Source organism: Cyclopterus lumpus, chromosome 14 (assembly GCF_009769545.1).
Source record: "Cyclopterus lumpus isolate fCycLum1 chromosome 14, fCycLum1.pri, whole genome shotgun sequence".
NCBI lineage: Eukaryota > Metazoa > Chordata > Actinopteri > Perciformes > Cyclopteridae > Cyclopterus > Cyclopterus lumpus.
Window position 1 is genome coordinate 9,327,352 of NC_046979.1, and position 122,735 is coordinate 9,450,086.

The 122,735-nt window shown below is 41.1% G+C and overlaps 2 protein-coding genes across 2 annotated transcripts; both read right to left on the reverse strand.

Moving 5' to 3' along the window:
• Positions 1-5,178: 5,178 nt before the first annotated feature.
• ephb4a (eph receptor B4a) lies at positions 5,179-38,664 on the reverse strand. The gene is made up of 17 exons (XM_034550683.1): positions 37,727-38,664; positions 21,136-21,206; positions 19,249-19,530; positions 17,369-17,759; positions 14,936-15,088; positions 13,093-13,428; positions 12,882-13,006; positions 11,816-11,981; positions 11,429-11,528; positions 10,220-10,284; positions 9,950-10,063; positions 9,296-9,543; positions 9,002-9,217; positions 8,723-8,872; positions 8,228-8,421; positions 7,607-7,765; positions 5,179-7,308 (listed from the first exon to the last, which is right to left on the reverse strand). The coding sequence occupies exons 1-17, from the start codon at positions 37,806-37,808 to the stop codon at positions 7,200-7,202; spliced, it is 2,961 nt and encodes a 986-aa protein (XP_034406574.1). The 5' UTR covers positions 37,809-38,664; the 3' UTR covers positions 5,179-7,199.
• Positions 38,665-44,755: 6,091 nt separating this feature from the next.
• On the reverse strand, positions 44,756-85,351 carry LOC117742418 (disks large homolog 4). Its single transcript, XM_034549749.1, has 20 exons — positions 85,250-85,351; positions 75,463-75,621; positions 61,013-61,066; positions 60,074-60,124; positions 59,571-59,695; positions 57,140-57,309; positions 56,830-56,966; positions 55,379-55,523; positions 54,889-55,024; positions 54,579-54,735; positions 54,356-54,458; positions 53,996-54,110; positions 51,106-51,282; positions 50,906-50,962; positions 50,163-50,218; positions 49,956-50,057; positions 49,614-49,786; positions 49,218-49,327; positions 49,010-49,101; positions 44,756-48,134 (listed from the first exon to the last, which is right to left on the reverse strand). The coding sequence occupies exons 1-20, from the start codon at positions 85,349-85,351 to the stop codon at positions 48,028-48,030; spliced, it is 2,328 nt and encodes a 775-aa protein (XP_034405640.1). The 3' UTR covers positions 44,756-48,027.
• Between the last annotated feature and the right edge of the window lie 37,384 nt (positions 85,352-122,735).

The following is a 122,735-nucleotide window of genomic DNA, read 5'->3' on the forward strand; positions in this document are numbered from 1 at the left end:
ACTTTTCCCTTTCTCTCTCTGGGTGCCACTTCGCCCCCTCGCCGCTGGGTGGCGACAAAGCAGCGCGGATGAATTATCATACCACAAACATGTCTGGTCGTCGATTCAAAGTTACCGTGAAGAAACCGTGAACGTCTCAATTCCGGTTCATTTTGAGACGACTCCACCCTGTGACGTCACGTGGTGTCGAGGAGACAGACATTATCACCGGTCCAAATGTTGTTGAGCGCCCGGCCCTCAAAACTCACTAATAAAACACACACACGCACACACACGCGGCGCCTCCTCTCTCCTCGTGTGTCCTCGTCTGATTTGACTCGACCCAGATGCGTGGAGGCAATGGCGCGGGGCTGCACACTGTGAACAGACTATGGCAGAGGGGAAACAATCACGCATCAACACGCCCTGCTTCGTGCGCGACACGAGCTCATTGATCCAGACGGCGGTGTCGTCTCATTGACAAGTTGGACCGACGTGTGGGATCACAATATGCCGAGACAACGAATGCACACGGCGACAGTGTAGGCTGGCTCATATGCATGTTTTTCAAGCTTTCATTAACTTTTTATGTCCCACAGTGGCCATAATTAAGATGAACGTGAGCAAAGAGAATTGTTATTTTCTCTCGGTATGAGTTGCTGTAGTTGGGTTTATGTCCGCTAGAGGGCGCGCAGAGCACAATAAGTAGAGCGTGAGGCTTCTCTTTGGTTTTGGATCCATATTCTTCTATCCAATGGCTCCTATGCTGTATGAATTTGAAGAGGGGTTGTTGGCCATTGCTGTTGCATATTAACTGTGTTAAATTAGAGAGTATGCACAGGGTTGGCTATACTTACTTTATTCCTGTAATCTGATTACATTCAATACACATTCACTCACACACACACACACGCGTGTCATACTTTGAAAACCTGCTTAGTATTGCATCCAGATGCTGGTTGAATCATAACCATATGCCCCTTCCTCAGATTTCTAAGTGGACTCTGCACACGGGGGAACAAAGGTGACACACGTTCCTGACCGCCCTGCAGACAGTCACGCCGCGAGCCCAGAGAACACGGTTTGTTCATGGGGTCAGTAATGAACGTGAGTGGTCATGTTTTTACAGTATAATCAACAGTTGTGATGGACTGTCATTTACCCCAGCCAGGCTGAAGCAGCAGGTTTTGGTTTTGAAGGGGGCCCCAGGGGAACAGAAGGGGCGCTTTAATCTCCTGGCCTGCTGTTTGAGGAGCTGCCCACCCCCCCCCCCCCCACCAACTGACTGAATCAGGTTCAGACTTTACATATAAGAGCAAAATCAGTTCTGCAGGGCAGTAACTCACGTGTGTATGATTGTTTACATGAATATTCAGTGTTTACCACTCACATCCACGAGAATAGCTCATTTAGGCGATCAGTTACCAAACAATATAATTTGAATGTAGAAAAAACAGGGCGAAACATCCAGTGAAGGTAAACAGCTATGACCACAATACAAATAGAACGACCGGGCTTCACTGTAATCATGAAAAACAGACCAAGCCGGCATGAAGAAAAAAAGCCTTAAATGTTTCAAACTGATGTTCATTTTGTAGTTTCTCCAAATCCTGCAAATTCTTCAGACTTTGTGGGAAGAAAAGGCTGCGTCTTTCTTTGTTTGTGACCTTTGGTGGATACTGATGGTAAAGATTTCTGCTGGTTTAGTTCAGAGGTGTGGAGGAGTTCCTGTAGGTTGAGTTAGGGCATGAAGGTGAGGCTCCAAAGAGTGAACTCACCAATCTGAGTTCACGAAGTTCAAAAAGGACGTCTCAATCCTGATCAGAAACATCTTAAACGTGAGATGCTTGCCATTTCTGAATCCTCACTATCAGATACAAACACACACTCACGATCCTTGTTGTCACACAACACCTCTATACTTCTGGCTTGTAGAGCAATTTGATATTCTTCCCCAGACTTTTAATTACCCCCCCCCCACCCCCCTGCCGCCCCCCTGGCATAGTGGTTCTTGACGCATGTGGGTTGAGTTTCAGAAGACCGGGTGATTCACATAGAGAGGATAAGAAGCAGGGAAGGTCACACTCCTTTCATTTCCTCACAGAAGGCAACGGGCACATCTTAGCGAAGTGGAAAACAAAAGGACGCCACAGGGGAGACGGCTGGCTGCTGTGTGTGTATTGAAAGCTGAGACAGAGCAGGAACCGGCAAACACCTTTTGGAGGGGCCAGTCGCTCGTCCTGAAGGTGTTCACATTTGCGTTCTTCATCCCACTAACGCCTTCATCTGTTCTTTGAAGTCTGGTGGAGGGGAAGTAATATACAAACTTTACCCATTATGGCCACTTTGGAGTTGTATAGGAACACTTTTTGGCTTTATGAAAAATCCATTTTTATAAGCAGACAGATGCACAAAGGAGCAGACATGGATCTATAACTGTGGAACTCGCAGACAAGTCAAATAAATTGAGATCACACCAAGATAAATTCATCTGGAGGTGACAGCCTGGAAGCAGATAATAGAACAATATTTGAATACGCTGCCACAACAAATAATAACAATAATAAAACTGAAGGGACAGCAGGGGCCTACAATATAAAGGTTTACATTGATTAACTGGATTAAGGGCATGATGAAAAGTACAAGACTAATTCCACATCAAACGGCACTGCAGCATGAAAGTATATTAAATTCTTACAACCTTTATTTGACCAGGTGGGTCAGCGAAGAACAAACTCTTATTTACAGCGATGGCCTGGCAGAAGCTCCAGCAAAGTCAACAGAAATGCTGTAGAACAGCGGGGAAGGACAACTTTCCTGGTGATCAAATTTAATACAAAACAGAGTGGAAGCGCTCAGCCGCGCAATGTGCCTCCCATCTTTCACCACAATCACGTTGCGTACACAGGTGAAAAAATAATCTTTGCTGGCTGCTCGGTGGATTTGCTCAGAAATATTGGGCCATTTCAATCAAAATTGTCATTTCGGGGAGGAAATCTGGCACCAGAAGCAGAGAGAGAGGAATGACAATCTCAAATGTGACTTTCCATCTCCGAAGCTTCTGCTGTTATGGGAAATCAAAGCAAAGCTGCATCCAAAAAGAGGAAGAATGGAAAGTTAGTCAGTAGTTTCCCAAAATGGATCTAGTTTGACAAGTTAAAGGGTAATTACACCAATTTTACATATTAAGGAATAATATTCAAGCTGAGGGACTGGAAACAAACTAGTTTGGACAACGTCTGCCTTCCGATCACGTTGGAAAGCAAAAGTGCTCCTTGCTGTTCCAAATGAATGCAACTGAATTGTGAAAAGCCGCCCGTCATTAGGAGCGTGACACAATAATCATTCAAATATGGGGATGATGGCGCACAGCTCATTGATAGTGCCGCACTCGTTTGTACAAAAATAAACAGTCGTGTTACGAATGGAAACCTCTGTACACCTGCCCTGTTCGCTAAGAAGTTACATACGTATTTAAGACACGTCCCCTTTCAAATTGCCACATCAGAAATGTTTGAGGGACGGGGCTTCAGGCGTTGAACCTGATGATGTCGTCAGGTTTATTTAAATTTAATTTTGATCAATTTGTTGATGAGGCTGAAGAGGATATTGAAGTGGCTTTATTGTTGTGTTGGAAGCTTGACCCATGCATACTACAAGCCTCTTGGAAGTGGACCATCGCTTTTTGTTTTTTTTAAATCTGTGCAACAGTAAACCGCCGGGGGACACCTTTAACAATACACAGGATCCCTTTTCTGTGCCGTTTACTGCTCCAGACACGGTGAAACCATTTCTTATCCTGCCTCTTCCTCCCCACCCCCCTTGCTTGCAGACCCAAATGTACCTGTCCCACTGGTTAACCCCCACCCACCACTACCATCCACCCACCTACCCACTACACACTCCACAGTTGAATGCACACAGGAATGCGAGGGGAATGACACAATCCGCTAAATGCTAAAACCTGGGCGGCCTGGTCGTCTCTCCGCTCAACGGCAGGCCTAATGAATGGCCATTCAGAGACGCGGACAAAGCCGAGGCTAGATTTCTACTATACGGTTGGGTCAAGGGTCACGCAAAGCACTGACAGAAGTAGAAACCAGAGATGAATGCCTGTCCCTCTCTTTCAAACAATGAATCACTCCGACACACAGATTCATACACACCATATAACACACTGTGTCGGTTTGGAAAAAAGAAGGAAAAAAAAGCAAGAAAAGTTATTCATCGTTATTTATCTCGAGTACATGAAAGCTCCACTGGTGCAGGTCTGTACTTTGTGGGCCACAAGAGAGCGGTAGAACAAGTAAAATGAGTCAGTAGCACAGAGATAATCAAAGAACATTAATCAATGAACCTAAACACTTCTTGAAGCCCCGACAGCTCAGCCTGGTTGTGGTAGCTTGTGAGAGAGGAGCAGAGAGAGAAAAAAACCAGATTCCGTGTGAGAGTTTAGTTTAAGCTTATGCTGCGCTCTAAGCTGCTCTCAGCCCGAGGCACCGGAGAAGAAAAGAACATCTCTTCATGATTAAAAGGGCTGTGGACCAGGAAGAGAAACATAGGAGAGGACAAGCTTCCAGCCCTCGAGGGGTAAAGGCTCTCCAGAGAGACAGAAGGCAAAGAGGAAAGGCAACGCTGGGGGGAGCGAGATTAAATTCTCGCTCTCGCAATCTCCCGTTTCTCTCTCATTAATAAAAACAAGGCGACGGAATAGATGAGAGGCATGTTTGTGACACGAGCCACGAAGGAGACATAAAAGCATACCCCCCATTAGACGTGTTACTTGCCGCTATGAGCGTGGCCAGTTCCGACGAGGCATTTTCTAACCAAAGATAAAAACAGGAAAACCAAGACACTATTTATTCATTTATTTCACATCGGCAAGAACTGAAATGACGGCATGAAAGGAACGAGCAAATCCAGAGACATTGGTGTGTTTTGGCCAAAGTGGAGCTGCTTTTCTCTGAATTTGGGACAAAGGTCACCGGGGTTACTGGGATAGATCGGCCTGTCATCAGGTAAGTTATATGGATTTTCACTTTCAGGTCCGAGGGGATCTTCCTTTGACGTCCGTCAAACGACGTCCACATATATTTGGTGCCGTCGTCACGCTCCAGTTGAGGTGATAATAATAGCTTCGATGATAATATTACAGAGGCCAGCAGACATAAGACAATAAGCAGAAAAATGAGTCCTTGATAGGAAACACTGGTGTGTATCTTTATTGTGAATACTGAATACAGATTTAGCCTAGACACAGGACAGTAATCAAAACATACTTTATCTATTCATTATTTCAAAGTGGATTTTATTGAGATCTTCAATATGAAGACCACATTGCTCATAATCCTTAAAGGAACCTCTCAGACTCTTGCGTGACAATACCAGTGTTTTTTGACTGTGGGCCTATGACATATATTTATGTTAATTAACAGTGAAGTGGATGATTTTATGGTATCAACAATGTTTCGACCACACTTTGTCAGTGTGTGGCCATTACTACCACCCAAGATTGGCGTGAATCAATCCGACTTCAATTAATGTCAATCATCACATCTGAATGGGTTTTGAATGAGTGTAAATTGCACTTTAAACCCAGTATAATTATCACACATGATATAAATGCAATGTTTAAGTCCAAGGAAGCGCTCGATGGCACCAAGGTAAAAAACATTTAGAAAAAGCAATCATACCATTTCGTATTCAACATAGTTATTTGAGTATGTTTTAGCAGCTGTTTAAACTGAAAATGATGTACGACTTGCCAAAATGACTGGTATTATCCTTCGAGAGATCTTTGAGCAATACTTTGACATGTTGAACTCCAGCCTGTTATTCTTCTTCAAGCCCTTGTGATAATGTGAGGGGGGCTGCTGTGCTAATCAAACAGTATTGTTTGCACTCCAATCAGAAACCAATGGATACTACTGGCTACAGGCTAGCATGTTAGCTTAGCTTGTAGCTGTACATAGTCTTCAATGCAAAATGTTAAGAATTTCAAGGAGACTCATTTTGTATAGCTTTGAGGCAAAGGCAGAAACAATTTGCAGACTACACCACCAGCATGAAGGAACATAATACACTCAACTTCAAAATGTCAAAGTAACCCTTTGAGGTACATTTTAATGAGACAATAATCACTCATAAGAGGTTTCTGCTTTATAAAATTGGCGTTGAAGTCCACAAAGATGACTGAATGGCACTGGAAGATGGAGAATACAGAATAAGATAATTAAAAATGCATTGTTATAACGAGAAAAACAATGTTAGAGGCCAGATAGCTTCCATGGTAAATTTCTACAAAGAAAACCAGTTCTACAGTGTTCTCTGGTATCGGAGTCCACTTAGTCCTTGTTCAGTCAGTCTTCAGCCCATAATGAAACTGAGCTGCCAGCAGAAAAAAATAACACATGGAGTTACTGAAGATTGCAATTCACTCTGAAATGACAAAAGTGCTGATACGTCTCTGTGTCTCTCTTCTCACATGCTGTGAAGCCGATGAAGAAAGAGACTGAAGAAGATGAAAGAAGTCTGATTAGGACGAACGAGTACAGCGCTCTCCAAAGTTTGCATTACACATCACACCTGAGTAAAGAGGAGGTAATGTTGAAATCACTCAGAAACACAGAAGTAAAGTCCAACTGTTAAAATGTTCAGTCTCAACATGTCTATGTAGTAGTGTAATCCAGATGGATTCAATACAAGACACCCGGGTGAAAGCAGTTGTCATTCATAATTACAACAATATGAAAAACTGAAATCCTTGGATTGTCACTGGCATTTCTTGTTGTCTCCTTCGGTGAAGTGACTTTTTACTGGGACAACAAACCAGTTCCAAAATGCCAAGATACAACAACTTTGTAAATTCTGATCCGTCTCTCCTCTTGTTTTAGCACATTTATTGGGTCCTTATTTCAGGTAGATACAAAAACACTGACCACAAACTATAAAAAATGTAAAGAGTCAAGTCTGCACAACAGCAACTTTGTCCCATGGTCACTGTGGTTGTCTGGGACATGCCTGCCTCTGGACAGCTCTCTTATGGGAAAGTCATCTTAAGTTGTTCATTTTTTGAGTTATTTTTTGGTCATAGGTAAATTCTGCTGATTTCCCTTGAAGTCCGCGTTCAAAGTGGGTCCCAGGAGAGCATCCAGAGGGCTTTAAGTACATGGCTGCACTGGTGTGCTGGCATTCACGTCCAGGTTACAAAACGGGGTGAGCTAGAAGGTCACAGTCGCAGTGCTCTTGTTCCGAAAGGTCATTGACTGGATGCTGGAAAGGATTTTCCTCTGGTGTCCAGCCAAAGTCACTCCCATGTGCAGAAGATCCCTGAACACAGACGAGAAAAATCACTAATTAGACCGAAGGAAAAGTAAAAAATAAGGAAATATATAATTGGATGGGCATAAAAATAATATTTCAGTCTACACATTTTTTGCTTTCTGGGCTTCCATCGTCTTGATTTCCAATAAGAAAATGCACCTCGTAGATTGTGATGATAGCTTTTCAAGAAGTTATTTAGCCTGTTTGCAACTGTAACTACTAAGCTACACGGCGAGCTCCCAGACCTTTGCTGAACATTTTGCATGGGAGATAAGTATCAGTTTAGATAAGAAAACAAACTGACTGTGTGGTGATCTGGGCCAGCTGGTCCACCGAGTTGAAGCCGGCCTGCAAGAAGCTGTCCTCGTAGCGCTCCATCTTGATGGCCCTGAGCCATTCCCCCACTGAAGCACACGACGAGAGGTCCAAAGGTGCACGCTGGTCCAGCAGGGGGTAAGACGGCCTGCGGCACGGAATGGAGAGACAATAGAAGACCTTACTCACACTGTCATCAAAATAACACTGAGGAGCTTATAAATATCCAGCGGCAACATTCCAGTCAACAAGCAAAGGTGTAATCCGAGGCTGAGTGACTGACAGGGCCAAACAATGGGATTTGTCAGGGGTGGAGTGTCCTCTCCTGTATGAGACCAGCTGACAAGCAGAATGTGGAGGAAGGGAAATGGGCACAGCAAGTGGCTGACAGGTCCCAGCAGGACATTAAAGTGGTACATAAGATTGGGCAGTAGGAGGGTAACGCATGTCCTGTGACTATTTCAACTCTAAATGGACTCTAAAGACAGGGACATCAGGAAATGACTGGCATGCTTCCTTTTCTCTGTTCTTTCTCAAGCTGTATATTTACTGCCACTGTGACCTTTTCAGGAAGATTTTCTGTCAATCACCAAGAAACCGCTGCACTCACCCTGCTCCTTCTTGAGCCACTATTTTCAGCGATGCAGGGTTGCGGATGAGCTTATCGAGAGCACTGACGAGGTCTGAGAAGCGAGGGCGCGCCGAGCGGTCCTTCTGCCAGCAGTCCAGCATCAGCTGGTGCAGATGGGTGGGGCAGTCAGGGGGCGGTGGCAGCCGGTAGTCCTGCTCTATGGCATTGATAACCTGATAGCAATAAAAATGATCACGATTCAAACTTTTCATTTCAATAAACGTTGAGCTGCTTGGTGGGTACGAACAGGAAGAAACAATAAGCAATACGGAAGAGGAAACATTTAAAAATTAAAATGGCCCTTTATGACAGTGTTGCTTGGCAATCTCATGCTTAAGCGACTACTATCTGAAAAGTTCATACGATTGCTTTTTCCAGAATGAAAATGCAACATTTTGTTTTGCAGAAGCTCAACTCTGTGCCGTGCCTCACAAATCCTTCAAAAATAATAGTCAAGAATGGCCTTAAACTTACATCCTGGTTGCTCATGTCCCAATACGGTCTCTCTCCAAAAGACATGACCTCCCACATGACAATGCCATAGCTCCACACATCTGAGGCGGAAGTAAACTTTCTGAAGGCTATTGCCTCTGGTGCTGTCCAGCGTATTGGGATCTTACCTCCCTGCACAGAAGAGAAAACAGTCAGCACAAATAAACTTCAAGATAGATAGATAGATAGATATTGATATACTGTAGACAGATTTAATGCAAGTGTTTGTTCAGCATCATCTGAAGAGGACTGTCATCTCACCAGGGAGCTGGTATAAGTCGGGTCTGAGGAGTTCTCCTGCAGGAAGCGCGACAAGCCGAAGTCAGACACCTTGCACACAAGGTTGCTGTTGATCAGGATGTTTCGGGCAGCCAGGTCTCGGTGGACGTAGCTCATCTCCGCCAGGTACTTCATGCCAGAGGCGATGCCGCGCAGCATCCCCACCAGCTGGATGGGAGTGAACTGGCTGTCGTTCAGCTACGGAGGACAGAAACAGTTCAGTTGGAGAACGACTGAAGCGGCGGCGTGTTCCAGAGTCTTCTGCGTCACACTCACCCGAAGAAACGAGTCCAGAGCTCCATTCTCCATAAACTCTGTGAGGATCATAACTGGACAGCTGACTGTGATGATGCCCTCCAGGTGGATGATGTTGGGGTGCTGGAACTGACCCATGATGGACGCTTCAGAAAGGAAGTCCCGCCTCTGCTTGTCAGTGTAGCCTCCCTTTAGTGTCTTAATGGCTACGTAGTTTTCTTTTTTCCCTGGGACCTTCAGCCGCCCACGACACACCTCCCCAAACTCTCCTGCAGCACACAGACGCACAAACACACATGTCTTGTTTAACTGGTGTTAACCACATTAGGAGGAGGACAGTTGTTTTCTGCAAACCTACAGCTCGCCTGAAGCTAGCAATGCACTTTAGTTTGAATAAGGGCCGGAAACATTTATCAGTTTATTGCTTTATTTACACGCCTAAATTGAATTGTGTCTGATAAAGAATAATAAAGACAATTGTTTTAAATGTCACAGAATCAATTTAGCTTAGTTAATTAAATATATTCCTCATGATGTCATGTTGAAAGTTGGAAATCAGTTTAAATCTGCTTAAAAAAACAAAACTGTCTGTGAGGCCACAGAGAGAGAGAGGGAGAGAAACAGAGAGAGAGAGTCCATTTGTGAATAATGGGAAAAGCATAGAGCTGGGCTTACCAGCACCGATAACCTCCTCGATCTTGACAAAGGAAACATCAATTTCCTTGGCAAATTCTCGCACGGCCTCATTAGGGTCCTCATAGGTGAAGGGGTCAATATAAACCTTGACCCCTGCAAAATTAAAACAAACAGAGTCGTGGGAAAGGAAAAGAAGAAATGTTAGAGTACTATGAGCAGCAATGATCCCTGTCACATTAACAGAAAACTTCTTGACGTGAGCGCGGTGTAAATCCCATGCTAAGGTTTAGTGTGCATGTCATCCGTTACCTTGGCCAACTAGGTACTGGTTGTTCTTGTCGCTCAGGTCTGGGTCCTTTACCCGGCTGTGTCGGCTGCAGGTAGTAAGAGATTGGGATAAATAAAATAAAGATTAGGGGTGGCAGCGCAGTTATCTGAAGAATGAGAATTTGACATTCTTTTGTCAAGCATTCTTCGTGCTTTATCAGCCCAATGTTATGCAAACCCCAAGTCTAAAAAGAAGAGGAAAAATTAGCCAAAGAATATTCACACATTGTATGATAATTTTTATTTGATGTTAAAAAAAAATCTAGGATGATAGCAAGTATTGCAAAATATAATACTTATTCTGCCGTCTTGGCCCCATTCACTGAGCGGTCAGAGGTAAATCAGCTACAGACCAAAACCTGGTCTTTTCCAAGAACACCGCCATCATTTTGTTTTTTGTTTTTTAAAACACAAAATCCTCAATAAATCATCAGCCATCTCAAACGCACAAGACTCGATGCCTTGTGGTAACGGTGAACGAACCGTTGCGGTTCGGGTCTTTGATACAAGCATCTCCACTATAACTCATCCCTGCAAGACTGTAACAGCCCTGTAGCTACTGGATCCCCGCCTTCCTCCATTTCTCTCCTGCTTCCACCTCATAATCCTAAAATAGCAATAATGTGCACCACCCTCAGTTAGTGGCAGATCTGGGCCTCAGCTACTGGTTTGTGTGTGTAAGTGTGTACGTGTATGTGTGTGTGTGTGTGTGTGTCACAAGGTCATAGCTATTGTTCTCCTGCCCTGTGGAAACAGGGTTGGGACGCCTGCATCCTGTCTCTCCCTGCCCTCTACCGTCATCACACACACGCACACACACACGCACACACACACACACTTTCTCCCTCTGATGGCATCCAACACTATTTACTCAGACAATGAAGCCGAAGAAGAATGTTCTAATGAGCACGATAACTTTTGGCAGTGTAAGCAAAAAGGCATCATGAGCATTGCTTTGTGTCTGAACTGCCTCACACAGACAAAAATGGTGTGGGTAACAGAGTGCAAATCCACTGTTGATAAGATGTGATTTCTATAAACAAAAGAACAAAGTGGTGCAAAACTGTAAAATTGGGGTCACAGTTGTTATTGGTTTTCGATTTACCCGTGTCCCATTTCCTGTTATTCTGTCAGCTTCTTTCCCTTCAAAATCTTTCTCTCTGCTTCTCCACCCTTTTCCCTGGTTCTCACCGTATGCAGTAGACGGCCACTAAGACGAAAGTGACAAGCAGCAGCATCCCCATAGCGATAAGGATGCCGGGTACTAAGAACTGGGCGGCAGAGTCGAGACCTGAGAGAGGGGACCGAACGACAGAGAGTTAGAGTAATGTAATGACAGAGATCGTAGATTTGTGGAGGGGGGGGGGGGGGTAAAAGCTAAAAACAATTATGAGAAGAAAAGAAAGAACATGACGGGAATTTACAAGGACACTAACTGAATAGAAGGACACAGAAAGTGCATTCATTCAAGAAAAGAATATTCAGATAATGAAAATAATCTGAAAAACCAAATAATGGAGAAAGAAAAGGTGTGAAAGAATAATGCGTGTGAAGCTCCCTCTTCGGGAGCAAACGTACCGTCAGGCAGCGTGTGGAACATGGCTGCAGGACTGAAGCTGCCATAACCGGCCATGGTGCGCGCTCGAACCTGCACCTCGTACTGAGTGGCCCTGCGGAGGTCTGTCAGCACGGCCTGGTTTCTGTTACTCTCTGAGTAGTGGCACTGATCCTCGCTGCGTCGCTCCTACCGCATGGAAACAGAGTTAGTCGGACTGGAATTGAGTGTAAAACAGGAATATGAGAGGAAACAACAGAAAAAAAGAAGAAAAAAAAGATACTCAAAAGCAATCGTTGTTGAATGTTGATATGAAGTTCAGTCAAATTGGCTAAATCCAATTACAACACACGCAAACACAATTACACAAACTTAATCAGGAGCTTGTTAACCAGTTATGTTATTATGATAGAAGGGAACATATGTTTAGAGATTTATATCGTTCACACAAAAGTGTCTTGTGTCTCAGTTGGTACGATGGTGTCTGAGTCAGGTTTGTCTTGTGTTTTGTTGTCAGAGAAACCTAACCATATAAATGTCAAATACACACCTTTGTGTACTGTATACTGCCTCAACAGTTGTCACATGCAACACTACTATGTTTATTGTCTCACCCTGTTCCGTTCCATATAAAATAAATGCCATTAGCCAGTTCCCAGTGCTGTTAAACAACATAAACACGCCAGCGAGGGCTCGAGCAAAAACTTCAAACGGGGGCCTCGCCGACAATGTAGCCGGCAATGTAGCCGGCAATGCTCTGCGTTTTGTTGCTTTTGTTGCTCAAAGTGTGAACACAGCTTAACTCGCATAAATCAGATGGGCACTTCTTAAGCTACTGTACTGCAATGTATAATTTCTTACTGTCAAATATATGAGGTATTGTTTGGTAAGACAATATAAACAATCTGGTTTTCAGTTCACTTTGTACTGTGTGAGGAAATCCATATTAGCCACTGTCCCACCATGTTAACATTTCTTTGCAAAGCATTGTGAGTTTTCTAATCCTGAGCTGAAAATAAAATCATGAAACCTGAGTAGCATGTGACCTTTAAGCCAGACACTTAAGAGATGTCTTCAGGGGGCTCTCACCTTCTCACAGTAGCGGAGCTGATACTGCAGGATGGTGTAGTGTGGCTGAGCGGGCACTGACCAGTGCAGAGTCAGACTGCTCTCTGTGGAGTCACTCTTCCGAATCACAGACACCAGCGAGGGCACTGCACAGATAGCAGAAGAATTAGAAATACCGAATGAAATTCTGACTATTTATTGGCTTCTACCTCTTCCCCTCTTCCCCTCTTACCGTCATGGCTCGTGGTGATGTTGACATTTTCACTGGCAGGGTCTTTGCCGCTAACCTGAGACACCCCGTTGAGTGTCTGGATTGTGAAGGCGTATGTGGTCTGAGGGAGCAGGCCCCACACCTCCACCCTGCGGCCCAGCAGGCCGTGCTGCTCGGGCCGGTAGCTGACGCTGTCTCCGCAGGAGAGGCACGGCCCCTTGGGCGCCCTGCACACGGAGCACCTGATGGCGTAGCTCAGGTCCATTCTGCCGCCGCTGTCCAGAGGTTCGTTCCACGCCAGACTGAGCGTGGTGTCGTTGATCTGGGTGACAATGCTGCGCGGAGCCGAGGGAGGTCCTACAGTCGCAAAAAATAAATAAATGTCAAAGTTAAACTAATTTGAAATTCTTTATATTGTGAATACTGCAAATCAACAGCTTTGTCCTTCCAGATCCTGACAAGGCACGTTACACAAAATCATACTTTCCGTAATGATTAAACAAACAAGATGCAAAATTGCGTTCATTAGTGAGCTTTGGATGTGCAGGTCGTCCACCAAATATTTGTCACATTATTTCTCAACAATGGCATCGCATTTTAATATAGGAGGCATCTATTAGCCCTGATGCGATCATGATGTATAACATCTCTATCAAATTCTTAATCTCTACTACTGCTTTACCTTTGCATGACCCACACAGACCTTTTGTTTAGGTTTTAGCGTATGCGCTGAAGACATTTCATTCCGTCTGCTGTAGTCACGAAGCAGAACATTGCTCCTGCAGTGCCTTTGCGTCACAGCAGGAGCATCTGTGTTGCAGAATTTAACTGGTGCAATTACGTTCGTCTAAAACTGGATGATAATGATCACCGAAAATTGTAAGAAGATAGCTATTGCCTCAAGCCAAGCATAACTAAACTAGTTATACCACTCAGCCACTGTGAATGAGTTTCTGTTCCTGCCAAGGAGACAGAGCTTTGTCACTGAGCCTGCAGCTAACTTAAGTGCTATTAGTGTTCTCACTGGAAACCCAAGTGGGGCGGCATCTTAGACGATCTTGGTGCAAATTAATTCTGAATTTAATATTTTGGGAATCAGGATTTTTAGAGGCGATACATTCCATGACTAAACAATCAGAATTTACATTATTAAAATCACCAGGGATGGCACAGACATGTAAAACACTTATTTTCAGGGCAAACCGTCCGTGTGATTTACACTTGGCACGTCTAGTTTGCAATTTTGCATACAAATTGAAAATATAAGTGATATGCAGAATTGCACAGGCAATCCAGTACAATAACAGAATAAATAATAGGAATGGCCTAATTAAGTGATTAATAATTAAGATAAAGTCTTTGTCATTAAAGTTATCAGTAATAATCAAATTGGATGTAAATTCTAGTTGGTATTGATATCACACCTGCAGAGAACAGGAACTTTCAACATCCCCACTGTGTTTCACATCCTCTTTATGGCCATTTCCAAAAGAGTGCACCTAATTACAAAGCCCCTCCCATTCACACATCCAAGATGCGGCTGAATTAAAATTCCTGAATCTGCATGGAGGTGTCACTTAAGACCATCAATGCCTACTCCACTTTAGAGAGGACGCCCTGCCCCCAACCACCTGTCACAAAAGCTCAATGCCCAGCAGCGGGACAAAAGACATAAAGGCAGATTAGAGGAGTTTGGCTAAATAACACCAAGGGGAAAGAGAAACAGCACCAGAAATGTAAAAAAACTAAACAAAGTGAAGAAGGGCAGGGCAAAGTAGAGAAGTGAAAACAAATGAGTGGATGCTTGTGTTGCTCAGCACCTCCACATAGACTCGTGCCTAAGTACGTTATCCTGTATACTCACTAGTGCACGGGGTTTCGGGAGAGTCAGAGTCTGCTCGTAAGTATCCAGGGCGACACGCACACACTGACGCTCCTCCGGTGGCGGCGTGGCTGAATCCTGGACAGCCTGTGCACTGTCCCTCTGAGGCCGACTTGAACTGACCAACGGGACAAGCTGGGGAGGACAAATGATCAGGACTTTTGATTCTGGACATGACCTGCACAACATTGCACCAAATCCACACACCCACTGTGTCCCAGACTCAATTTGCACAACACATCGCCGTTTGTTTTTCAGCGTACTCGGGGGCCAGATGGTTGCAGATTGACGGGCAGAACCATGTGACGAGGGCAATAAACTGAGGACAAACGCCGTAATGAAGCTGATTGTAATAGTCAATTTAAAACCCGTCTGACATTGACATGCTGCTGATTATTGACTTCACCTGACCATATCAGAATAACGACATCAAACATGTGGCTTCACTTATTGATCCAACTATCTGTCCTCACTAAAACCAAAAACAACAGCGTGGCATTCAAGGTGTAAAGAAACTGTGAAATGAGTCTGAACTAGTGCTGAAAGGTTTAGTTCATCAATTAGTAGTTGACAGACAACAATCGATAAAACACGGCCTGGTTTAAGTTTCTCAAATGTGAGGATTTACTGCGTTTCTCTCTTTTATAAACCTGTAAATGCATCACTATCCAGCATTTTATAAACCATTAGTTGCAGTCCTAGTCACTGTGAACACCTTCTCCTCTCTGCTTCACATGAACACTTCTCCTACATGCGAATGTGTAATGATCGGTCACCTTGTAACGCCACAGTCAGTCACCAAAACCAGCATGTCTACAATAACTGTTCAGAGTGGCGGTATAAATGCTGCGTGAGAGGAATAAAGCAATAAAAACGTTGACACCGGGTGGAGCATTGTTAAAGGGTCAACACACTCACACGGATTATTTCCGACTGACATTTTGCCTGCGAGTTTCCCACATGTGAAACACAGATTTTTCTGTGGTGTTGACGCATGCCTCACCTGCTAAAGGTTGGAAATACATACTTTATAAGTCAAATGCAAGCGACTGTCACAAGGCAGGATTATCAAACTAACCCGGGGGCTTCTGAGCTTTTAAAATGATGATGTGGCTTTGATTGTTTCCAATATGAAGATTGACACTCATTATTTTGATGACAGGACGGTGCTAATATTTTTTCATAACTTTAAATCTACTAGGGAATATTCAGAAAGCTGTATTTTACCCTTTTGTATTATGTAACAATGGTAAACCAGCACAACTCCTCCCATGTATCAGTATGTATAGACTGCTAGAGCTTAACTTCAAAGACGTGTTTAATCTAAATCAAGTTCCTCTATAACACTCACTTGACAGCATTCATAAGTTTTATGTTAAAGGATTGTGTTTGACCGAGAAAGTATAAGTGTTGTCTTTGGTAGATTAGAGCTAAAATAATTTAATGTAAAACACAGACACAAATTGTATTTCCAGTGACCGGCCTATGAAGTAAATGAACAGTTCAATCTTGATATAAAGGCAATTTCCATTTATGGTCTGATGAGTGTTGTTTCCTCACAGGTATCTTAAGTGACAGCATGCTATAAATGCCATCACCTCTTCACCGGAAGCAAAATGGCAGAAATTATTTATTTGTAATGAAAAAATCATTATACCTCCCGCAGAGATTAAACTGAATCCAACCTTCAACAATGCACTTCCTTGAGAAACTGTAGCACTTCTCTCTTGTGTCTCTGGTTTTCGGTGCTCAACATTTATCTGTGTTGGTGTGATGCAGTGTGTGTGTGTGTGGCTGTGTGTGAGTGTGTGTGTGTGAACCTGCGTGTTCATGCACGAGGCTTGTTAATTGGACTCATTAGACCGAGCTGCTGCACAGCTCCTGAGAGAATCATCCTGCTTCTTCCTTCTTTTTTTGGCCTGCTTTGCTTTGATGTTCTCAAAGTGATATGAACTTTACCCCGAACCCCCCCCCCCCTTCCCCTCCCCCTCCTGCGCTCTCGCTCCCCTCACCTCACCTCTCCACTCCTCTCCTCTCCACTCCACTCCACTCCACCCCACCCCTCCTGCGCTCTCACTCCCCTCCCCTCACCTCTCCCCTCCCCGTGTGCTCCCTCTAACTTCGCTGAACAATGAGTTGTCGCAGCAGCAAGCCTTTGACCCCGCTCTTCCTGTCTGAGATAAGTGCTGCTCCACCTGACCTCTCTCTGTCCACTCCGTGTTATAGCCGCTCTCCTGCCTCATTAACTTCCTCCGCCTCCCATTTCTCTGCTCCAGCGTTTTGATCCTCAGTGAACCCCCTCCCTTCCTTCATCTTACCATTGTTTTCTTGTTTAGGCTTGCCTGCTCTGCTGCCTGGGCAGGTGTAGGCCATAAACACACTTGTATATGTGGCCTAACCTTGCCTGCTTCTCACCTGTGCATATAGTGTGTCCTTCAGAGGTCTCAAATCCTGGTAGGCAGGCGCAGGAGGTGGTCGGCTGGCCCACCCACTGGCCATCCTCCCCACAGAAGAGCTTTGGCGGCCGAGGTCGAGGCCCCTGCTGGGATGCGTGCTCCACACACACACCCTGCGCCTCTTGCACCAGAGTGCGGGGCACTGTCTCCATGAAAGTGGAAAGAGCACTGACCAAGGGGGGACACTTTTTGAAGAACACCCTGACGGACAGCAGGGCCATGCTGGCGCCCTGAGCCTGGAAAGCCAAGTAGATGCCTCTCTTTGATAGGGGGCCGAATCTTAAGGTCTTCACATTGAATTTCCGCTCCCCACCCTTCCTCAGTAGAAAGTCTGCAGCCACTGTGTCCACCTAGGACAGGAAGAAAGAGAAAAGATCGTATGTAATGGCCCGATTCCAACAAACAGGGTTCGGTTTTAAAAAGGACCAGCTTGGCGGTTTTGCATGTTTTAGCCATTTTATTCCATTAGCTATAGACATCTCATATGCTTTACATTATTGAACAAAGCATACCACTGATATTTCAGATTGATCTCCTACCTTCCTGGCAGCCATTGTGTCCCATTTGTTACACTACGCTTTAAACCTAAACTTGCAGGGACTTGAAACTCGCATTGGGAGAAATGTAATGCATTATAGTGAACATTTGTATCACTTTTATTTTTCGGTCAAAGTTACAATTAAGAGGTACTAAAGTCAAGGAGCAGTTGCTCTATTGAAAACTCCCATTTGGCAGTGTGCTCAAGGACATCACAACATCTGATTTGATAATAACGTTTGATAATGAGATGCCAAGAAGCACTTTGCTCATAAGCTGTGTTCGGAAAATGAAGGCCAGAAGATGAACAATAAGCGAACACCAGGTTGTGAAACAGATTGAAAGCATCAATGAGGAGAGTTTTCAAAACAGTACTTGCTCCCATGTTAAGATTCTATCACTTAGGAAAAAAATGGAATTGATTAAATGCCGACTATGCATTACTAGATCAACGCTTTTTGTCTCTGTAAGGTGACGACTGTTAAGGAATGAAGGGGAGCAAAATGCGAGAAAGAGGCCAATTAAAAAAACTTAGGTCTCCTTTTGTCTGCAGCTATTTACAGTATGATATACTTACATCATACATACATGGATTAAATTGCGGCCATAGGCTTTCGGTTAAAAATTAAAAATGTTAAGCTTAATCAAAGAAACACTGACGATGTCATCCAGGCTATAATAATGAATACTTATTTATAAATAAGGAATTAGAGCGATTAGTTGATTAATCATTAAGTCAACTGATAGAAAATGTATCTATCTAAAACAAATTTCACTGATTTTGATTAATACATTTTCAAGCAAAAATTACAAACATGTCATGTTGACAAATATAAGTATCAAATATCAAGTGTAATACGAGTCAATTCAATATTTTTTTCTGATTTTATCGTGTTGGTCAGATAAAACAAGTTAATTAAAAGGCATTGCAAAAGAGGCTCTAAGAATTATTGAATTCTAAACCCTTAACTGATTAATAGAGAAAATAAACATCTTTATTCATTACAATTAATAGTTAGTTGGAGCCTTACAGTTAATTATGTTCTCAGATGTTAAAAAGTTCCTCCAGAGCAAAATAAGACATTATAAAGGGGTCAGTGACACTAACCACGGCAATTAAACTGATCTTCATATGTAAATAATATATGTAGAGTAACTCTTTAATGTGTTAAAAACCAACAAAAAATAGAATTTTAACAACTCCAGAGAGAAAAGATTTCCTTTGATAAGAATGATAGGCTATCCCATAACAATAAGCATTTGAGACTAACTGACATGAATCATGGGTGGGCGTGGACATACCTTGATGTAAGGGTTCTCCATCCAGGGTGGGTAAGAGGACGTGGCCTCGTTGGAGTCGGCCTCGTAATAGTACAGGTTGAAGGTCTCCTTACAGCTGCGGTGGTGGGTGCTCCTGGAGGAACACTCCATCATGGTGAATCGCAGCTCCACGTACACCTGAGACGCGCCTCGTCGTTGGATGAAGCCGCTGCGCAGCCAATGGCTGGATGAGCTGTCAGTCTGACAGATCTGATAGATCCTCACGCTGTTGTTCTCCTCATCTAAACCGCTGAGTTCCTCCCACTGAGAAAAACAGAAGAAGAGGAGAACAAAGAGTTGTCAAAGGTTGCAAGTTAAAATGACATCCGACCCAGAAAACGTGTGAACGTTTTTTTATTCTCCTGGAGAGACTTTCACGAGGGTCTTTAAAAATAATTCACCACATTAAACGCCCAATTCATCATCATAATGCTGGGACTCTTTGTTGGCCCTCTGCTGTACTGCACCTGTCAGTGGCCCGAGGGACAGATCTGGCCTGCTGTGGATTTAGATGCAGCCCAAATTTGACTCTGGGTTGGTAAATCATTCCTCCCGCTGAGCTGCAGCCCAGCAAGTGGGAATACAAGTCTCACTTGTCAAACAGAGCACACTGCTGCACACAGCATCCAAGACAGACACGGATTTCACCCTTCCAACACACTTTTAGACTCAAATACAAGAATACAGAGGGGGATATCACAGATATACGTATGAAGCAAAAACCCTCCACAGGAATCTACATTTGTTGGGGAGACATATGCAACCGAAAAAAGCTTTAATGTTTGACTTCTGAGTCAACAGCAAACATGTTCACCATCACTATGTTCCCAAGAGCGGGAAACCAGCAGGAAATTAACATATTCAGGGAAGAATTGAGCAGATTTGCTGAACTTGAGGCTCAGAAATTCAGTTATGTAAATATGTAAATCTTCAAAATCCATTTGCAGATGATGTGTTGAGTGAGGCAGAATACTGGTCTGAATGAATTACAGTGCAGCAGAGCCCTGAGAGCCAGGTTTCAATCACTCGGAGGGGAGAATTTCCCTTTTAATTCCAAAAAATAAATACTATGGACTTTGGCAGCACATGTTTTTTTGAACAAAATGTTTTCTGTGAAGAAGATGTATGAAATATCCCACAGGCCTCGTCTGGATTTTACATAAATAATTTTAAAGAAAGTGTTAAAAGTGGGTTTTTGAAAGCAAATACACAGATCCATTACTGATGTGGTTATATGTCTGATATTCCTTTCAGTACAAAGCGCAATGTAGGTCCGAACCAAGTACATTTGTTTCATGCAGAAACAGTCAACCTGCACCGATACACCAAACGGGATTGATCCTTTTTAATCGCTGTTCACACAATATTTGAGTCTGTTACACTACGAAATTATATTGATGACTTAATGTTATTGTTTTATCACACTGGAGTGTGAAAAAATTCATTTTTGTCCCTAGACACATTTTGTCTGGTTTTAGAGGCATATCCTTGCCAGCGTCACTGAAACCATTTTCCTTCTTAAAAAAGTTGAGCAGTTCAGGTCGATGACGCTGTTGGCAAAAGATACCCCAACAACCACTCCTCGGTTGATCAAATTACAAATGTCTTTTTCTGGCAGCGGTATTCAAAATTGTGGGCAGCCAGTAACTTCAGCTCCAAGGTTGACGGAATATATCAAAGCATCTGCTTTCAATGTACTTTGAATCCCACATTCACTCTGACGTTTCCTTTATTCTGTCAATTACCTGCCATATAAGGAGGTCTTTTATAGCCAAAGTAACAAAGGAACAGCTGGAAGCCAAAAATCCCCAGTCACCACAAAGTCTGTGTTAGTAATACAGATAACATAGTGGAGCTGGGGTTACATACCGCGGGTTTGGCATGTGAGAAGATGGTCCATTTGAGATCAGAAGTCTCCGTCTTCGTGTTCATCAGGACCTCTGTGAAGGAATAAACAAAAAAAATAGCATCACTCACAGCAGGAAATGTGAAAAAATGACACGTCTAGGACTCATTTACATTCAGAGAAACACACAGGTAAAATCAAAAGAGTGAACATATTTATAGTCCCACGTTACCTGCAAAGTATCAGCTATGGCTTACAGTGGGATTACGGGAGAAGATGGAGTTTCACCAGTCAATTACATCTACGGAAACATTCCCACTGCCCTAAAATTGTGTTTCTTCTCATGTTTGTTTTTATTCCCCCCACGTCCCTTGTGTTCCCGGCTGCACACCATGCCTGAGGTCACACTAAACCTGCTGTAGAGAGTCCGCCTTCGTTCAGAGAGTCGGGACAAGTAGTTGGAACAGGAGAACCGACTTAGATACACACTCACAGACACCCGAATGTGAAGATTTAAGCCCTTCTAGTCACGATCTGTGATTACAATAGAATTGATTTTTGTCCCTAATCTTTTGAGGGGCAGGCTGCCAGCTCACAAACAATCGGAGCAGTTCCGCTATGATTCAGTATCACAATAAAATCCCGGGGCCTGAACCGCATGCAACTTGCTGCAGAGTTAGCTCAGTGTGCAGGGGCTTCCTTTCATGTGAGGGCATCTTTCTCCCCCAGCTGTCTCTGCTGAATTGTGACTAGTATTCATACTGATGGGATGGGGTTTCTGTCACAGACTGTTTTTTAGAGCCCTGCGTGTTCCCCAAAGAAGCTCATCTCAAGGGTGAGGCCGTTTGGCTTTACCTATAAACAGGATTTAATGCGGCTCTCCTGTGTGCCACGATCAAGGCGAGCACTTGAAAATGGATGCTGTATGAAATGGGGGTTTCAGTGTGTGCTTATCATTGGGGTTATTAAGATGTTTTGTTGAATTAGGCTCCCAATATAAGTCTCAACAGTAAAGTCTGGCATCCAGTACCCTCAGTAATACACACTCCACACACACACGTAGCCAAATATGACTCTAAATCTGAGCTGGCATTTAAAACCACTCTTTTTCCAGATTTCTTTTATGGTTTTCCTATTCGACGGGTTTAGTTTTCAGTCTTTGTACATTTCTTTTACCATTGTGTTATTGATTTTAGCAATAATGTTTTTTTATATAAATATAACAATGTCCGCTACCCACTAAAATCATATGTTGAAATAATATTTAACTTTGAATAAGTTATTCTTATTACATTCATAAATAAAATGTTTCCCTCTGAATTCTGGATGATACCAAACTATTTAAGATGTGGTGTTTCCACTTACAAAACATCTATGCTGAATACAAAAGCAAAACACAACAAATCAATTTGAACACAGAGATCCAGTGATTTTATTTGTATTTACGTGGATACTAGACAGCCTTTTTGTTCTTTAATATTATTTCTCCTACTGGTTTAAAGGTGCAATATCCGATAATGGATCATTTCGATTGCCTCTCAATGGCTATCAACATGTTAACGGCCGCTCGGTGCTAACGGTGCTAACGGTGCTAACGGTGCTAACGGTGCTAACGGTGCTAACGGTGCTAACGGTGCTAACGGTGCTAACGGTGCTAACGGTGCTAACGGTGCTAACGGTGCTAACGGTGCTAACGGTGCTAACGGTGCTAACGGTGCTAACGGTGCTAACGGTGCTAACGGTGCATACAACGTCAAAATGGCGGACAAAGCTAACGGTGTTTCCCTGAAGATGGGTGCTCCGCTTCGCCAACGCTGCTGTCGGTTGGGGCGGTGCTATCAGCTGTAACCGCCGTAGGAGAGTAGCGTCGAGCGTCAGCTGCTAGGTAACCACTGGGGCATGCTCACATGAGCTAGAAGCCCACGTTTCTAGTCCGGCTTTGTAGACAAAGCAAGGAGAAGCTCGCACAACAACACACACAGAGTGAGAGCGACTTCATTCTCTGCTGGATATTGCTCCAGTATATATTTACATAGATAATAGTCGTTTGATGTTATTTGAATGCTCTAAATGTTGAATACAGCACCTTTAATAACGGCTTTTCAACACAAACCCATCTAGAAATGTATGTTTCCTATCGTCTAGCTCTTCAGTTTGTGAATAAATGATTCATCCCTTAATTAATTGATTGACTAAAACAAATTAGCAGCAATTTGGATAATCAAAACATTGTCTAGTTACAGGAAAAAAGGATGTTTGGAAAAACTTTTTACAGAGAAAGATATGAAGGCAGTCAGGGACTCCTTGTGCTCTATGAATATATTTAAACACCAACAACGCTTGTAGTATTTTTAAAAATAACTGCAACGCCTACAGTTAATCTCTGGGATCCTGTGTAAAGTGAGAGGCAATCACATTCACTTAGCCACCCACATCCCAATGAAATACACATGAAGGCAAAACAAAAACTCGGAGATAAAGTAAAGTCTGACTGGCGCTTCCTACTGAGACACATGTTTCAGCTGACGCCATTGTTTAACACTGTAATGACGGTTGAAGATCAGATACTGGGGACGAGCTCTGCCTGTTCAGGATGGACTGTTGCAACCGACTCTGTAGTCTTTCCACACTTAAAACTGATTGTAAAGGGATGTGTGGATTTTCTGGGAAATCAGTTTGCGGTTCCACTCTGCTTCATGGAGGTGATAACCTTTTTTTATTTCCCTCACTTTTTAAAATGAATTATCCTACATCCCAGAGTTTGAAGTTCCAATTTTTATAAAACGTATACTGCTCCATTGCTTTTCTTACTTTAGATTAAAACACGTGTTAAACTGCAACACATGAACATCTTAATACAACATTATTAACGGTGAAAGAAGAAGAAGAGGAAAACATCTAGTGTCACCTATCCGACTCCTACTAGCCTTGTTTTTTCATAATGATTTCAATGATCACTCGATCACGCCCACTGCTGCTCACATCGTAGCTCCTGCTAATTGAATACATTTTTTCAGTGAACACACACTCACACACATACATTAACACATGCAGAATTCATCACCTCCACTCTCACTGCCGTACGACCAAATCATTTAAATCTTTGTCATTGCATTAAAAATGTGATTTTCTCCTTCCCATCACCTGGCGGACCAGCGCATGACATCACTAATCATCACGGTAAATGCGGCTTTAATCAATTATTTATTACCCTTTTCTCTTTTAGAGTCTACTCATTTTACTCTCTCTGTTTAAACTCCTCGTAAAGAATCACATACATGCCTCTCTCCCTCTGCCACTTCAAACCCACAGAAGCCCACCGGCTTTATAACAACAATCTGAGGCGATAAAGAGGAAGAAAGGAAAGAGGAGAGAGGTGGGTGAGGAGGATAATTGGATGACAAAGTTCAGGGCAGGGATTTCCACGCATTTCGTCTACCTCGTGTTCACTCCAGCATAATAAAAATAAAAATTCAGAACAATCAGGCTGCCCGCCTCCACCTATCGTGTCCACCTGTGCTTCATATGCTGATTATTTAGTCTTTTGAAGGAATGGAAAAGAACCCCCGGCATGATAATCAATGTTTATCACAGCTCTATCATTAAGGTTTATGACACAGGATGTGTGAGCGTGAGTGTTTCGATGAGATGGTGAGTGTTTCTATTATGTGCATGCACGGACTTGCCTTTCACTGAAGTAGACTCAGACTTACGCTCTGTTAGAGGAAGCTGGCGTTTCCCTCTACATTCTTACAACAGCGGTGGCCACCCACTGCCGGAAAATTGCCCCGAGTGTTAGAGAAATGTAAGAACAATGAAGATTCGTCATCCGGGCATATTTAACACCGAAAACAAACAATTGTACAGTAATTACAGTACAATCGACCACATTAGGAGACAGAGAAGAAGTCTAAACTGATACTGGTGCTGGCAAGAAGACTTAAACTGAGCCTTGGAATGACATTCATGGAAACGTTAAAACATATATATTGATAGACATCATAAGACTTTTTATTCCAGGTAGACACACTGAGAGGCAGGTTTAAAGTAGGTGTGTTGATTGTGAGGAGAATTAGCATGGTATAGTTTTTATTCTAATAATCAAACTTGTTGGGAAAACAGAGGCATGGGGAAGGTATCGCGTTTTCTGTATGAAAGGCAGACAACAATAGAGGGTGTTTTCTTTTGAAATGTAAAACCTGACCCTGTATTTTTCAGAGAGGGTAAATATTACACCCTCATTTTCTATAGGGTCGTCTTAAACTCAAATTCGATATCATGACCCATTGCATTGAACCTCGTTGTTCACTCACCTCTGTGTTCATTTCTTTCCCTGCGTGCGCACCCTTTCCTCCTATTTTACACTTTCCAGCGTGGCTCTGGAGTGTGATAGGTAAATTATAGGCCTATGCACATTTGCCCTGCTTCAGCTACAATTAGACCTCCTTTTAATTAAAGAAACAGAGTGCCAATTACCCTCATACACCTAGAGAAATGGAGAAAGAGGGGAAGAACGGAGATAACGAATAAGGGGAATGTGAGAGGGGAAGAGATGTGAAAAGAATTTACAGACGACAAAAACTAGGTGTGCTTGTCAGTGTGTTTTACCAACACTACAGCTGCGTTCACCAAGCTATGTGCCCTCAGAGTCATCGTTCATCTCAATCTCTGTCGACATGAATCCATGACAGGTTGATAACCACTTGGAATCATTCTAATGGATTTCTGTATGCTCTAGTTTCCTTTTTCCGTGTGTTCAACACCGAAACCATTGACATGAGCCACATGTGTAGCTTAAAAACATAAAAACAAACACTGACACTGATTTGGTGTTTACAGTGTGTGTTTTTTTCATAAAATAATTGCACTAATATAAGACACAAAAGGTCAAATAGATCATGAATTGATGAGGAAAGAATCTCAAATGGTTTTTGGGCTCCCTTCCATGCTCCATATGACATTTCTCGATAGTAGAGTTACTGTCCTCTAGGTACAACTCAAAACCTCATGTGTTTCGGGTGGAAACTGCTACCACATGTTTGAAAATATCCAGAGCCTGAAATCAGACCTGCTAATGGGATGTTCTGGTGCCTCGGGCAATTTAATACCTTGCATGTTTCGCATTTAAATGAAAGAAATAGTTTAACATGTTGGAGAATGCGCTTATTTCGCTTCATTGCCAAAAGTCGGATGAGAATACTACTCTCATGTCTGTGCCGTTAGCTCATAGCGCCGACAGACTGGAAACAGCTTGTCTGGGTTTGTACCAGTCTTTCCTGTAAACTACGCTAACTGGTTGTAGCTTCATAATCATCACACAGACATGAGAGTAGTTTTCTCTAACTTGGCAGGAAGCCTTAAAAGAGTATTTCCCAGTATGTTTAATGATTCCTTGACAAAGAATCCCCCATTGTGGTCATTTTTACTCCATTAGCAGATGTTTCCAAGTGAGGCCAATATTCATATATGATTAACAGGTAAAGTTAATGAGCTTGTCCATTAACATTAGCTTGATGGATTAGCTGCTACAAGAAAAGTCAGTGAAGTTTGTTTTGTTGGTTGGAGTATTCAAGTTATTCCTTCGCAGAAGATTATCACCTTCAATGTTGGAGCGATCGTCCTCCAGGTATTATTGAGCACGTTACAAAGAATATCGCTGGTTAATCTTTAAAAATGCAAATGTTGAACTCGGGTTATCTACCATAGTGCACATGAAGAATGCAGATGGCGAAAAGTGATTTCCCTTGACAGGCATCGCTGATGTGAGTGTAGGTCAGTGTGTGCACGTGAACATAACAATGTATGCACTCAGTGTGTGTGAGCCCTGTTTCTGCGTATTTGACAAGAGTTGTGTCTACTGAGATCAGACCTCAGCTTCCTGCTGTAGTTCCCCCTTCCTGTCTCCTGGTCTGGTTGGAGGAGGGAGATGGGGGGGGGGGGGGGGGGGGGGGGGGGGAGACCGCCAACAAACTCACTGTTTAACCCACTCGTCTACTGTTTGACAAAAACCTCCCATGACACGTGCAGATGAGCTCAGCTACTGTAAACGTGTGTCATTGAGTAGTGAGGGTGTGTGGGGGGGGGGGGGGGGGGGGGGGGGGGAAGACAAAGAGAAAGTGTGAATGTTTGACACTTTGTTCTTTCATGTCTTTAGGGACGCATATCAATACGTGTTTTGGTTGGTCTCTGTCCAGAGACAGCATGTGACCTAGTTAGGGAGGGAGCTTCATGGACAGAAACCAAAGATGAGTATGAAACCGACTGACTGAAAGCACTGAGGATTAAGTACAGGTCATCAGAGGTTCACTGGACCGAATAATTACATTAATCATTTCCAGTTAAACATGTGTTTCCCCCAATCAATCCCAGAGTTCTTCAGCTAATAAATTCACGTTAACGCGGAAGCTCTTTTGATATCATCCCCGGGAAAATCCCTGTTTCTAATTGTAGCTCAACGTTAAACAGGAATACATCTGTGTATCATAAGGAAGGGATTTCACAAAAAGTTTCTCTCTGGTGTTGGAATTACAAAACAAATGTAAAGTGGAGGAGAAAGCTGTTGCATTATTCAAGTCGCACAAGTTCAAAGTGAATATTTACTTTAATCACAGTGGTATAAAATATTTCGACCCTCAGATAAAATGGGAGGTTGAGGTTAAGAGGATATGAGACACCAACTTGGTTCTGAAGCTTTTTATATCGCTGCCTACGTAATGAGTCTTGACCCATGGTGTCAACTGCAGAACACCACTTGTGCATCATGGACTCAAACAGTCTTCCTCCCCCAGCCAAACTAAGTCCACATCGCTTTGAGGCCAAAGAGACTCCCCCAGATGACAAATGAACATCGACATCTATGACTGTTTGACAATGTATTACAGTGTCATTATAGAAAGTGTTTTCTGTTGGACATGCAGGAACTCACACATTTTTATAAGAAAAAGTGAAAGCAATATAATTTTAACATTTGATTCAACAACAAGAAAGAAAATTGTTAATCACTTGACACATTTAAGAACTCGGAGCTTTAAACACATAATCTCTCAAACAGTGTGATTGATTAAATTGCTTTGCTTTACAGCATATTTCAGCTACTTTAGAATATTGATCCGTAGCCACTGAGTGAATTCACCTCCTGCTGCTTCCAATTATGGGCACCACTCTGAAACCCCTCTTCAAAAATAACCCAACTCTGCGAACAACTGAAAGCAGAGAACATTGTTGCATGCTACACCAACTCCCTGGTGGCTTCCTGATACAGAATCCTATAACAGGAGGAATGAATTACAAAGGAAAAGTTTAAAGACTTTTTGATCAACTCAGTATATTTTGGGAGGGTGTACTGCACTTTTGAAGACCTCTGAATTTTCCACAAACCATGTCGTCTTTAAATAAAGAATACTGTAAGGTAAAAAGAGACAACAACAACAACAACAACCCAACGCTATTACGTTAACTATCATGCATTACAAAACAAACATCTAAGAGTCTGCAGGTGAAGTTAAGTGTTTGTGCGTTTCAGTTGATCTACTAATCGTTGCAGATCTATCCATGAAATTCTCCTCTCATGTTTTTCATTCGTCTCCTATTGTTTACACCAATTATCTCTCTTCTCTCTTCATCCATTATTTCTTCACCTTAAATTCCCTTTCTCAGACGACAACGATACGAAATCCACATGCTCCCAAACTAAACTCTGGTCAACTAAAAGCCTAAAGTGTAAAACTAACTAATTATACAAAGATATTTAAGTTTCCCCACAACGTCTGATTGTATCTAATTTAATTTCCTACACTAAATCCTACCTGCTGCTGAGGAGAAAATGTCCTTGAAATGTGGGTGACACATTGATTAGTGGCGCCAGACACATTGTATATTCATCTTTATGTACGTAGTAACTCTGCTGCTGGAGTCTGACTTAATTAAGGGAATATACCTTAATTCCAAAATATAATTGTATTTAATTAAAACGCATATCTGGCCTGTGAAAACATGGGGGGACAAGTAATGCCTTGTTTCTATGAGCATGCCCCACCTATTAATCTTTCAAACTTGTGCTGTAAATGCCTCTGATGCCTTTTTATAGAACTTGATTCTAAAAGATTGAAAGGCGAGTGCCCTAGTTATCAGATGTGTGCTGCATAACACATTTGAGCCCTTTTGAGACAAGTTTTGTCTTCAGAAGCATGCTTGCTTAGGTAAAAGGTTTTACTTTGTTAGATGTTGTCAAAGGCTACAGTCTGTGATACTGCAGAGTAGAAGAGAAAACGGGCTAAACAGAAACTCAGTCATACTGATCTACTTAGAAAGGATGTTTAGATTAGGAAATGGTACTCGTTCAGTAATAGAATTTAAAGATCATCCATCATCCTGGGAGGAAAATAACTAAAATGGAAAGCTGCCAAGACCCGCATGAACCAACTTTAAGTCTGACAACTTCATATAGACATTTCCCTGCTGTGGCAATAGACTCTACATAAGAAGTGAACATAGTCAATGTGACGTCACCAATTGGTTTGGTCTTTTTGGTCGTCGCCATTTTGTTTGTTTGCAACTAGAAATGACCCAAGAGGGTGGTGCTATGTACCACGCTGAATAAGAAATGTTTAGGCCACCAAAAAGGTTAAACTGAACTTTTTTATTAACAGAAAACACACTGTGAAAGGGTTAAAGATGTAAGATGAGCAGACCCAAGCTCCACCCCAAAGCATACCCTGCTTTATCGTTTGTTTTACTCTAAATGGGACCATACGTTACTAAATTAACGTCATACTGTATTCAAGCACATTTGAAACTGGAGATTGAGACCATACACTTTTTACTGAAGTTATAAATCAAGTGAGAAGTAGGGTCATTTTCTCATAGACTTAGACATAGACTATACAATCCAACTTCTTTTTGCAACCAGAGAAAGAATGCAAGTTTAAGGCACTTTCACGTTGGCTTCACTTTTGTGCCTGCGAGCGATCATAAACCCTCAGTAGTCCAATCGGCCCTCTACAAAACAACTAGCCACAAGTCGTAATCTCCTTTATAGAAGGATCGAAGGCAGCTGAGCGTCTGTGCGGAGCTGTGTCATCACAGCTGAAGCGGCGTGAGAAAGTGCAGGTTATGTGCTTGTTTTCAAACACTTTCTCGGTCGTCTTGTCTTCTCCTGTCCACGGGAGGCCTGAGGTCAGGGTCAGTCATAGACTGGCACCCCTGCAGTGCGGACACTTCGGAGACATGCAGCGCTAAAATGTGGGATGATCTTCCTAACCAGCAGGAGACTCTGCCACCCCCAATGATTGGACCAGATCGTTTGCCAGTTACAACCAGTACAGATGAATTATTAGCATGTTTTGATCTCATTTCATTTAATCATAAACAGAAAAGACTGGGATAAATTCCAAAATGTTGTAACGTGTGTTAACTCACAGGGCTGGAATGATATATTATCCTATAAAGTTGCAGCAGCAATAGAAACTCCCATTTGTGAGAGGGAAAAGCATGGAAATATGAGCTTTTTTAAACTAACATATGACAGGTGGTGACCTATCTTATTTCAAATATGGCATGATGAAAAACTCACATAGCTCTATCTACCGCTGTGATGCATCTAGCAAACTCTCAATGAGCCCCAACTATGTCTACTGCTGTTCTTTTAACACAGTAGTGTTATCAAAGCTTTTAATAAAGCAGAATCTACAATTCATTGCGCACACACACACACACACACACACACACACACACACACACACACACACACACACACACACACACACACACACACACACACACACACACACACACACACACACACACACACACACACTCACTCACACACACACACACACACACACACACACACACACACACACACACACACACACACACACACACACACAGCTTTCAGTGACTAATCTGCAGTGGGAGGTGGACAGCTTGAAGCTAACATTGCAGACTCCAGCTAAATAAACCATCTAAGGATTGACACATCTAAGTAGAGATACAAGAAAAACAGACTCTCTGTGAGAAATTTTTTCCATATCCAAACATCAACAGACACACTGTGCTAATTCTCTTTTCATCAGTCTATGCATTGCTCCTCTTAGTCTGCGATTGGATATTTGTGTGGCGGTGACCGATATATCTAAAATAAAAAGATGCATGGATCTTTCTTTCTGCCATTTGTTAGAGTACAAAGAGCATAATTTCCCCTCATCGGCCAAAAATAATCATGTTTTCAGCAAGGGGTGAATTCAGTAGTTTAAAAACTGAATTTGACAACTGACAGCATCTGAAGATTGGACTGACTTTAATAATACAATGCCTCTGCTTCAAATGAATGGATAGAGTTGAGCTGAGAAAGCAATCAGTTATCATTTAAGCAAAATGGAGATGCAAAAGAACACGAGGAAAAGAAAATTTTCGTGTGCAGCAATCCTTGAAAATAGGATGCCAAAGCTGCCAAAAAAGGTGTTTAATGCTTCTTTAACTGAACTGACCCACTCCTATTTGGAGCACGACTCCCTCTTAAAGCTCTTAGCGGTGTGCAGGCTGCTAAGGCTGCAGGAATGTGTCTGTTATGCCGCTGGTTCAGTGCAGTATATGAAAGCAGGCCCTGGGAGACATGCTGAAGCTGTGTGCATGCATGAAGGCGGAAGAAAAATATGCACGCAGGTCTCCAGGTTGATGTCGAACCCAGTGAATTCCACTTTAACTTAAATCGGGCATATCAAGCACCAGATGTAGGTCAACCTTTGACGCAGTGAGAAAAATATCCCAGACTCATATCAAATCAAAGCCTACTGATGGTGCATGCTTCCAGCTGAGCAATCTTTTTAAAAAAAATCAATTATTGCAGAGCCCTTCAAGATTTCATTCTACTGTTTAATGTAACGACAAAAGCACAACAAGGCACCAGACAACAAGGAAGAAACGGCCTAGATTTTTTGCGACATAATGCTCAGAGGGCCTCTCACAGCTGTGATTAGTGTGTAAGATAAATGAGAAAGATGGACCTGAGATAAATAGCTTCTCCTTCTCAGTATAATTAAAGGCCTTTTTAATCCCTTTGTCATAATCACATATTCATCCCATCACATATATCTCACATATCTGGCCTCAGGTGTGCGTGATTACAGAATGCAAATAGGCAATATACATACGTTGCGTCCTCTCTGCACTTGCTCTTTCGAATTCGTCGACTCATGCCGGTCTCCCCATCTCTCCTTCACTCACTTCAAAGAGAACCCCCATCCCTCTAAAAGTGCCATTCTCCTTGGTGCTTATGGCTGATAGGCTGTGGCCTCATTCCCTCTCTGCTGCAGACTGTCCCCATTGTGTCCCACTCTCGGAGAGGAGCGTGTGGGTGGAGGACAGACTGGCTCTCCAAAGAGAATGCCTGACATGGATGTATGGGCTGGGAGAGTATCCTCTCGTCGAGCTATAATATCATCCACCTGCAATTCCCGGCTGCCATATGCATCCTTCAAAGCCAGAAAGGGGGGAAAGGGTGAGAGAGAGACACGGACTGAGAGTACTTGTGGCACTCGGATGCCTGTTTAACTCTTGAGGAAGCTAATCATCGGATTGAGGTGCTGAGGATGATGGGCTACAGGCTTTCAGAGAGGGGGGAGGTTGCTTTAAATGCAAATCCCTTTCTTATAAAAATCGGTTCCGTTTAAAAGGATTTCTGGGAAACGATCCACATTTCCACGGCAGGGGAGACAGTCAGCGGGAGAAAACAGCATAGCACCAGTCAAACATCAAGGAGACAGAGGACGTGGAGAGAGTAGCAAAAGAAAAGGCTACATGTTTGTGAAAGAAGGGATTGAGGCTCAAGTAAGGCCTCTTAGATAAAAACATCCTTTCTGCGTTTGAGTTTTAGTTGAGGCTGAGAAGCATTATGCTATTCATCATGCTAGTTATTTCATGGAGGAGATGGGAGGGGAACGAATAAACAGATTGTCTGGGAGATGGGAGAACATTTCAGTTTTCAAAGGGTTGATGTCAACCTTTCCTTCCACTGAAAGCAATCCAACAGCAGATTACATAAATAGGATGCCTGTCACATGTTATTTGGCTGACTGGATATATATATATATATATATATATATATATATATATATATATATATATATATATATATATATATATATATATATATATATATATATATATATATATATAAGGGAAGCTGGTGAGTGTTGCAGTATTTGTTTAGAGCCAGATTTGTTTAGAGCCAGATACAGATGTGCAGTGGCTTCCCTCGCCGCTTCCATCTAACCACTACCTATCAACAGCATCGCACAATATTAACAGTGCTTGTGGGAAAATTCGGAGCATCTTTATCAACCCACTCACATTAGAGTGTGGAGATATATCCGCTTTTTTTTTTTACCGCATCAAATATGAATGGATGCATCGTTTTTAATTTACAGTATGTTTTAAATCATGTAACTCTAGTGGAAATGTGGATGTATTACTCTAGTTGTCTCATTACTCCCACTTGGCCCCTGGTGCATCTACTTGTAGCTGTGTGAGCTCATTGTTCAGGGTGGAGGCAGCACGTGTCAATTCAAGGGCAGAACAAAAGACGTTAATGTCAACTCCTTTGTTTAGGGTTGCTTTGGTTTGGGGGAGTGTGACATGGAACAAACCACTGCTGTGTGTAAAGTTTGCGGGAGACAGGATGACACTACAGCCCTCTTTCCATCAGCAGAGGCTACAAAAAAAATGCTGATGATGTTTTTCACCCCAACAACATGTCGTGCTTCTGCTTAACAAATCACACTCACTGGCAGGTGCACTCTTTTGTTGCATTACATAAAAATATGATTTGTAAATGGAAGGAGGTATCAGCTGCAGTAACATACCATGCTGCAGAAGCAGGAGATTGCTTGCATGGAACGATTTATAATGCTGTTAAAACGGTAAGTACTAAGTACAAGCCTCCCAAACAAAAATAATAAATGTTGCTAAAGAGACATCGCTTTTACTTGATGTTCAGCAGTCAATCAGACATCAACTTCCGAATCCCAGATATTTCTCCGCCACAAGCGTGAACACGAGTAACAAGATCTTCATGCTGCATTTCAATCCACCTGATTTTATACACAATTTTAATTTGCACATCAAAAAACCCGAGCAGACATGAAGGACTTTTTGTTGTTGTTGTTGTAATATCCCAAAAAGGGGTTCACGCTCGACTGAGGTGGTAAAAAAGTGCAATGGAAACACACTAAGGAGATTAATCATGACGAACAGAAAACATGTGACTTATTTGTCACTGAGGCTTCCACTCCACTGAAGTAATGAAAAACGTCAGCAGACGAAAACATCAATTCAGCGTGGAGCAATAGGGAGACTGTAACCTTCCTCAAATTAATAGATGAAAGAAACATAAAATCACATTTTTCACTTCCTTTTTGTTCAATGGTGCTCTTTTAATCTTGTCATCTCGTTGCGTCTTCTTCTTCAGAGACTATTAATGGCAATCAACGTCGGAATTTGCCCCACCAGCTGTTTTTTCTTGACGCAAACATTATCATAACAGTTGTGGGTAGAAACTCGCATTCATTTGCATTTTTCCTTTTGCAGATTTCCCAGAAATTCGGTTAAAATTTGCACTACATTTGGATGGAAACGTTTCTTTTGATAAGAAGAGTGGCTGCCTACAAAGCTGCGACACTTCAGATGATCACACAGGTAATTCAGTAGCACGAGCTCTCAAAAATGCCTTTAAGCCACGGAAATTAAAAAGGACTGAATAGAATATTCACCAGAGTGGAAATGTGTCCTCCCAGTTTAGGTGAGTGCCGACAAGTTTGCATCACTTTTAAAAATGATGTTAATGTCATTAAAGCTCTGGACCTGAGCAGGTGGAGAAGACTGCAGTGCTTTTGTCACTGGCTGCATCTTGCCATCGGTAAGAGAGAGAAACTGTATGTGTGCAAGGAATAACGAGGGGCAGGGAGAAAAACAAAATGGGTACTTTACAGTTTGAGCTTGTGTGTGGGAGGATAAGAAACATTAAGAGCTTACATTCATAATGTCAAATACATTTGCAGCACGGCTACATTAGTGAGAATTATTAATCCTGGATAAAAAAAAAAGCTTTACGGTTCATACATTTTCTGTACATGACACATATGTTTCAAAAGTGAGGCACTGCTAAACTAGTGTTTGTTTTTTCAGTGTGTGTGTGTGTGTGTGCGTGACACTGTGTGTGCATCCTCATTACTAATTTCCACCCAAAGCTTGTTATTAATTTCGAGCCAAAGTAATTATCTGATCAAGAGGTCTGTGGTTTAATCTTCACAGAGACAGAAGGAAGAAAGATCCACGCACTGAACGAGCAAGTGGTGTGTAAGTGAGTCATTTATCCTTTCGTTGGAAGAGGAGGAGAGATTTGGCAGCTGTGAGCTTCTGCTACCCTCCCATCAGTTCACTACAGAATTCCCTACTAGATGGAGAATAAGGGGGAGGATGATCCAGAGTGTGCTGGCAGAGGAGCGGGCCATTACCCAAGACATGGAAACCAGACATCTTGTTCACACTTGGTAAGACACAGATGTTCTGGAGTCGGACAGCGAGCTGCTCCAAGCCCTCAGCTTCCGTCTACATGTCTGTCCTCCACATTGAGCCCGAGCCGCACCTGTTTGGAACCAGCATCTCACAACAGCAGCACAGAGCCAAGTCGATTTACTCAAGGAACATGTTCGATGATTCTGCCACCAAAAAACCTGCTCGGCATCACTTCCCACGCATTGATCTGGGGTTAAGCATCTCTTATGTCCCAGAGAACGAAATCTCTGCATCGAGTCAAAGATGGAGTCTCAGCTGTGAAAAAAAGCTATACAGCTCCTCTAATGGCCTGATCTCTGGCTCACAGAAAATGTTTAATGTCTGGGAAAATCCCAAACTTCTCGCCTGAAATACAATACCCCCCCCCCCCCCCCCTCCCCCGCAAAGACTCAGCTACAGTATTTTTTCTTTTAATGCTGCAAATCTAAGCTTCCAAACACCCTTCAGGAGACTGGATTATGTCACATAATGTGCGCTGCATCCATGTGCAGTCTATAGTAGAAGCCGTACTGCAAGTCTAGTCCTCCAAGAAAGGGCATTCAGTACCAACATGACGTCCAGACTCAAAACCAGAAGCAGTTGACAGATGCATGTTCCGGCCACAGAGTATGTGGAGTTGTGCATGTTGGTGGTGTTCCTGTTTTACTGCAGCTATTGGTTGGAATAAAGATATCGGCGTGGGGGGAGGGAAGCCCATTGTTTTCATGGCAAATTTAATTTTTGGGGTCACAAAACACCTATCTCGTGTAGCAGTATACGTTGGGAACTAGCCAGAGAACTGGCTGCCGTGTCAATGTTTTGTATTAAGTTGATATAAGCATACGTCTCCATTCTTCACTCCGTGGTGCTAACTAGTGAGAGGAAATGAGATCCAGAAAATAATAGCACAATGTCACCCTAAGCAACTGTAAGCCTGACACAGTGCTCACCAGAAATAGCATGATGGAGAATACAGAGTAGTCTTCACAGAAACACAACAGCATGCAGCCTACACAGCAGTAAGGTACTTAAAAAAATCAACTTGCGGTTCAACAGCTCTTAAAGAAACCCAGTTGTGATCCTCTGATCCTCAGTAAAACACAGGTATATTATTTCCAAAAACCTTTTATTTTCAATGTTTTCCAGAAATGTTGCCTCTATATATCATTCCTAACGAACTTACATCGTTTTTTTAGTTCACACAGCACTGAAACGTCCCTAATAATAATCACAAAAAGACAAAGACATGGCAGGAGATTAAAATTAATAAGACACCCAGGCCTTCTGATTTGTCAATGTGGCTCACTGAGGCTCAGTCTTGCACCCCTGCATTAAGCCAATTATCCAGACACTGGCCCTGTTGTTATGCTGATGATGGCGAGCTTTACTCGCCTGTAAAAAACAGAAAAGCATAATTCTTCTTTAACTTTATGACAGCTTATGTCTTACTTATCCCTCACAAAGCTGATCCAGGACCTGTTAACATCAACTCTACTGCCAGAAACTAAAAGAAATCTTGATGCAGACTATATACGAAGTGTTTGATGTATTTCCGAAAATACGTCACATGGAGCTATACATCAACTCACAGAAAAGCACATCTGCCCTGTATCATCTTCAGAGCACTGACTGTCTCATTATTGATTTAAGGCATGCTGGTTATGGGTCCCAAGGGTGCAGCCTGGGGACCTTTGACTCCAAAGTGAAAATGTATGTCTACGTCTTACAAATGAATTTCCTGAAGATATCAAGAAAAAGAAACCCAATAGTTTTGTTATTTCTTTGACAACACTGGGGAGAGAAAACAATTCAAAATAAAATCCCACAAGGAGAAAACTAAAAAAACATTGTATGAACACTCCTATGGCGGTATTGGGATTAATGTAACACGGTTATTTTAATTATTGAGGTATATTTGCATAGAATACTCTTAAAACTCCTTGTGGTTTTACTGCACTCTCTTTTGGCAAGAAACAGGATGTTACACTAATTGGACATCTCACTCAGCCGTGCAACCACAGAAAACAAGTCCAGGCAGCATTTGAAGGAAAACTCCAGACTCACCTTCCTCTGCAGAAGCCAGAAGAGCCCAGTCAAGGAAGATGATGCAGCCCAGCAGCACAACGCTCCTGTATGTCAGCTCCATAGTGTTGTTCCCAAATGGTGAACAAATAACCTGTCCTCTGTGGTTGTGTTTTGTCCTGAAGTAAAAACGAAGTGGCACTGGCAGCTCGGCTATGCACTCACCAGTCCGTGCAAACCAGTCCGCATTTAAAGTGGACTTCGGTTCAGGGAGCCTCACACTGTGGTCAAAACACTGCAGTAAAAAAAACAACCGGATGTTTCAGTGAAGTTTCAGTGAACGTAAAAAGCACGTTAAACTGGTCGGATGCAGCTGCGGACGGACTGGAAACTTCTCTGAATTGTCCAACTTTGCGTTGTGATGAAAGTCTGGATGGGAAACAACAGTCTCTCTCCTGCCTCTGGTCCTCTGTCAGCACAGGGGGTGCATGGTCCGAACTTGTAGTATCCTCGGCTTTAAAAAGCTCTTTGTGCTCCACGCGACTTCTCCCTCTGGGCTCGATGACCGCGCAGGCTGAATCCGCAACCAGGGCACCTCGCTACATATGTGTTAGTTGCGGAGATAATCCTCATCATCAATCGGTTCATACCTACTTCCACATGTTCTCGTCATGTTCGGCAAACAGTCCACCAAAGTGTTGTGTTGTTGTTGTTGTTGTTGTTTTTCCCTCCCCTTAAAGCACAAGACTGTTTTTGCTGCGGGGGGGGAAGAAAAAAAAAATCACGAAAGGTGGTGGGGGTACTGTGCGACACGTCTAGTCTGACCTGGATTAACAGAGGGAACAATAGACTGGAACTGGTGACACAGTGTCGAGTTTGTTCTCTGGATATTCAGCAGCCTGAACGGACTGCGGATACTCAAAGTTGTAGCGCGTAGGGACGACTACTGTACGCTGGTCAGCGAGGACTTCACCGCCGCATCAAACCCCGGAGTCGAATGGCACCAGCAAGCTCCGCCCACAGACTATGGTTTCCATAGCAGCAGAGTCAATTACACGTGATAGCATAAAGAGTTTCCGGTAGGCGCTTTCAAAATAAAACCCAATATCTCTGCGAACATTTTAATTCAAGAATTAAAGTGTCTCGATACAGTTTCACTCTACTTTACCAGCAATCTTGGTTCTTCTCACTATTTCAAATCCAGGTGCTGCATCACCCGAATGTGGTGGGTTTTGTTGTTTCCTTCCCTATGAAGCATGGTTGGGTTAGCTGTACACTTTTACTTTGACAACGGATTCATACTACTTTCAGTGTTATTTACGTGTGTCTTGACTCCAAAACAACAATGAGGTCTGTCCTATCTACAAGTAGCCTATTGGCATGCTGTTAGCTGTCACCCAGATGAAATCTGCAGGTAGGTGTTGGTGACACTATCACAATCCAATATCCCGATGTTGGCCCGATCCTATCCCGAACTTGGCATGTTCAAGTCCCAGTTGGTATGGAAAGTAATCCGATTGTGTATGCTTTCTTAATGCTACACTAAATCAATTTAATCTGTACTGAAATATGTTTGGTACACCATGCAATGACTCCCCATTGAGCCACAGAGCAGCACTACTGAATGATATAATACAGGACTTCAAGGACGTCTCTGCAGGCAAGATAACTTCTGGCACTGCTGATATGGTTTCCAGTTGAGGTCAATTATGCTGAAGTCTGCGAAATGCAGATGGACCAATAGGCTGTCACCTGACTCACGATGCCAGCAACCTGCTTTCTTGCAGTCTAATGAAAAAAAAAGAAAGATTTGCATAATTAGCTCTGAGCATTATAAATGAGCTCGTATGCATTTGTGCCACCTCCTTTTCAAACGTGTATGTTTTCTCACATTTTCTTTTAAAAGTGCATGTTTTCCCGCAACTTCCCATCTATTTTAATGAGGGCCATGACATTACCGATTCATTACTACATCAGTGTCGTTGCACAGCCTATTTTCTTGTTTAATTAATGGGTGTTTTCCTCAAGGGGAACTGAGTGAAATCACTTTTTGAAGACGATCTGCAGCATAAATAGAAGAAAATGCTAATTTAAAGTCTAAATGACAAAATGTAAATAAGATATCTGCAATTCAAGCTCACTAACAAGGCCAGACCAATGTTGGCCAGGGCGAGGCCAGTGTTTTTTGTTTTTTTCTAATGTCTGTAAAGTAGAATAATTGGGTGAAACACATTCAATGTATCCATGGCGTCACCACAGGCTAATACATGCAATGTTGTATCTCCCAAAATGATTGAAGACGGAATATGAAAACGTACAAGCACACTATGGTGAGCTCTGTGGCACAAAAGAATGTTCTTAACATCTGTCCCCATTTAAAGTATTTACTGTGAAATATATCTTTCAAGGGAGATCAAAAGATAGAAACAGCACCGTTAGGACTTGTCCTTGACTTTTGTTTTCTTCATAAGATAATGCATGCTGCTTTGGTTTTCCTTTTGCATGTGCATGATCAACTGCACTGCAAATATTGTATTGGCAACAATTGTAATCTGTTAAATCAAAAAGAACGGTCTACAATTCCCCTGGACTCTGTAATAATCCCTGTTGCTCACTTCTGCAACAACTGCCTTTTCTTTTCCGTTATGTCCCTTTGTTAATATGTTAGCATGTTACAAAAGTGATATAAACTCACAACAGCAAGCATAAGGTTGATGCTTAAGGGTATTCCAGTCACCAAAGCTGTCACATTCAGTGTATGCCATGCTTCATAAGCTTTCACTTCTAGCATTGGAAAGCAGCAGTGGGAGCTCCAATGGGAAGTAATTCTAAAACAAACAAGTCAGAAATGTCCCTCAGAGGTTACAGATTATTCAAAGTAAGTCTATGATTCGTCTTAAGTGTATAAGACAAAAGAGCGTTTGCATCAAAATTACCACTAAGAGAAAACAAGGCTATGTGTCAGCTGTTTGCACACCCAATACTTATTTTTTAATACTTCCTATTTTTTTTTGCAGAGGCTGTGTTATCAGACACCTAACTGTCATCCTAGTTTTATTTATTTGACTTTAGTGAATCCCTGACTTTTTGTGTCGTGCCACCAGCAAATCAAAGTTTTTTTACTTATGCAGTGAAATATCTCACAATCTGGACTGACACCTCAGTTATTACAGACATTCATGTCTCCTATGTTCAACCCTGCTGATTGTATTAGTCCCACGACTCCTCCTCTAGCGCCACCATGTGGTTGCCACTTGTGGTTTGACTTGAAATCTCTCACAACTATTGGATGGACTGCCATGGCATGTGATACAGTCATTCTTGACGTTCGTAATCCCTCAGGGGTTTTCTCTAGCACCATCATCAGGTCTAAGTGTAAGTTTGTCCACTACTTTATGATCAAATACTTTGTACTTTGTTAGCATGATTATTATTACATTGGCATTGACATTAACGTTTAGCTCAAAGCACCTGTGAGCACTTTGATTCATTGATTTGCACTAGCACAATCAGACATGTGGACAGGGTGAGCCAGGGATTAGACCATCAATGACCCCGCGAACAATGGCCCACCCCCCTCTGCCTGAGCTACAGCCATGGTTGCATTAATGTTTGTTCATGTATTCTTTCCATATTGCATAGAAAGGTGGCCCTTTAAAAGTAACAACACAATGAGAAGTTAACTGCATTTTTTGCATCATTTGAGGTTAGGACTCCCAACAACATAATGGCAGAATACATGCAATGACCTAAACAGCGTAAAAGTATTTAACAGTACACTAGCACACCAGGAACAACTAGTTAAAATATATGTAAACATTTTCATTGTGGGACAATGCAGGAGCTCCTTTATTGACTCACAACAGAATCACCAGATAGGCATTTTCATTTCTGATTCTGTTCTCGGAAATAAAGCACTGCCTCCACTGTCCCCAAAAAGTGTTTCTATTTGCATTATGTGTTTTTTCTTTCAGCAGCACCTATCCAGTCTGCGCTCTGTACAGTTCACTCTTCTGTAAATCTGTCTTCAATATTATTTCAGTAGGTACTTGGGTGCGTCATCCAAAGCATTGTAAAATTCCAACGCTTGCATATTCCTGTATGCCATCATCTTGATTTTGGGATCATATGTCATCATTGCTACTACAAAATGAAAGTGTGCATTTGGCCCAGGTGACATAATAAGCCTTCATGGGCTAAGCTCTGCCCTTGCAGATACAGCTCATAAAAGGAAACCAGAAGGCAGTTTTTTAAAATAGCTGTCATTCTCTTGGTTGGTGAAACCTCACTGACCAAAGAACAGAATCTTCGTCACTTTGTATTCGTTTCAAGGTTGTTGAATATTAAAAGCAGAAGGTAATATTCCTTTGAAGCAATCGTGCCATGTATTAATTAGTGGAATGGGCACAGAGTTGACTTTTCTTTTGACATAAACATGCCAAAACACTCCTCACCATCTATTTCATTCTCACATCATTTCACTCTGCTCTGCAGGTATGGCTACAATGAGCTGTGTTTTTTTCTCTCAACAGATTATCGGAATAAGCCTTTAAGAGTGAGAAAAAGGCAGAAGAACCCATTAAATTTAATCCGACTAAAGTCTGGGAACTGTGGCACAAAACCACAGGAGTCTTTGTTATCTTAAACTTAAGATGGCAGCTCTTTTCAAACAGCACAAAGCAGCATCTTCCAAACCCTGCGCCACACCCTGCACACACCGATCTGAGGATGAATCATCTGATCTCTGGGCACTCGGTGTGAGAAGCACTGAAGCAGCCAAAGTGACATCATCCGGAGCACAAGACATAAACAAACTCAAGTTGTCCTGCACAAACATGTTGATGGGTACCAGCTGGGACCTCTTGTGTGGAGGGGCAAAAAAAAGATGGTCCGAACCTCGACGAAGAGAATACGCAACAGGCAGAAATTAATAATAAAATATGAACATGGGAAGGATCTCTGTTTGATTCTCTACTCCAGGATGTTGTAATGAAGGTAACACATGCTGCTGACAATCTCCTGTAAGTGTTTGGTAGATTGAAATGTCTTTGTGAAGTCTCTGACTAACCGTTCCTGTTGCCGTTTTGGAATCTCCTTCATAGAAACATGCCTTGGACCCGAGAGGATTACCTTGACCAAAGAATTATATCTAAGGGAAAGAATGCAGACACCCCCATCTGATACCAGAACAGAAAAGAGACATTTTATAAATGTGATGAGCTAACATATGTGGATCTATTTACTGGAAGCTGGCCACTCATTATAAATACATATTTTCACCTCAGCATTTATTGTGATAAACCTGAAGTCTGCAGGTTAGGCTCCAAGTAAAGGTTCTGGTTCAGCTGGTGTGCCTTCAAGCTGATAATAATTGGCTTTGGGCTCTCATGTGGGATGACTTGTGTTGTACCCAAATGCTTTCCGGCAGAGATATATGAGCAGTTTTGAGGTTGCTTTGAATGCTTGAGATAGACCCCATCCTTCTGTCTCCCACCACACATGCTCCTTCATCCGAATCCAGCCCCGCCACTGGAGCTCTGGACCCTCAGCAGCAGGCACAAAAAGGTGCTACTCCACAGCCTATTGTGAAACAGGCTGCAGATAATTGCCGGTGATACGATATAGGACTGACTTGCAATGCATAATGGCCATCACCTAGACTCCAGTAAAGAGTTCTGGGATCGAACATTTGACAATTATATCGATAATTTCACTCCAACAGTTTCCCCATTTTCATCGTGTTTGGAGTGAAATTTGAATTACTGGCTTGATTAAATTATTTCATTTGGAGGCATTCATTCCTCATTCAGTTTATAATGACTGTCCACCCTGGCAGTGAAACAGGATGTTGGAAAAGGATTGTGTGTACATCTGTGACATACAGGGTTTCAAGATTTCCCAAAATAGGAATCACTTTAATGATTAAAAAGAGAGAGTCAGTTACTTTACCGTTTATCGAGTGAGTCAGTTACTTTAATTAGGAGGAAAATTCAAGCTCTAAATTTGAAGTAACCACATTACTTTGGCACATTTTTCAATAATCCATCTGTGAGGCATCTGTCTTGCTCTAGCATCCAACTGTACATTCTCCCAGCAGCTTGAGAGTAAGATTCATTACATCCCCTGTATGGAGTAGACACCTGTTTATGGCTGAAAGGAGGATAACAGAGGCATGTGGACGGGAGTAACCTGATGGCTGTAAGGCCATAGCTATGTAGCAGTTGCAGGTTTAAATCCTGTTTATGGGCTTTAATGGACGTTCTCCCCTCTCTGTCAAATCCTTTCTATCACTTTCAGGTGTTATAATACAGCAGAGACAAGGCTGTGGCTGACCAGGCGATTGATGTTTTGAGTGAACCTCGGCAGGGGTTTGAGAAAGGGAATAAATCGATAATTTAATCCCTTCAACATACAACATTTCCCACCTATAAATATAGGTTTAAGGGTGGAGAAATAACTGCATTCCACACTGTCAGAGCTTATTCAGGCTTTTCATCGACGCCATATGAAGTGTGTCCATGAGTGAGTTATTCAAACCCAGAATTTCTTATACCTTTATGGTGGATTTACAGAGCAATTAAAATACAGTTATGGCTGTAAAGCATGACTATGTTTAGCATGTGTCTATCCTTAACAAATCCCACTTCATAGTCGGAGGCTCTTTGACCGTTTGTTAATACACCATGTGCATCACAAACCATGGTCAAACACACATACTATAGCATGACACGCAACCAAATGAAAGGGTCCTCATTGTGTGTTTTTCTAAAGAGAAAATGGTTCCCCTGATGAGGGAGGGGGAGGTGGCGGAGCAACCGGCAAATAAGAGGCACAGCAAATGTGTGCGAATGCATTTGAGAGCAGCTATAAGCAGCTCAAAATGGAGAATGAGTGCCCTCCCCTGGACACACTGTTGCTTTCTTGCAGTCTTCACCTGTGGAGCTGTGAAATATCAAATCATTAAATAAGACAAATCAAATTTAAAAAAGGCTGCAGAGTCCATTTTCAGAAAGCATTTTTAAATTCATTTTATTATTTTATAGCTAATTTACAACAAGCGCTTCACTGAACTGGAACATTTTATTTTGCTTGATATTGTCATTGTTAAATATATTTTTCTGCATCATTTGACTTTGTTGTAACTTCGTAATCAGTCTTTTCTGTAAAAATTCATATATTTTATAAGGAATATCACACTATGATACGGATGGCTGAGAGAGATATTATAAGAAATACATTGAACCCTCAAATAAAGAAATTGAAAACATATTTCATTCATGGATGTGTTGTCAGGTGTTGTTGATTCTGTGATTCGCTCTATGTGTAAATGTTAATGGAGGTACTGATATCTTTGTGTGTGTGTGTGTGTGTGTGTGTGTGTGTGTGTGTGTGTGTGTGTGTGTGGAGATGTTGTTGCTGTTTTTGAGCAGGTAAACTGGGCTGTGGCTCTGATGGATCCTGTACTCGCATCATTTCTGCAGTGTGCACGGCTGAATGTAAAGCCACACAGCACGCCAACATCTCTATTATATTTACAGCATTTCTGGCCGAGACCCAAACGCTCTCTCAATGTGGAGAAAAGAAAATACGAAAATATACAGACTTGAGAGGGAACCTGTGACAGATATAAATAAATCGTAAATCATAAACCAAAACTTGATACTTGTCCTTCACGAGCCTCGGCTGTTCCACCTTGAGCTGAGAGAAGCAAGTAAATATGAATGAATGGTCACTTCCATCAATACTTCCAACTTCACTCTTATAATTCAGAACAAATTATAAGTAAATACAAACACATGCTCATAAAACCTTTGAGTCCTCCGTCGTTTTCTTGCACCTGTAGCATATAATGCCGTCAGTGCAAACTTTATAAATACTGTTTAAATCTTAGACACACGTAAAACCATCTTCATTGCATAACATCATAGCAGTATTGCACTACATCTTCATGTGCGTCTCACTCTCTCGCTCTGGCACACACACACACACACACACACACACACACACACACACACACGCACACACGCACACACCACCCATTAATGTATTATACATTATAACCACCAGTGGATGTTATAAAGGATAAATATTCTCATATAGTATCATTTATATTTTATACACAACACACATTTTCTTGTCACCCGCACACATACACACACACAAGCAGCGAACACACGTATGCACGCGCACACAGTCACACACAGCTGCATTGTACATGTGTTTCAATTCGTCTTCGACATACACAAGAACATGTCAAATATGTCAGTCTAGTGTGAGGTCTGCTTTACATTGAACGGTTCAGTTATTTCTGTGTAGAGTTTTGCTGCGTTTTACAACAATAAAATGGGAATGTGAGTAAATTCAACAACCAAACTGCAATATTACCCAAAGGAACCAATGGAATATCGTTTGGAGATGTTTTTACAGACTTAGTCCCGTTAGAAATTGTCATAAAAAAGATATATATTTATATTCATATTTATATTTATATATATATTTATATATATATATATATATAGGCCATTTATTTGTTTGACATGACTTAGCTTTAATTTGTGTGGACACAAGAGGGAGAAAGAAGCAGAGAAAAAGTGGAAGATAGAGAGTAAAAGAAGACCTATTCCTCCCACAAAGAGGAGTTTCCACTCACGAATTACACGCACGCACACACACACACACACACACACTAACGCAAACAGACACACACACACACACACACACACACACCATGGCTTTTACTGCAGCCACTGGAAACGGTGTGTACGTCTGCGGCTGAGGGATTCTTCTGGAAGAGTGATCAGTGAGTCGGCTGCGGTGCGATGAAGCTTACAGCTCTGCTGCTTGTGCCTAGAGAGATAACATTCATCCTGGATTCTGACTAGCAGGTCAGAACAGCCCTGTAGAGGAGTGTGCTAGGTTACAGCTGAGGTTACAACTCTACGTGTGTATGTGCGTGAGTGCGTGCGTGGATGGGTGTGAGAGTGTGCGGTTGCGTGTGCGTCAGAGAGCAAGAGGCTCAACGTATGTCAGAGCATCTACTGCGCTCAGGTTTGGCCTCTCATGACCATATCTCATGACTGTGTCACTCTTCTCTTCTTCCTTCATGAGACATGCTAAAAAAAACTCCTCCACAATAAGGAGGTGGAGAAGGAGAACACACCCCACTTACTTTCTTTTTTTTTTGTAATCTTTTTTTTCTTCTTTTTTTAGTCAGATTTTTCCAAAGTTTTTGTCTCCTGTCGCCATTGTCTTTGAGGATGCATGCACAAATTCAGCATATGAGTTTTTTATCGTTATAATAATTTGAACTGCCTTTAAATAATGCCTCGCAATATTCAACATGGGTGATTAGGCAAACGTCAGTCTTGGTCACTGAGGTGTTATTCTGAGTTTACACTCAGAACCAAGAGGAGATTCACAAGAAAAGGGACACTTATGCCGAGAAAAGATGCCTCATCAAGAGGGACTCAGCAGGATCTGGGCGCCCCGTTCTCAGTCTTCCCCCTTTCCTGTCCTGAAACAAGGCAGAGCTGAACAGGAGGAGGAGGACAGAAAGCCAGGAGGTGATATAAAAAGAGGGGCCAGAGTCTATTTGGGCGCCTCAATCTCAGACATAGGCGCGTGGAGGTGTTCAATGGGGGCGTGAGAGGTCGAGGTGGTCTTAATACTACCTCGGGGTCCGTCCCTGCTGGGTCACCCTCTATTCTCTTTCAAGCCGTACTTAGACCTAATGTCTCGTGTCCAGACATTGTTGAGATCCAGATGGACTGCAGTTCACACATGGCATCAGAATGCATCTGAAATCTCTCAAGTAATCGCTTGTGATTGGATTTCGCTTCACATTTGCTTTTATCTGTTGGGAAACTGCATCTAAACAGAGAAAAACACACATTACGCACTACGTTTTTTGACAACGCTAAATCAACCGCGTTCCCAGTTTTGGGTGCAGTCACAGCTGTATTTAGAGTTGTCCATTTGTGGCCAAGATGCATTTTAATGCTGAGTGTGAACATGGCCTCGACACTAAGTCCTGCCTCATTAAAGTGGAATACTGACTAAATCTCTTCTCTCAGGCTCTTGCAGTCTAATTACACATCGCTGTGTTCACATCTGTCTCAGAGTCTCTTTTTTGGTATCGTTCCTTGCCTCGCTGTGTCACTTCCTGTGTTTGTCTCTGTGTTTGTCTTAATATGCATTTGTCTCTCTGTGTCATTCTCAGTGATTGCCTAAGCACTGACTTTGCTGGAGGACAGACAGGCAGGCGAGGCTGGCTTGGCCATGAGGGTGAAGGGTGGTGTCGGTTGGTGGTTGTGAGAAAGGGGGTGGTGTGGACGGGTGCAGCATCACAGCCTCTCCCGGGTGGGGATCCAGATGTAAGGCCCTGATTGCTCCTCGATCACTGTCTTTACTTTGTGATAAACCTCTTCAAAGCTGTCCCCTTCCACGACAGCTGCAACAGGACAAAGGATGTGTGAGGGAAGGAGAGAAAACAATGAGGGGTGGAGAAAAAAAAGGAGAAAAGAGAGAGAGGGAAAAGGAGAAAATGGAGTCATGAGGACGGAAAGAAGGAGAGGGACAAAGGAAAGAAATTATGTTTATCAGATGTGTTTGCCAGACAATGAGAGGAATAATCAATTATGAATACATTTGTATGATTTCCGTACATTGTAGGTATTGTGTGAAATCACAATGTTGAACAACAGGCATATTACAATTATGCATGTATTTCTACAAAGCGTCCCACATATTTATTCAGTCTCGTACATTTTCTAAAATGTCACATATGACAGCTGTTCACGATTTGAAGAAAGAAATTGAAGCCAGTGCCGGATTCGTGTGGAAATCTAACCATCCATATATTCTGTCGACCGCTGTGATTTGCCCTAAATGTGTCCCTGAAATGTTAAAGTGCCCTGAGTCCTCCAAGAAGACGTTCATTCTCTTGTTTAACTCATTCAGCTCTGCCAGGAACATGAAATATGAAAAAAAGAAACAATAAAAAAAAGAAAAGAAAAAATGTATATATTATCACCATCTGAAGTGCGCCAGCAATAAACCAAACATGTGGAGAACCTATTTTCTCAAACATATTGAAATCATGAAATGGAGGATTGTTTTGATCACCACACCACAACAAATAGATTAGCGTACAGCGGAGAGCAAACACGGGTGTTGTAGCTCATTTTTACCATCTGACGCTGCCATAATCCCAACCAACATCCACTACACTGTACCAGTTTGCCAAAGAGTAATCTCATGCTCTGTATGTACTCATCATTTCTGTGTGTACATCATGTCATATAGACATAAATTCTTCACGCTTACCCGAGAAACACTCTAGGAAGTCTTGTTCTAGTTTGATCGCTCGGTCCATTCCTTTCCTGGCCTGCTCCTCTGCCAGTCGCGTGTTGATCTCTCTGTTAACATCACACACACAGTCTTCATTCCAACACATGTCTTCATGACGTGCAGCATATTTAATGTCTGTTAAACAAACATTGCGAAATGTAGAAGGACTTTCTGAAGTACATACAAAACATTTTCCAGTGACTTGGGCCGGACAAAGATGGCGATGGGATGAAGCTGAGCTGCTTGTAGTCTGCGCACAGCGTTAGCCGATACATCCAGGATGCAGTGTTTCCCCTGCTACTCATGCACACATGCAGGGAAAGAAATTATAGGGATAAATAAATACTGTTATTTTAGTAATTACTTTTAAATTGCCAGTTAATTGGGCAAAAAGTCATTAGAGGTTGTTGCTAAAACTTTCGATCACGTTGTGATTTAAACTTATTTAAATAATATTCTAGTGCCTTATAATTCAACAAATAATTAGTAGAAGTAATAAAGCCAATTGTTAAAAAGATATTTTGTATTATTTTGTATTGCCATTGATTCTAATTTCCTGGTACAACATGTTGCTGCGCACCTGCTCTGCCACCTCACGGACGCTCTGGACACTGGTGCCATACAGGTGACTGTTGTACTGGCCCGCCTCGATGAACCGATGGCTCTGGATGTCCTTCTCCATCTGCTCCCGTGACGACACAAAGTGATAGTCCCGTCCATCCACCTCATACTCCCTCTTGGGCCGCGTAGTGTCTGTCAAGGGACGAACGAAACAATAAGAAGCAGCACATATACCCTTTAATCTGTATTATACAAATGTGAAATGGCTGCAGGTGGCAGCACTGACATGGAAACAAAACAAAAACGAAAGCAACAGATCAGTCGCCAGGGCTGACACAAGTAAGTAAGTATAATTACTTACGTGGGACACAAGATCCAAACTTATCAGGGAACTCAGACAACAGATCGTCATTTATCCTGTCTTTCACAGGACCCAGGATGATGATGGGCCTCGCATAATGAACTTAGCATGAAGAGAAAGAGAGAAGATTGTGAGTAGAAGCATTCAGAAAAGGGAAATTACATATAATATAAAAGCCTTAAATAATGGACTTTTGTATGACCTTACCTTCCACTTGAGTGACGGTCTCATAACTTTGTGAGGTTTTATCTCTCCCTGGTGACAGGACGTAGAAGCATTCAGGCACATTTCTTTTTAACATTAGAAATAACATTGAGGCTCATGAGTCTGCATGTGTGTGTCTGTTTGTATTTGTTTGTCGTGTGCGTGTCACAGCTGATATCAGACGTTGTTACTGATAAGAACCGTACACACGTGACTCTGTTGGTGGCGAGGTGTTCTTTAGACTTGAGTGAGTAAAAACTGCTTCTGTTGATAATTGTGTAATAGCGTGTGTAATGTCCACAAATTGGTGGTGGGGCATTTGGAGGTTACAGCTATGCCAAACAGTAAGGAACACTGGGGACTCTGTAGCTGCAGTTATTGGCAGGCGGTGCAACTTACACCTTCGATTGAGCTATTAATCTGGTCATGGATATTACAGAGTTTGGCGGATTACTATTTTTCATATATAGAATTTACATAAAGTGTGTGTACATAAAATAGGGATATATCCTCTGTGTATACATCAGCAAATATTGTATGCCTGTGTTGCTGCCCATTACTTCAATGGTAAATGGTAGCTTGCAGTGTCAATAAACAGTAACATGTATTAACATTTATGCTTCATACTAATTACCTAAAGTGCCCAAGCTGTCTCGACCATGATCCTGCAACAGAAAGCACAACAGAGATTCACACACTGGGAGACACGTTGAGAGAAGCAGTCACAAGTTATTCAAACAGCTCTGGTGGATGAACTTACCCTCTCTTTGGTGTTAACACGAGACCACTCTTTTCTTTCCACCCTATAGAGACGAGGAGGAAGAACAATTTACTTATTTACACAACAATCAAGTCAGAAAAGTTTAACCAAGGTGTTTTGTAATTGTTGAAGCTCAAAGAAAGATAAGTCGGACCTCCCGCACTCACTCACAGGGAAAAGTCTGACCTGTGCTTGCTCGGGATGAAGCCGACCTCCTCGGCTTCGTTCTGGGGGCTGACCTTACGGGCTTGCCACCACTCCTCATCTCCACAGTCCAACACATGAAGCACATCCCCAAACCTGAAGCCCAGTGCCTGACTGAGGAAGCCACAGTCCGCAGTCTTGTCATAGTCAAAAAGAGCCCTGAGGGAAGGAAGAATTCAAATCAATCACTAAATAAACAACAACAATTATGGTTTTCCTAGATTTTTCTTAAGTGGCTTCAAAGTACCAACATTTTATGTATCCCTCTGTTTGAAAATAACACATACTTTAGGCCTGTATATTTATTTTTAAAGTCTTTTTAGTATGAGAGACAGTAGCTGATAATATGGGGAAAACCCAAAGTTCAAGCTTTCATAATGATGAAAGAAACCCTCTGTGGTCTCCTGACCTGAGGGCATCCTGCTCCATATGGATTATTGCAATACTGTTTCAGGCCACCATGTGGCAGCACTGAGCAGTGTGCTTCTTTGCATGAATGCAGTCGCTGAGCAAGGAAGAAATTCCACGCCATTTTGGATTTAAACATGTCTTAATAGTGTGAATGAGTGCTCATGCTCTCCTGTGGCATATGTGGTATTTGTGTTACTTTACACACCCCTGAATCTACCGTGAATTCTGCTGATCTGTTGCTTAGAAGTTCACCTGTCCTCTAGTTGTTTATATGCCCTTGCTTTATCTGAATACCTGTAATGGGTGCTTCTGTCATTCAGCCATTCTGGACAGTGACATGTTGCCGTTAACGTCCTACTGTAAATCACGGCAGGGTGAAATGTGTTTGATTGAAATGATAAAAAAGGAGAAGGAGTTTGGTTCTCTGGAGAAGAAGCAGGACGAACGTGGCAGCATCTCGAAGACGGAGGAAGTTTTGAGGGAAACTACGACAACATGGCAACGGGAGAACCCAGTAACGTTATCAAGGGATTGTTGAAACTATTTTAATTGTCCTATCATTGTTGCTGGTCATTGAGTGTAGTGGCAATTTAATGTTCTTATTAGTATCTTATATACTTTTATAGGTCAACTGGTGTATACGTTGTTATTGGGCAAACTATAAAGGACTGCATGGTGATACTGGAGGTTTATGCAGCAGCGGCATCCTCTATTATATTGATATTTGTCATTTCAGCTTAAAAAGACGCAGCGGTTGAAGTCAATTTTGCCAGCACATGAGTCACACCTAGACTTGGTAAGGACATCATTATTAGTTTACAGGACACCAATTAAGAAGTTCTTCCAAAGGTAGGACCCGTATATATTTGTTAACTGCGGAAGTGTTTTTGGTTTGAACCGGTTGCACAGATTATGTTTATTGTTTTAAAGATCATTTCTAATTAGCATTAATCCCTTGTCGCTGGTGGGTTGGTTTGATTGGTTGGTGTCGCAGTGGCGTTGAAACAGTGGTGAGCTGCTCATATTGTTTATCTCACTGTATTTACACAACTTTGCACAAGTTAGGATGCATGGCAGCCTTCTCTGCAGCGACGTGGCAGCTCACCTTCACATTGACCTTTATAAAGTATTATATAGCACATAGTCTATTCTTTGTAATGTGAAGATCAGACGTTCCTTAGCATATGGTGTGAACTGGTGAAAAACAGCATTTTATTTACTGTTTTCAGGAAATATGAATTTTTCTTTTGGGTAAATTGAATTTGCAGGAAATCTAGGCAGGAATTAAAATACACATAAAGCCACAGTGAGTCGTAAAGTTGTACATGGTGTAACGTCTTTACTGGACTGTGTAACGTAGTAGTTTAGCTCTGACATTGGCTTACTGAACATAGGATTGGACAATACATTGATCTTAGATTGATATCGTAATATGCGACTAGATATCGTCTTAGATTTTGGATATTGTAATATCGTAATAGCATAAGTGTAAAGTGATAACATTTTTTTTTAACATAATAGCCTTTTCTAGTTGTTCTCTTATTTTTCTTCATACCACTAAGTCATTATATCCACTTTACTAATGATTATTTGACATAAATCTCACGGTGTAAATAGGTTTTAAAAGCACCAACAGTCAACCCTATACTATCGTCTCAATATCGAGGAATTTGGTCAAATATATTGTAAAATTAAATGTTTCTTCATATCGCCAGACCTACTTTTATATTATGTAAATGTGATTAATGCATTCCTTTAGTGCTACTGACATGTTATTTTTATGTATCTGCCTTTACTTACGCTCACGCATCTTCTGAGCCTCTCTGACTTGTGCTTGACTTGGTTGTTTGTGGCTAATTGCTTAGAACTGTCTGCAGTGGCCACAGTTAATCATTTATTTCTAATAATCAAATTCCCTTCGGCGGTCATGGCTCATATTTTCACTTTCAAAACTAAACATTTCAGCCATATAAAGGATTTCCAGTTACTTCACAATTTAAAAAAACGACAGTTGCCATCATAAGAGCGCCGTCGTGGATGACTGCAGGGCTTTGCTCAAATTAAGACTAAATATATAACGATGCCACAAAAGATTCAGTTTTGTAAGTGCAGAGCCATCTATTCATGTCAAGTATAAATGGTAAATGGACTGCATTTGCATACCGCCTTTCTAGTCTCAAAGTACTGCACACTACATGTCAACATTCATTCACACTCAATCACACACTGATGGCAGAGGCTGCCATGCAAGGTGCCACCTGCCCATCAGGGTCTACACACACACACGCACACACACAAACACACACACACACACACACACACACACACACACACACACACACACACCGATGGCACAGCCTTCGGGAACATTTTGAGGTTGAGTGTTTTTGGCAAAATGTTTCTTAACATAATGTCAGCTAGCGTGCTAACTTAGATTAATTAGCATGGGACTATACCAGACCTGATGTAGAAGCCTCTCTTCGGGTTGCTTCTTAGCGTTGTAGTCCCAGAGCCCATACTGCTGTTCATCAGCTGTTCCCTCAAGTCGTGGATCTTCGCCTCAAAACGGCTGTACTCTGAAACAGAGAAATACAAAGGCATAAAGACCTTTTGGCCTCCACCCAAACGCATCAAAAGTTTGTTTAAGTGAAAGGGATGCACCAATTCCAATACCCTATAGCTCAGTACTGATGTAATACCAGTTGAGTTCATAATGTATTGTTTTCAGTTTAAACTGACACCATTCAGGACTGATTGGCTTTAAACTTGTATGATATTAGAAAACAAATGTGTTTGTTATGCATGTCAGTTGTGGCTTTACCATCGGGTCTGTACTGAGCGATGATGGTCACTGTCTGGCCGGCGTTCTTCAAGGCTGCAGCGGCCTGTTCGTGTGTGGCCATACGCAGGTCCACGCCATTCACCTGACACACACACACACACACACACAGCATGGCTGTTAACAACCACAGCTGAAAGGAAACACTCAGTGCAACTGAAAATGCATTTAATGTGTGACTTCTTCGGAAGATAATGGTCTTTACACTGAGGATCTGATCGCCTTTGTGCAGCTCTCCGCTGAGGTCGGCTGGCCCCCCTGCCAGGATGAAAGAGATAAAGATACCCTCTCCATCCTCTCCTCCAACAATGTTGAATCCCAGACCAGTGGAGCCTCGGTGGATCAAAACTCTGCGAGGCTCCCTGGAAGAGAGATGAAGGAGAGAGGAAAGTAGAGAGTCATGCTATCAATAATACCATGCACAACACAAAATATATACCACCAATCAAGGTAATCCTACTACTACTGCTAATAATAATATACAGTACATGTTTAGCCGAAGATTCATTGCTCACCTGGGGATGTCATCATCTCCCATCATGCCATGCAGAACAGGAGAAAACCGACTCGGTGAGGTGGGCGTGAGGGCTTGTGGGTAATCTGACCCAAGATAGTTGGGGTGGCTCAGTTCAGTGTCCATATGAGAATATGCTGGGAAAATACAGACAAAAGAAGTATAATATGTGGCTTTTCCACCAAATAAACACATGGAAGGTGATCATTAGTTGTTTGTATGTTTAGTTAGATAGATTCTCCATAATCATCTCATGAAAGCCTATTTGTGAGGGAATCTGTACACCTTTCACATAACTTCCACAGTTCTCTCAAGTGTTTTAGAAACAACAACAACATATTCCCTTTTCTCTACAAAATAACATTTTTGTGGGACTACTTTCTTGGAAAATATATAAATCCAAAAGCAGGACATTTGGCGTCAGCGTTTACTGGTGTGATTATTAGCCTTTGCAACACACAGTGTGGATCTTCCCACAGAGAGTGACTTACTGCTGGTGAGGTCAGGGGGGTTGTAGGAGTTGGTCATGAACAGGTTGTTGGGCTTGGCCACCCTGAGGTACACCACCTCGGCTGTGTTCTTCAGAGCCCCCACCGCATCCTCATGCATCACATCCTCAAGACACACGTTGTTCACCTGGTTGTTTACGACAAGCAAAGCACAATCAGGATCAGCAACTGCAAACTACAAGGCTCAGTACATTTGTTATGAATGATAGTCGCTCTGCAGAGGAACGTAACGATGGTAGTCAACAATTGAGATCACACAACACCAACAGATCAAATTTAGATTGGCATTTTTATCTAAATTTCATAATTACTAATTTTAGTATAGGGCCGCCCGCTCTAATGGAGTAGACAGCTAATTTTGGTCTTAGTCAACTAAGAGTTTTATAGTTGACTATTCATTTTTTATGCTGTTTCATGCTGAACGACTTATTTCCAAGAAACTTGTGAACACATATCTGGTAACCACACAATTTTAAGTGTTGCTCTTGTGTGATTCTTCGTCGAGAATTTTACAGAACTGTCGTTTAGATCGACTACTTTTTAGTCAATAGAGAATTGATTTGGTCGAGGACAGCCCTACAAAGTAAAACATATTTCATCATTTTCTAATGCTCGAACAATAAGAATAAACAGATGTGTTACAGCACACAGACCTAAATTTAAACTACACACAATGTAAAATTAACCGCTAAGTGTGTTATAAATTCCTTTCTTTATTAGTATAATTATAAGAGAAATTGCTAAGCATGAATCAGATTAGAAAGGTAAATATACTCTAAACCACAAATAAAGCTGGAGGTCACCTCTGTTTGGGAGCCCTTGCTAAAGTATATATATATATATATATATATATATATATATATATATATATATATATATATATATATATATATATATATATATATATATATGTCCACACTTGACTCTCTGTGTGCTAAGGTTTCAAAAAAGAACATATGACTTCATACAGCCACTGATGGTAAATGTATTTTTGAATGGATTCATGATGAGCAGAAGGCTGTTGCCGTATCCTATTTAGAGCATTTGCTCAGACACCATTTAGCAAGAAAACCAGCACCATTTTGAAGCTGCTGGTGTTGAGCTTGCCATCAGATGCTACGTTACAGTCTCTCTGTTGTCCAGCAGGTGGCAGCAACGCTGCTCAAGACTCATTGTGGCAACACTCCAGTTAAACATTGAAATCCCATCCTACACAACTATTAGCATATTAATGAAAGCAAGTTTCAGGCCATGAAAATTACAGCTGTAATTTATCTTGGCTCTTGATACGTCAATGCTGCTTGTATACACACATGTGTGGGTGTGCATATGTGTGTCTGTGTGCTCAAAAGGTGAGACTCTGATGCTATTAGTGACATGAGTATTATGTGCGGGCATATATCTCTAGTAGTTAGTCCATATGAATGACCAACCGCTAAGATCTTGTCCCCGATTTGCAGACGGCAATCTTTATGAGCCGCTCCGCCTTCAATGATCTTGGTGACATAGATACTGTTATCTCCTGGTATGTGCTGGTTTCCCACCCCTCCAGCAATGCTGAAACCTAATCCTGAGAAAAAGGAGCGATGAGAGAGAGAGAGAGAGAGAGAGAGTGAGCAAAGGAGGTATGGGTTAACAGAGCAGATTTACTAAATCCAGGGGGCACAGCTGAGCTGGGTATAAAGCATCTCTAAGCCCACACAAAAGCATTGATGCTGTACACCAATCCACACTTCCACGTACCTTTAGGCCCTTTGATGAGTTTGAGTTCAGTGACTTTCTCCGCTGCTGGTTTTCTGCGGAGAACATAGAGGCGGACGATAGCACCTGCCTCCTTAAGGGCCTCCACTGCTTGGCTATGTGTCACTTCCCTCACATCTACATCATTCACAAATAGGATGCAGTCATTCACACTAAGAGAGAGAGAGAGAGAGAGAGAGAGAGACAAAATACATCATTAGTTTTTGTTTTGATGAGGAAATTGGGTGTAATCCTCCACCAGACGAGGTCAGGAACATTCAACTATATCTCATCTCCAACTATCCATATCTGTGTTGGGGATAAAGTTTCACCGCGGACAACTGGCCTTTTCCCCCAAAATCTCAGAATCCAAGGTGGAAACCCTTCTGCATGACAACGGTTAAGCTCTCGTTGCGCTAGCTGTTCCTAAAAATGATGAGGAGTTGATACGTGAAGAGCAAGTGACAGCCTGCATGCAGAAGAGAAGAAGATTTTGATGAAATAGCTATTTTCAGACGCACACATTTCTTCCTCCAAGGGTGTAAAAACTCTACTTATCACTATTCCATTCATGTGTTTAAAATTGATTTTCACGGCCATGAAAATTATAGGGTGTACAATTTTGTAAGACTGAAATAACTCTTCAGGGCTGCAAGAGGTTTAACAAATGAAGCTTAGCGAAAGTTCAATCAGGGAGACTATCTTCATGCTTGCTCTATTTATTTACATTCTCTCTTCCTTCTACTGCTTCGAACTCAATAATTCGCCAATGAGATTTTCTGTGAGCGACCTCTGTGAGCGAATCATCTCGTTGCTGTCAAACTTTAAAACTGCTCTTTTCTCTGCTGCCGTCAGCTGTCGGTTCAGAGCCCTTCTCCACCCGTTCACCAACTGTTTTCATCACAACAACCACTGAGCTCAGCAAAGGTCCTGACACAGATTTTCAGCCATTGTTCTGCACCCTTCACCTCCACCATCCCCCCTGTGTCTAGACTACATCATGACAGGACTTCCCTCAAAAATGATGACTCTTAACATATTGCCTCAACTTTTCCTTTTGAGCACACTATGTCAAATAAATTCATTTAACTACTCTTAAGCCTCACTTTGAATGATGAAGTGAGATACAGTACATCACTGAAGCCAACTCCAAAGGGAACGGCTGCTGACATCTTCATACAAAGGGTTTTACACTGACAGAATCTGAGCTGCATATTGTTTGTGAGGCAATATTAAATATATTAGCACGTAAAGAAGTGCTCATTTTTATCAAACACTAACACATTTGTTTAATGCTGGCAATTCTAGTGCAGCTCCACCATAGAGCGTCCTTTTAAGGTTTCCTGTTTCTCTACGCTCATAGGGATTTAAATACAACCTTTATTAAGCTATAAAGAACAATTTATGTGCATGCTGCATAAAATGATCCAAACCCGCACTATCAAACCACACTTGCATTAACCTCACAGAGTTCTTTCAGAGGTTATTCAAATAAATCATAGCAGCCACTTAATGTGGAAGATGGAAATCATGTTTTTGTGTTTGAATCATCAAATAGAGATGTCAAACAATCTGAAAGCAACATGAAGTATACACCCACAAATTGCAGGTTTCGTAAGGTTGTCAAGGAATTCCATTTTTTAGATATGAGTAGTTAGAGTTTAAGTATTTTCCTCAAGAGATTTGGCATATGTTGTGAATAGCAGACCGTAAAGGCAGAGTGAAAGACACATTGCGTTTAGGCAAATATAAGCGTTCTCTCCAGGCTCAACGCTCTGAAATCATTGCAGATGGACGTTTATAGGTCAACTGTAAAGAGAAAGATGAGAAGGATGCCTCTGTACATTACTTATTCATAGCAGTAATTGTTTATTGCTATTTCCTTCCCATCCAATGACATGTAACTTTAAAAAAGGACGTCTTTAACATAAATGCTGTCTATAAATGTGAACTCTGTTTAACCTCACGAAAAGAAATAATGTCAAAAAGTGTTTTATAATTCTTCTCCCCAAAAAAAACTGTAGAGTAAGAGAAGTTGTTGATAGACCTATAAAAGTAGTAAAAGATTTGGTGGAGGCATTTAGAGCTTGAATTTAACCGGCAGGTCTTCTCTGATGTAACTTTGATGCTGAACGGGCTGGACAGTCAATAGGCTGTAGTTCTGTGGTACAATACATTTAGACTTAAAACGAAGAGGTGAGGTTCCACTTTGGCTGTTTCTCTAAGTGTGTTTGCTGGTAGAAAAGTGACTGGCTGTCTGAATCGGTGAATTCAAAAGAAGAGGCAGGGTAAATGGGGGCAGTAGAGCAGTATTTATTTCATCTGAAACCCGAGTCGGCCTAGTGGGCCCATGGGCTGTTTTGATTGTTGTATTTTGTGTTTGTGGAATGTGGGAACATGAATGCATGAAGGCCGGCTTTGAGTGGAATCTTACCTCAGCCGTCCATCCTGAGCAGCGGCTCCTCCAGGTATGATTTTGGTGATGAAGATGCTGGGGTCGTCGCCCACGTGAGGGTTGTCTGTTCCTCCTGCTATGCTGAAGCCAAGACCGGAGTTACCCTGCAGTAGCAAACAAAAACACAATGTTATTCACATCAGGGGCATTTGACTGGCTTTAGATATTGGAGACAGTCAATTGAAACTATCCTTTTTCCATGTCTACATGTAAATACGAATCTAGTAGCACTTAAATGTCCCTTACCGATAGCACTTTGTTGTTTAGCACTTTAGTAGCACTTAAATGGCACTTACGGATAGTACTCTGTAGTTTAACGTTATTGAAGAAATTGTACTTGCTTGATTCTTGTTGTTCTGAGTTTTGACTCATGGTTTAATGCACTTATTGTAAGTCGCTTTGGATAAAAGCGTCAGCTAAATGACATGTAATGTAAAAAATATGTCACAAATCAAGTTTAAAAGACAGTTTCTCAGACTCACTCTCTCCAGTGTGATCTCCTCGTATTCAATTTCCCCTTCTGTCCCATTCACCTGTCAGAGAAGGATGTCAGTTAATAGTGTCATTTAAAGAAAATTATATTTTACAGTTATTTAAACAATTATACAAGTTATGAACACATGATTTATAAGCAAAAATCCCAATTTAGATCCTAAAGAGTTCATGTTGATTCAGCATTTGCCCTCTTGGCCTGATCCTCATATGTTGCTTCATCAAGTGGCTCATAAGTCCTGCCTGGGGGATTTCCCCTCTGCTCCTGAACGCAGCATCATCAGCACCAAAATCTAATTATAGCATCTGTTAAATGGAAGTTCTCTCCTCTAAATTTGACCCAGAATTGTTTGTGTGGACCAATGTGGTACCTGGTTGAAAATAGCAACGCTATTCTTTTAGTCTAATTCGCCTTCTGGCTGAACAACTCCACCACACATCAGCTATACCTCTAGAATTAAGCAAGTCCCAGAGGAAGAGGGAATTTAAAGAACTTCAGACTTCACTGTTTTGGTGTCTGACCTAGAAATCAGCTTTTCTTAGTGCCGTAGTGGTGCAACAATACTGGTCTGTAGTGGGAGCATAGAGGCTTTCCTCTGAGAAGCCTCATTCTCTAATCCCTCACAATTCATGACAATATGTTCAACGTATCTCAATGCTTTCAATTTTAGAAAAGGCATCATTAAAGAACGTTGAATCCAATTAAGTAATGCTTCTGTTCAGTCTAATGTATATCAAACAGAGAAACTTCATTTTAATTAAAAAGAGGAACAATTAATTACTTGTATTATTCAGATTACAACAATGCACACAGAGCTACCTGGATGCTGGGAAAGGACTGGAAATACTGATAACAAAGACTGAATATGAAGGCAGTTAAATTGAGCCTATAACAATAGAATAAATGGAAGATTAAACATAATCCTTACATATGGGGAGCCATCGAGTGTGTCAGTGTTCACCACCACTGGAGGAGTATTTCCCTGGAGACAGAGAGAGAAGACGCATTATTAAGAAATAATGGCAGAAACTGGAAGATGAGGCAGCTCCTGGATGAGCTCTCAATGTATCCGTGAAACCTACATTCACAGCCACGACTGATGGCCATTTTAGTGCTTAGCAGTGATAACACTATTCTCCTAATACTATGGTTGTCACTCGAAAGGATAGGGGGCACTGCTCGGGAGAAATGTATTATTATCCATCGATGATGGACACACCAATAATTCATGCTGGACTCCATGGTTTTTCCAAGATCTTTGACTTTAATGTATCTTGGTTGAATGACAGTAGAGCTCGGGTTAAATATACTGTAAGGCTATTTAGTGAATACTGTGGACATGGTCGTCACTTTAAAACAAATGTTTCAGGACAGCAAGTGAGCGGAGAGGATCTTTTGGGGCATTGTTTTGGTTTAGGTTTACCTGCTTCTTTGTCAGCTCATCGACAGTGTGGCAGTAAACCTTTACATGCTATTCTCATTTTACTCTCTTCATCACACCATTATGTACAGTACTCTTTGGAGAACACAGAGTGACTCCCCTTCTAAAGTCCTGTGTTTATTTCTGTCATTGGTTCTCTCCTACTCTGATTAGCATGGGAGAGACGCTCTGAAGTGCTTACAGAGCAGCAAACAGCCGCATAAAATCAGCCCGCTGACCTTCACAGACACGACAGCTCTGGCACACACAAACAACTACACAACAAAACTGAGCACAGTTTCTCAGCTTTTAAGGAAAACTATTTCTCATTCTTGGCCAGTGCGGGTAATGGGTTATGTGATGCAATGGGAAGTTATTTGTTCCACCCAGTCTGTTGCTCTCTCTAAGAGATTTAGGTTGTCATGGGAACTCGGAAGAGGAAACGCTCACTGTGTTTTTGCGTAGATTATTACAGTATGACCAGTTTATTAGGTACACTTAGATGAAACTAATGCAAAAGTCCTGCAATAATCCTACCTTTATGAGGTTATAATGTTCTCCTCCCATCCTATCCCCCAAGGCCCATTTCTTGTAATTAATCAAGTTGAATGATACTAAATATAGCTGCCATTATGAAGAGAAAATACTCATCCACATGAGCAAAAGACATAAAACTCTCCCCCAGCCTGCTACAAAACGCCAGAGCTCTGCTTTAACTGCACACTGTTTGATTATAACAGTGCCATGTGCAGAACTCCACCGTGTGGCTGTGTCCAACGGGCCGTGCTGCTGAACATTACGTCCGATTCATCCTTATCTAGAGACAATAATAATGAGTACAGCCAGCAGAAATCTAAGGCCAGTGCAGGCAGTTTCCCTGCAGGGATTTTGACAGAGCCCTCTCTGCCTCGCTCTGCTGTCAAGTTGTTCGACGTCGCGGTTGTTAGGATTTACAGTGTTTGGCTGCTCTTTCCCACCTATATTTTAGCACCACCTATTCAGCTAACCCGTCCTCTGCAATGTCTGTACAGGCAGCACCACCACGCAGCCACTCTCAGACCTTTTCCTCTTGATGGATTTAGACACAGCATGCTAAGTGCCCGAATAGGTATATTCAAAGACAACTGATTCATTTGGATTTTTCTTTTTACCCTGATCTCCAGATTGTCGTAGTGTTTTGTGCTACGTGAGATTGCATCATTTCTTTTATAAAGGAATGTACATATATCAATATGTTAGCAATGGCAAGAAACAGAGCAGCAAAAGAGTGAAGCTTAAATTTAATACTTTTTAATTATTGTTTCTATTTAGAGTTAAATCACGAGATTTTCAGGTGATCTAGTCATTCTCTACTGCTCTGTGCACATGTGCCTGCATGTTTGTCTGAGGCTCATAGCCCATTTTGTGCACGCTCACACCTCGAGTCACTTTCAGTCTGATTGACATTTTTAGTCGAATGAGGTAAAAGAACACGATAATAACATTCACCAGTTTAGTTAAGCCTAAGGATATTTAAAACATCAACTGCTGTCTTTGCCTTTCCTGTTGAGATTAAGCGTGCAAAGAATACTTCAATATGATCAGAGGGGATGATGTCACGTGTGAGCTGGCACTGGATACAAACCTCAGGTTGCATTAGAGAGGCTTTAACGGTGCATGTCCTGCACACCTTGCAGAAGCTGGAAAGCCTTTAACACATAAAAGCCATAGGGGCAATCAGCAAGATAATGACCTCTATTTAAACATACGCAATGTCAAACTATGTATTGGCATGTGTTTTCTTTAGAGGAATAATGAATCACTTAATTTCAATGTCTATCCAAAGTACTACTCATCTCTTCAAGAGACAAATAGGTGATAACAGTACCGAATGCCCCAAATTGACCCTCACCTCAGGGCTGTGCAAGGCTGTTCAAGAAATGGAAATAAGAGGATAAGACTTGTGTGAAGCGTTTTGTAAGATGTGAGTCAGGTTGGATGGCTGGTGCCTCTTTGTCAGTGACAGAGATTCATTTGGACATCACATGCACATTGTTCACTTGTTGGCTTCTTCTATCCCAAGTATATATATATATGAAGTGCAGGATATAGTAGCATAGTTGTATGTGTGTGGGTTATGTTGTTGTGGAGTTGGTAGAGATCTACAGCTCACAAACAATCACACAGCCCAAGCAAGAGCAGGATTTGATTAGCATTACCAGATTTGATTACTGAGGCTCACTGTGATTAAAATATCCATCATGGGCCTTAAGTGCAGCCGTAGCCATGACTTGTTTTCTATCTGTGCAGATCAACAAAACAAAGCCATGGTACCATAATAATAATGAAACATACCCTTCAAGCACCACCTGCTTTGAGCTACTAATCAAAATTGGCATTTTCAATAAGCTTTCCCAGATATGAGGTACAGTCAAAGTAAAAAACAACAACAACAAACCCAGTGAACATGTTTAAAACATGCCTACCATCTTATGATGTCGTTGTCTCTTGGCTTTTCGTACATTGTTGAGGAACCGGCAGCCCATCTTTTTGGCGTGCCACACAGACATGAACATTATGCTTCAGTGCCAAAATGTAAATCGTGGTTGATAAACTGGGAGCAAACCCTGCTCACCTCCCAAAATGACACACACACACACCAAGCGTGTGGCTAGTGTAGTTTGAGTGCGCTCCAGAAGTGTCTGCTTTCAACAATACCAAAAAAGCATCATTGCAAAGCGAGCCATTAAGTCTTGGACCTGTCATAACAATTGATCATAAACCACAGAGCGTCCAGATTGCGTGAATTAAAAGATATCTATTGTAACTTAACATGTGCCGTTTCAGCCTTGCTTTCCATTCAATCTAAATAAAACATAAAGATGGCATGCTTAAGACACGGGATACACCTTTATACAATTTGTAATCCAAAGTCAAAAGAGAAAGCACAGCCCTATAAGTGTCCTCATCTTGCCGAGTCGGTGCTGGAGACCAATAACAACCTCCAATCCAGAGCTTGAGTTATAAAAAATGATTCATCACTGATATGTCTCGTTATTTTCTGATACAATCGTCCTGTCTTCATTCAAATCACCTATCCGGAGGGAAAAATAAGCATTTAAAAACAGATCCCTCCAGCGATCGTCATCCGTGGCAGTGGGCTGCGATCGCGGTGCCTCCCTGCTACTGGTCTGTGCTCGGCGAGAATGCAGTTCATATTTTCTGCTGCTGCTACTGTACTGCACCCCTCCCATCGCCACTGCTCAGGGAAAGAGGAGCGAGCAGGAAAGTTTGATGGCAATTACTTAGCTGTCTCTCTGTATAATGTCCACGCTGGTGATGCGAGAGCGAGAGGGTATATACGTTGGCTGAACTCAGAAGGACAAGCAGCTCAAACCGGCCTGACTCGTGCCAGCGAGCACTTGAACCTGAGAGAATTCAGACAGTCAGTCAGTCAGAACAGAGACATGTAAACACAGTGGTGGCAGCGAGGGTGGAACAATGTAGCTCAACATCAGATTATTTTAGTGTGTGTCCTGTGTTTTTTTTTCTTCTGCTTTTGTCTGTTTTTAGTTTTAGTAAGGATCAGAAATCTTGCTGATATTTTTGAGGAATTTGTCTAATTTGTTGCTGCATTAAAAAGGTTTATAGTCAAATTGTAATTCATGTTCATTCAAGTTGGTGGTGTACAATTGATTATTTTAACAATAAAGAGCAATTTAGTAAATGCATAGCTTTGTATGTATTTATTACATTTTGTTTTACAAAGAAAACAATGTTTAGGTCAAACCTGATTGTTAATTAAACACTGGAATCGGAATTGTAGTCGGCCGATACCCAAAGCACAGATGTCTTTATTGGTATCAGGAATAAAAAATGGATTGCTGCATCCCGACTTCTGCTGCCAATGATTTCAGCACCATGAACAGCAAAACACTTCAATTCAAGCAGGGTAAAGAATAGGACACTATGTTTAAAAAGGAAATTACACATATGCTTGACATATTTTTATAACTAAGTCGTGGATGTAACCTTACAAAGGCACACAACTACTTACAAAATAAGATTAGAATTTCCATTTAAATCGACATCTTTTTTTCACAGCTCTCTCTCTCTCTCTCTCTCTCTCTCTCTCTCTTTGATAGACAGATGGATCGACGGGCGTGTAATATACACGCACGCACACACAATGGCACGCACACTGAACAGACTTATGTAAGGACACGCTGAAGGACAAGCTGTCAGCTGACGTTCTCATTCTGTTAAATAAAATTCCTCCGTCCACCTATCTAATTTTCTCACCCTTCCAATTGCAAGGACCTCTCTATCTGTCTTACTCTGCCATTCAGCATGAACAGCTCTCTCCTCCTCCTCTTGCATGCATATTTTTTTCTCCCCTCTTTCTCCCTCCCCTCTCCTTCCCAAAGGACCTGAGCTGCTGCTGCACTGTAATTACACCGAAGCTGCAGGGACATATTTAAACATTTATTAAAGGAAAGTAAGGAGGACTGAGAAAATGAAGATAGAAACCAGATACCAACCAGACAAGTGCAGAGCAGAAAGGGGAGGGTATGATGGGGAGCTCCTGTGCAAACACTACAGAAAACCGTAATTTAATCCTCACATTGAAAACAACTGTCTTTTTTTGCAAAGAAAAGGACCAAACACATCTTAGAGGGGTTGACTATTTTGGTCTGAAGAGGATCTGTGTGAAAAGTATTGTGTACGGAAACATTCTGTGGTTTTAGAGGGAGCGAAAGTGATGAGCATCGTTTTTCATAGAGGAGACAGAGTGTAACATAAACTGGGCGGTGGGTGTCTTCAGTAAGCACTTCATATGAAGAATGAATGGCAAATGTTTTCTTAGAGGGACAGCGTGTTGGATTTGCTGGCACCTCACGGTGTAGTTGCAGATTCCAACCAACTGAATACCCCTCCGCTCACTCCTGCCTTCGCTGCGGTAACATGGAAGTGCAGAATCGTGGTTACGCCATTCGACTCACTCAGGGGCCATCCTTACGGTGATAGCACAACTTTAGGAGTGTAAGTTGTTGGGAACTTATCAAAAAAGAAATATATGAGAAATATATCAAAAGTAAAAAAGATTTATATCACAAACAGATTCTGAGAAACTGGTTCATTTTCATTTTCAAGGCGCTACATAGTTATAGTATAGTATGTATTATAGTATATTTCTGACCTGCTCGCTGACTTTACCCCCATCAGACCTCTCAAGTCTTCAGGCGATGGCTTTCTGGTTGTACCCACAATAAGATATTTGCAGTCAGGAAAGGTGCTCATGCTACTGTGTTATCTGCTCACTGGAATTACTTTCTTAATGATTGTACATTTAAAGCTAAGCTCAAAGCTTTTCTGTTTTCTCAGGCCTATAGTGTTACTTGTGAGTAAACCACATGTATTTTTTATTCTTTATTGTTATATGATTGTGTTGCGTGTATTTGATGTTTCTTTTCTTTTCTTTTTCTTTAAAATGTTAAATTATATTACAGGTAATTGTGGTATTTTTCCTGCCTCTTCAGAGTCACACGGGGATGCCTACTTTTACATCTATATGTGAAGAAAGGTTTCTTGAATACGGAATTCAGCCAAGCTTAGTTCAATAACCAGATACCAGTGGTATTGACTACAAAGACAGGGGAATACCATTCCTGCAACACAGAAAGTTGAAGACTTAATGCTCATTAGCTTCAAAATATCACTTTTGTCCAATGTGGTCTATGAAAGCATTTATTTGGATCCTTTGTTTGTTGTGAGATAGAACATGAATTGTCAATGTAATCACAGCAGCAAGAAAAAAACCTGTCACAACAATTTATGTAGCGCCATAACAAGTCATATAAGAGGTAGGACGAACCATTAATATGAGCACAAATTGATACCTAAAGTTATGTGCAGTGTGAAAAAAAAATCCTTTCTAATTACATTATACCCCAAGTTTAAAAAAAAAGGATATCATTTGAAGCTAAAGCACCTCTTCGCTAAATCATGTACATAACCAAAAGACCTCCTCTCACTTGGCCGAACCATTGCAGCGCTTCCAAAGACAATCCTACCCATAAATCAATAGGGCCTGGAGTGGTACTGGCAAACCCCACACCATTAAAGCAATAAAGAGACAGACTGACGACACCACCGACACATCAATGGCAAGCACATGGACGCTACACCAGCTGCAAAGACATGCACACACATCGGCGTTACTGCAACACACTTTACCTTTAACCAGTGCAGAACATTACGTGCATGTGTATGCAGAATGAGTACGACTGTATGCGCGAGGGAATGAATGCAGACATGTTTCTCTTACTGATGACTTCATGTGCAGAGTATGTGAAACAGTTTCGCGATAAGCGGGCACTTTTAGACGGGGTGTGTCAAGGCAAGCAGACAAAGAAGAGACGTGATGAATCGTTACAAGAGTAACTGCTTATTCAACGGAGACGGAGAGACTGAATGACAGATTTGTATAATCCACTTCCTTCTAAAGCCTTTTGCCCTTAAACATGTTTCTATTTAACTACACATCTAACCAACTTTAGCATTCAAGTTTTGCATTTGACTCAAGTTAATACGTATAAAGGATTTCCTTGATTTCCTTGTTGTTGTTTCTAATGAATTCCTCTTCCACTGCATATCATATTTTTGCCTTGCAAGACAGACAAAGTCTTTGGAGCGATTCCTGGCGCATGAGGCTAATGCAACCTGTCTGATCATAAAACTGTTTTATTGAGAATGCAGCATAGCCATCTTTTCAAGGTTATGGAAGTCACTCTGCACAGTCTAACACTGACACCTACAGGTTTCAGTCTGTCCTGCAAACAGATCTGTCTGTCTGACCCTTCACGCTGTATGATGCCTTTGACACACCACTGAAGCTTTAACAGTGATGCACATTAAGGATTGGTTTCACCTTTACTAAAGTCTCACAGCGCCATGGCTACTTTTCCATCAATAGATACATATTTCAGGATAGGTGTTGTGTTTGTGAAAATCAAGCCAGAGATTCTTGAGAAAGATGTCAACAAAATCATTGAGACTCCCTTATGCTGAAACAGGATCCACAATGCATAGGCTGTTTTGTTTTATGTGTTCACGTAGGAGTAGAAATGTGAATACAAAACAGGAAATCAATAATATGATGTGTTGGATACAACATTTAAAACACTTTTCAGTCGCAGTTTATGGGATTTCAGGCCCAAAAATAGTCAATGACAATGAGTATAATCACACCGATTGACATCACACTCTGGCAGAACAGATACAATGGCGTTGAACAAGGCAACTTCCTGTATGCAATCAGACAGCCACACTTTGAGTGACACCAAAGACAGGAAATGAGGACCAGACAAATCAGACTGATGATGATGAACGATGACGATACTGTTAGCTTTCAGGGTGACGGAGAGGCTCGGGTCGCTGCGCTCTTACCAGTGTGGAAACAGCGGAGGTGTACATTGGAGTGTGTCCCGTAGACATCAATACAGGCTGCAAAACAACAGAAGGGAGAGGGTAATTGTGCAGAGCATGCGGATGGGAACAGGTTCATAGTTCATAGGACACTCTCACATTGACATCTGGGTTCACAGCAGAGGTCAAACAGAACCAGGTTACCGACGTTATATTGTTAATAAAATCTATATAAAAGCTTATACTAGATGCTTTGAATATGATCTACGTGCCACATACAGTGTGTCATGAATAAAGCATTCAGTACAGTGTCTGTGTTTTTACAGACCGGTAAAACGGTTCCACAACAATTATACAAACGAGATACTTGTCTGTTTATTAACCTGATTATATTATGCACTGGTTATTACATAGCAAACCACCAATTAAATGACGAGCGATAATAGGACAGAAAAAAAACACCACATAACATAAGCTTGATGATCTAGCACCTCTCTCCCCCCCCTGTCATTGTTAACTTATTGATGGACTATAATAGAAAACATTTATTCAGAACCGTTTAGTCATTAAAGAACATCGGGATCGTTACGCCTGTGAAGGCAGAATGGGCTTTACCCTGCGCAGCTGAAGCTGCTAAACATTGCACCTTGTACCTATTAATTTTACAAAGAGCGGCAGTGCAGCATTTTCACATGTCAGGAGACACTTTTCCTCCCACTGGAAAAGTTTTATATTGCAGCAAAGCACGTCATTAAAGTATGAATGTTGGGACAGCTGTATTTGCTGATCCAAGTAGCACCACCTGGGGGGTGGACTCATGCTGATCCGGATATTTACAGATACTATATGTGCACCTCTTATTCCTAATATAGACATGTCCTCCAATAATAGCTTCCCTGGAGACATTTTGGACTTTAGTGCCTTGCTCGATGGCACATCAGCAGTGGTTTTACAGAAGCAAAGAGTATTTAACGAGCACTAATTTATTTAATCACACTATCCCCATGATGACTTCCCTTGTAGGGGAATTTGTTCAAACAGGCAAGCTTGTGCTTACAAGTCAACTTCCTTCAGCTTTCAGACAGACACACAAGCAGGGGTTGTGTGGCCTGGAGAAGGAGAATCATACAACTAATAAGGCATGTGAATGTAAAACATGGGGAATTTAAGTTGATTCAGGCCAAGCTAGGCACTGAAAATCATATCACAAAACCAAAGTCTCAATACTGAGCCACCATGAGGTCATCATGACAATGTGTTAGGAAGTGCAGATAAACCAGCCACTACCGTCATCATTATCACATCATCATCATACCATCATCAGCCTTATTTGTATAACTGTATATTCAGCATTATCATTAGCAACAAATAAAAAAAAAATGCTCCCATCAAAAGTTTATTACTAAGCATGTAAGAGATAGGTAACTTATAGCCATAGATTTAGTTGATCTGACACTTAAAGGTTTCCTCATAAATACATTATATTCTCATCAAAGTATTTACAGTATGATGCAGAATTAGAATTTCAAAACAGACAAAACAACATTTTAAGTGCACCGTTATAACAGATAATGTGTAATTAACTGTGCGTGAGCTAACTGAAAATTCTTAATATACATTTAATAAGCTTAGTGCATGTTATGTCTCTCAAAAAAGGAAACCACATTAGCATGACTATAAATCTGTCTGCTGATTGAAAATGGGCTCTCAGACCGAGCCTTTGTAATAGCAAACTGGTAATGCATTGTAAGTAATTTGTCATATATCTTTTTATGGGTCTCATTTCAATTTAATTTGAAATATTATTAAACAATAAAAACCGGGTGCTGCGTCTCTCGTAGCCATTTAGGACTAGTTGTCATGGACATAAAGCGAAAAAACATTATAATTATATCGTCCTATGTGTCTTGTATATGTATCTATCATATTCAAATGTCTTTTCAGCCAATTTTAACACCTATGCAATTATTATGTATCAGACATACATCAGTTGAAAAAGTCAAATGCCCTGGAAAAATATTTCAACATTCTCCTATTTTGCTGTAGCTGAGAATGAAGTACCAGGATGAGAGTATTTTGAACAGGCTGCTCTCGGTTATATTGTGGAAATGCTATAACCCCCACATATTTGCAGGTGTGTTTGATTTATGCTATGATCTATTTGTCATGATTGCTAAGTATGCTAACAAGTTATAGCTATAGACTGCACTTATTTTTTATCAACCTTTTAAATCAGAGAGGAACATATTAGTATCTGTCCCACAAGCTGAAAATGTTCTGGCAAAGTCCTGGAAAATGAACTCTAGAAAACAGTGGTCACCCGGATATATGCTAATACTTTCATGTCCCTCGTGAGGCTCAGTAGGAACAAATAAAATGCCTCCAACAGTGTTTGTCCACAGCCATCTATCATCCTGGGATTCACTTACTTTTAAACAACTATATGTTTTTTTTATACCTATTCAATGATGCAGACCACTGACATAAAATGATGCAAACAATTCACTTTGAAGTGAGCCCAGACCTTTATACTTCACAGTGCATTCACTTCTCCCTGAAGAGAAACACAAGACGTTATAAAAAATGGCAGCATTCCAGAAATAGAAAGAGGGCAAATCCTGGTTCCCAAAACGTTGTGAACAACATCAACATTCTGCCTTTCATGTGATATGACAAATATCCTCAAGATGTAATTTGTGTTGTGTCTTAATAACAATTAGTGCTACAATTTTATACACAAAAGTATCACCTCTAGTGGTTATATCTGGAGGGATAATATGAAGAAAACTTTGTTGCTCCTCCAGACAGAAGGGCTTTTTATGTTATAAGGACAAACAAGGTAGCGAGGTACAAACCCTTCTTGTTGATCTTAGATCTGTCACTGTCAAAGATGCTCAAGCTTAGTTTGTATTTGGTGTTTCTCTGCGTCACATTAATCGGTTTAAAAATGAACGTAGTGCTTTAGACGCTAGCACTCAGGCTAGTGACATAGTATACTTGACAATCAGATAATATGACATGCAACAAAGATCCCCAGCTGGAATTAAAACAAGGTCATTTGCGAAAAGAAGATAAAATATAGAAGATTATGTATTCAAAGTGTAATAGCCTACAAAGTGCTTACACAAACAGACAGATAACACCATTTCAAGCAAACACAATGTGGTTATTGTTGGAACTCTGTAATTTGTTTGAGTAATTGTCAGAACACTTAAAACAAAGGACTGATTTATTTTCATGTGCATAGTGTCTTCTTACATCATGCACATTCTCAGCCCACACAACAAATATGGTTATTTGCTGATAGGTTGGTAAAACAACATCAAGAATAGAGAAAGCTAATGTTGATGTGGAATTCCACAATGCCCAAACACTGAAGGTCAATCTAAATACCATACGCCGTTTAAATACAATTAACAGTTAACAACATTTTCCCAGACAACAAACACCATAAAAAGAGCAAAACCGACTATATTGATATTCAATATTTAAATTCTCTCCGCAGTTTCTATCTCTCAGGGAACAGGCCAGAAATACAGAGTTTAATTTTAATGTTCTAAAACAGCTGGACACTGTAGTTATTATTAAACGTTACTCAAACAAGTATATAGGACTGTTTGGACACTTTTTTGTGTTGCAGGTTGATACACATTGTTTCTCAAGTGAGTTATGGCAGCAGGGCAGTTTGAGTGCCAGTGACTCAAAATAAAGTACAATGCCCATGTCCATGGTAATAAAGGGACATGTCAGTGCAATGGTGTCACACACTAATGTTAGAATGGAGGTCTATGGCACAGAGGAAGACTTTGGCTGCTTTGGCAATATTTGTGGTTAGGGTTAAACAATACATTCATTATTGTTGTTGGTCTTTTGTCTTAGGGTTTAATAAACTTGATCTGGAGCCGTATAACAGATAACCTTTTTACATAATATGTAATTACAGCTTGGCATGAAATCATATTTCCTGTATGTTACCTTACAGATATACTGACTCTCTGATCTCACAAGCCTCCGGGGAATGAATGAATGAGTCATGTAATGGATCTGAAACACTGCAGGGCACACATCACATTTTCTCTTAAACAGACTTAAATTACTTCATAATGGTTGATTTTCGGGAAAGGAGAACGAGTCCCTCCCCTTCACCGTAATAGATTGGTGCACCCATCCACTGTGAATAATTACTGATCCCTTGGCATGTGCTGGATGACAAACTCCAGCGAGACAAAGGGAATTAATGACACCAGCAAGAAAGGTCAGAAGAGGATAGCAAGAAGCAAACTATTTCAGGGTTTCACACAGTTTTACTAGTATGTTATCATGATACATCACCCTTAAATTTCCCCCCGAAATCTGCTTGAACAGAAAATTGACATGTGCCACCTTCCTGGTGTCAACCACCAGCTACAGCTGCTGCCGGATTCACACTCAGCAGCTAAGCAGCTGACAGTCAAAGACATACGGAGACGGACAAACAAAACTACCGCAACCAAATTATGGCCTATGCTTTTTTTTCTTCTTTTTTTTCAATCTCCATGAAATGAAAACCTAGTATTCAACAGGTCATTCGGCTCTGTTCAATTTGCAGTTTGTTCAGGTAGACTTTAGACGCAAATGGCCGGAGAGCAGTGACCGAAGGGACACAGACTCAGGTTGTAATGTGTAACGTGTTTCCTCACATGTTCTACTGTACTCGTGTGCCATGGTGATTTCATGCTCATTTAATAATCATACAGTTTATTTGTATTTGACCGTGTTACTAAACTGAGCACTATATCTCAGCACATGCGAAGTGAACAAAACAATCTACTTTGCCTCCACAGATCATGCTGAACAGCCTCTGTACGTTTTGAATAACAGTGGTGAAGCACAATAACTCAGCCTGTCCTCTCCGCTCATTAAAATAGAGCATTTTAATGGACATATCAGCTCCTCGGGGACTTCAGTGTACTCCCATGATGGAAATTGAGAAACACTTTCCCCCTCAGAGCAAATAAATATATTGGAGCTCTTAAGTCTTAATAGCCAGTGAGGCTGTTAAATAACATGTGTGGGTGTATGAGATGGATCGTTATTAAGTGTACATTACAGCCTACACCTGCTTGCATTTGTAGCTACAGTATGTATTCGTTAATGCACTCCAGGCAACATAACTCCGCTCATATTCCCACTGATGTCAGCGGTGTCTTTTGACTGTGTGACCAGTAGATCTTATGTTGTCTGCAATGTCTCCTTCTTTGTCACGGAGCTCTTGTAGAGGTTTGTTTCTCTGCAACTGTAAGACACGTGCCTTAAATATATTCTGTAAAAAAAAAGTAGGTCAGTGTCTGTACTGGGAGCTGCTTTGATTGTATCTTACATTTACAAAGTTCTGGATTTCTCTTTTCAATTCAAATGTGATTGTACCTTTCCTGCGTCAAAGTCTTCTTCAAGTAAATGGAAGATGATCAATGTCATTGTATCCACAGGTATTTGTTGCTCAACAAAGGCACACTGCACCAATCCGTTTCCGTTGTGCCAGTCAGGTTCGTTGTTGTTGTCATGTGTAAATCGTAATCATTCTGCTATTACACATTCTATTCAATCTGTTTTCAAATTGATCTTTGACCACATCCTGAAGGGGTTCAGGTCATCCTATTACTAAATGCATCGTGTGTCCACTTGTCTTAGATCTTCCTGCTGTTAAGCTCTGATATCAAATGGCCCAAAATGCACGGTGTAGTTGATCTGACACTTAAAGGTGCCAAGAGGCCGGGTTTCCTCATAAATTCATTATATTCTCATCAGAGTATTTGTTGCAGAATTAGAATTTCAAAACAACCAAAACAACATTTTAAGTGCAAAGTTATAACAGATAATGTGTAATTAACGAATTGCGCGTGAGCTACTGATGTTCTTAATATACATTTAATAAGCTTAGTGCATGTTATGTCTCTCAATGAAGCAAATTAGAAAAAAGGAAACCACATTAGCATGACTATAAATCTGTCTGCTGATTGAAAATGGACCTAGCTTTTGTAATAGCAAACTGGTAATGCATTGTAAGTAATTTGGCAGATTATTTTTTTGGGTCTCATTTCACTTTAATTTGAAATATGAATAAACAATCAAAACAGGGTTCTGCACAGTGCTGCGTCTCTCGTAGCCATTTAGGACACATTGTCATGGACAATTTATAATTATATAAATAACTAATTATATAAAGCTCAACAATTTATAATTAGTATCATCCTGTGTCTTTTATATGTATCTATCATATTCAAATGTCATTTTCAGCCAATTTTGACAGGCCAACTTCAGAGTGGCTCACATGACATATCGCAATTTATTTGAATATACGGTCACACTAAAGATACAGTACTGGGATAAAGATTGAATTGTGACCTATAACTCTTTGTAATATGGTACAATATGTTCACCTTTGAAGGAAGTGTGTTTATTCTAACACAGGAAGAGTCCCATTACTAAGAGCTGACATCCGAGTGTATTGTGCTGTTGTGATGGCGTTACGTATTGATCCAACAATGTAAATGATTGTGTGTGTGTCCTACCTTGACAGGAGAGATATGTGTGTGTTGTGAGTAGCCATGTATGGCCTCCATGGCAGCGAGATTCTTGTCACTCATATGAAGCATCTCTGCACTTTTCCCTGGAGCCAGATGTGCTGGACTGTGCTCCAAGGGGGGCGTCTCCTCATCCTGGTACCTGTACTTCTGCAGAAACAGAGACACAGATGAGGTTGTTAGTCCGAACAGGTCGCATGTGTAAATAGCAGCTATTGGCTGAGTGTATTTTTTATTAAAAAAACATCAGCTGTCCTCCTTAATGCACCATGGTGTAAATGTCAAACGCCCTTCACAGACCTGTATTTCCATCACAAGGACATCTTAATGCCAAATGCGGACAACCTGTATATACAGTGAATCTTGAATATCACGTAACATGTGTGACGCCTACGAGTGCCAAGAGATAGCATCACAGAGGTCTCAAATATTTCCATTGTGCATTGAGCAAAGTGATCGTCCTCCACAACCACATGGAGTGATCCGTGACTCATAGTGGCTCTATATAGCAGAACATGCCGCTTCTTCCTAGTAGCCTGACTAGCCTACCGCTAGCCCACACCTGGGCAGCCGGCCAGCAGCCCACTGTTCTAGCCACACATGGCAGGTTTCCTTCTAGGTGCGATCACACTAAATCTGCACACAGTATTTTCCATTACAAACGCATCAGAAGGTGGGGAGCATCACAGTGGAGATCTACCACACTGTCCTGTGAGTTAGCTCATGTTTTTGTTTTTTTCTTTAAAAGATCCGTACCGTCCTAAAGACCCCCAGGCTCACAATATGCTCTGCTGCACTGCAGATGTGAAGCAGCCCATTTTGAAAACAGAGAAATGTGGAAGGATCATCTGAATTTTGGCTGATTGCCTGATGGCCCGCTCTGCCACTCTCCCCTGTCTTATTTTTTTGTGTGTGTTTTCTTTTTGGAAGCAGACTGAGAGGGAGGTGCATCACCGAGCCCCATCTCAGACAGGCTGCTTAGCAACCAGAGCAGAGCAGAGCAGAGATTGCACTGCCACAGTTGGGGCTGCCAGCATCGGTCCAGGATCACATTACACTGAGACAGCAAGAAAGAGAGGCAGTGAAACAGAGATGAAGATAAAGGAGAAAGTGAGGGGGATGGGGAAAAAATTAAAAAAGTGAAACCGTCCATGAAGGGAAGCAGCAGAGAATAAATAGTTCCAAATTACAGGTTGATGAGCAGGCAATTATTGATTTTTCTTTATTAAGCACTGCAGAGTTCTAGCATGGCTACAATAAACAGATTACATATCATATAACTGTGTACCACCAGCTACCTATATGCAGTGTATATGAAATAATAAAACATGAAGTAAAAAATTCTGAAAGATTCATATATTTCATGAATCACAGTTGAAAGTAGCCTTGAGCACTGTGGTCTCCGCTGCCTCCCCCTCTCCTGCATGACCAACATTCATGCTGCCATGTTGCCTTCTGTCCCACTAGTGGGGGATGTGACAGGCAATGCTTATATGTTGCCCAGTGTCCTTCTGCGAGGGCTTTAGGTGCATTTCCTCTGACCACTGACAATTGTAATGAGTCTTGCCCAGTGTAGCACAATAACATAACTTCTAAAATGCAAACAATTTCTCCAAGATTCATTTAATTGGAGGTAAATGAATACCGTCTGGTGAATCCTGTCTATGGGGAGCTGAATTATGACAAATGCAAATTAATGTGAAGTTAAAGGAGCATTTTTCCAAACATGAGAGTCAAATTCGGTTCAATAAATAAAGGTTTTCCAACTAGTTAATTGCATTCGTCAACCTGATTAGAGAGTTAAAATAAACCGGTAGCTCTGAGAAATAAACTGTGAACTTCTCGAGATGACAACATTGACCTTTTAGGTTTTTCCCGGTCCATACATTTTTACAGACCCATACTTACACCCAGCAGCATTTCACACTATTTCACACTAATTCACTCACCATGAAAGATTGTATGATTGTTATCGCTCACTCCTGTGCACACTCTGGTTGTAGAAGCTCCGCCTCCTGTTAACTACATTTTTTAGAGTGCTGAGAGGTTTACAAGTGGATTCCACACTTACGCAACACAAAAAGGAGCACAGTGTATACAGCCAAAAAACATATACAATCACGGAGTACCCGATAATAATATCATATTAATTCATCACGTAGTAAATGGGGCTCTGAGAAGGATCAGGCTTAACTCATCATTAATCAAAGATCTCCAAATCTATGAGAGAAAAAAGTACTATTCCAAAGCCTCATTTACTATGTGATGGAATTATCTATTATTATCATCCCTTTTAGACTGAGCGCTAAAAATAAAGTGTTCTTCTATATCTATCTATTCTAACAGTTTGAGCTTTTTTGATACTTCCAGCACATTATTTAAGCACGCTTATCTTGCATGATTGTTATAGCTAAAAGACTTTGAAAGTGCAGCATTTCTTCAATTTTAAACACTTGAATAGCAAGTTTACATCGGCACTAGTGTGGTAAAACAAGTTTTGTTAAAAGGTAATATTGCGTCACAGGTAAAAAAAGAAAAGAAAAACTGAGCTAGTCAAATCAGAACTATTATTTAAAAATATCAGAATTGAAAACATCTGGGATTCCTCATTTACACTTTTTCTGTAAGATCCATGTACTTGATTCTGGTGATGATATTGTTCATCATCTCGGTCCACGTAAACATTTAGTTAATAAGTGACTTTTTTTTTATGCTGTTTATTATTGTTTTATTATTTAGTTCTAGACAATTAATGTGCCTCGCTGTGCAATATCTACCATTTGAATAATTGAACTTGTATAAACAAATATCCTTACTACTATCATGTACTCCCCCAAGTATTATATTATCGCATTTAAAGATATTAAAGTTTTAATGTCTTACAATTGAAAGATAATTTCCCTGACTGTGTAGGGAGAGTGAGCTGTGTCTTTTATTAAAATACTCTCAATCCTACTAATATATTAACACAGAGCTGGATTAATACTTAAAGAACAAACGTGATATGATACACAATATCTGTTTTACTAAGCGTAATTGGACATTTTGTCAATATAATTAGTTTTTCTAATATTCTTAACAGCTAGCAGCAATTAAAATCTGCTTCTAACTATACATGCAGGCCTCTTAATTACCAATGGAACGAAACACTTCTGGGTTTCCTCTGCTTTATTGTATCAGTAAATCACCATGGAAAGAATCCAGTAGGAATTACTCTGGTTTAAAGGTCAATACAAAGAAAGTCTCAACAGTCTGCCGCTGCATTTGTTGGCCCTCTTTTACTATAATAAGAACTTCACACTATGTGGCTGAATGAGCTGTTCCTGTAATGGCTATATGAGTTAACTTAATATAGAGTAAATGTCAACTTCTATCTACCATCATCTCAGTTTGTAATTCATGGACGAGGCTTGAGCTTTTACATTTCTGTAATGGGATGAAAGCTAACCTCACCTCTCAGGCATATCATTTCCAAGAAACTGCAAATGCATTTGATGTGTAAGGTGTTACAGGAACCACGAGAAGTTTTCCAGGTGCAAATTAAAAGTGGCAACTCCCCACCGCATCTTCACAGATGTTAAGCTTTTCTGAGTTCATCTATTTGCATTTTCTTTAATGATGATTAATCCATTTTTTCTATATTTGGATTAACTTTAACATTTGCTGCCGTGATGAACTAAGAGGGATTTTGTGCTGGGTGCTAAGTCTCTGTGACGCTTTACAGCGCTGTCAGACTGAACTATGCTTGAATTTAGTACGCTGTAGAATACAGCTCAATGAAGTAAATCTGAACAGGTAAAAGTGCTTTAATTAAATTACATTTGAATGCGTTATATAAATAGATGGTTAAAAGCATCGTTGATCCTATTTAGACAACTGCTAATGATTCACTGTCTGAAACCAAATAGCTTATTTTAGTAATCATCCAGAATATACAAACAAACAAATTATCAAAAAAATACACAACAACTACTAAAAGTATCTGACACCTCTCTTGTAGTTTAATATATTGTCTCTGTATCACCTCAGACTTTGCAGCCACAAGGTTTGTACTTAATACTTACGTTCTAATAACTGCTCAATCAGACATGACTACATAAAAAATGTTTTTTTATGACTACATAAAACATGTTTTTTGCATACCGCCTGTTTAACAGTGACCCAGTATCTCGCTTTAGTTCATTTATCACTAGATATAGAAATACATGTACTTCAATATACATATCTTATCGGCCAGACACCTACCAGATGTTAGCAGAGAAAACCCTCACACCCACACTCACATCGAATACTTGTAGACTGTTCATGTTTAAAATCAGACTGTGCAGAACATCACGGCCATGTTGACAGAGTGCCGATAAGAGAACAACGTTTTTGTCCCAGATGGTCACCTGAACATTAATTTTCTCACTACAACCCATCAAATTCAGTTTGTTTCGCCTTCTCAGTTGATTTTCACTCCCAAGTGTCTTTTCAAGTGAGAAACCCCAAACACAGTGTTCATCTCATTTGCATTATCACGATTGCTGTTGCCAGCCAACACCTAACAGTACAACTGGGTTTTTTCTTTTCTTGTGCATGTACACCTCAGACGACAGAAAATTCACTCATCTTCTGCCAATGTTAACTTCCGACTATTCTCCAAGGTGTATCAGCACAACACTTTGACAACTGTTAGTATCCTGTAGCTATGTATGCGGCATCAACAACAACACTCTTTACATTTACCATGGGGCAGAATGCTTACAGCTGCACGAGGAGAGATTTTAAGGTAAGAATCCCATGCAGCCTTAATCAAAAAATGGTGCTGCAACAAAGAGAAGCTTCTTATCCCCCCATGGAGGCGCTCTAGATTCACCCACTTTGCCCAAATCTAAGTCTGCTGTTGGGCGTAGTCGCTCGAATCTTATTGTAATGCTGACAATTAACATCAAAGCTTCAACCTAAACACGTCAACCACAACATATATTGCTTTCTAAGAGTGTAGTTTGTGAAAGGAAGCGTAAATGTGTTTACTTATTTATGATTTATAATGTATTATTCATTTATTATTTTAAATCAAGCTCCAAAAAAACAGCAGCACAAGTAGGATAGCGTTGTGTAGCGATCATTGAATGCAGAGGGGCTGCTGGGCTGCAGAGTGATGGGGTTTCATATTTGGTATCACCTGGACGCCATCCGTGCTTCTTGGTCCCACGGGGAGATAACCAAGGTTCACATCCTGCGCAGTAGCTCTACTCAAATTGTCCAAATAAAAATGTGATCAAACATGTAAAAATACTTGTGACAGCATGTGAAGCATTAATGCCCCAAACAACTAGACTTTCTTTAAAAATACAAATGAAATCCCTAATGTGCTCTTGGGCCTTCTTCACCACCAGAAGGCTAATGTTACTACAGTATAACAGGAAAAGTCATGAAAAAATATAAAGACAATATATTTTTGTTTTACTCTCATGGTACATGCTTAGTACTGTTTAAAAATCTCAACATTCAGTCTTCCTTACGTTTCAGTATTAAATATGTGCTTGTTAATTTATACTCATCCAACCCAAATTAATGAGATTCTAAGTCTCATTTCTGTGGGATGATTCATCTTTGATAAGACCCACACAGATGTATCATCCTCAAATTTAATAATCAAATTAGAGTCATAGATACAATAAATGGTGCGTGCTTGGCTGAAGTGCTTCTGCCGAGGGTAGTGAGTGAGGGGGGAGGTTTCCATCTTGTCGTGTCTGTCTGAAACCTGTTTCCACAGGAACGTTATGTTTATTTGTACGCCAAAGGAACGACATTTATATGATGTGTAGAATAAATTGCGGACCATGAACTTAACCAGGTGACATCAAACTAAATTAAATCATGGTGAATTTCTTTCCCTAATCCTCTAAATATAATGAAGCCTGAGTTAAACCCTGTAAAACTGACTCACAACAAAAAATAATTGCAAAAAATGAATTTTGCTTGTATGTTGAGAAAGAATAGGGCGTCACGTTTAGAGGATACACTGCCCTTATAAATCAGCAGAAACAGCAGTGCCGTAAACAGAGCACAAACAATTTTCCGGTCTAACATGCAGCCACACCTAATTAGCAAAAACATATTTATTCAAATGTCATGTAATTTTGCAGTTTACAGGTCAGGTGATGGCTATTCCCCAAAATTCTCCTCACAGATCTCACACTCACACTACGCTCAGTAATCTTGATAATTTCATCCCCTCCCCCTCTGCCCACAGATGCATGCACACACCATTTTTATGCTGAGTACATACATTTTTATGTATGTTGCACTTGTATATGAGGATTGTGGTGTTAACCCTCCCCCAGCCCTCTGTTTTGTCCACACAAGTGTGTCTGTGTGAGTCAGAAACATGGTTAACGTGCCTTCGCCTCGCATACTGTTCACTTTACATGCAGTCACCCTGCATCGAATATTAATATAGGTCTGAATTAGAGTTTATTTATGTCTTGAATGATGAAGGTTAGTTTCATGGAGGGAAAGTAGTTTGATTATGTCTTTGTGCTACATTGAGACTGAATTTGGCTTCAAATAATTATGATGCATATCTTTGCCAGGGGCGCTAGGTTTTTAATGTATTATGTTTGTGTTAACTGTCCGACAATCCAGGTAAATTAAAAGTATCTGTAATGAACAGTGGTTGTAAAACGTGCCTCTATTTGTTAATCAAGTTGATTTCTCCAGCGTTGATAAGCTCACCTCAAGGTTTTTAGATCATGTAACTATAATAATATGCAGATTAAATTCCGATGTTTTGACATTTTTGTGAGGGATCATATTGGGAATTTTTTTAAAAAATTTTTATACTCGAGTCTCTTGCAGAAAACCAATGCGCTCATCAGTAAGATGCTGTTTATTTTTATGAGTAAAATCTTGTTGGATTGTTTGTATGATTACGTTTTGCATTGCTTTTATAAAAAGTTACATTCAGAGCCATTTCTGTACAGTGGTGTTTTTTATACTGTAAGTGTGCTACTTCCTGCTACAACCTGCACATCCATTGCTCACACAACCAACGCTGCAGTATTAGATAGCAGATAAGCTGGGAAGAGCAAGTTAGCAGAGTAGAAGCAACCCTGAATGCTCCAATCTAAGACCCGAACAGAGCATTAGCAAATATCTGCCGCCGCACATTGTTGTTCCACATCTCCCCGAGCTTACTGTCAGAGCTGAAGCTCACTGTTCGTAAAGGAAGATGAAATAGATCAAATCCATAAGAGGAAATATGTGTTTGCAAAGCTATAAAAAGAGTTACAGTATGGATGTGACATGTGAAACCAGTACCTCACACACAGGAACACCAAAGTGAACCGCCTCTGCTTTCATATCACCTGCTGATATTTTTCACAGCATTAATCTTGATCATTTGATTGATCCGCTGGTAATGAGTGAGTGCAGGTCGTTTTCCTGTCCATTTTCCAGTTAAGATGTCTGAGAATCGATTCTCAGGGTGAGGCGATCATCGATCTTGATATTGTTATGAAGGCACACTGATCCCTGTGTCGTGAATCATTCATTACATTAATACTCAGTTTCCATTTAAACTCTGTCCTTTGGCTAGTTCACATTGTGTGGCCTTCTGTAGGAGCACTGCGCTGAATTGTAGTGTAAAGAGAGACTTTAATGAGGCAGTACTGTATGTCTTGATTAAATGTTGTGAGGCCATCAATGAGCATTAAGCATAAAAGAGGACATTAAAGCACTGCTGAACGCTTCCAACCACATAAATACCCTTTTAATTTATATTCTGAATTGAAGATGACTGAGAGGCTGTGTGCTGGGCTTCAGGAACAATAGCTTTGCAAACAAATAACCTTGGAACATCACCTTGGGAAACGTGATAGCTGTTGTCACATATATGTTTAACAGACATATGGGCTGTCCTGGAAAATGTTGGGAATGAAAACAAAAAGGTGAAGCTGAAAAGGGAAAGATAAATAGTGACTAGATGGAGTAATAAAAGCATATTCCTACTGTACATCCCAAAAGATCTGGCCAAATTAAATCCCACCGATGGCAACCCACCACGCAACAGACTGGATCCAAGCTGTTTGGGGGCTACCAAACCTGCTGGAAATATGTACAAAGCAGGTATTTGGACACGTTCAAAGGGGAGTCACTATGGCAACTTGATAAATGTCTGTGTTGACATGCTGATGAAATAACAAAGTAGAGTAGAATGAATCACATATGCCAAAATAATGGTTTCTAAAATAAAAATGTGTGTAGCTAGATACTGCAAACTAAGCACAATCCATTCTAAATGAGTAGTTAATCATGTTTTCATTGAAATCTGCTTTCATTACAGGCTAGATGTTTGCTGTGGAGATTCATTTCACTGGATGCTCATGATGACTGTGGAGGCAACTTGTGGGAGGATGATTTTAATAGTTTTTTTCCACAATGAAGGCGTGGAGTCTCAGCTGGAGATACAGAGGAAGATATGAGCCAGCAGGGAGTGAGGCGGAGGGGACACATGGGGATTATCTGTGCTAGTAATACTCACTGAGCACAGCAGGACCTCCGTTTCAGGAACCCAGAAAGCAAACACCCACAATAATTTACCCAGCGGTGTCTCACAAATATAGAAATTGTTCTTGTCAACCAGACTAATTGTAAATATAATCACAATTAATGAAATGTCAAAAATATTCACCTCGTTCATATCTAATATTATAATCAGAACACAAAACAAAATGTCTGAACTGAATCAACAAGCCAATTATCTAAAGCTCTGTACACGTGTACACATCCCTTTTGGCAAGCACCCGGACAAAGCTGGACAGAGCGGAGCGGTGTAGTCAGATTTGGCTTCAAAATGCCAACAGACTAGAGTGCCATGTGGAGGGAAACTCAGAGCTGGCTGCCTACATGGAAACACCTGAAGCTGTGTGGGAGGGGCATCTGGGATGTGATGGACGATCAGTGAATGGATGCTCTCTTTTTGGACATTAGTTTACAAATAGGATGAAATCATACTGTGAACACACAGCTAAACATTAGCTTGTTTTTTTCTGCTTTTTTGTTGTTGCTGTGAATAAGCAGCCTGGCTTGGATTCATCAGTGAGTTAAAGAAAACAGTAGGGCCACTGTTCATGTTACCTGCTTTCAAACCTCTCTCGTGATGTACAGTTTCTCTGATGATGAATGATATTTAAGTGGCCCTGAGCAATAAAGTGCATTTCCCAAGGTCAAAAGCATATCTCGTGCAGTTTGCTGAGATGCAAAGCTAAACGTGAAGCGACCAGCACGGTGAGCCATATGCTCCGCCCCGACGTGACCTGCCCTGCACGACAAGCAGTAGACATCTGATAGAGATGGATGTTTCATTCAATACATATCAGTAAACATGTATGGTGAAAACCAAACAACAACAAAAAATACAGCTAACACCAAACGCAACCATGCATGTCAAGGATGCGGTCGTCTGGAAATCGGCCATCTATGAGCATGAAAAAAAGGCGACCACGCGCCGATATAAAAGGTATGGTGTGAATAAGCTGGTTATCTGGAAGCATATGGACATTAGAGCTAGCCGTAGGTGAGTGGGATTACGGTACACTTATTACTCCAGTGGCTGTGTAATGAGAAAAGGTTCAAATGAGCCGCAACTGGCACAAACCCAAACGTGCTATTTCTTACAACGGCCTTTTAAAAAAAAAAATCTGTTCCACATTTATACAAAGTCTACATTGTGGTTCTCGACAACAGTCGCTGCTGCAACCGTCGGCTGCTTGCACCCCAGGCTTACCTTGCACCCGAACATGAGGGAGAGGGTCCGGTTGCTGCAAATGACCTTACACTGGCACATGACTGGCGAGAGACACTTTAAACTCCGGACAGGCAGAGACATCCGTCCAAAGCCTCACGCCAAGACAGACAGCACAGACCACAGCTCGTCCGTCCGTCGCCACGCAATCAGAGCCCCGGTACAGTTAGAAGAGAGCCGCGGAAGCTGAGCGGAGAGGGGGTGGGTGATGCCCGGCTAACAGGCGGACTTCCCGGTTGACTGCGGCGGTGCTCGGGTCCAATGTGTATATGCAACTTCATGATCATCCATGTTTGACACGTTTAAAGCGTCGATCTGCCGCTATACGGTGGCTGTAGGTTTAACACTCATGATGTGTGTATCTCTCTCTCTCTCTCTCTCTCTCTCTCTCTCTCTCTCTCTCTCTCTCTCTCTCTCTCTCTCTCTCTCTCTATTGACCGTAAAGTTTGTATTCAATGCGCAGCTGGAAACATAAGGGGAAGCCATAACGCGACAGAATAGAGAGCAACGGTGTATCTATTATTGCGGCATGCAAATGATATTTGTAGTGATACCAAAGAGCCAGTGTAAGCTGGGAAGTATGAAATGGCCACATCGAACAGCCTGCTCCACCACCACATGTTACAGTGTGATTACTGCGGCCCCTGTTGGATCTTTAGAAAAGTGCTCGCGGAGCTGTCCAAGGTGCTGGCATGTTTAAAATCACGTGGACAGCACTCGGTGGCTACGAAATGTACTGGCTGGCTAGTTGAGCTAAAGTTGCGCGTCATTCATCAACACACCTGCTCAGGGCTATTATCGGTGTTTGTCTCTGTCATCTTGTAAAATGAGCCCAAATACTGCAAGTTGGACCTTTGCCTAATTTCTCATGTATACGGTGAATTCATCCACAACACACGAATAGGCATGATGTGCTGTGGTCTGCATGCAAACCAACCCACCATTGCTATTTTTAAAATCACTGTGTAGAGTATTGATTTGACAGGTCAATACAATACAATTATCATATAGGAGCTGTCACATAAAAAAATGAATAAAGACAGAATATTTTAAAGTAGGATACAATTTGATGTGGTGAAATTCCAGTGTTAAACTTTTTTAACATCATTTTTAATTGTTTTGAGCTGTAACTCTTATTTGTGTTCAGCAGAAAGTTGCTTTTTCACTCACAGAGCTGTTATGGCCCCTGGTTGGCTGTCCAAACATTTTTAAGTGTTAAGATAACTAATTAGTGCAACTTAAAAGTTCCTGTAATAGGTTTGGTCTCATTGAATAAGATATATTAATATAAATGGTCTCACTAGCGAAGTTAAAACCTCATATACTGTATTTATTATCCAATAATCTGAAAGAAATACATTTTGAAAGGAAGATACTAAAGTTATAAAACAACTGTAAAAAGAGAACCAGGAAGGAACATAAATAGCAGGTAACTTTCTTTACATACAAACATTCATCATAACAGTTGTTCCTTCAAAAGATGAACGTCTCATTTAGTCTTCATTTGTGTTTTGTTCCTCTCCACTCCTGTGTGTGGTTGTGCTGACACGTTGAGCCCACAGGGTGGAGTGAGAGAACCAGGTAGGATAGATTTAAATATTGTGCATTCATCTCAGGACCGACTGCGGCGTAGGGCTCAACGCTCCCGGGTGACGTCAGCGTTAAATCGAAGACACACAAACCGTTCCTGTGCTGCTGATGGTTAAAAAAAGGAAAGAAATCCTCCCAGAGAGATGGGGATATCCTGGGAAATCTACTATGTGCTAAATACATCAGCAGGATTATCACAGGCCTACAGTGAGGTCATGGATTGAACCCAATGTAAGGTGTCACTTTGTCAGGAAAGAAGTTAACTCAAAGATAAAAAACAGTCAATACATCAACACTGTCTAAGAAAGCAACCTGTACAATGATGTGATTTCCAGAACAATGATGTGAACGTCATATGCAGCTCTAACCCTCAATCTTGATCACATAATAGAAATAGGTATTGTGTGTTTCAGTGTGTGGGCATGGCCTTGTTCACTCTTCTTTATTCTCTCGATGCATGACGTTGCTATTCTAACTTTATACTTTCACTCTGGTCTGTGGTCACATAAGAACACGTTTCATGCCCACAACAGTTTCCATGGATATTGCTTCAGAAAAAAAGAAAAGCCCTGTCCTTGATTGCAGCAGTGACTCTGGCATTGACATTGATTTTACCTTGTAAAAGATCAGTGAGTAACAGATTTGCAGGCGGCCACCCACAGCAATTGATTATATTATTATTAATAGATTTCATTATATTATCTATCTATTTCTATGAGACCACCTCTTCAAAATCATACACTTTTTATCCACACAGTTTTTCTGCTTGTGCTCCTTATACCAAACTCCACTCTCAAAATAACCGACTGAGCTATTGATACAAGTTCCTTGGGCATGATCTAAAAATAGAAGCAATATCCTATAATTTAATCAACAATTTGCCACATTGTAAGAAGCTTAAACAAGAAAATCCCTTTAAATTGGAGGTTGTCAAGAAATGAAAATCTGTGAATATCTTTTTTAAGTTAATAATCAGTTGCCATTTAAGTTTGGAAATAGAGTTCAAAATAATGGGAAAGCCGCCATTGTACCTCTCTTTTGCCACAGTAATAACTTTACAGTTGATTTCTCAGCGGAGGTTCTGCTTTGACTTGAAATAATAGTTGACAGAAACGGGGGAAAAATGAACACAAACCTTTTCATTTCTCAGTCCACCAGGCTCTGACATGTATAAGAACAGCAGGGGGGAAGTCAAGTCATGTTAGCTGCCTCTCAGTGGTTTCACAGAAACACCATTTTCACAGACATGTCATTGAAAGGCCTTTAACAAAATGTATAATAACCCTCCTGTATGTTGGACCAATCTATTCAATTATATTGTAACAGCATATGTGTCTTTATAGAGTTAAGTAGATTTATTTTGATTTAAGCAGCCTTTTCTGGAGAGCAATACATTAATATATATGTAACACTATGTACAATCATTGCTACAGCATCATTTCCATGGTGATCATATAGTGTGAATGGCTTCCCCCTTCCACTACAGTATTATGTAAGCGTGGGAGTCGCATAGAAATCTGAAATGTGATGTTCCAGTGTTGAATATAGCAATAACATCCTAATGCTGCATTGTGTATGTGTGTGTGTGTGTGTGTGTGTGTGTGCGTGTGTGTGTGTGTGTGTGTGTGTGTGAGAGAGAGAGAGCGAAAGAGAGAGAGAGAGAGAGAGAACCCCAAAAGAGCCAGAGTGTTTCCATGACAACATCTGCAGGGGAAGGCAGATCCCTAACAAATAGTTCACTTTCCTGCAGCAGCATTGTGGTCACCGTGTCCGTACGATGACTGCCTCTGTCACAGGTGATTGTGCACACAAAGGCAGTACCCTCATGCTGCTACGACATGCGTCACATGCCGTGACACATGCCGGTGTTTTCTCGAATTCACAGAGAATATTAAGAAGCGCTTTGTGACTCAAGGAGCAAGCTGCTAGTGCTGGCATTATTCACAACTGGCTGTTATAGAAGCTCACTGAGCCTATGAGTGCCATAAAATGGTGCTAAGACAAATACACTGTATAGGCTGGGCCAGATGTGCCATACTTAACATTCTCTCATCTTTTCTGCAAGTCTTGATATCTTTTTAAACATATTTTATTTTGTTATTATTATTATCAAAGCCTGGCTGTATGCAATCTGAAGTGTATGATCCAGAGTTATATGACACCTTGCATTGTTAACATTAATGATCACAAAGCCCATTTTTCTCCACATCCTCCAATGTCTCTTAAGAAGGAACTATACATTCATCTCAACTCTGACTAATAATAAAGGAACAAATAAAAACAGACAACGTCATTTGAGGACACTTCTTTTTGCTCCTTGAACTCTCGTCTGTTTCGAGTGCAGCACATTCAAACTTCACTCAAAATGGTCTTCCTTAATTCACGTTTGTGTGTCCTTTAGCTACATTCAGGTAAGACCACACTGTATAGGCGAACTTTACGGAGAATTACATTTTACAAATTGTATTCACTGTCATCTATAACTACTCTCATATGAAGAAAGCAGGGTATCTAACCTACCTAAATTTAATGGGGAAAAATGTAGATCCCACTTACACAACACACATCTGGTCGTCAGTCTTCTATAACTCCCCAGCACTCAGTCACTTTGACTCTGAAATAGTCTAACTAAAGTGCAAACACAACTGGGAATCTCCTGAGGCTCTGAGACTGCCTCAGCTCTACCGACTATAGGAAAAGAATTGTAGTATTTACACCTACACAGAACCTGCTGTATCTGAGTTCTCTCGGCTTGAATATTTGATTTCACCTCGTCCCGCTACACAACAATGTCCCTTAAAAAAAGGAAATGGTTAGCTAAGACATTAGCAAGAAGTAAAATAGAGAGGAGTGACAGTTAACTAAAATGCATCTCAACAGATTAATTCACTCTGCACAATGGGATGGGACAATCAGGGAAAGTATAGGACTTTATGGTCATCCTTAAAACACTTCCACATTCCACTTAGGTAGCGCAGGGATTCATTCTTCCTAGTGAAAGAAACAAAACAACGTTGCACGCAAAACCTGCACACCCTGTGGCAGCGCCTTGCCTCGTCTCAGCTGCAGGTGTAACAGCAGCACTCAAAGGGTGCTCTACAGGCAAACTGTAATTTGTCACATCTGATATTCCTGCTTCTGTCTCTTGCAAAACCACCCAGCTGTGTAAATGTAACGTGCCAGAATGGAGTCATCACCAACAGGGATGACTTGGAGCAATGCTTTATGCATGAAGCATGGTGTGCGTGTTACACCTTCCAAACACTTCAAAAGCTCCCAGAAAATCGATTAGCCCGGGAATACACTTGTTTTTCTCCGTTTGTTAGCTGCAGACATCCTTAGAGACAGTTATTAAATGGTTAAATTTAGCTCTTGGGGATAATTATCTGCACCACCCTCTGACTGGGATGAGAACATCTACACCATAATCATAAAAGCCAAACTGATGATCTTCTTCCTGTGACAAGTGAATAATGTTTCACAGCAACTACTGGTCTAATTCTATACAGCCATCACCTCACTCCCTCTATCGTGGTCTGGTTCTGCTGTGCCTCCTCCCACACTGATGACAACAGAACTGAGACGATCCTCTGCCAGCTGTCCTCCATCTGAGACTTATACATGTATGAAAAAATGTGGGAGCGTTCACTCCTGACTGCCAGCTAAAAGGTGTCTATTGTAAACCAGAACCACCTACGAGCTGAAAAGCTTTCTCTCAGCTAAAGCTGCCTCCATGTGCCTCTCCATCGTTTCTATTGTTGGAACATGCTGCCACATTGGCTGCTTCTGCTGTGTTTGCCATAATATGATGTATATTCACTGTGTAACACGAGACTTGTCTTCAAAATGAGTTATTTCATTTGTAATGTGTTCAGCTCATTTATGTATTTGATATTGTTAAACATGTCGGTTCATCAGCAATGAAACACATAATGTCAAATATAGCAGAATGATTAGAGGAGGGATGGATTTAAATAGGAATACAAATTTAAAATTTAAAATGAGTACTATGTTTTACTTTCTCCTTTAATTTAATTTTAAACATTTTAATTAGATCACTTTAGGAGATGCTCGCTAATGTCTTGTGTCTGGTTGTGAGAAATGTGCTGCATTACCTTCAGAATCTAATAATGTAAGATTGTAACTTAGATGGCCACACACTACTAAGATACAACGTTTTTTGTTTCAAATGTATTTTAAAGTAACACATAGGAACGCATTATAGAATCGCTCCTTTGGGTTGAAAAGCCTTTGCCATGTTTTCTGTAGCAACTTCTATTACCAACTGAACTATTTTGATAGCATCAGAAGGTGGTCGGACTATTAGTCAACGTTAATGTGGCTTTGGGGCATCACTATTGCTCAGTCTATAATTAGACATGGAATTTGCATTGTGGGATTGTGTAGGTTATCTATCATGACTACAGCCAGGAAGTGGGCAGTAGATTGCTAATCACAACATTATATTTGTGTAAGGGTGATGGGCCCCAACTTCAGGCCGAAATATAAAATTGCAATGCTTCTTCCATCCTTATGAACCAGTCATCAAAAAGTTGCAGTTCTATTTACAACATGTAACCTTCTAGATGAATGGTCGGTACGATAGGAGCGAATATTACATTGGATGTGTCTACTCTTATTCTCCGGTGTTGACTGAACAACTTTAAAGTAAAACTCAGAAGTTTATAAAGGCGAGTTAGCAAACATATTTGGTGAGTAGATCCCTGTGTTGGAGAAGAGTTGTGTGACAACTTTTAATTACAATGGACTCCCATTGAAGCGCATCCGGATCTGCACCTCGCTGTGAGTGGTTTCTCAAATCTAGAAGTATTTTTTTCTTTGGAGCCACCGCTGAGGAAAGGCAACAAAGAGGCTCAGACCACCACTGATTTGGCTCGGCATGTAGCGAGCAAAGCAGGGTGCCCGTCTGGCATCGCTTCTAGCCAAGATGATGAAAAGCAGAGCCACCAGGTGCCAACAGGTAGAGCTGACTGGCAGTATCTATGCTCCAGTTACCAACCACCCCCACCTTAAAGAGGGGTCATGTTTCACACACACATACACTGTTTACCTCACATTCTGTTTGTGGGCAAATTTGACAACTAGTGTAAGTGATTAAAGGTTTTGGAACTGGAGGAAGCACCAATCACAAAAGGAAGAAGAGAACTGCATTTACTCAGTTGACCCAACTAGCAGTAACTTAAGAGCACATAGTTATTTACAGCTTACCATAATTACCCAGTGTGCTGGTTGAATATAGGCTCTTAAAACAATTATCGAAAAGAGGAAGAGAACCACACAATAAAAGGCATTGCTTCTTTTTATATTGGTAACTAACTGGAAGTCTCTGCTTTTGAAACTTGTTTTCAACAAAAACAGAACATTAAACTACATTATGATGAAGGACTCCATGTCGACATTATGACTTGGCATGGCGCATGACAACACAGACAGCATCCTATTATCCTATCAGGTACAGCAGTGAGAGATATAATGGATAGGACTCTCAGCCAATCACGTGGCCATCAAGAAGCTTTTCATTGCAATAGAATAGCAAGATGTTGAAACATCACTTAAGTAAAAGGACAAACAGAAGACAATGGGTGCAGAAAACAAAACACCATAATATAATTTGTCTTGCAAGACTATTGGAAGATCACGTTGCCTTGAAGTCACTCTGAGGTTAAACTGTAGACTCTTAGCTATCAAATCCACATTAGATGAACTAAGTAGGAGATATAGCCCTTCACTGTCCCCCTGTTATCAGACAAAATGTAGCTTAACTCATCATATGTGGTTGAAATATTCATTTACAGTCAATGACTGTTTGAAGTTTGCATCCCACAGACCTCCACAGACTCTTGGTATCTTCCCTGGTGATGCTCTGGCAGTCCTGCATTGCAGCCATCTTCCCTTCTTGCTTGTATGGTGTTTTTGTTTTGTCGTCAGTGGTCAAATTATACCCATGCTCAGTTGAACCTCGGCTAGCCAAAAAACTCCTGTGTTGCTTTGGCTGAGGGTTAAAGTATTGTGCAATGAGTTCTCATGCATTCATTTGAGTCTGAGCACGGTTTTATGTAGACTTCCCTATTCACCCCGTTGCCGCTGTCAGAGGGGAAATTATCAATGAACTCAAGTGAGATGACTCCAGTGGACCATGACATCACCTCCACTGTGTTTGACAAATGAGGTGGCATGCCTTGGATCATGAGCCGTTTCTATTTTTTCCACACTTTGATCGGTCCATCAATCTGGCACAGGTCGATCTTTGTCTCCTCTGTCCATAACTCTACAAGCTTTCTGGAGCACTCCACGCAGTAACTGAAGCCTGGCCTTTCTGAGGTTTGCTTCTTGTGGCCGAACGTGCGCAGGATTTACAGGTGTTGTCTTGTTCTGATGGTTGTCTCTGATACATGACACATCCTGGAGTGTCTTCTTGATCTGTTCCTTTTTTTTTCCCGTTAAACTTCCAGTTCCGGGCTGCACGGTGGTGTAGTGGCTAGCACTGTCGCCTCACAGCAAGAGGGCCGTGGGTTCAATTCCCGGTCGGAGCGGTCCTTCTGTGTGGAGTTTGCATGTTCTCCCCGTGGCAGCGTGGGTTCTCTCCGGGCTCTCCGGCTTCCTCCCACAGTCCAAAGACATGCTGCAGGTTAATTGATCTCTAAATTGCCCATAGGTGTGAATGTGAGAGTGAATGGTTGTATGTCCCTACATGTGCCCTCGATGGACTGGCGGCCTGTCCAGGGTGTCCCCTGCATCCGCCCTATGTCAGCTGGGATAGGCTCCAGCGCCCCCGCGACCCTAATGAGGATAAGCGGTATTGAAAATGGATGGATGGATGGACTTCCAGTTCCACTATACTGTTCTTCCCTTCTCAAGCAGGTTGTTCACAGTTGTCAAAAGTGCATTATTGTTTGTTAAAGGCTTCCTGTGTCGTTTAGACCTCCAGTAGCGCAATAGAGCGGTTTTCTGCATGAAAGGGTCCCGGCATGCAGTTGATACGCATTCCTACCGATGGGGTCACACTTTTCCACTGATTTACAGGGTGATGGTAACTCAGCAACAAAGACATGATGTAAACAATGCAAGATTTAAAATACAAAAAGAAGAAAGATGGAAGAAAAGAAGAAAATACCCCTAAATTAAAGAAGAGTCAGGACACAAACCATAGAAAGTGTTTCATGTTAAAACCCAAAAGGCAGGCGTGCAGAGGCGAAACAACAACAATGTGTCAATGTCCTTAATTATTGACTGCATCGTAAACTTCAATCACAAAGTCAATTTCCAGAAATCTCTTGCACAATGAACTGCGATTCAAACTGAAATTGAAGGCTTATATTTTTACGTTCGCATTTGCAATGACAATTCTAACATCAATAATAACCAGCGCTAAGCATTTTTAGACCACATACACACACACACACACACACATAAACACACACACACGCACACACAAACACACATATAAACACCGCCCAATACAAGCTTGTCATGTATACTTCACTAATTAAGGCCGCAGGAGTTCTGGATGTCTCTTGGCTTCTCAGTGTTTACATTCAACACACACAACTGCATACAGTGTGTATGTACACATCAACATTATGGTACTTGTATGCCCTGGACGTGCTCTCACCTCTAACCCTAATCTATATCCCTAACCCTGATGTTGATCCTAAGCCTTTAGCCCTAAAAATTACACAACCTCTTTGTAAGTGACGTCCATTTTTTTGTCAACTGTACGATTGTCCTTATCATAGAGCACTGTGCGTGTGTCCTTGTGTCCTTACAAGGATAAAGGTGCACAAAAAACTCAATTATATTCAAATAAACACAGACAGAACTTCTCCAAACAGAGAATAAAAGCATTGCGTACACAAATCTTTATAATGCTGCTTTAATCAACAAGTCTGCAGGAGTTTTACTCCTACTGCGTGTCGAAACATGCTCACACATACACACCCACATGTGCCAGGCCACGTTCATACGTAATACCCAAAGTGCATGAACAAACCTATCCAGAGCATACGCACAAGGAGAGCAAAAGAATTCCTCATACACATATTTCGGATTAATCTGTGACAGTGGAGGAGATTGCGAGCATGTTCAATGCAATATGCATAGATGTAAAAGCAGACCTCCCCAAAGCCCCCCACAACGACGAGCAGACTTTAAGGCTAACATGCAAAACAGAGGCAGCAACAACGAGATGGAAGGAGAAGAACGACACGAACGGAGAGGTGAATTTACCTACCACACACGGGCAGAGGGAAGGGAGCTTAGTGCGGCCCTTCATGAGCGAGAGACAGAGGATAAACAGCCTCCCAGACACCCGCAGTAGAGGAGGAGAGGGATGGGGAGAAAGAGAGAGAGAGATGGGTGACTGGGGAAGGGTAAGGGGAAATAAAAAAGAGGGAGGGGGAGAGAGGGAAGGGGAAGGGGGGGTGTCGAAGCAGACGAGGAGAGGGAGTTTTCCTGGAAGCCAGAGTTGTTGCTGTTGGATGTATCTTGATGGTAAAGGCAAGGGTCTGAATAGAGAGGACTGGCAGCCTGCTCCAGCCGTGACTCATAAAATATGTTTGTCACTGCTGGTGAGTGAGGGAGGGGAGAGAAGGAGACGTGGAGACGGAGAGTGAAGCTTCTACATTATTTTTCTTCGCTTTTCATATGAAGTACACACGGAGGTGGGCTTCCATCAACCCTGCTCTTTGCTCCCTCTTTGACACACATCGCGTAAAGGCTGAATTTTACGAGGATAATTTAAAATGAGAACAATTTTGACTGTGTTATGCAACCATTATATAATGACATATTTATCTTGTTTGCAGCTAGTGTTTTAACCGGAGCCGCTATGTTTATTTGTGAGGTGTAAATTCACTTCATTGCCATTAGCTACTGCTTACTTGTGAAGATGTGAATATACATTATCAACCATATTCATTAAAGGTACTCCATAATGGCCCCGTCGACGTGGAGACAATTGTGATAATCAATTAATTGCTTGTCATCTATTAGGCGAACATTTGCTGGATCCATTTCGCAAATGCAAGGATTTGCTTCTTTTCTCAGTTTTATTTTGTATTCTAAATTGAATGACTGATTGAAATTGAAAAATATCTGTTTTGGGGAATGTACAAGGACGTTTCCCATTGGAAAAGAGGAGCCCAATTTCTTGTTGTTATATATGTCACCTATATTTGATAGTGTGTGTAAATGGGGACCAAGTCATTGTTTTTCAAGTCACAAGTAAGTCTCAAGGATTTGCACTCAAGTCCTGAGTCCTAAACTTTGAACGTACAGTCCTAACAAAGTCATACCGAGCTCTCCACTAAATATAATGCCATTTGCGCCTCCGTCTGTCATTTCCAACCCTCGCGTTACACATTCTGCAATTCCACAGCATAGTTTATCTATAGCTGAACAAAATTGTCCTTGGTAGGATTTTTTCCAACTGCCGCTCAGTAACATAAGGTTAGTTCTTCATGGTTTTCTCCTGCAACAAGACTAAATGCTGTCGGATAGTTTCAAACAAAGTGGATCTGGGGAAGCGTTGCCTTAGTTGATTTAGGAAATTAAAGAAAAATAGATATTTGAATAACATTTAATCGTTAAGCTTCGGGGGAAGTATTAATTACTGTGACGGGGTGTCACGGGGTGTGGTGAGGCAAGAGCTCAGGTGCAGAGGAATTAGGCAGGAGTCCAGGTACAAAAAACTTATTTTACTCTAAAAAAGGAAAAATAATGAACTCAGACTGGAAAGGCGAAGTGACACAAAAGACTAACAGGGAACAACAAGAACAACAGGGACTAAACAACACGGACTAAACACATGGACTCTACAACATGACTAAACGACACAGATGATGAAACACATCACAATCTGGCAGGGGACAAGGGAAATAATGGGAGTATATATATAAGGGGAGAAACCACAGGTGTAGGGCATGAGTCATTAAGGAGGCAGAGGAGTGGCTGAGGGCAGGTGAAGGGAATGAGTAATTAACAGACACTGGGGAGACACAGAACTAACGGGGTGTTTCAATTACTGTAATGTAATTGTTTGTGTAACAATCAATTTATATATACTTTCTTTTTTCAAAAAGTCTAGAAACCAGTTTCAGAATGGTATTTCTAGTTTTTTATACCAAATATCTAATTGCCATTCAGGAACTTAACTACTTGAATTAGATAGTAATCCTGTATGAAGTTAATAATTCCATCCATCCATCAATTTTTCAGCCGCTTAGTCCGTTGCAGCTAATAATTCCAATACATGGTAATACATTGTATTCACAATGTCACCTGTGATTAAGACTAAGCTATTTTATGTATATGGTAACTCTTTATCCAAAGGAGTTGAATCACGTTGAAATAGTTCCTGACTGGTCGATTGCCCATGAAATGTTGATGCCAAATGTCAAAAACAGGCGCAGTTAACGAGTCAAGTATTTTATGAGATATACAAATTTAAATTGTGGGACGGATACAACATATGTCTTTTTACCACCTAAGAGCTTGCTGACATCTGTGACTTCAGTGTTTTGTGCAACTAGTACTCCAGATTGTTTGTAACTTGTCTATAATGGTTGAGACATCGAAGCTTCTCTTATAGTGCATGTTTTATGTCCTCTTTCACTATTCAGCAAGTGGCCTAGCTAGCTTAGAGGCACTTGATCAATCTTTATAATATTAACATTTAATTTGTCCACACCACTAATTTATTCAACGTAGTTAGTATTCTGACACTAAATATAATTCTGCATCTTCTCTGATTCACATAGTAGCTTAATTGGCAACATGATGGGTGTGATTGTGCACAGTGTGTGCTCTTGCTCTCACAGGCCCCGATTCGCTTTGCAACATGGCTGTATTAAGGGTGAAGCAGAGTTGAGCGGGGAAATAAACAGAGTAAATGCACCATGACCCCAATGGGTTGTTTTACAGTGGACTTCTGTCGGGTGATGGATGGGTTATGACACCTGCGGAGGTTAGGCCCAAAGCCCTCTGGACCTCAGGGACACACTGAGCTGTGGCTTCTGCATCAGCCTCACTGTCTGTGACTAAAGACAACTGGAGCACATTGTGACATTTCCATCTGGAATGAAGCCCGTGCTGTTAGAACAGTGTCAAACGCTGTGCAACCCGCAGATCCAGCCGCATAAAACCAAACATTAATTTTCTATTCTCCGCATTCATGAGCATTCTCTGCTGCCGCCTACACAGAGGTCATCCTCCTACCTGCACACTGTGGGCTTCACATTATCAGCACCCTTCAATGGCAGGGCTCTCTCTCTCTCCCTATCTCTCTTTTCCTCTCTTCTCTCCCACCCTTCCTCCTTTCATCTCTATTCTCTCCATGATGATACCCCTGCCATGTTGTCATGGCAACAATCGGGCCCTGATTGTCTGGTTACTAGGCAACTGACATCACCTATAAGGGGAACACGAAGCTACAAAAAGCCAGAGACAAACAAATCACCCAAATAATGTGCGCTTGTACATTGCTGTGTGGAGTGTGAGCGCGTCGTGTGTGTGAACTCTGTCGGTCATTTGCTCACGTCAGGTTTTTCATTGAAACGTTCACTTTTTCTTTTGTCAGTACGAAAGCCACACATGTAGGCGGCAAGCATGCAAAGCATATATTTAAAATATGACTGGTACTCTGAGCAGTCTTATGAAAACCTCTGAATCCATGACCTTAATTTCAGAGGAGAACATCTGTGACAAGGGACTGCTCATGAATAACTGATACAGGATCCAGCAATTTCCGATTAATTATGAGGAAAAACGCAAGGCCTTTATATCAGTGAATGCAGACCATGTGTGCACTCGAACGCTCAGGCTGATGTTGCATAATGTAGCGTACACATATCCAGCCCCGTGCGTGGACACAAGGAGCTCACATTTGACAGTTTCCCTGAGTCGGATTGTCGTGGACTCCTGTGCTGTAGTTTAACAACATTCCACAAGGTGTCATCATGTGCTGTATTGAAAAATATGATCACACTACTGTAAGAAAAACCTGATCCCATTTGCAAGGCTAATGCAAGAGCTATTCATATCGATGATATCATCACTACCATCCTTGTCGTTCTTGTTTCTGTCATTTTTCTTCCATCTTTCTCTTCTCTACACTCCTGCACGTCCCAATCCCACCCCAGCACTCCACATTGACAAACACACGCTGATTACATAACATATGCCAGTTAGTTGACTCTTTTAGCTAAAATGCCTATAGTGTGGACATACAGTTTCATTACAGAGGCCCCGAGCAATTGACCCTCCTTGACCTTGGCTACTCAATGAGGCTCACAGCACCTCTTCAATTTAATCTACCCACATCTTTAAATCTACAATATAATCTCTATTGATTTAGTTATTCTTATTTACACATACAATTGCTGCAACACTTTGTTCTTGTGTACATAAGTGTTAGAGCAGAGTAGCATAGTCGTCTTCCTCCATGTCCTGCTCATGTTTCGCCATTAGCCTCCTCAGCCAATGTGAGACGACAAAGTCTGCAGTCCAAACAGGCCATGATGGATCTAATCTGTCACCTGTCATATGGTCAATTTCAAGACAGACAGCGATGCTGACAGCCAAAACACTGAAATTAAGCAGCAGAGCCTGTAAGCAACGAGTGGGCTGTTTTTTTTTTATATAATAGAGATGAAAAGGAAATATTTGAGGATTTTTTCATAAAAAAATGTTTCTTTACGAAAGAGATGTCAGGTTCTCTGCTGTTTCCAATGTACATATATCACGTTCAAATTCCCTTCAGGTTAAATCCACAAAGTGAGGATAAACCAGTGTGGACAGAGTGAAGGGTGCTTAAGCCGTGCACTATGGAAGAAATGTGCCTTTTCATTTCATAAATGGAAAGATGAAATATTTCATGAAAAACACTAAAAAGTAATAAAGATGCAGACTGAGCCGGTGGCCTTGCCACATTGTGGCATACTGAAATATCCATTAATAGTATCTAAGCATTCAAGGTGAGATTCAAAAGAAATGATTAAGCATTGCTCATCCTCTCGCTGGATGAGACTGGAGAGGCGAGGGAAGCAAAAGACAGCACAGATTGTGTTGTGTGCATTTGACAAAGAGAAGCTCTTAACAGCCTCTTTCCTGGTGGGGGTGATGGGCATCATAAAGTACTTGAGAGGTGAGAAGTTAGCATTGGATTGGCAACATGTTATCATAGAAAGAGACTGATGAGCTTGCATGAGCCCAAATATGAAGTCAACTGAGTGATCAATTGAGTGATGGGCGTATATGTGGAGAAAATGCAGTGATTCGACATCAAGACCACTGATAAAAGTTGCAAAATATCCAAGGTTTAATTCATGCAACAGCACCACTAACAGTTGCAGCTGCTTGAATTCAGCAGCTGCAGTAAGAATTAGCATCATACAGCCAGCCTCTACCTCCTGTTTAATTAGACCCGACAAGTTTTCGAAGACATGCACTTGCACCAATTTCTCAGCTCCAGCAAGGCTGCAGTTTCACAGTGCAGCAGCCACTCGTGCTGGATGCTCTGCGGCTTGTGTGAGTTCTGTCTGATTATGTAGGTGTGTGGCTTTCTTTCAGGGAAAGCGGTCGAATGTGTGGGTGAGTGGTGCAAAATGTGTACTAAAAAGACAAAACGAAACCGCAGATGACCAGAAAGATGTGCAATATCTCTTCATGAGCACAACAGCAAGCTTGTCATTTGAGCAGGGGCGATGACGGAGAAATCAAGAGGAAGAAAAAACAAACATCTATATATAAACACATCTCTGCTATCTCCTCGATATTGCTGTGTGTTTATCGGACAATAGACACGGTGCAGTCGTGGCATCAGACCGGGGCAAGCCCTGCTTCACTCACTGTGCCCTGGGAGCAACTTGGCAGGATCAGTGTCTCTGTGGCTGCATACAAAGGCCTCATGGAAGCTCGTGCCCTTGAGCGGAGATCATATGAGCTGTCCACTGGATCACTAATATTAACCCACAGCACACTGTACTGCATGTCACACACTCGTACAGACACGCATCACACGGCACTGTGAATGGACACTTGTTTAGATGAGCCGAATTTTGGACGAGCTGAATGAATACTGAACGGAGGGTTGAGCTTAACTCCATTTTGGAGACTCTTAGGACTAGAGCAAGATGCAGCAGCCATAAGCTTCTCATCCTTGAATGCACGCACGCATTCACAAGATATAAATATTCATGTATATTGAACCGTAAGAACAGCTGGCAGCACAAAATAATTACAAATGTGAGTACTAAAACCCTTTCCAGGAAGAAGATGTCCATGTTGGAGCATGAAGCCATACATGATGCCAATAATGTGCACACGAAGCTGCTGACTTTGACTACATCTTGTCAAATGTATAATTTATTTGAAGGACCACTAACTAGGGAAGCCTTGAAAGTGCTGAAGACGAGGGCAGGAGGTAAGCTAGAGAGCAGAGAGCAGGAAAGAGGAGAATAAGCAGAAGGGGGAAGGAGGTAAAATGAGATAAAGGAAAGAGGAAGCTGGTAGAGAGGACTGAGTGAGGGATTACAGAGGTGAAGGAGGCAGAGAGGACAAAAAAAAATGTGGAATTGGAAATGTGAGAGCAGAGAAGTGGAACGGGGGGTGACAACAGGGAGAGGAGTGATAATCAAAGGAGTGTACGACTAGTGAAGCAGGAGGAAGGCGGTTAAGAGTTAGCAGAAACATGCTGTGTGTCCTCCTTTCCACACAGGAGACACACTCCTTATTGCAATCATTTTCTATCAGACATCATGATAGCTTTAAGAGAAGTGGCTTTCAGAGCTGAAATCTCTTTTACTGTGTACAGCATCTTTGTTCTTGCGTCTCAAACATCAAATCGTCCTTCTCTGACTCAGTGCCATACAGGGAGGGAGAGTCAAAGGTATTGTCAGGCTCGCAACCAAATATAAATCCTATGACGTCTACTCCAGCTGATATGCCTTAATACTCCAGTTCTTAATGTTATGTAATAAGACTCTTGTGTGATATACAGCCATCCCAAGTAGCTATTTAATAATTTAGCTTTTAGGGCTGTACATAACGATTATTTTCATTGTTGATTAATTTCTCAATTCACTGATATAGTTGTTTGATCTATAAGATGTCAAAAATGTGTCAAAATGTTGATCCGTGTTTCCCCACGATCCAAGTTGAATCAAGTTGTCAAATGTCTTAGTTTGTCCACAACTCCAAGATAATGAGTTTACTGTCACTAATATTCATATTTAAGAAGTTGGGATCAGATCATTCTGGCTTTTGTTCTTGAGAAATCACTTAAATCGATTAATTGATTCTCAAAATAGTTGCAGATTAATTGAATAGTTGACATCTAATCAATTAATCATTTCAGCTATCATTAGTTTTTAATATTCTAAGTCAAATTCAATACTCAGGGGACATAAAATATAAATCTATATTGCCAGGTAATAAATTAGTCTTTGTGTCTCTTTTATAAATAAGATGAAATTGTAGGATGTTCAGAGCTACTCCACGTCAGCCTTGAAGATCTGAGGTTACATCTGAGGTTAACTCAACTTTTACATTACATTGCATGTCATTTAGCTGACGCTTTTATCCAAAGCGACTTACAATAAGTGCATTAAACCATGAGTCCAAACTCAGAACAACAAGAATCAAACAAGTACAATTTCTTCAATAACGTTAAACTACAAAGTGCTATCAGTAAGAGCCATTTAAGTGCTACCAAAGTGCTACTACGGCTCTACCTTCCCTATTCAAGGTATAGTCAAAAAAGATGTGTTTTTAGTTTGCGACGGAAGATGTAGAGACTTTCTGCTGTCCTGATGTCAATGGGGAGCTCGTTCCACCAATGAGGAGCCAGCACAGCAAACAGTCGTGATTTTGTTGAGTGTTTAGCTCGAAGTGAAGGAGCTACAAGCCGATTGGCAGAAGCCGAGCGAAGTGAACGAGCTGGGGTGTATGGTTTGACCATGTCCTGGATGTAGACCGGACCCGATCTGTTCGCAGCACGGTACGCAAGTACCAATGTTTTGAAGCGGATGCGGGCGGCTACCGGTAACCAGTGAAGGTCGCGGAGGAGCGGAGTAGTGTGGGTAAATTTCGGGAGGTTGAAGACCAGTCGAGCAGCTGCATTCTGGATGAGCTGTAGCTGTAACCTTATAATTCATATTTTATCCAAGCCAAAGGTTGGAACTTGTCAGGTGTAGACACATGTTTGAAGACAATACCAGCATTATAAAAGGAAAATAAATACTTTTACATAAATTGCCTCAAGGACAAAACAACCCTATTAAAGTAATACTAACTCCTTCTTTGTTCAAAGAGTCCTATCTTAAGTGCTCTTTATTTTTCCTCACATAATTTGAGGTTTTTTGCCTTTATTGCCATCAAAAGAGCTCCATTTATTACTTTCTTGTTGAAAATTGAAGGTTCAGGTGAATTCCTCAACAAAAAAACAACACAGTGGCCATTTTAGTCTCAGGAGAAGCTTGTATTGTGTGTTTCTGTTTTTCCCGAGCTGCTATTCTTCAAACTCAAAGCAGCATTTAGCTCAGTGGTCCTTAATTGTTTACAGTGTTGTCAGATATGTGTCACTCACTGACTGACTTTGGCTTCACCCACACACACAGTACAACTTTGTTACACTGGCCTGCACGAGGAGGCCACATTGTTCACATAACCTGTTCTTGTATGTGGGTGTCAGGAAACAGCTCATCCGAGGAGCTGCTCACCCATCATCATCTGATACATGATGGCAAGCCGTACTCCTCACCTGCAATGCAGCCAGACTCCATTAAAGTTTAATAACACAGTTAAAGGAACACACCAGTGTTTGGCAAATCAAGTCAAATTTGCACACTGGTAAAATGAGTGAATCTCCAAAATAATATCCAGCGGATTTTATTTGGCTTGTGTGTCTAAAGTCACATGCAGCCAGTGCAATGGAAATCCAACCAATCATCTCATTGGTTCAGTCCTTAACGCACTTTTGTGCTCTAACTTTCTCTTTTATAAAGCTTGGCAAATGTCAGGTTTTCTTTGCCAGCTTTACAGTAAGTCTTTTCTCACTTTGATTCTGGAACCGGTTTGTGGAAATATCCACCGTTACCAACTGTGGTCTTTCACTTAGTGTTTTTTTTCTCCTAGCTAACTGAGTGAGTCACACTCAAGGCGAATAAAATGCACGAGGGACTGATGTTCCAGGCTCACGGAGAGATACCTCGACTTTCTCCTTTCCCACAAAGCATTTGTCCCACTGCATCATGTTAGGTAACGAAATAGGCCTGTAGCACCAACAGTAGCTCATCATCTTGAAAGTTAGCTCATTAGAGGAAGATGTGAAATCGAGTAACAAAATTCCTGTTACAAAAACAGATAGGAATTTAATGTTCATTGATGTATTTACACAGTGTAAATGCTGTCTCTCTGCTCATCTGACTGCGCCTACCTATCTATGTTTAACTGACCAATAATCTCTGTTGCCAAGGAAACTGAGAGGTTGATAAGCAAATGCAATTTAATGTGCCACAGTTAAACACAAATGTATGTAACACATCTGAATCACTTCTACTCTACGTACAGTTAGTCCAAGTCAAAATTTCAAATGGTCCCCACCTTCACACAGCTGTGAGAGATGCTGTGTGTGCGCGTGTATTTCTGTTTCCCACTTTTTGTCATCACTTCCTGCCAGAAACTGGTGCAGCTGCTTCAGTTTATTGTTCACCTGTTTTTGAATCTGTATGTCCACCAGGGTTATTGAAGGTCTCAAAAAGATTTTAGCCATCCGAACAAACACGGACCAACCCCACATTGTGTGTCGAGAGTCAGGCAACATTTTTGTATTATTTTATTTATTTTATTTTAGCCAATTTCATGACCAGGTCTGCCTCCATGGATCGACGTGCTGACGCTGAGCACATGTGTATGATATAACACATCACTCATATCCTATTTGTAAGAGGCAGATTGTAAGAGGCAAATGCACACTGGGTAGCTTTAAAGTGTGCATTTAAAGCAACTGAATTTATGAGCAGATTAGGATGCAGGATGCCCTCCCATGGTCTATCCCTGACATATTCTGCAGCTCCGGCATGACACAAAGCCCCGCACAAGCAACTAAAGCGCCGGTTCTCTCCCGCTTTTACTACATCCACGCAGGTCAGCCAGCCCCTGTTTATCCACTCACAAAGCATGACAGAGTAGGAGATGGAGAGAGTGGGAGAGAGTCATCCAGAGAGGGAAACATCAAAGAGTATTCTGTCTATACAACCCTCAGGTAGCCCAGCTTACCTTGACGTTTTCCTGACATATGCAAAGCTCCCAAAAAGATCACAAAGACAGAAACGTTATTTTATCTCTTGCAGAAGAAGAACACTTTGATAATTGAGAGATGACAGGACGAAGAGTGCTTCCTTCTTCTTCTGTGGTCTCATGCAGTTGTGGCACCCCTCACTCTTTCTCACACACACACATATAGCTTCAGTAAGGAACAGCAGATAGGCTTACCTTTGTAGTCACAATGCAGAGGCAGTCCATGGTACTCAGAACAAAATATTGGGGTGTATCTCAACCCCCCCAACCCCCCACGACAGAGGGCTGAGACCCCACACCCCTCTCCCCAGCCTGCCCCACTCCTGCGCTCTCACTCTCGTCCTGCCTTTCCCCCCTTTTCTCTCCTTCCGTGAATCTGTTCTTTGACTAACTGATCCAGCGAGGGAAAGAGAGGATGGAGGGAGGGGGAAACATGAAAAGGGAGGGGGAGGGCCACAGGGAAATATAGAGAGTGAGCAAAGAAAGAGAGGAGAGAGGGTGGTCTCGGAATTTAGTATGAGAGAGAGAGAGAGAGAAAGAGAGGCAAAAAGGGAAGGTGAGAGTATATCCCGCTGTTTTTTTTTCTAAGACGAGAGAGACGGCAGAGAAGAAAGAGAAAAGATGGGGTGAATATGAAAAGAGATGGAGGAAGGGGAAGATGGAGATGGAGAGCAGAGGTAGTGGGGATTAAAAAAAAGGGGGGAGGGAGGTTCACACTGTGGAAAGAAAGGGAAAAAGAGAAACAGAGAAAAAGACAGCGAAACAGCAGAGGATGAAGAGGAAGAACTGAGGGAGGGGACAGTGAAGGAGAGAGAAAATGAGAGGGAGAGTGGGTGAGTGAGTGTGTGTGTGTGTGTGTGTGTGTGTGTGAAGACAGAAGGAATTAGACCGAAAGAAAATGTGTTGAGGAGGAGAGTGAGAATTACATATGCATTACAGAAAAAGAAAACACGAAGCACCGCGAGAGCAACTTAAAGAAGACCAAATCCCACAAAGAAAAGCATTAACCGGAAGATGTAATGAGATTGGTAATGCAAGGAGGTTTTTCTGCTTGTTGTAGCACGATGCAGCTGTTGCCTTAGCAATGGTGCAGTTGTTGCCATGGCAATAGGGAGGCTTGTTGTCATATGTTCACCATTGTAGTGCCGAGGACTGAATGAGAAGTCTGCAGTGGATTTACACACCTGTGCATTGATATGTGTGTGTGTGTGTGTGTGTGTGTGTGTGTGTGTGTGTGTGTGTGTGTGTGTGTGTGTGTGTGTTTGGTAGGTGTGTATGTGTGCATCTGTGTTTAGGTGTGTGTCCACTAATTTAACATAATGACACATTCAGGGCAGGGTACCATGAAGGACAGTCATATTTAAATAAGCAATTACCAGGAATTACCTTGTATCAATTTTAACACTAGCTATTGCTACATATATCCACGAGATTGAACACATGTTGAAACATGTAACTCATGAAAATTAAATGATTTACAATGATTCATTATGTCATTTCCAGTACTTTATCACTGTGTTAACCATTTTGTTTAGCGTGAATAAAATGGTGTAAAATGTATGCACTCATTTCAGATGTACACTCTACCTTTAAGAATGTGGATTGTACCACTCAGGGTTGTGAAGGGGGGGGGAGATGTGTGCTTCAGTGTCTTTGCATCATCAGTTCTATAATTGTACAAATCCACCCCTCACCCCACCTCATCCCCACTTTCCAGCTCCCCACAATGCCGGAGCAATGGTGCAGCATTAAAGCAATTCTAAATGATGAACACACATTTATTCCCCTCAGTGAAGAGTACAGCGTTTGATCGAATCGTACACAGCAATACAGCAAACAGGCAGTAACATCCACATATGGCCTCATCCTACAGATGGCCACAGTTATTAATACACACACAGTCATGCTTTCACTGGTTTCAAGCACTGTAATTAAATGCAAGGGAGGGCTACCTTAATTACTCCACTTCCACTCAATTACATACCTGTTAGTCTATACTCAGATTAGTTTTTTTCTGTTTCCCTGGCCTCATCTTTTAACTAATATTGAACTGGTTAACTACAAACTTAATTCTGAAGAAACGAGACAGCATCTTAATGGGATATCCAGCGGGAATTCCAGCAGACATAGTTTAAGCAATATTTCACTGTCGTCATGTAACATTTAATAACTCCAACTATCCCTTAATACCTTCTGACAACTCTATTTATTATACATTCAAAGACTAAAAGGCCTTCAACTGAGTTTTTTTTTTAGAAGATTTATCCTTTAAAAGAGTACGTTTGTCTCTTTTCAATTATGAATAGAGAGAGAAGATAATGTGTAATGAATGGGTGAACAGGATCTCTCAGAAAGTTAGCGTTTATACTGTGTATATTATTCTTTCAAAGAGATATACAATATAATAAACAACTGAAAGTCATGTTAAATATGTACAACATTTGTTTTAACATTCAGAAAATCATGTATAAGAAGAACAAACTGTAAGAAATACACTTTTGTCTGAAAAAAATAAGATGTATTTGTTATTTCTTCGTTTATTTGCAGTGTAGAATAAAGATAATTGTCTTACAGTGGCAATCATGAACCTTGAACTAGGAATTTAATATTCCTTCAAGTGGCAGTTGCAGTGCACTCTTTTAACACCAAATACGTCTACTACTTTTGAGTGTGTTTTTGCTTTAATATGTGTTTGAAAGGGATCTTAATGCAAAGAGGAAATTTAGTACTAACAAGTAGAGGATGACACTTACTTTGTCTAACTAAGCCCGAAGCTTCAAATTAACTTAAACAAATATGCCTTCACAAAGAAGTTCAGGCAAAATGGCCGGATGCGCCTGTGGAGCGAACCTGCATACACAACCGATCATATCGATCACTTGCTCACTGCGGCCTACATGAAACTATCAGGACGTGAGAGTTCCCCCTTTCTTCATCACATACTCCACAGCTTGCCATCTTCTCGCTTGATGTGATTGGCTCCCTGAGCCAAGTGTGACACTTACAGTGTCACGGTGATTTGAGGATATTTTAACTTTTGTGAACATCTAAAAAATGCGTTGCATGAGAAAAGAGCACGGCAGGCTCTTACCACAGGAAAACATTGCTTTTGTGGGCGATGCATTTTGGTGACGTGCCTCCGTGGGAAAAATGATTAACCTACCCTTTAAAATAGTTTTTATGAAATCAATGAACTCTGCTCTATATCTGCTTCCCTCTGCAGTATTACATTAAAGTGTAGGAGGCTTGTGTGCGCTGTTGTACCACACTAGTCTTGACGAGGTGCCAGCAGAAATTAGTTTACAAAAGCACCTGTAAATGTCACAGATAAGTAAGCATATCCACTTATCACATCTGATGACGTGAGGCTTTTTAAAATTGTTGTTATTCAATTGTAGAGCAGCACTTGATATGCCCTCAGCTATAGCGTTGCCATGCAGCTTCCTCTTCCACTACTACTTCCACTGTTAGACTGAAATACCTCTCACATACACTTGCAAAAATCCTGTGAGCAGAATTGTCCATAAATTACATAAATGGATCACGTTCTCAAAGTTATGATTCTTCTAGTGCACACTATGAGCTTTAACTATAGGAACAATTAGTTACAGGAAAACAGCACAATATTGATAATGAAAGTGTCTGAAAAACACAAACCTTCCATCGCCCCTACACACACACACACACACACACACACACTCAGGCAAACACTTACACATTCTGTTAAAAATATATCATGCTAGAAGCCGCAAAGAGGAAAAAACCCTCCCTGTGGACGAGCTCCATGCAACACTGAGCATTTCCATTGTACATTCACAAACCTCCATTATGATAATTCTGGATTTGAAGAGCACTCACCCATAAATATGATGCTTCCATCCTCCTGTGCCGCTTTGCTTAAACACTGTAGTCTTTTTGTTCTATGGTGTGCCTCTGACCAAGAAGTAGGCCAAGGACAAACGCTGGTCATCTAAACAGGCTAAACCCAAGCAGAGAATTCAGATCACGGGGCTGCTGACTGAAAAGTTGCCAGATATATCTTTAGCAGGGACCAACTTTCATAACAACTGCCTTATTGAAATTACCATATATTATATAGGATATTTGCCATTGGAACTTTTTAATTTGTCATGAAATAATACATACTGAAAGAAGTGTTGACTCAAAATATCAAACATTTTAATCAAGAATACATAAAGACGTTGTTCAAAATGTTTCAGTTAAGTGATGCAGGCGTATGCAATGAATTGCTTTTTAGTATTGTTCATATATTAAAACTATTACCGGTATTGTTGGCATCTACCGAGCAGATTTTCCATTTCCCTAGTCCTAAAATATTCAGCGGGCACGAAAACCGAGAGACGTCAAGGCCAAGAGACACCCACAGGTAGGTGTCTGCACGCACGCTCGAGGAAGTGTCACTTTTTGGGGAATAATTGTGAGGAAGATTTTGGCGGTCCATGCCTGCTCTCAGTTTTTTCAGCATGAATGTCACTGCAGCTTCCCTGAAGTAAACTATACTTAGTGCAGGTGATTACTGCGATGTGTGAGCTCCTCAGGAAACAGGCTGCAGTTTGCATCCTGGGATGTGTGTGTGTCCCAAGGCAGATGTTCCCTGATTTGGCTAATGTATGTAATATTAGTTTCTGAGCGACATGAAGGAAATTTATCGCCAGATTGCTTTTGCATGCTGTTAGCTTTTGGGGTTGTTAGGTGCTCATAGCATTGATGCTGTATACCTGCTAACAGGAGGTGACTTGGGAGTATAAGTATATAATCATGCACTCATGAGAATCATATAGCTGTGCATTTTTAGCTGATTATACTATCTACTCTTTACTCGCAGGTCTTTAAAAACATAATGCACCCTTGTTTCTTAGTCTGCTGCTTTTGACCTAAAAAAAAAAGGCTAAATAATGTGCGGAGGATGAATCACACCCCAGCTGTGTGACAAACATTCATTATTGAATGTGCAATAAGTTAGAGTTAAAGTTTTGCGGGGAAAGGTATTTTGGATTAAAACATTCATTAACAAATCTCTTTCCACACGATTGTGTGGGTGCGGTGACCAGGTTTTACCTGTCGTAGCAGGGCAATGGAAAATGGAGCTTGCAAATATTTCCAGGTAGACAGACAACCGCTCAATTGTCATTACATTTTGATTAAATTATTTCTACATCCTGTTTGGCTCATAGAGATGCATCACATCACCATTTTGCAACTGAGCCCGGCACACCTCAAACCAGTAAGAAGAATAAAGACAAAAACACCAATAACAAAATATTTTTTGTGAAATAATCAAAACATCTAGCTCTCAATAGCTCACTGTACGAAGCTAATTCACAAAATGAGTTTTCAAGGCCCCTAAAGTTGACAATTAAAGGAAACCATGACTGCTAATTATGAGGACAGTGTACAGACTGCCATAGGTCTAAGAGGGTACTGTATAACTGCCTCTTTGCTACTCATGCTCACAGAAAAAGAATTTCTCTCCAAGCTCAGAGAGACTGTCTCACAGTGCCTACACGCACCAGCATGCTTAGCACATTAGTGATGAGTCAGTTGTGAATAATTGTATTCTTTTGAAAGGTCTTTCAGTACTAATTAAAGAAAAAGAGAGCTGTTGACAGGACACGTATACTTCTCACAAAGTGTCGATGACGTGTGTGTGTGAACCCAATCATCCAATCAAGTGTTGCGCTGGGATCGTGAAAAGCCACTTCATCGTCATCTTGACGAATAGGTTAGACACCGATTACTGATACGTCTTCATCATCATGGCTAGCCTCACACTGCTTCTGCTGCCAGGTGGCGATGAGTGGCAGCCTGGGCCTGATCTCCACTTTGTTGCACTTCTTTAGCTGTGGATGAGCCGCTTTGACTCTGGCAACATGTTATAGAATGGAAAATACCCATAAGCCATACCTCGGATACACTGAGAACTTGTGCGACCATCGAAGATGAAGTCAGACTGCTCTGTGATACCACCAAGCGGAAAGAAAATGAAACTCAAACCCTCCCTGTAGTCCTTGATACGTCAGCAGACGGTGGAAGTAAACCAGGCTGCTACAGAGAGAACTAAAACACTGTTATGGGTGTTACACAAATGCCAGCACCATGGCTAATACATGCTGAAAAATCACACAAGCCATAATTTAGGTTTCAAGTTCCTTGCAGATTGCGTCCATTAAATATTAACAGAATAAAGACAAAAAAACTATTATTTATCCACCATTTGCAACCAGATAGACTTCTAGCTGTCTGTCTGGTTGCCCACTACTGCACACGGTTTGATTAGCCACCTAACTTCCACCTGTCAGTGCATGCTGTCAGTCTGGTGAAATCACAATCCTAAACTCCAGCCTAATTACGTTTATGCTATTCAAGTACTGCACTTTAGTACAATTTTGAGGTACTTTTACTGTACTTTATTATTTCCCTTTTATGTAACTTCATACTTCTAGTCCACTATATCTCAGAGGGAAATATTTTACTTTTAACTTCACTGCTCTTATTGGACAATATTAGTTACTATTTATGCAACTTTTCAGATTCAGGTTCTTAATACAAAATATAAATCAACTAATAAAATTAAATATATTATTATGTAGCCTATTTGTTAAAGTAGTTTCATTTAGCTCCACCTTTGTTTTAACAGTATAATATAATAATATAATGTATGTAAATATATTATTTGAAGTGGGCCATTCTGCTTTATGAGTTGACTTTTACTTGGTACTTCAATTCTTTTTTGACCCCGTAAAGCTGATACGGCCGGAGACACTTTTATTCTGCGAGCTGAAATAGAGCTGGTGACTGTGCACCACTGCACAGTAAAGATGCATGGAGAAGTCCTACCAGCCCAGTCCATTTAGAAGTGGAAAATATTTTTGGGACTGTTGAGTTGTAGTAGATTTGATATATACTTGCACATGTAAATAAGAGAAGTTTATGTTTGAAATTAATACATAAAGAAAGTTATGATAATTAATTTGGGATATTATGAGGAATATTCTGGAGGAATGTATTATGAAACATAAGAGAGGATCACTGTTTTGATAATGATTAACTGTATGATGCATGAGAATAAATGTTTTATTGTTTAGACAATAGTTAGGCAGGATAGTAGGTTTTATTCTGACGGGGAACTTCCAGTCCCTGACCGGATGTGTGCACTTTGACCCCGCCTCTTTACTAATTAGCTTAGCGAACAGAACGGCGGCATCCTTTGAACTGACCAATAGAACTAACCCATAGGTGTGTATTCATTTGCATGACCAGACTAATGACCGAGCATTTGTTCTGGGGAACATGGTTCTACTGGACTGGAGGACTCGAGACAGCCCCGGTCTGTTGCTCCTTGGGAGCTGCAGTCCGTCTCTGGAGAGTTTCTCCTTTCTGGCCCCACGATCGTGAACGCTATATGAGTATTATCTTTGCCATTAAATATTGTTAACTTTAACTCATTGAATCCTGAATTTCCTGCGGCCACGGGACCCGGAGCTTTGAACAAATCTTACAGGACATAATGAAACCGTGGCAGAACAAAAGGCTGCCACAGTCTATTTAATTAATAAGAAACACTGATGTTTGACAGTTACAGGTAGCTAGCTGACTGTCCTAACTAATGGTATATTCTTCTTCTTCTTTTTAAGTTTTATTGGCGGTTGGCAAACAACTGTTTGGTGCATTACCGCCACCAACTGGTATGGAGTGTGGATCAGGATGTCTTAAACTTGCATTACTAATATATCTAACGGTATCTGTCACAGTTCAGCTTCCCTTCTCTTCTGCCATTCTACCTCTCACTTACCTAATCAGTTCATTCAGTGCACCTGGTAGTCACACCCACCTCGTCAGCTCTATCACTCTCACCTGCCCATTCTGCTGCACCTACTCCCTTTAGGATTTCAGCCCCAGCTCCACACACACTCACGGCCAGATTGTTCTTTGTGTTATGCCAGACCTTCTAGTACTTTTTCATCTGACCATTTCCCCCAGTAAGACCTTGCCTGTTGGGACTGCTCTGTTACAGTAAGACCCTATCTGTTGGGACTTCTCTGACTTGCCTCTGCCCCAGTAAGACCCTGTCTGTATGGACGTCATTGCCCCGGTACGACCCTGTCTGTTAGGACTTCTCTGTCCGGTACGACCCTGTCTGTTAGGACTTCTCTGTCCCGGTACGACCCTGTCTGTAGGACTTCTCTGTCCCGGTACGACCCTGTCTGTTTGGACTTCTCTGACCCGGTACGACCCTGTCTGTAGGACTTCTCTGACCCGGTACGACCCTGTCTGTAGGACTTCTCTGACCCGGTACGACCCTGTCTGTAGGACTTCTCTGACCCGGTACGGCCCTGTCTGTTTGGACTTCTCTGCCTTGCCTCTGCCCCAGTAAATTGCCATAGCCTTCCATCCCCGTCCAGGAGAATAGCCTCTGGTTTCTGTCTGCCTTCTTCCCTGACAGCTTAGCGTTCGACCGAGTTGACTTCCCTACAAAAATCTGACTCTTTGCCTGTTTGTTTCTGCCAGAATAAAGCTTGCTCAAACGATTCACTGTGCCCATCCTACTGCATCTGTGCCCACCACCCTTTACAGTATCCATTTAATAAAATCCCAACCTTGTGCATGCAGTGTTTTATCCCATTACTGCCCCATCTAAGACAAATTCAGATTTATATAGTTTACAAAGTTTTATTTCTATTTTATTAAATCTTTTAAGCTAGCTCTTAGCTTAAATTAGCATGCTAATTTTGGAGTTTTAATTTAACCATTTACATTTTTTAGGAAAACATTTAAATTATTTTTGGTTCACTTTAATCCTATAAAGTTTGCATGCAGCACACTGTCGCCTACAATTTGGATATGTATGGATGGATAAAAAGATGGATGGATTTGATAAAAGGTCAGCTACAATGTAAAGTTGGTCAGAAATTGGATTATTACGACTGAAGTTTAATTCAGATTGTTTCCTAAGGAGGACACATTCCAGCAAGACGGGGCCTTTTACTCCACCAGTGTTGACTGGAAGTCAGCCACCTCTTTCAAGGCTGGCAGCAGTGGGCTAACAATCTTCACCTAGCCAACCGCACGCCACATGGCAGTGTGCCTTTATCATACTCTCAGCCAAAGATAACGTTTTGCTCTCCCCACTTGGTTTAAGAGCTTTAAGTCATAATATTTGCTTTAGGCTAGTGTGTATTTAATATAAAAAGAAAATGCAAAAAAAAAATTCACATTATTCATATTGCTTCACTTAAAAAGAAAATATTTTAATCAAAGTTGAAAATGATCGTGATAATTGTTTTCCTCATCTAAGAAGCAAGTCTTCTAATGCTCATTTGCTGAAATTGGATTGATTTATATATACAGTTCAGTTGTATGCTGCTTCATTAAATGAAAATATTGGTTGTGTGTTTACTCCATTTGCCTCAACTGGTTTCCATTGATTCAAGTAAAATCTGTGATTACATTTCCTATAGACTAAATAGTTATTGTTGTTAAACTTTTCAACCGTGACTATTAAATTGACAGTGAAATAGACAGAAAATGCTCCTTATCTTTGTGCTTCGGTTGATTTAAAGAGAAAGTCTAGTGTCTCATTATATGGAGTTGATTGCCATCTACTGGTAAAAGACTGTACTTCAAGAATTCCCTTTTAATTTTACATATGGCATAACTAAAGGCAACTTGTCAGATTATTTTAAATTCAAATTTGAACTGCTGCTCATGTTGACAAAGCACTATGTTGACAAATGTAAATGTTGGTGGGATTGTGGCATCACATCATGGTAAATTGAATATCAAAGAGGAATAGTCCTCACAAAAGACATGTTGACATGCCACAGCAGGAGAAAGCACACCTGTAAATAATTAAATGATGATGGCTGAATTTTGCTGCTTCAGTTTCAGGGTCCTGGTATTGTGCATGCAGGGACACGTAAACAGATGAATTGGTAATGTTAACATCTGTGTGTTTCCTTATATCAAGAGTCAAAATTTCTTACCAAGAAAATTGTTTTTTTGCACAATAGTTATATTCTCAGTCTCTGCCTGTGTGTAAATAAACTTAACTTTTAGGGATGTGGGAAGTTTTTGGGTGTGTACACCATTTCCTGCTGATGTATGTCAGATGGGTGTGCTGCATGCAGGGATGAGTTCTAAATCCCGGAAATGAGTCAGCATTTTTGCCCTTTTGGTTTCCTGGTCTCATGTCAGAAGTTGTATTGTTTTTGTTTGATGACTGAAATAATTTCTGTGGTTAACACAAGCTTAAGATGTATTAATGCTTTGTTCGATGACATAAAATACACGTAAGCACACTGACTAATCTGCCTTTACACGTCGTGATGGCAAAATGTACCTTTCCCGTTGTCTTTATAACTTGTATATGAAAATAATGTTTTTATGCAAGAAGAGGCACAGTTATACAGAGTTAAAAGGAGTCTGTAGAAGTAAACACTTCAGAGAAGAAATCTCAAAGAGTTATATCATGAGAAAAAAAGGATTGGGCTGTATTGAAACATCCTTCGTTAGGCAGTGACGGACAAAAGAAATGCGAGGTCAGCTTAATTACAAGACACTTTGCCTTTACGTTATGGAACATGTCCACATAAGTACTTTATTACTTAACAGGTAGTACTTTATTACTTAACAACAGGTAAGAGGATGTGCATGCTATGTAGGCAGCTGCTGCATGACTCCACCCAATGCAGGCAGTGATAGAATGCACATTAATAGCTTGTATACCACTTAGATGAGGATAGAAAAGACACATAAGAATATAGAAATTGCCATTAAAAGTCAATGTTGTGTTTATAGTAATGCAAACTATTCCAACTCAAACTTTTCCAACTTGTAGATTTAGATTTTCAAGCGAATAGGAAAGTCTTTTGTAGAAGAGGTAAGTGATGCGACCATGGTGTAAAGGGTTTATAGTCTATCGTTAGTTTTTTACTTCTGGCAATAATGCTTCAAAAATCATAAAAGTGGTGTTCATTTGTGAAGATTATCTTTCTCAACAAAATGCTTAAGTATCATAAACTTGTGTCTGCAATGGAAAAAGCCCATTGGCTTTTTATTGTGGGAACAAGATCAATGGTAACTTTTGGGTTGGCTTACAAAGATGCATCGTCCCCATGCAGTGCTTTATTAAAGCAAGGCTTGTGGCTACAATGTCTGGAACTAATAATATGTTGAAAACAAATGAAAGACATTCAGTGAGAAAGAACAATGAGCATGGACTGCAGAGAAGACCTGTTTAAAAACCGTCTGTCTTTTCTAACCACAGAGCAACTGTTAGCTCTTAGCTTGTTTGTTGAAGTTGCCAGCATTACTCAGCCACAGGCTATTGGTGGCATTTCAAAGTATTCAACTCTTAAAAATAACTGACAAGGATCAGGGCGTGAACCGTAAAACTGAGGTGGAGGTTTGTGAGTCTAACAAAACATTAACATCCTGAAAGGAAAACGTTCTTTGTCATCTGGTGTTGAAGCTATTCAACACCAGATGACAGATGACACATGAGAGGCCAGTTAATGTATGAAAACCAAGTAAAAAAACAACACTGGTGAAAGATGTGCTGGTGTGCTGCGAGCTCTAGCGCTGCTTATGTTTACGCTGCTTCATCCAGGAGTCATCTCCATTGTGCTCAATGAATGTGGTTGTTCAGTCATTTCAATGTCTGAATGACGGGGAGTTTAACCTTCTACTTCTGCCCATATATCAGGCTTTCTAGTAGCACCGGCCATGTGCAGAAATTGAAAGCAGTGTTCCTCTCAAAGCCCCCAGCCGTTGACAGCAGGATACATGGGAGGAAGTCAAAGTGCAGGCGCTGCCACCTGCCAATGCTCCAACCACCAGCCACCTCACCTGTACGACCATTAAAGGTCTAGGCCAATCACCTGACTTGGCAGTCATTGACGGTTGAGTGACTTCTAGGGAGAAGCAAAATTGCTCAGATACCTTTTCTGGCCAACACCTCACTTGAAGAACAGCCATGTTCAGCTGATGAGCTTTCCAAGGCCTTCAGAGGAGCAAACGTGCCTTGCTGTCAAGCACTTACCATCACCAGGTCATCAATGAAAAAGGGGGCATGGTCAGGGGGGGCTTATTGCTTTCTACTCACGAATTCACTCAAATTAAACACTTTGATTAGCCTTTTTTAAAGCACCAAACATCAGTCAGAATCAGAAATGGTGTATTGCCAAGTATGTGTTATATATGAAGAATTTGGCTCGGTGATTGTTGCATAACAATAATCACAGTACAAAGAGACATGACTTCAAAATAGAACATTATAACCTCATAGGATGAACGAACAAACAAAAAGTACCTTCAAACAAGTATGTTATTAAAGCATCAATTAAATACATGAGGTGTTTTTGCTTCAGGCAGATGGGAGTGAAGGGATGGTGCCTCTGATGTAAGACAACTAAATGTATCTTACATAAACTTGGATTAAAGTTTAATTCAGAAGTCATTTTCAGCACAATAGAAGGGTTTGAATATTCACCATCTAATCACTATTCTGATGTAGTCTGTTGGTGCTTGTGACAAACAGAGGTTAGATGAAGTATGAATCCGAAAGGGGTTAAGGAAAAATGTATGACACATTATCCTTTTATCCGAGCGACAAGGCTGACACAGGCGTGGGCCCTTGTGAGCTGAAAGACAAGTGAAGAAGCCCATTAATCATTTATACCAGTTGGACCATGCTCCCGAAAAAAAACAGCATTGCAATAAGTCATTTATGTTACCACGATTGTCTTTCTAAAAGGGACAAGTGCAAGGCAGTGGTTTGCTTGAGAGTACCACAGGCTAAGTCTCTAGCTTTCACTGCAATCCATATGCAGTATTGACTCATTTTTATCCAAGCATATAAATGTTGTTGTACATTGTTGTACAGCAGCCTGGCTGTGTGTTTGTTGCTAGTACATAAATGATTCCTTACTTTACTTGTTCTGTCAGAGGGTTGAAGTACAAGCAGCACTTCAGTGTGAAGGTAAATCAAACTAGCACTGAGTTAAACCTGACAAACAAGCAAATGATTTTACAGATTCTTCTTGTTCTGTTTATTCTTCCTCTAAAATCCATAACCTCAGATGGCGCATGACTCACGGAACAGTTGGTGTGATTCTGTAAAGCGCAAGAGCTACACTATTTGTCTCACCTCACACATGTAACACAACCTGAATAAAATAAGTACAGTTTCTGCAGAGTCTAGCAACACCTTAGTAGAAAACAGAGAGGAGTCCCAACCCAAAAGGAAGAAAAACACATTTGTCAGCATGTGAAGAGGCCTCATTTCTGTCACGTCTGGCACGTCTGTGATCTTTTCTTGTGAGTTTCAATGAAACATGTAATACTAATGTTGTCACTGACATACTGCACATCCACAAAATAAAGTTATTTTAGGCCCAATAATTGTCAAATTAAGACCAAAGACCAAATAACAAACAAAAAAAAGAGAAAGACGAATAGCTTACAAAGCCATTTTATTGTCTGTACTTGTCAACGATTTGCCTGCAGCCAGTTTTGAAGATGAGAGGAGAGTAGCTCTCAGCATTGCAAACTTACTGTGCATTACAAAATGCTGCAAAATGTTAGCAATTGTAATTGTAATGGCCATTCATTTGATCTTTCACAAACATAAAACGTTACAAGGGACAAAGCAAAGGTGTTATGTTTCCTGTTTCTTTCATAACTGCAAATATGTGAAATGTGAAGTATGAGGAAGTCCCACCTCAACGTGCATGCAAAGTCAAAACATGTCCGCTCCCACACTATGTACTGTATGTATTCACATACAGGTAGTGAATGAAGACACCCTTTATCAGTTAGTGGAATGGAATGGAATAATAAACAGTATAATGACATGCACGCACACACACTTGACACTTACCCTTATAATTATATCATTTGCATTAGTCATCACACGGATGAAGTGGCATACAAAGTTCTAGGTGTGTCTCAGTTGATTTTGGAATTTCCAGATGGGTTGTGGCTCTCTTTTGTGACAATGTGGAAAGATGGTGGTGGAGCTTGGCATGATGCTTAGCATGATCAGGGTGACCGGTTTAACAAGCATAGAGGCCTGTTTTGGTTAAGTAATACCACACTGCCACACATGTCTCTTAGAGCTTAACATGTGACTAACTATAGTAGAGACACCTCCGTGAACTAGTGGACTGCATTCACAATAGGTTGTGGTCATTTTAATTTTGGGTTTGTTTTTTTACACTTAATGCTTGCTAACAGAAACTAAACCTTGACCCACTCTGTCTTCCGGGTGCATTTAAGTAAGAAACAATGAGAAGGAATAAATAGAGCAATCCGAAGAAAAGCCCAGTTCCTTCGCACACATTATCAGGTTTCTACTAGGTGGGTTTAAGACAAAGCAGGCTTAGAAAGCTACAATTTTGGACATAAATAACATTTTAATTGCACTGTAAATTTAATGAAAACTAATTCAACCATCCCTAATCCAGTTTTCATGTTGTCAGTTGCCTTCCAAACAGTAATGAGTTGTCTAGTAAAATGAATAGGCCGTGGGCCATTCACTTAGTGGAATCTATTAAAACAACAAGATATATAAGTACAGGATACGTGAGTGGACTTGTATAATAATGTTTTAGCTCATAGAGAAGCTGTAATAATTTATTTCCAAGTTGAGGATGATACATTGTCTAGTTTTTTAGCCCTAAATAGTAGCTTGCAAACCTCTATCTGAGTAAAACCTTCTTTTTTGTTGTCAATGTGTATGTGTTATTAGCAAAGAAACCAATGTTACCACCGCCATCATCAACAAACCACATATTAATAAGAAAAACTAGTCACCTCTGAACCATCAGAGATCATTGGCGAATGGAAGAAAGGCGTATTTGAATAGGCTGAGGGCAGCAGAAAAGCAGAATGAATGAATGAAAGGATAAATAAATATATAAATGCCCATAAAGAGAAGTCATATTGCTGCCCTCTGTTGGTTATATTTAAAGCTGAGTGAGACATGACTTGACCTGCAAATGTGTTCCTGTTTTGCCACACAAATCCTTTTAGCTGTGGCAAGAATTCAGTTTTCATGTTTAAAATAATCTCTCTTTGGGTTACTAAAGGTAAAGCTGAGGTTTAATCAAATCAAAAGGAAAGGGTGTTTATTTTTTTCTCTAAACTCTGCAGCTTTTCATCAAATCCATTTGGACTTATCTATCAGTAGGAACATTAATTAGAAGTTTGCCAGTATTGAATGACGCTCAACATGTGGATTCACCTCAGTTTGGAAAATGTATTCAAACCAAAAGTCACAGGGTAAAAAAGTGCCATTGGATTTTTTTCTTTTTAGATTATAATCTTACAAATCTAGCAACATTTTAAAAGTCATATACTTTGGTTTTCTTGACCGATCTGTGATGAGGAAAACATTTGGGGACTTTGCATACAAAAAAGTAATATTTTGTAAGAGAATGACTGCTGTACAGGTTTACAGGTGAGAATGTGATTATCGGTTGCTTCATTACTGGTGTTTGATTGGCAGTTCAGGTGTCTCATTCATACTAGCGCTTGATTAAGTCCTGTTGTGCTGCTAAGACCTTTTGTTTTTAATTTATAATGTGTTTATTGTACACACACACACAGATATATATATATATATATAAATAAATAAATTGGCTGATATATATATATATATATATATCAGCCAATTTATAAATATGTATAATAATAAAATATAAAAAAATACATACTTTTTTATTATTTGAACTGTTTAATTATCTTGAAAAATGTATGTATCAATTAAAGACTGTTTATAATCAGGTGGCTTTACCTCCCAGTTATTATTAATTAATAATAATAAAAATTCTTAGAACAAAATATTTTTATAGAGGCTCAAAGATGTAGAAGCTATGAAAAGCATACCATTGTAGATACAATTAGGGATCTATTGTGCAGTTGTAATGTAATTTGTATTTGTATTGCCCTACATGAGTCAAATAAAACCATGCAGTGACACGCTTTGCAAAATGCCTGACTCTATTAGTCTATTAAATGAAGAAATAAACATACATACATACATATATAATTTAAGCAAATTTTAGATTTTAGAGGTTTGTTTTCATGGTGGCAACGGCACGCTGCAATAAAGGCCATGTCCAGTCAAACATGCAAATCACTAAGAGCCACCACTAAAACAAAATGTTCTCTGCGTTGAATCCTCCCTGCACGTGCTGCCGGTTGAGCCGGGTTAATCAAGCGGGATATCTAAAACACGGTTCCGGGGAGGCGCGCTACACACGGATATTGGAATGTTCAATCCGTGGTCCTAAAAAAAGACACAATTCTGACTTTTAATGAACATTAAAAAGCATTTTTTTGAAACGTGCCTCGTTGTCGGATTACAAAACAGCGCATTGAGGCCGGTGGCGGTGTTCCTACTGTGTTCCTGGTTAATGTAGGTCAAAGCAGTGACGGAAGGGTGTCCTCCGTTGAACCCGCGGTATTAATCCACATCTTAGTCCTGCAGATGGCGCGCACAGTCAACTGAGTGCCCTGGGTGTTCACCACGGTGCCCACACAACAATATCCCAGGAGCCTTTTCAGCTTGAGAGATGGCGATTGTCTGAAGCGACACCTCTGTCTGCCCTACAGCTGGAGAGCTATGGAAGTTCAAGAGTGCAGTTTTTCTAAAAATACAAGAGCTTTACGCAGGTTTTAAAACGCGCTGCAGCTCAGGAGTCGGGACGGTTTATCCGACGGGCTGGTCGAGCGTAACCTTAGTTGACCTCTTTGTCAGTAAAAGCTTGTTTTTCAATATGCATAGCTGCTTACACGGAACATCCTGTACCCTGTACACTAGAATCACACTCATGAATAATATATCGAAAGTATCTATTAGACATTACCATCCGCGTGGTTCATTATTCTGATCTGAACTACAGACAAGCGTGTGCGTACACACGCACACCTGTCACTGTCTAGACAGGGAGGGGGCATTAAGTCGGTGGGTGCGGGGGGATCCCTCATGACCCATTAGGCTACTGCCTTATTCTATGCCAACCAGAATATATCTCAAGGCGTTGGATAATGACACCAAAAAAAAAAATCAACAACAACACGAGAAAAAAAGCAATCGCTCTATCAAATCTGATTGGCCGGCTGAACCGACACGAATGTTTTTCCCCGCTCGCAAACTCGAGGTCAGCTCGGGACGTTAAAAAATAAATAAATGAGAAAATAGAAATGCGTAGAAAGTAGAAGACATGGCAGACAATCTAGCTTGTTGGTGGCGGAAATGATTGACGGCGCTGCTGTCCAATGGGAGGCCGCGGCGCAGCTGGCTCACTGTATTGGCAGAGGCGGTGTCCAATGCAAAGTTCAGACGCATGATGGACACATAACTGACAATTCCCCCTGTCCTTTTGATTCAGACTGGAGATAAGATTTGAGTTCATTCACAATTGTGAACGCTGATATGTTCACCAGCGAGCGTTGGAGTCCGCACAATAAAAAAACACGTAGGCTGTAAATGAAATAATAACTGTGGGGTTTATGTGCTTAATGTGCACGTTCTCGC

Coding starts and splice junctions, on each gene's coding strand:
- LOC117742418 (XM_034549749.1), bottom strand. CDS start 85,351: ATGTCTCTGCCTGTCCGGAGTTTAAAGTGTCTCTCGCCAGTCATGTGC. Junction 51,283..53,995: donor AAGAGAGGCTTCTACATCAG/GTCTGGTATAGT, acceptor TCCTTCCCTCAG/GGCTCTTTTTGACTATGACA. Junction 50,963..51,105: donor TTCATCCCGAGCAAGCACAG/GTCAGACTTTTC, acceptor TCGTCTCTATAG/GGTGGAAAGAAAAGAGTGGT.
- ephb4a (XM_034550683.1), bottom strand. CDS start 37,808: ATGGAGCTGACATACAGGAGCGTTGTGCTGCTGGGCTGCATCATCTTC. Junction 21,207..37,726: donor TCTGGCTTCTGCAGAGGAAG/GTGAGTCTGGAG, acceptor ATTCCTTCACAG/AGGTCCTGATGAACACGAAG. Junction 13,429..14,935: donor TCCCGAAACCCCGTGCACTA/GTGAGTATACAG, acceptor TTGCGACTGTAG/GACCTCCCTCGGCTCCGCGC.